A 144,179-nucleotide genomic window follows, 5' to 3' on the forward strand; every position below is an offset into this window, starting at 1 on the left:
GCCATGTGATATACATACATATAGGCAAAATACCCATACATGACAGAAAATAAAGTAAAAAAAACCACTATGTACTTTCCCTGACTCCAGGCAAGTGCAGGAGCTGACAGTGTTGTATTGAGCATTGGCAAATGATTAGCAAAAACATCTACATTCTATGACACACATGGAATCCCGTGAAGGAACTCTATTCTGTATGTCAAGTTAAATAATTAGTTTTTAAAGTATTTTTGAAAGCACATTTTTTAAAATGCTTTTTATTGGGCCAGTGAGATGACTCAGTGGGTAAAGGTACCTGCAGCAAACCTGGGTTCTATCCCAGAGCCCAGATGGTAGACACACTGGCCCCCGAAGGTTCCTGTGATGCACTGTGTGTGTGATGACGAGAGAACAACTTAGTGGAATTGGCTCTCTCCCCGTCCTTTGTGTGGGCTCCAGAAACTGAACTCAGGTAGCCATGTTTGCGCTGTGGGAAACTATCTGCTGAGCTCTCTCACCAGTCCATATTTAGGTTTTTAAACAGATCATGAAACTTAAATCTAACTAGGGAGAAGATCTGGTGAGGACAAGATGTCTGGATCAGAGGCACTCAGTGAGGAGAGAGCAACTCCATGGCTGTGGCTGACACACACATATTTATTTAAACCACGTTAACAACAGTCTTTCCCCGGGCGTGGCCTCTTTCCACCTTCAGGAAGGCTTCTGGGACTTCCGAAAAAGGAAAGGTCTGTTCAATAACTGGCCGAATCTACAAAACACAAGAAGAGACCAATGGTTGATGATGAAAGCTACTCTTTCCAAGCAGAGAGTCTGCAGAGGTCCCTCAAGGCTGCATCAGGGGCGCCAGCCTCCCAGCTTCTCCTCCTTCCACCTCACCTCTCCAGTCTTACCCACCATTTCACCTTTGCTCCACCTCACCCCACTCTGTAACACTGTCACTCCTGCTCAGAAGCCCTGCCACGACTCTCAAACCTGGCATTCCAAGACACTACACCCTAGCCTTGGCCTTCCTGTTGCATGAAGTTTCTACTTTCTGAACATTCTATTATATTCATTAGAGTGTGTGGTTGTGTGGTTGTGTGTGTGTGTGTGTGTGTGTGTGTGTGTGGTATGACAAATGTGCTGTCTGGTACATGCACAAATCAGAAGACTTTTAGGAGTCAGTTCTCTCTTATCCTTCCTACACATGGGACTAGAGAGATGGCTCAGCAGTTAAGAGCACTGGCAGCTATTCCAGAGGTCCTGAGTTCAATTTTAAGTACCCACATTTCAGGGGCTCCGACACCCACACATAAACATAAATTAGGCAAAACACTAGTGCACATAAAATATCTATTCCTTCTGCCCTGAGTTCTGGTGAATGAAGTCAGCATCCGATTTGCTTGGCAAACACTATTCTATGGAGCCATCCTCTGTTACTTTCTAACTCTGTATGCTATGGTCTGTTAGCCTCTCATCTGCACACCTGCATCCCGGGCCTCTCAGCCCTTTCTATCCTTCACCGGCAGTGTGCTCTCCTTGTGAGCTGCTCTGCAAACCACCGAGCCCTTCTCAAACCATGTGCTTACATGTGCTGAGTACAAGTCTCTGACATGTTCCCTACTGTACAGGAAGTGCACACAAGCATAGCTTGTTTTCTAGTCTTAAACATCTGCATATATATTTAGTCAGAGCAGAAAGTATCTGTGCATAGACAACGTTATACATCTATAATACCGATGTGTATTGTATACATCTGCACACTTATACATCTCTAACATGGACATGTAGTGGGTGCTTGGTTAAGTCACTAAAGTAGAAAGCAGGGCAGTAGGAAGCAGGAGCTGTGTGAGCTCTCTGGGCCTTGGGAATTCTACTCAGCAGCAGCACAGTGCTTACCACGTACAGGATAGGAACGCCAGCCCAGCCACCTCAGAGGGCCTGGGTACTGCTGGCTCTTCACAGTGTCTCCCTCAGTACTACAGAACCTCCTGAGAGCAGGTCCCAGCAACACCCTCTCTCTATGGAGAAGCCACCTGAACTCCTCCTCCCAATGTCTAGCAGACAGTCACTGTCCACTGGACACCTCCCTGGACTGCTTCTCACAGCTCCCCTGACAAGGATCAGCTGCTACAGGCACACCCTGACTCAGAGCCTAAGTGAGGCTCTTCCTTCAGATGATGGTTTAAGATACTCAGATGCATCCGATGCAATTTCCTCTGATGTGACTTTCAGAGCTCAGGGACCACATACTCCCAAGAGCTGAAGATTCTTCTGCACCCGCAAGTCTGCAAGCCCAGAGTCACAAGAGTGGGAAGCACCCTCACTGTTAGAAGAACTCCCCAAGTTACATACCTTCCAGATATGTGTCACTCCTTTCTTCTGACACTCTGGGGCACAGAGCTGAGTCACTGTGCTGAGTGGCAGGACTTGACTAGTGTCACTACCACTGCTCAGGCCGGTCACTACCATCTGATGCTTTTCACCTTCTCACCAGGAAGGAGCGGAAAGGTGCCAGGGGTTACAGTGAGTTATCACAACCTGAACCCTAACCTTCCTTCCATACGTCATCTGAAGAGCTGGTCTCTAAAGCCTGTGTCCAGCCCCCCAAAATGGCAGACGATGTGGGAGACTGCTTATGGAGGGTGTCACTAACTGATGACTGCCAGCACTGAGTAGGGCCACAGACCCTTCCACAGTACCGCAGAAGCACACTAAGGGCTGAGCTGAGCTGCCTTCTGTCATTAGAGAAAAAAAGGCACTTGGGCTGTTTTGTGTTCCACATGAAACCTAAACCCATCACTCCCCTTAGAGCTCCCGCGACACCGTTTACCTAGTGTCGTTTAGTTGGTAAATGGCTGACCTACAAGTGCATGGAAGCCTCTCTCCAGTGCCTCTGGGTACCACGCAATTGCACTCTGGGGGCGGGGAATAGAATATGCTCTGAGTTAAGTTCTGAGAGAGTCTCTGCCCTTTTGTTTTATGTATACACCAGACACCACATCCACATATCCCTCCATCCGACAAAGCTCACTATGCCTGCAAAGCACTCGGCTAGAGCAGGCACACAAACCAGAGTCCCCTCCGGACCTCACTGCCAGAGCCACAGAAGCCGACCTGCTGACCGGGCGCTCGCGGTGGCTGCGCGCTTTAATCTGACCGGGCAGGCCCTTTGTGACAAAGAGCCGCAGAGGGCTGACCATGGCATAGTGAGTCATTTAGCAATTCCTGTAAATGACAATGAGGAAAAAAGAGGCTTTCAAACTACAGTCAAGCAAATGCCCCCACTGGCCGAATATGTGACAGTACGGGGAGGTGAGCAGCATAATGCGGCGGTGCCCGCGCTGGACCTCAGAAGACAAAGGGATCAGAGTTAACTCCAGAGGGGAGAGAAAGGTCACTCACAGCGAGTGGGGCATTATGTGATGACACTGCTGTAGTGCACTTGGCAAGGGGAGCCCTGTTATAAAGCAGGCAGGCACCCCACACACCCAAGGCTCACAGCACAGCAGCAGCCCTTACTCAGTGTGGGAGCCACGTGTGGGGTCTCCTGAGCACACCTTCCCTGCCTTAAACAGGACCCAGGATCTAGCACTTGCTGCCTGGTATCCTTTCAATATGGTGACTAAGGAAGAGCCACAGGGGATGGGTGTCTGAGCATTTAGAACAGGAAGCTGAAACGGAGCGTTCCAGTGGTCTATGCACAGCCAGAGTGAGAACCTGGAGTCCTTGACCATACTGCTAAATGACATGAAGGGTCTTGGGGGTCAGCTGTTCTCTCTCCCCTCAGCTCCGCAGCCTTGTCTTCTGCAGGCACAGCCCCTAGGCACAGACACTGCAGATATCACAAGGTACATGAGGATGGCAGACATCCAGGAAGACCCAAGAGCTCCTGACCTGAGTCCAAATCCACATCCCTGTGAATGCCACCAGAACCATAGTCCCAGAGCCATCTCGGAATGGCCACACCCAGTTTCTGTTAGTCCAGGACTTCTCAGGCCTGTCAACGTCCAGGAGGAAGGTGGTTCAGTCTCCGGGGATCAGAAGACCACAGGGAGAGGGGAGTTTTGTTTAAGGGAAAGCAGCGTTAGAGGAGCGGAATGGTGGGTGAAGCTGTGCTCTAAGAGAACAGACGTACCCATCAGGAGAGCATCCTTGAAGCAGCCCTTCCAGTCAGGCAAGGGGAGGAAACAATTCCAAGAGTTTGGGAATAAAAGTCAGAAAAGCCAGGCACGGTGATCACAGTATGTGACTACGAAGCCAGCGGCTAGATGTGAGGGCTTATGGACTCAAGGCCAGCCTGGGATCTGTAGTGATACCTGGAACCATGTCTAAAAGACAATAAAACACACAGACAGACAATAAAATCAAAGGATCCCAGAAGCACCTCGCTGGGGTTTCAGGTAAGCTAACCCTTTCCTAGTGGTTGTCAGGATCCAGCCTCAGACTGCCACAGTCTTCCAGTGGAGCAGGATCCAGCTGCAGTACAAAGCTTGAGACTTGGATCACTGTCTACTGCTACGGTAGCTCGGCCACACAAAGCTACGTGTCTACTGCGGTGGCCTCTAGACACATGACTGGTGACACTGAATCAAGTGAGGAACTAAAGTGCAAAGGTCGGTCTCCCGGGAGCACCAACCATAATCTAATGCTCAGTGGTGAGTGCTTCGGTGGCTGCCTACCGACCAGTGGAGAGGCATTTGCTCCAGTGGACAGTGCTGATGGGGAGGTGACTGCTCACAGCAAACACAAAACAGTACAGCGGAGTCCTCAGTGAATGTGGTCACATGGGAGCTCTTCTGATGGCAACAAAAACAAAGGCATAAACTCTGGGCAGATTATGTCACTGCTCAGCCAAGCTTGAATGGTCAACTAGAATTCTGAAGAGACCTATGAGCATTAAGTACAACAACATTAAAGGGGTTTAAAAGTGTCATAGGCAGGCATAGTGGTGTACGCCTTTAATCATTCAGAAGCCTGGATCTCTGTGAGTCTGAGGACAGCCAGATCTACATAATGAGTGAGCTCCAGGACAGCCGGGACCCTGTCTCAAAACACAAACAAACAAAAACTGAATGAGGAATATAAGTATGCAGGTAAGGATATACAAAAGGCTACAGGGGCTCGGTGTGGCCCAGGCTTTTCATCTGTGATTTGGACACTAGCCTCATCTATAGAGAGGGTTCTAGGCCAGTCAGGGCTACATAGTGAGACCAGACCTTGTCTCAATGAATCCATCACTAAATCAGTCAATGGGACTTAGGTGGCACAAATCTGTTATCCGGCACCTCCGGGGGCTCAAGTGACAGCATCATTTGAGCTAGGAGCTCAAGACGAACAGGCGTTTAAATATGCAGCAGAAACGATAAGGAAATAAAGCGCCTTCCTTCCATACTTGGTCTCTGGCCGTCTAGCTTCCCTCTCCAAGAGCAACTAATATTCCAGGATTCATGTGCACTACATCAAGCAGAACACCAGCCCCACCCAGAACACTCACACCCCAGTTCCCTAAGCTTGTGGCAGTAAGTGCTCTGCAGATGTGATTAGGTTAAAGGTACCCAGAGCTGGTCACCTTGGGTCAACAGAGTAAAACCTGTTGATCTAAAGTAGGATCTTTAGAAGAATAAAGCCGATCTCAGACCATCTTAGACTACTGACGTTCAAGATTATAAAATAATAAATGTGTGTTACCATAATGTTTGTGGTGCTTTACTTCTATCAGAAGCTAATGTGTGTGTATATATATATATGCAAGTATAAGTAAGTGTTATTCCCAATACAGTGTCATTCTTCCCAGAAGCTGCCTACTGAGGACAGTGGAAGGGTATCAAGGTCTCTCTTTCTAACCTACGCTAACCAATGGTATAAACATGGCTTACTTTTTGCTACAGCTTTCTCAATCCCAACTAAAAACCATTTACCAATGGTTTAGTAGGAGATGCTTGCTGTGCTCAGGACACGATGCCAATGGACCCAGCAGGCCCAAGGTGGGCTTTCAGAAGCCGCTCCCTGCACTCGGGCCGCAGCCCTGCCTGTGAGGCTCCTTCAGAGCAGTGATGTCAGAGAGCCCGGGTCCCTCGGCTGTGGGAGCAGCTGCAGAAGAGGAAGCGCTAACAGGGAAGGCCACTCTCTGCCATCTGCCATCTGCCACCAGCACAGGCTCCTCTGCCACCAGCACAGGGTGCTCTCTGCCACCAGCACAGGCTCCTTCCTGTTCTTCTCCTTGAGGATTAGGAAACTTTCAACTCCTTTTTCTTTTCTTTTCTTTTTTTTTGAAGACAAGGTCTTACAGCTCAGGCTGGTTTTGAACTCATGGCAGTTGTCCTACTTGGCATTGAATGAGCCACCAGACTACTGCTTAAAAGCCTTTCAGTAATAAACTAATTAGTGAACAATGCTATGGGCCACACATGATCTGCAGAGTTTTTGTTTGTTGCCTTGTTTTGGGGGATGGGGGTGGGGTAGAGAAATGGCTCATCTGTTAGGAGAACCAGTTGTTCTTCCAGAGGTCCCAGGTTCAACCCACCCACAGCAGGCTGGGACCTTTCACCAATTTTGTTCTCTGGCCACCATGTGCATTTATACCTGTGAACATATGAACACACACACACACACACACACACACACACGACACTAACACCTAAACACACATGTAACACACACATACATGCACACAACACACAGGCCACACACACACACACATAAAATAAGTAATAAAAGTTTTAAATTATTTTAAAATATAAAAGCCATCCTTAGCTTAAGGGACATTAAAAAAACAGATCTATGATTGGATTTAGCTCACTGACTATATTATTCTAGTCCCTGACTAAGCCACTGAAAGTATTATATCAGTCTTAAAATCTAGACCCAAATTACGTGTGACTACAAAAAATGTATATACAAAATCCTACTATGAGAGAAAGCCTCAGGGTCACAGTCCAGTGATGTCATCTCCTTATCACTTGGGCTTGAGAATGGTGGCACATTCAAGGCAGAGGAGTCTAATGACAAAAATATTTACAGAATGCCACCTGCCAGGAAGCAAAGTCAGAGTGCAGGGACAGTGCTGTCCGCCTGACTCCTCAGTACCGTGGGACTGTCATCTGCATCTTCTCCAGGCTTGCTGGTGCACACAGGGCTGACAAGACTCCATTGTAAGACCTAAGTCAGACGCTTGTGTGTGAGGAGGTGGTCTTTGTACACATGCACCATGTGTATACACGGAGGCCACGCCACTTTATTTTTAGGCAGGGTCTCACTGAACCTGGAGTTCACTGATTGGCTAGACTGACTGGCCAGCAAACCTCTGGGAGCCTCCAATCTCTGCTTCCCAGTGCTGAGTCTGCAGGCATGTGCCACCACGCCTCCTCTTTGTGTGGCTGCTGCAGATGCCTCGCAGCAAGCACTTCACCCAATAAGCTACTTCCTCAGCCCCAGACGTGATTTTAACCAGGAAAGATCAAGTTACAGGTGACTAGCACCAGGTTTTCGTCCGCAGGTTTCCAGAACAAGTCAGTCCTGAGGTGAAACAAGGCAAAGGGCCAGAGGGCACAGGAGTGGAGAGAGGGGCCACAGAGACACGGCAAACACTAACCACTGGGTTTCCAAAGCTGCTGTCTTACTATTTATCAGAATACTTGGTGCTCAGTAATTGCATTTCCCAGAACTGGAACGAATATATTCAGTTAGTACTTAAAACAAAGCTGGACTGTCCGCTGAAGCACTGTTGTGAAAGATCAAATAAACACTGGCACACCTGTGCAGAGGAATATTAACACAGCTATTTGCAGAATAGACACTGACAGACATTTTAACCCTAATATGAAATAAGGAAGAAGGGTGTTTAAAACAAAAGGGAAAGTGAGAAACAATTCATTGCTCGCAGGAATATTACTGTCAGGTCCATTCAGATCCAGTACTGTCCTCTCTATCACCATCACTGAGGCAGCTCCAGCAGGTTTCCGGAGAACCTGGGAGCACCTTCTCTCTGTGCAGAGGGTGCCACCTTTCAAAGATCATTACCAAAATACTGGCCACCTAGCTCAGATCCCAGACTCATTACTTACTTGTCCTGTCCTGTTCAAATAGATGCCTTTGAGATTTTTCAGGAAATAGCATTGCTGATTTTATCTAAACCTCAGTGACCAAGGGATGCAGTCAAAGACAGTTATTTGAAATAAACTCAACTTGCAGTTTTGAACCTTATGAATATATTTATCTAAAACCCCAGAGCAGTTGGCCAACATCACAAACAGCAAGTATAACTCCTCTCTCACGACGAGACTGCTAGCCAGAGTCATTAAGCACTCCTCAGAGCTTTGAAGAACTGAAATGTCCTTGTTCAGCTGAGCAAGTCTCTTCTGATGGGAATTTTCTTTTTAAAAAAGATTTATTTATTTATATATGAGTACACTGTAGCTATATTCAGACAGAAGAGGGCATCAGATCTCATTACAGATGGTTGTGAACCACAATGTGGTTGCTGGGAATTGAACTCAGGACCTCTGGAAGAGCAGCCAGTGCTCTTAACCACTGAGCCATCTCTCCAACTCCCTGCTGGCAGTTTTCAAGGTCTGTCGTTACTCCCTTCAGTTTCCCAGTATTCACAGGCAGTGACTGCTCACATTCACCTCCAAGCAGAAAGGTGACGCCTGACCTCCCTGTGCCTAGTGCTCTTACCCACCAAAACAAGTCCCGAGCTTGGCAGCCTGAGCAGGATGGAGACAGACCAGGCCTCCTCCAGGCTCACATCAAAGGCATCTTCTTTCTCTCTCTGTCCCTTTTGAGCTGTTCTACTGGTTATCTGCCAAATTTAACTGGTACATATATACAAATCACCTCTCATCTCTGTTGGGTAAATAGCAATTTCCAAGTAGAGACAAAGTCCTGATGTTTTGAATACAAAAGAACATGACAAGCAAGTGGGCAACGTGAGCAGACATCACAAAAACACCACCATCACGCCCTCCTATGACAGAGTCCTCTGCCATCCTGGTGCTTCACAACACACATATTCAGCAACGGTCCCTTTCTTGGTTGCAGTAAAGCAAGGTACAGAGGGGATGTGGCGAGTCTTATACGTATAAATGCAAGGCTGTCTCTACTCAGGACACACCAACCCTGAGAAGTCCATGAGCTACTGCGGGCTACCATGTCTTGGCTACAACAGAACTGAACACACTAACCTAAATGGCTGAAAATTAGCCACTCAGGATCCAGGGGAGAGGACAGAGAGGGGGCAGGGAAGAGAGGAGGGAGGGGAAGCTCCTACAGCTGAGAAACAACTTGAGCAAAGTGGCTAGATATAAAATTAACTCAAACAAATCAGTAGCCTTCCTTTATACAAATGATAAATGGGCTGAGAAAGAAATTAGGGAAACAACACCATTCACAACAGCCATAAATATATAAAATATCTTGGTGTAACACTAACCAAGCAAGAAAAATACCTGTATGAGAACTTCAAGTCCCTAGGGAAAGAAACTGAAGATCTCAGAAGATGGAAAGATCTCCCATGCTCATGGATTGGTAGGATTAACACAGTTAAAAATAGCTACCTTACCAAAAGCAATCTACAAATTCAATGCAATTCCCATCAAAATTCGAACACAATTCTTCACAGACACAGAAAGAACAATCCTCAACTTCATATAGAAAAACAAAAACAAAAAAAAAATTGATAGAGAAAACAATTCTCAACAATAAAAGAACTTCTGGGGGAATCACCATCCCTGATCTCAGGCTGTATTACAGAGCAATAGTGATAAAAACTGCATGGTGTTGGTACAGAGACAGACAGGTCGATCAATGGAATAGAATCTAAGACCAGGAAATAAACCCACACACCTACAGACACAAAGTCTCTTTGATCTTTGACAAAGAAGCCAAAACCACACAATGGAAAAAAAGAAAGCATCTTCAACAAATGGTGCTGGTCTAACTGGAGTTCTGCATGTAGAAGAATGCAAATTGATCCATAATTATCACTCCGCATAAAGCTCACGTCCAAGTGGAGCAAGAACCTCAAAATAAAACCAGGTACACCAAGTCTAATAGAAGAGAAAGTGAGAAATGGCCTTGAACTCACTAGCACGGGAGAAACTTCCCAAACTGAACACTGATGGCTAAGACTAAGCTAACAGTTGATAAATGGGACCTCATGAAACAAAGAGCTTCTGTAAGGTAAAGGACACTGGCAATAGGACAAAATGGCAATATCTGTTTTCCATGAAGTCCCAACAGGCCAGGTGGCAGCAACAAAGAGCAGCAGTGGCTGTTGTCTCTGCTCAGGCCCGTCCTCAGTGCCCGCACTCTTCTGAATTGTGTCCATGTTTAGTGCACACTAACCTGGGACTGGAATCCTGGGGAACTACTTCACACCCAGGTACTGGGGATTTACATCCAATACTGTTCTCCCTGTTACCTGAAAATGCCTCACCATCACTGAGGCAGCTGATGAACTCAGGTTTCCTGAGAAGCTGGGCGTACCTTCTCTCTGTGCAGAGGGTGCCACCTTTCAAGGATCATTACCAAAATACTGGCCACCCAGCTCAGATACCAGCTCTGAGACTTGCTAACTATGACAGAATGCCCCTCCCTGGCTTGTCTCTTGTCCCAAGGCGGTAGACGAAACAGGGTGAGTTACTGTACACATTAAGCAGTCGCCCCACGAGCCCTATGGCAACAGAAACAACACACAGCTCCCCCCCTCCTGCTGCTGTGCTCTGGGGATGAGGCCTGGAGGATGGAGCACAGGAGGAGTGCTGACACACGGTTACCAGGAAAAGGGTTTCTGGGTGGACCTACCTTTCCTGCATCCACCAGTTCTGCAATTTCATCCAGATATGGACCGCTGGCCATGAAGAAGGCCCATCTGTAATGGACTCCTTGCCAGAGATGCTAAAAGGAAGAAATGATCATGGTAAGTGTGTAGGAAATTAGACCTGTTAACTGCAGCTAACTACACACATTTCCTGCATGACCAAGACAGATGAACCTCTTTCCCTTCAAGTGACTGACGGAGAGCAGACACTCCACAGCGTTTACGGGATGAGCAAATGAACACGACGTATCCATGAAGCTCAGGCGGCTTCCGATGTGACAGGAAGCTTTCCGTACATGACAGTCCAAACAGTCCTATGCTCGGAACTGCTTCCCTACAACGAGTCAGGGCCCAGAGCCCCAGGCATTCCCCACTGAAGTTTGCAGGAAGCCGAAAGAGACTTATTACATTTAAAACTGCTTTAGGAATATGAGTCACTACAGGTTGTTTTCCGTTTCTAACTCTGACAGGAATAAAGAAGCTTCAAAGAAAGAAACCTGTCTCAAGAAAAAGCAAACATTTGTCTTTATTTATCTTCATTTTCTTCTATTGTGTATGCCATTTCACCTCTCATTCAATACGGCAGAACTACTCTCATTTACAACCTGAAATTATACTGCCTCTGTCCCTTGTGGCCTTCAGTCTGTCCGTCAGAGCATCATGCAGTCCTAGACGTGGCAGCCTGTCAACAGTAACTCAGCAGACATAAGCACTGTTGGGACGGGGGGAGATGACATCAGCAAAGGCTAGAGACCAGCAGCCTTCACAGCTCTGAAGCAAACAATTTCCATACGGCTGTGAACCCCACAGACCTCTGGAGGTTCGAGGGCCTCTGGGAACCGGTAGAATATCCTACTGCTGCCATGGGTACAGCAGCCAGAAACTGCCTCAGAAAAATCTCTACCTTTATATACAAGGATTCTGCATGCTTTCAGGCTGCTGAGGAGGCAAGCCTTTGTGTTCAGGCAGGAAGGAAGCAGAAGGTGTACCCAATGGAATCAAGAGAAGTAATAACAGCTAATCCCAAACTGCATTTATTTCCGAGGCCCTGGACGCCGCTCTTCACATGGATGGCCTTATTTAATGCTTACAGCAGCATAAAGTACACAGATTAGCAACCTCCCCTATGGGCAGACACTGGGCTTTGAAAACAGTTAAGTAATAAGCTCAAGGTCACACAGCTTCTACACAGAGGTCAGAATTTGAACCCTGCTTTTTGAGTCCACAGACCATGGTATGCTGGCTCTAAGAGAAGAGAAAGTGGCCAAGTGGCAAACCAGTTCCCAATGAGCACCTGCTCACTCCCACCAATCAAGATTTGCCTCCCTACCTTCAGTGCCTTTGTACCCACGGTGACTCCTGTCTGCAACATGCCATCAGCAATGCCCAGTCGGTCCATGTTCAGGAGGAAAGGAGTCACCAGAGTCACATAGGTGGCTCCTGACCACTTCTTGAGAAAATTTAGAGCCCATGTTTCAGTAGATCCACCAACATTATCAAGGATAAAGTCAAAGCTGGAGAGAAAGGATCAAATAAAAGCACATTGTCCGTCTCTACCTTTTTACTCCATTGGCAGTTGGCTACAGGGTGTATTCAGCAACAGCTCACAAACCATGCACACTACATCATCCCAGAGGGGCGGTTGCCTTGGATGGAGGGGAGAAGGCTCATCTGCTCGCTTCATTTATACCTGAAGCAAGTTTGTCCAAGCCGGGGATTTGCCTTACTCTGCAGACACTGTGTCCTGCACAGTCCCTGAAGAGCTGAAGCTGTCAGGCCGAGGGACCCTGCCATCACTGTGAAGCCTGCAGAGCCGTCCTTTTAATAGCAGCCGTGTATTCTTCAGTATACACGACTACTTGAAAGACAAATAGACTTAAAGTGTTTGCCCATAAAAATGACTTGTCAGAAATGTGTCCTCTTTATCTTCTGGAATGTTCTTTTTGTGTGTTTTATGTATAGCATCAAGATAATGCACAGAAGAAACAAAAAAGAAAGAAAAAAGAAAAACCAACACCCTCCTCTCAGCCTTCATGTTACCCTGACATGACCCCACCCCAAACTGTCATAATAGACTTCACAGAACTGACAGATATTCAAATCTCTAAATCTAACCTAATACTGTTATAATCCTTTACCATGCTCAAAAGGGATAAAAACTCACCAAAGCTTTTAAGTACTTTCAAACCCAGAGTTCTGTTTAAAAAATGCATGTGTATAACTTAAACAAATCAACTGGAGAATTCCCTCCTGGGTAAAGTTGGTTTCCCTTTACAAATTCATCTGGAGGAAATCAAACATCAAAGCTTCTAAACTAGCTTCAGCCAGCTTCAAGGGTACCAAGTCTTTTGTGGGATTAAACTACAGACAGACAAAAATTAAAGGCTATGCAAGGCAGTAGTGACCTTACCAGAGCATCACGCTTCTTATTAGGAAAGTTTCTACTGTATTCCTAATACATCATATGAGGCTAGTTAAGCTGTGGCAAACTGCAAAAAGAAGTCAGGAGACAAGCAGTAGGCTCAATTATGCCAGGAATGATTAATGGCATGACACTGAGCTAACAAGACATCCATAAAGCCTCCACCTCTGCTTTATCAATCATAGTATAATTGATTGGAAAGAGATTTCAAACTCTTGCTGTAAAATTTCTACAATTTAAACATCAAGTAAGTTGCTACTTTGAGTAAGTCACAAGTTTACTACAGACAGATTCAGAGATTAGCCTATAGACAGAGGTTGTAATTATAATGATCAAGCTCAACTAAACTGTCTGTGCTGGTGTGAATGAGAATGGCCCTGACAGGCGCATAGATTTGAATGATTTGTTTCCAGTTGGTAGAAGTGTTTGGGAAGGATCAGGAGGTGTGGCCTTGTTGGAGATGTACCACTTTGGGTGAGCTTTGAGGTTTCAAAAGCCCATGTCATTCCCAGTTAGTGAATACATTCTCTCTCTCTCTCTCTCTCTCTCTCTCTCTCTCTCTCTCTCTCTCTCTCTCTCTCTCTTATTGATATAAATGCTTTCTTTTTTAAGTTGCCTTGGTCATGGTAACAGCAACAGAAAAGTAAGACACCATTGAAGGAAGACAAAGCAAGAAGAAAGAAATAGGAAGAGAGGGGGAAAGGGGAAAGGCCTGCACTTATAGCCAGAAGAGCCCCTACTGGAAAGGAACAACCATGAAGGCTAATGAAGGCATGAGTACTTGCCAGAGAAGCTAAGGGGACTGTCACACAGATCTGAGAGGTCAGACAAAGTGTCCTTCAGCATTCTGGCTGTCAGGTTCTCCTTTGAAAATGAATCACAAACATTAATACAGTTAAAGGCCAACAGAAGGAAACAGGTTGGCCATGGTCTTTGTGTCATGTTGCTCTTATCAACAGCAAAAAATAGGAGATCAACCCAAACTACTGCTATCCAGAAGCCAATCCTTTGAGACCTATCATGGTTCACCTACCACACCTTACAGAAGCACATGCTCTGACACTCAGATACTTAGCTCTGAATTCTCAATCACATCAGATATGTTCTTGACACAGAAGCTTCGAATGATGTACTTTTGCTTCAAGTAAGAACAACTATTCTTCTAGATTCCCTCAATAATTAAAGAAGGAGCTTGAGAGATGGTCTGGTCCTTAAGGGTATTTGCTGCACCATACTGAGGATGGAGTTTGGATTCCAGCACTGTTGAACAAGATAGCATCTGGTTCGTGCCAAACCCCAGCTCCAGAGGAACTGGAGACAGGAAGATCACTAGTGCTTGCTGGCTTACAGCCTAGCCAAGAAAACATGAATCCCAGGTTCAGGGAGAGATGCTGCCTCAAAGGACCAGGCGGAGAATGATAGAGGATACACTCTTTTGTCCTCCACTTACACAGGCACATGAACTTGCACGTGCGCGCGCACACACACACACACACACACACACACACACACACACTAATCAAATACTACATAGGATTCAATATTTCTGTCTCAATGTTTTTATATTTGTGCTGGACAGACACACGCTAGTGTCATCAGAGAGGAGAATAATTTCTCATGAGGAGCAAACCAGTGCACAGCCTCTGCATCAGCTCACACCTCCAGGTTCCGCCCCACTTGAGTTCCTGACCTATAGAGAGACTATCTTGTATATAGATGTGGCACCTGTCAATAGTAAATCTGAAGGCCTGTGGCTTATGCAAGAAATAGGAGGTGGCACATCTGGGAGGCAGAAAGAATTCTGGGATAGTGTGAGGTGTGGAAGATTCATTTGGGAAGATGTACCAAGATGGTACCTAAGCACAGGTAACCAGCCATGTGGCAGAATATAGATTAGAGTAAATGGGTTAATTTAAGTTATGATCTATTCAGACAAGAACCTAGCTATATGGTCAAGGTACGTATAAATTTATTTTGAGTCTGAGTCTTTTTCAAGGAGCTGGGAGGTAGAACCAGACCTAACTTCTACACTATCCTGACTTTCTTCAATAAACAGTGATATGGAAACATAACCCAAATACACCCTTTCCGCCTCAAGCTCCTCATCACAGTAGAAAGTATAACTAGGACAAATTGATACCAGGACCCTGGAGTACTGCTGTGATGTGAGACCTGACCATGTTGTTTTTGGGGGAACTTGTGGAAGGACTTTGGAACTTTGGGTTTTCAAAGCTTGGTGAACTTCCCTTAAGGGCTCTGTCAAGGCTATTTGCTACTTTGAATTGAGAATCTGAGGTACTGGTCAGCTGACACTGAAGAATATAGACTGTGATTAACAAGAGACCAGAACCTCTGAAATAAAACCTTTGCTTTGCTGGGACAATTGATGGTGGCCAATGGAGCTAAATTATTAGCAGTGACTAAGAAGAGACCACCATCACTGAAGTGAAATCTTTTGGGAAATATTTCCTCAGAGTCTGCACACAGAAGCCGTGTTTGAGGTGACCTTAGTTGTACCTCATGTTGGCAGCCAGACTTTATAATGTGTAAGAGTCACCCAGGCGGTACTGGGCTTGAGGCATGAGGGATCGCGAAAAGCAGCTGAGGCTCGGCACTGTGAGGCCATCAGAGGCCGCAGATGGAGGCTCAGGATTGAAGGGTTCATGGAGAGGAGCTGAGGCTGGGCACTAAGAAGAGAGCCCAGGAAAAGCTATTGGTGAATGTGCAACCCAGCTGCAGCAGAGCCCCTAGCATTTTGGAGATGTCAGTACCATGGCAGAGCACCAAGACCAGCAGCAGCAGTGGAGTGGATCCTGACCAGCTTTGAAAAGTAAAGCCTGTGTGTGCTGCAGAGGGTGGCGCCAAAGAACTGACCCAAGCCCCTTGAAGGACCGCAGAAGACTTTAAACTAGAAAGGAAGGGAGGGAGGGAGGGAGGGAGGGAAGGAGGGAGGGAGGGAGGGAGGGAGGGAAAGAGAGAGAGAAGTGGGGGAGAAGGGGGTGGGTTGGAATTTTACAAACTTCAGATTTTAAGAGACTAGGTACTTTTAAAGAGATTGAATTTGTAAGGCTAAGACTTAGTTTGTAAAATATTTTATATTGTGATATCTTTATTAATGTGATCGTGGGGACAAACAAGAAAGAAAAGGCTGTAGTTTGGCCATGATGTTTGTGTATGAAGCTGGCAAGGAGTCAGTTGTGTTGGCTGGTCTTATGTTGACTTTACACAAACTAGAATCATCAGAAGATAGGGAGGGAAGCTCAACTGAGGAAATCCCCACGTAAGACCAGGGTGTCCATGGGCCTGGAGGGCATCTTCTTAATTAGTAACAGCCAATAAGTACACGCCTCCACAGTCTTGGCCTCCAGGGTCCTGCCCCGTTTGAGTTCCTGTCCTGACTTAACTTCGATGAAGAACAGTGATATAGTACAAGACAAATAAGTCCTTTTCTTCCCAGGTTGCTTTGGCCATGGTGTTTCTTCACAACAATCCTGACTAAGGCAAGCACTAGCCTCTACGACCCCTCCAAGTGGAGTGTAAGCTCCGTGAAGGAGGAGGTGTGTCTGGCTCACCAGTATCCAGTGTCCAGAACAATGCCTGGCAACAGCTGAAGCTCCCTCCATGAAGGGCAGAATACGCAAGGATTTAGCTGGCTGCTCCTGGGAGTACTTCAAAGAGGAGCACCTTGTTTTGCTTTCAACCTTCAAAATTATACTTCTAGTTGGTATGAGCAAAAATAATTGGCTTCTGAAAATGGACTTTAAAAAAGAAAGAACCTCTGAAATTGTAGCCAAATACTTGTGAGCTGTACCTTCAGCTTCAGTTTACCAGACGAACCACAGTCAAGAGCAACAGTGCCTGAGAGGTCTCCCAGGCCCGTCCTATCTACTACCTTAGGCCAAACCACAGGCTGGCTTTCTGGCACTCGGCATGTACCACAATGTTCCCTGCCAGTGTTTATCCTTACACTATTTCCTCTTATGTCCTTACTGAGACTGTGTTTAGTAGTAATCGTGTGGCTTATATCCTCCTCTCTGTTCTTCCTGTAACGTTGCCACAGAAGAACTACACCTCCCAGTACTGCCTTTAGACTTCTTACAAGCCAGCAACAAAAGCTGGTCCATCCATCTATCAGACCATGAATAAAAAGTAACTTCCAAACTACGTACTGTGTGGAATGAATGCAAGGACAGGGATGTTTTTAGACTCTTCTAGAAGACTGCAGCATGTCCAGAAGCTACCAACCGCCCTCAGACTGACACTGTACTGTGCCTCCTTCCCCACAGGAGCACCGCTCTACCACTCACAGTTGTAGAGATTTCAGTTGCTCTTCCACACTTGCCAACGTGTAATCAATGACTTCGTCCGCTCCAAGCTTCCTCACGAGCTCACTGGCATCTTTCGAGCAAACTGCAGTCACATGAGCACCCCACGCTTTCATTACCTACCAAGGGGAGGAGGAGAAGAGGGGAAGAGAAAACATTGGCCCCAGGTGTACACTTACCAGAGTGTAATCTCTAGAGAACTTTTAAGTTCCCCTCTTAACAAGAACTGCAAGACACTACCTATCAGATACGGTACGGTACAAATGTTTGTCAAGAAAATCCCACTAAGATCTCATCGCCCACAGGCAAAACAACCTCACTGTCCTGAAGCTTACGCAAGCGAAGGAAAGAGAAAGCACAGGTAGTCAGTCACACATCCTCAGGAAATGACTAGCTGACAAGCACCCAGAATACAAAACTGCAACTCCTCTTCATTTGCATGACCAGAATGTGTGGAGTCACACAGCACATCTGGGGCTGGGATGACAACCAGACTGGCAAAGTGCCTGCTGGACAAGCATGGGGACCTGAGTTCAGATCCCAGCACCCATGTAAAAGGTCAGGCACTTTGGCAGCATATGCCCGTAGTCCCAGTGCTGGGGAGGCAGAAACAGGAATATCCCTGGAGGTTTTCAGCTAGCCAGTCTAGCAAAATCAATTAGCTCCAGGTTCACGTAATAGACCCTGTTTCAACATACAAATGGTACGTGATGGAGGAGACAGTGCAGGTCTGGCGTCCACATGCGTGTGCACATGGAGATGCGCATCCCCAATACAGTAATCAGATGCCAGATGCCAGATAATTCTAATGTCATCCAGCTTTAAGTATCTGAATTTGCCCTTCAAACCTGATACACTCTTTTTCTATAATATCAGCCTCACAGAGTTAATAGGGGACTATTTTCAGTCTTCTGGCAGGCAAGAGACTTAAAATTTATCAATAAATTTTGATATTAATAGTTACGAATCAGAGTAAGTATGGTGATATCACATACAATGCTTGGGGGCACAGAGCGAAAGGCTCAGAAATCCAAGGCCTCCTCAGGTAGACAGTGCTCAGGTCAGCCTACGCTGCATGACATCCCATCAAGTCAACAACAAAGCATCTCCCCAAATTCCCGTAACCTGAAAAATCCTCGGAAACTGAACCCCTGAGGAACTCTAACGTGTAATTTTTATGTTTGTGGGTTGCAGACAGGGCCTCTTGAGGAATCTGTTGCTTTCAACAGCAAGTCCTGAGCCAAATATGTGAGGTGTGGAACCCGAGATTAAAAGCTCATTGTGGCACCCTCTCCCCAAAATCTATGCAAGACGCTGCTGGGGAGAAGGACTGTAGAGAGCTCGTCTTCCTTGAAGATTTATTTACATTCCTTTTATGCATATGGACGCTTGCCTTGTGTGTGCCACACCCGTGCCTGGTGCCCACACAGGCCAGGAGGGTGCAGGGAAACAAGCCTCAGTCTATGAAGACCAGCCAGCGCTCCAAATGGCTGAGCCAGGCATCCAGCCCCCGTTCTCTTTAAACAGCATTAAGTCCTCAGGAAGACTCTATCACAGCATACAACAGTTCAACCCTTCGCCCCTTAACACCCAGCTTTCCCTAACCCACTGCACTAGCTAGTGACCGTTATACTAAGAAGCTTAGAGAGGAAGTTGTCATGTAAAGGGAAGTCTGAGTATGTCAAATCCTTAGAAGGCAGATACACCGGGAGCCAGAGGTTTTTCTTGTGTCCTGTCTCAGCACACACCCTTCTCCTTTTTAAGTCACCTTGTTCTTGATGTTTCACAGTAATCAATTCCTGGTATTTAAAACATGCCATCCAACTACGCAGTCCTGAGGCATAATATAGTTGTGCTCATTTTTAAAACGTGGAGTAGGGGAGGAGAACTCTTCTAACCATGGGATACTGTTTTATCCCTTTGTTATAATTTTATAATTTATCCATGGAAGAATCTAGGCCATTTGACCTGCAGCGCTGCCCTACAGTTTGGAGCCTCTGATTGCAGACGGCAGTTCTGCATGGTGCTGTGTCCCACACTCTGAAGACTAGACAAGACGGGGATCTAACAAAGCCAGAGACTTCAGCAAGCTGCCAGCACTCCGGGCGGCCAAGTAGTGAAGTTCAAATGCCATCCCTTTTCACTCAATGGTTGGAATTAATGAAGAAATGCTTCCTTCTAACGTGATAGGGTCTACTCAGTCATACATTTCACATAAAATGGTAGAACAAAAGCTCAGGCAATATGTACATGATAGGTCACTTGCCTAGCAAGCAAGGAGTGGAGGGATAATGGAATGACAGTAATATTTATTTCCCTCTATCAATTTTTAATGTGTTCTTCATAACCTTCCAAAATTTAACTTTAAAAAAACAACAACATCAACTCATGAATTTAAATATCTTTATATGGACTCAAAATTCTATAATTCTCTTTACAGAAACTGAAACTGTCACACCTTTGGCAGTCTCTAAGATGGCTCCCACCTCTGACACAGATCTAAAGGTTTTGATAGTGTCCCCACTGTTTGGTGACACTGAGGCTCACTCACACACTGCACCCTCTGTAACTTCCCATTTCTCTAAGCGGCTCCGCATTCTTCCATGGGGAAGTAATACCACAAGAGTTGTCTCACACACCCATATTCAAAAACTGATATCCTTGCTGATAATCACATTCAGATGGGAGACTCGGGCTGAGGACTGACTGGGGGGGGGAGCGGTGGTGGGGAGAGCGTGGCACGCAGGGAGCTGGGGGGGGAGCGGGGTGGGGAGAGCGTGGCACGCAGGGGGCTGAGTCCAATCCCTAGAACCCTTCTCCAGAATATGGCTCATGCCTGTGGTGATTACTTTGTATAACTGTTGAACTAGGCATTTTTATCACGTATTTTTTTTTAGTTATATTTCACAGCAGAAAACTTTAAAAGACTTTCTAAATTTATGTACACATGTCTATGTGAGTGTAGACCATGTGTGCGGTGCCCAAGAAAGCCAACTATTTGTGTTCTTATCATAACTACAACTTAAATGAGTGACTATCACTCAAAGGAGAGGCACTAGGGGTGTGGCGCGGTGGTACAAAGAACCATGAACTAAAACCTCCAAAATGACCAGCTCGACTTTGCCTTTAATGGGTAAGTGGCAGCAGGAGCTGCCTATCACAGCCTGATTCTCTACACCCCAGCATCTGTTCATTGTTAGTGTTCTATTTAGTTACAGCCACCCTAGCAGGCATGCCATGGCACCTTGAAGGGGATCCCTTCAGGTGTCACACGAGGAAGCAAACCTCGAGAAGAGACAAAGATGAACTTGGTGCAGGTTGACTGTCAACCTGGATTAAATTTATTATTATTATCCCCTGTGTAATTTGGGGAAGTTTCCTGGTGCGATGCAGTTCATGGCACATGAGGAAGTGGAAGTACATTGAAATACAACTCAAGAAGATGGGTTCTTGAGATAGACCACCTGTACTAGCTTAGGGGCCTAAGAGTCTGGCCTGATCTGGTCACACAGTTAGCAAAGATAAAATTTGGGCTATTAGCCACCTCTAGTCCAGGCTGTGAGAACCTCTGGCTATGCAGATAGCACAAGGGTCATTCAGACTATTAGGTACGTCTTGCCCTGGTTGTGGGAGCTGGGGGACTACCTAGCTGTAAGGTCATTTAGATACCAGCTACCTCTGGTCCTGGCTGCAGAAGCTTGATATGTCCTAGCCCAAGAGATAACACAGATCACCAGGCTGTTAACCACCTCCAATTCTCAGGTTTCAGGGTGGAAAAACAGGTTTTTCATCTTGTCATTAGAAAGCCAATCCTGTATGCGTAACATTCCTGGTTTCTCTGGAGATGTGTGGGCACAAGGACCTTCCTGCTGTGCTCAAAAGTTTCATTGTAGTTTTGAGTGACATTTCCCAAAGGAGGAATGCTCAGTGGCTTCCCATGAACTTACAGGCCATTTCCATGAGCTCTTTCAACAACAGTTGACGGGAGGTTTTCCTGTTTTTATTAGTGCATATTAACTGGACACAATAATGTGCCTCATTGTGCTTTGTTTCTTTAACACAGAATCTCACTATGTAGCCTTGGCTGGCCTCAAACCTTCCAAGATCCTCCTGCCTCAGCCTTCCAAGTTCTGGGATTATAAGCATTTACCACCATGTTTGGCATATTTTCTGGTTTAAAAGTGGTATTGGGTTTGTTGTTGTTCAAGTGTGGATTTTTTCTGTAGTATGGAGATCAAACCCTTTTCAGATTAATAACTTGTACATACTTTGCATAGTGTGATGGTTAATACTGACTGCTAACTTGTCAGGGTCTGAAGTCCCCTGGTGACAAGCCTCTGAGCAGGTCTGGGAGGGATTATCTAATCAGGTAGATAACTGAGGCGGGAGACCCAGACTGCATAGGAAGGAGAGAGCTAGCTGAGCAGCAACATCCATGGCTCTCCGCTTCCTGGCTGCGTGTAAGATCAGCTGCCCCAAGAGTCTGCTGCTGTGATTCCCGACCCGGAACTTCATCTGTCACAGCCACAGGGAAAGCACCTGGCACGTGGGCTGCTTTTTTTTTTTTTAATCCCTTGATTGTGCCTTTGATGTATCAAGATTTTTAACTTGATAAATTCAACCTACTTGCTTATGTTTTCAGTATCACATCTAAGAATGTGCTGCCAAATCTTAGGGGATAGATATTTATAGCTGGTTTTCCTAAGGGTTTTTACAGTTGGTGTTCTTCATGTTTAATCTTTGATTCACCTTGAATTATTTCTGGGTATCATTTGGGTCCAATTTGCTTCCTTTGTATGTGGACATCAAGTTGTCTTACCATACATACACACACACACACACACACACACACACACACTGAGGGAGGTAGAGAGGAGGGAGAGAGATCTGTCTTATGCCACTATCCCAGTATTTAGATTACTCTAGCTTAATAGTAAATTTGAGGTTTGGGAAATTTAGAAATAATCTTATGTCTTTTTAAAAATTTGGCTACTTAGATTACCTTGCAATTGTATCTACATTTTAAAATAAACCTGCTACATATGGGGGGAAAAGGCAGTGACCTTTTTTTATTAGCTTTATATTGAATACATAGATCACTCTGAAAGCACACTAGCTTTTTAAATAATATTCTTGCTACCACATTTTTCTATGTAGTTTAGAATGAGCTCAATACTTTCTACAGAAAGCTTGTCACATTCTTGACCGGGAAGCAGCAACAACTTTTGGTGTATGCTGCTTACTGCAAACTCCTATCTACAGCCACCACGGTTCCCCCTAAAGGAACACTCAACCACTTTAACTTAACTGTTTTACCTTTTCCATGTTAAACTCCTGGAGAGGCTAATGTTTCCTTTAATTAGGTAAGTCCATTCAGGTCACTGACATTCAAAGGCATTTCCTAGATGCCCTAGCTTTCAGTTACAGTGTTAAAAACTGGCTAAACCCAATCTGGGGAGTACAGCATCTCAGCTCACAGACTAAGATCCGTTAGAGAGGAAGTCAGGGCAGGAACTCAACAGGAACTAAAGCAGAGGCCATGGAGGAATGCTGTTCATTGGCCTGGTTCATTCCCACGGCTTGTTCAGCCTGCTTTCTTTATACAGCTCAGGACCACCTGTTCTGGGGTGGCACCATCCACAGTGAACACTAATCAAAAAAATGCCCCAGGGACACGCTCATAAGCCGATCTGATAGACATCCTCTCTTCCTAGGTAACTATAGTTGGTGTTAACAAAACTAACAAGTACACTAGACTCAGCTTTCGAGGAAAGTAATTTATAAAATACAAATTTATAAATTCATATGAACAAAAATCTTCCTAGTCACAAGATTAAATCTTTTACCTGTATCGCAAAAGTACCAACTCCACCTGAGGCTCCCAAGACTAGCACACTGCAACAGAAGAGAAAGCAGAGCGTGAGACTGGGCAGGCACACCTGGTGAGCAGGCCTCTGCAGACCCAACTTCCTCAGTGACAAACATTCCCCAACGCAAATAAAGTCATCCTCCTTCCCAAGGCTTCACCAAAAAGCTGCGGATAGTTAAAAATGAAACCTTTGCAAACTCTTAACTGAGAATACAAAACACTCACAGACCAACAATTCACTTCTGCAGGCAGCTTGTTTGGTGCTTTGTAACCTCCACTTCACAATCAATTATTCTAAGCTAACGTTAGCACACTTCTCTGTAAGGAGGAAACTTCTCTCAGAAGTCACATTCCTGACCACATTCCTGCCAGGTAGAAGGAGCACCTGTGCTCAGGCATGTCTTGCTAGGCTCATCAACTGCCTCAGACAGACTCATCCGCTGAGTTCCTGTGGCAGCCGAGGGCTGTGTCCTGTCAGCACAAGCATCCTGGGCTCTGGCTCTTACCACAGCTACACAGGGCACCTCCTGCCACTTGAGACCTGGGCTGGGGGAGACAACGACTTAGCCTGGAGTCCATGGAGAGAGGGGCAGAGGTAAGAAGGAAGGGAGAGAGGCTCATCTCTAAATTTGTGACTCTCCTAAAATGTAAGGCAAGGCTAGGTATGTGTAGGCAAGGAGAAGGATACAGAGCCACCATCCATTTCCCAAAGAAGTCTGTGATCGGAAAGCATCAGGCAGGCAAAATGGTTCAGTGGGTGAAAGTGCTTGATGTGAAAGTCTGACCACCTGAGATTTACCATCGGCACCCACGGGAGGAGGGGCGAGCAGGGCAGAACAAAGTCCTCAGAGTTGTTGTCTTGCCTCCATATGTATCTATGGAACATGCATGTGTACACACACACAGAGGAGGGGGTGGGGAGGACACAAGCACACACACAGAGGGGGTGGGGAGGACACACACACAGAGGGGACAGGAGATAGAGAACCTGAACAGCGTGGTCTCAAATGCCTAGAACATTGTATTGAACTTTACGGTTCTGTGCTCCCAACAGAGGAGGAAGGACACTGCAAATGGTTGCATAGTATCTGATACTGTATTAATAATATGGAAGGCTATTTTATGAAAATTCTGAGAAAACACTCTCCTGAGGTAATGGAGGAGCGCCTGCCGACTGTCTACCACTATCATTACAAAACTACCAGTTATGGGCCTCTGTCTTCACTACGAGACAGTGTAGGATTTGCCACCTACCACTAACCAGTGCGCCGAGCCTTAGAACGCACCCTGCCTGTAATCTTAGCTAGTTCGTCTTTCCTGTCCCTCACTCAAATCACAGAGGCTGATTATTATCATCTCTTATGTGTTCAAAGTTATCACTATAATTTCCAAGCCAGCTGTGCCCTTTGAAATACCATTAAATATAATTAAAAGAAGTCTCCTTGAAAACCACATTACTTCTAGAAGTGGTTTTCATCTCAGAACTATCACTAGTGAAGAGCAGATGACACGCTGAAGATGTCCCGCCTGCTCTACACCTCAACCCCAGGCTCTAGCTTTAGCTTTCCTACATGGGGAAGACCATGGGAAGTGTCATACAGCTGAGGCGCTGGGACCACCTGGAATCCCAGCACTCAGGAGGCTGAGGCAGGAGGATTGTAAGCGCAAGGTCAGCCTGAGCAACTCAGTGAGACCCTGTCTCAAATCAAGTCATGTAAACGACAACAAAACAACTGTCAGACAGGTATCCAACAATTAATTTACCCACCAAAGATTTGACCTTCACCTTTTGATTATTATCTAAGTTAGTCAAGCTCTCCTTCAATAACATCACACTTTTCTTTTACTCTATATTAAGACAGAAAAAAGACAAGCATTTTGTCAAGTTTTGAGTTGTCTACCACCTGGTGACTTTGAGTCACAGGTTACTTGTTTAAGAAAATGCCTTTCTGGTGCCTTGAGAACATTCCCTATGGAAGCCACAGGTCAGGGCCATTTCCCCTAGAAACAGCCCAGCATCCCTCTGCCCGGTGGGTTTGTCCGCTTCTATAGAAGGGGCGGGGAAAGGAGGACACTTGGCAGACAGGATTAAACGAATATCAAATATAATGGCTGCCTGGGGTCCAACTGCCAGATACATCTCTGACCTCCTTCCTGTCCGCTCGTCTCTTCCCTATAACCCTTAATCTGAAGCAGCCTCACTTCCTAACGAGCAAAATTACCTCATGAAGGAGGGCTTGGCAGGAGAGTGGGGTTCTGCAACCAGTGTCAGTTCCCAAAACTGCCACCTGAGGGCGCCCTCAAAGTACAAACGAGCCCAGAAGCAGGCTCAAGACGTGATGGAGACCAAGGAAGTGGTGAGACATTGAGGGAGAAGACACACATTTTTCTGGCCACACAAACTTTAGCTTTGTGTAGGGTCAGGCAGGGCCTATTCTTTTTTCAAACAAAGTCAGTCTCTAAAAGGACAGCAGGCAAAATTAATTCTAAAGCCAGCAATAAGCTGATGCTCTGAGGCTAGCCTAACGGTATAAGGTACCTCCCAGCCCCAGGGAAGAGCACCGTGGTGCCCACCCTCACTCACAAGCAGCCTTCCCTCTTGTTTTCTTTCCAAGCTTGCTGTATGACCACACTCCACATGCAAACCCAACCAAAGTTAAGATGTTGGCACGGTGAACAAAACTGTTTGCTATTTTATACCTATGGTTCGCAGCCTTTGAGACAGTTCGTGTGTGGAGAGCCCATCATAAAACTGTTTTCATTGCTATTTCACAACTGTAATTTTACTACTGCTATAAATCACAATGTAAACATTTTTGGAGACAGATGTTTGCCAAAGGGGGTTAAACCCACAGGTTGAGAACAACTGGCTTCTATAAGAAAAAGCCCAAGAGAATTGTAATTCAAGACTGTCCAGGTCTTAACACATGACCCCTCACTTCACAGACCACAGCGTACTCTGAAAACTCTGAGGACTGAATTATTATAATGTTCTTCTCTGTGGTTGAGACAGAGAATTAGGTAGCACTGCTGGCCTCAGACTTGCTATGTAGCTGAGGGTGGTCTTGAACTCCTGTTCCTCCTATCTCAGCCTCCAGAGTGGTGTGGTTACAGGCATGTGACACCATACTTGCTTTCTTAAACTCTGAGTCCTAGCCTGCTCTGTCATTCCTGTCCAGTGTCTGGAGTCTCTCCAAATAGGCCGACAATATACTGATTTCGCAGTGGTTTCTTTGGAGCGTTGGATCAGCAGCTAAGGACACTTACTGCCCTTCCAGAGGACCTGAGTTCAGTTCCCAGCACCTATGTCAGGTGGCTTTCAATCGCCATAACTATAGTTCAAGGAGATCAGACTTCTGGCTTCCACAAGTGCTCTCACATATGTGGCATACATTCACACACACACATAACCACAAGCAAAACTAAAATACATCTTTAAATAACCAACACACTCAACCATGAGGGAGCCAGAAGGAGGAACTTACCCTTAAGTGTCTGTTCTGCGTTGGCCTGAAGAAACCTGGTCTGCAGACGTACAGATCTCGGTCCTGCCTCTTGGCACGCTTTCTAACCCAGGTGGAATAGGCTTCCCTGATTCCCCACGTGATTAAAATGCTATTAGACCCCAATGGCTTAGAAACAAAGATATTAAATCTGGCTACATTCTCTACAGGTAAAAACCATGACCTTTGGAAATAAGAATGTTGCTGCTGATGACCTGCATGAGTTTCAGGAGCGACTCTCAGTGTGGGAGCACAGAGACAGGTGAAGCCGCAGCCTCCACATCCCAGCACTATATGCCACTTACTTAATATGCACTAAAGCGGATAAGAAACTTTGCCTAGTGAGATAATACAGTTACAAAACAAACCAACTGAGCAGGACTAAGCGGCCTGGACTGGTTTCCTTTCCTTCTAAATCTCTGTAATTCATGCTGACATTTCCCAGTTTACAGAACAGTCCATGTATGAGTTAGACATCTGAAACGTAAACACACTTTTCCATGAACACAAAGCTATTTATACACTTTGGCAAATGCCCAGGGTAACTGCTTCTAACCCATAATGGATAAAGAACTTCAGACACCGACGAGCAAAGGTTCTATTATCTAAGATTATTCAGAATTTTGACGAGACCTTGAGATAGATCTTCAAGTAGGACAGGCCCTAGGAACAAGCAGATCACTAGCTCTTTGGGTCATCCTCAGAAGCAGATTGAAGGTTGGTGGTAACAGAGATGAGAAGCAGGATGCTCAGGGCAGGATGAACTGCTAGGTTCACTGTTAAGGTGAGCCTTTCACCCACACAGGAGCCCTGGCAGATCTGCACACAGAGACTTTGTACAATTTAACAAAACGAAGATAGGACAGCCATAATCGGCTAAGACAGAGGTCTCTTCCCTGCCCTCCACTAGCTCCTTCATCCTGCCCTCTACCAATGATACTAGATTTGGCTGATAAGTTGACTTCGGAGACACAGAGGTCTCTTCCTATTTGTGGTTTCACATTCTATGGTTATAATTACTCACCCTCAACTGTGGCCCCAAAACAAAACAAAAAAAAATTCAAAATTATAGAAATAAATTATGTGTAAGTTTTAAATAACTTTAACAAGAGCACATCGTAAAATGATTCTGTTTATCTACAGATTCAAAATCTACTGGGGAAGTTATCCTTTATGCATAAGAGGCGCTGGTGTCCATTTGCTTTGGATTTAGTGGGAAATACTGTCTGTGTTTCCAAGTCATTTCTGCATAGAATTAAAAGTTCTTGCCAGCTGCTATGACTTAATAATGCCTCCCAAGCCAGGAGTAATAGTGCAGGCTCAAAATCCCAACCCTCGGGAGTCTGAGAAGAGCAAATGTTGAAAGTCAGCCCAGTGTACAAAAAGAGCATACTTCAGACTGGCAAGATGGCGCAGCAGGTGGAGGGCCTGAGCTTCATCCCTGGAACCTAAAGGGAAAACTCAGTTTCAACAAAAGTTGCCCTCTGCCCTCTGCCCTCTGCCCTCTGCACGTGAGTGTGTGATGTGCACCAACACATCACCCCACACAGAGCTTTTTCTTTAAGAGTCTATAAGAGGGCCCCCAGCTGGTGACAATGCTTGCTGTCAGGATGGAAACCCTGAGTGTGAACCCCAGGGGGAGGTGGAAGGAGAGAACAAACTTTTGCAAGTTGTCCTAAGACCTCTGGGTGCATGCTATGACACGTTTACCCACAGACACACATATACATAAATACAACTTTAAAAGCAAACACAACTTTAAATTTTTCAATGCAGAGGAAGAATCCAATGGGAGGCTTGTTTTCCACAAGTTATGTTTAAGATACAAAGGGAGGAGCTGGCTGGGGCTCAGTAGAGAGGCTACAGTTAGATACAGACCTGTGCATTACCGAGACCTAGAGGGAAGTCAGGGGCAGTAGGTGAGCTAAGCCTAGGAGACAGAGAAGAGGGCATGCAAGCCCTGGAACAACAGCAGACTTAAACAGAAGAAAGGGACAGTGCTCTTTAAGAGATAAGAAAGTCCAGCACTCTTGAACAGGCAGGAGGATCACAGACTGAGCACCTGACCTCATGAGGGCAGCTGCCAATGACTGGGGAGCTCAGAGGGGGCCACAGGACAGTGAGGGGGAATGCTTTCTAACCCTCAAAGACAACAAGCCAAGGTACTTGCAAAGCTAGTCTGTAAGGCCTGAATTGTCAAGGAAGGCTCAACAACTTTTTCACTGAGCACTTCCAGCTCCCCAGGAGAAGCAGCCAGGAGTTGGGGCACATTGTTTGCTTAGCACTGACCAGGCCCAGGCCTCAGCAGGCTCTCTTCCAGTCCCTAGCCACACGATTCCAAAGCAAGAGCGTTTCTGGGCGTGCTTTCTTCTGGCTCTCCCGGGTAGCCAAGCAAACAGATCAGGGTCAGATGCAGATGAAAACCCAGAGCTCACAGGAGCAGCAGAAACAGAGTGGAAAGAAACAAGGGTGGAAACGGAAGAACAGGCACCTGAAGGCACAAGGAAGGAAACTGGGGGATCACCAGCTGGACATGTTAATTCCAAAGTAAGCACACTTTAGGGGTGGGGAGTGAATGTTGTTAAATTTCAGCCTGATTAATTCTGTAAACAGAATAAGAACCTAATTTACATTACCTCACAAAATTCCTCTGTCAAGGATCCTAATCTCAGAATAAAAAGCAAACCAAAACACCCAAACCTGCCAAGTATTCCTATCAATGAATTAAGTTTCAAGTGAACACAATTAAAAAGTGAAATTTATTTTGTGGAGCAGGTATACTATAATCTCTAACACTTTTTACTACTTCTGCCAAACAGAGTGAAATACATTTTTCCAGCAAGAGATAAATTTCTGGTAGCTGTGTGCCCACAGCTCTACCAATCAATAAAACTGTTAAATTGTATCACATTTTTAAAGTGAGGTATAAAAATTTACAACTTGGAGTTTGAGAGGGAGAACATGTGTATGACTCAAGGTTTCTATCACACACACACACACACACACACACACACACACACACACACACACAAATGTTTACAGCATTAAGGTACTCCCATTTCTTGTGACTGTCACACTAAGTAATGGGAGAGGTAGGCTGTTATTGTAACTCACATGTAATGATTTCATCAAGCTGATATTTCCATCAAGTGCCAATTGCCACAGTTACAATGTTTGTCCTGTCCTCCAAAACTCTGCTTTCTTAACTCCAAGTGAAGGGGCAGGAGGTATTTTAGGTCGTGTGGACAGAACCCTCATGAATGGTCCTTCTGAAGGACCTCCCAAGGATCTTGGCCTTTCCAGCATGTGGAGTGTGTGTACACCCACCAGAAGTTCACCCTTCAAACACTGAATCAAGGTTGCAGTACTTTGACCTTGGACTTTCTAGACACCAGAAATGTGAGGAATATATTTCTGTTGTTATAAACCACCACTTTTTAATATTTTCTTCTAGAAGCAGGAAGGAAGCGAGGCACCAGGCCCTGTATCATGAAAAGAAGTCCTGACGTGAATTACTGAGGCTCCTCACGGAATCACACTCTAGTTTAGTTCTCATGGGGGCTACATCAGTTAACAGATCCAATCTAATATCTTTATTTAATAACCTTGGGGCTGCCAAGATAAATCCCTGGGTTAAGGCATTTGCCATAAAGTCTAAAAAACTGAGTTTGTTGTCAGAACCTATGTGGTGGAAAGAACCAACTTCTAAACACTGTCCTCTGAACTCCATATATATACTGTGGTATGCGCATACTCTCATACAAAGTCAATTAAACAAAATATCGTTTACATCCTGTTTAAATTTTTAAAATATGTGATGACCTTAAGAGACATAAAATTATCTCACTTCTCAAAGTTCTTCTCACAACTTCAGATCTTATGTTCAGACACTCAGAGGAAATAGCAAAGAAACTACAAACAGCATGTGGCCACTGGGTGAGGTAACAGCAGAGAAAAGAGTGGATCCCAGGGCTCTGACTCCCAGTACTAGGCTTTAACAGGCAGTAACAGTAAGCCAAAGAATTACCCATAAAGGAACAGCAAGCTAGGCATTGACCGTGGTAAGGAAAAGCAGCTAGACTTCTGTCAGTGGTAGGATGGACAGGACTGGCCCCCACAGACTCACGAGTTTCAGTGCTTGAACCATGGGCAGCAGCACTATTAAGAGGTGTGGCCTTTTGGAGGAACTGTGTCACTGTGGGGGTGAGCTTAAGGTGGATTCAAGTTACAACCAGTGTGGTACAGTCTTCTCACGGCTGCCTTCAGATCAAGATGTAGACCTCTCAGCTCCTCCAGCACCAGGTCTGCCTGCACACTATGGTGCTTCCCACCATGGTGGTAACAGACTGAACCTTTGCACATGTGAGCCAGCCCCAATTCAATGTCCTTATAAAAGTTGGTCATGGTGTCTCTTCACACCAATGAAACTCTAAGACACTGTCCCTACATTTTTTTTTTTTAAGTATACTAAAACATGCTCAGAGAGCCCTGGACCAGCAAAGAAAACAAGAGGTCTGCAACCACACCATGCACACAGCTACACAACCTCACAGCCACACAGACACACACAGCCACACAGACACAGACACACAGACACACTGCCAGACAGAAATAGTAAGCCCAGGGTTCTTAAGGGAAAGAAATCAAAAGCCTCCAATAAAGGTCTAAACATCTGTAAGATTTCTACAGGTTAGTAAGGAACAAAGTCTATAGCCAAATCTATTCAATTTAAACCTTATTTAACCAAAATGGCAACTTTGAAACAGATAACTGGTGAAAATTGGAAAAAGAAGGCTGTCCTTTAGAGTAAGAATTTGCCTCTAATTCTGAGATGCAGAGCAGCGCCTCATCTGACAAATAGCCTTCATTTTGCTTTCAGAAATGAAGCCTGAGCGTGTGCAGACTAAACGCTTTACTGCCCCACAGTGAAGTGTAGCGTTTCAGACTGGGAGAGCAGAGTGACACAGGCTCTGTTTGTAACAAGAACAACTCAAAGAGCTGTGGGGCTGGGGAGAGGATCAGTGAGTAAAGTCACCTGCCACCAAGCCTGGGGACCTGAGTTCTACTTGGGGGCCCATGTGGTGGAAGGAGGGAACCAACAAGTTGCCCTCTGATAGTGCACACCCAGAAACTAACTGTTCCCACCAACAAAGGAACAAACAAAATCAGGATTTTCACAGTCAACTTTCTTTGTAAAAGAACTTTTTAACGTTTATGTTAAATAATGTTAGCATTTAACATTCCTGGGAGGGGCTATGTTCTCTCCGCATACAGGTCCAAGGGTGAGAGTGACCTCCAGCTATCGGCTCAGCTGAAGCACCTCTATCTGCTGAGCCAGTTCACCGGTCCCTACGACAACTTCCCAACATACAAACTACACGATTGTGTCCTCGTTAAAACGGAAGCCACCATTTATTAAGTGCCACCAGCTTTACATGTATAACCTCATTTAATCTTTGAAACAAAACTCAGAGAAATGACTGACCAGGCGGCCCGGCTATGAGGCAGCAGAAAGAGAACGTGAGTGAGAAGCGGACAGCCCGGCTCCACAGGCCCACTCCAAAGCCTCTGCGGTTATCTGTACTACAGGCGCCTTGCGTACAGGTTTCTCTTATGCATACATAAACCATGATAAGGCTTCCATATTGGGGAAAATAATAAATAGAACTTTGTAATTTGTAACAAAGCAGACAAACTAACAATATAACACCCTGTAATAAAGTTACAAGGATGTGAGGTCTCCCTCTTACTCTCAGAACATCTCGATCTCCTGAACTCATAGTCTCCAAACCTGGCTGATCACAGGTGACCGGAACTGTAGAAGGTGAAATCATGCATGACAAGGACAAATGAGCCCAAGACTGTCACTGCTTCATAGCTGACCTAAGCAAGCCTCTATTCTAGTCAACCTCTAAGGGACCTCAAGAATATTCAACAGTGTTCTGTAGCCTCATTACACAAACTTGTGAGCAAGCCCAGGCCACTACTCTCAGCTTGGCATGATCTTCACAGAGAGCAGAAGGTCCTCACCCTTTCTAGGAGCCTCACAAAAGCGGAGTCTCATCTCAGAAAGTTCACACAGAAAATTCTGCCCCAGGGCTCACGGGACAGTGATTATTTGTGCTCTTGCAGAGGACCCAGGCTCCCTTTTAGGGCACACACTGGGTGGCTACTGTGATTCCAGTTCCAAGAGATCTAATGCTTTCTTCTGGCCAAGGCACCTGCATACATCTGGTGTACATAAACTCACAGGCACACATATGTATACAAATGTATAAAGGAGAAAGTTTAAATGGCCTAAATAGGAGACTCTGACTCCTAGAGAACCCAACTACACATATTTAGAATCCCCACTTGATTCATCTGAGAATGAGGCTTTAAAATAAAAGGTACCAAGTGTTCTAACTGCTTATGCAGCTAATGGTAACCTTACCATTATCACCTAGAGAAAAGGACCGTCAGATACCACCACCAAACACTTACCGTTTTCCCATGCAATTCTTGTCATTCAGGCCACCGACCTTGTTTATGGCTGACCAGGCTGTGAGAGCCACATATGGCAAAGAGGCAGCTTGAGTGTGGGTGAGTGACTTGGGCTTGTGTGAGACCTACAGTGAAAGAAAACGGTCAAAGTTACGCAGGAACTTGCAAACCTGTACATACAGCTAGGCACATTTAACCTCACAGGAAAGCAAGACTTTGCAGAGCTTTAATAAACTACTCTGGGTTCACTGTTTACTGCACACCCTACTCAAAGCTAGTCTCAGAACAGCCTCCAGGCAGCTCTTCACCCGTATCCTAGTGGCTCAGTAATATTTTACAGGCTACATTATTAGATAGAAATACTCCACTGTTTATTATGAAGACCATATATGGGGTTCATGTTGGAGCCAACTATATATCCAGAGATAAATTCAAATACACTTCAAATCCTGATAAACACGTTTTAATTCGTTTTTTGAGAGTAACTACTTCCTCAGTGTTTTCTGGAAAGTAATTTTCTAGATTTTTTTTTTCATACCCTAGTAACTCCTCCTAACCCCTCCTCTAGGCTTCCTTCTGGGGCCAATTCCTCAATATTATCCCTCCCTCTCTATTTAAGTGTAGGTCGCCTGACTCTATTTGATTAAGCGTCTACAGCCATTCTAAACACGCCTCTCCCTTGGACGTGTGGTTCCTATTGGGTAGAGTGAAGAAACTGGCCAGCTTCCAAACCTCAGCCCAAGTCTCTGCTCTATGGCAGGTAGTGCTAACAAAACACCAAATATTTCACAGCCTTCCAAAGTTTCATATTCTTTACTTTAGCTCTCTCTAAAATGTGAAGCTACTCTGAAAAGCTGGGGACTCCTGCCAGTCTCTCTTATCCAGCTATGCATTTGAGCACAGTGAGTTACCTCATTCCCACTGACCACAACAAACTCTGAGAGAGTGCCTTGTTTCCAAGGAGGAACTGCAGCCCAGACCTGAAACACACACACATACAGCTTTATTAGATACAGAAATGTCTGAACGAAGCTAAGCATAAAAATATTTCCTAATACACAACTACCCAGAGGGAAGGGGAGGAGATGAGAGGAGAGGGGAGGAGAGGGGAGGAGAGGGGAGGAGAGAAGGAGGAGAGGGGAGGAGAGAAGGAGGAGAGGGGAGGAGAGGGGAGGAGAGGGGAGGAGAGAAGGAGGAGGGGGAGGAGAGGGGAGGAGAGGGGAGGAGAGGGGAGGAGAAGAGAGGAGAGAAGGAGGAGAGGGGAGGAAAGAAGGAGGAGAGGGGAGGAGAGAAGGAGGAGAGGGGAGGAGAGGGGAGAAGAGAAGGAGGAGAGGGGAGGAGAGGGGAGGAGAGGGGAGAAGAGGGGAGGAGAGAAGGAGGAGAGGGGAGGAGAGGGGAGAAGAGAAGGAGGAGAGGGGAGGAGAGGGGAGGAGAGGGGAGGAGAGAAGGAGGAGAGGGGAGGAGAGGGGAGGAGAGGGGAGGAGAGAAGGAGGAGAGGGGAGGAGAGAAGGAGAAGAGGGGAGGAGAGGGGAGGAGAGAAGGAGGAGAGGGGAGGAGAGAAGGAGGAGAGGGGAGGAGAGGGGAGGAGAGGGGAAACTCTGAGCAAAAACGTTAAGTTTAACATGATACAACTTTTTTGCTGAGTATGATTCTGGGGTTATCTCAGAAACTATACTGAAAACACACTAAAATATCCTGCCTGGCTCAGCAAGGCTCTTCCAGGGTAGTAGGGGATCTGCCACTTACTAACTGGCTCTCAACTTCTATTTATTTATATATATTTTTGAGACTAATGTCATTGGGTAACCCAGAGTGACCTCAAACTTTTGATCTTCTCATATGCGATCACAGGTGAATCTCAGCACGCCCCGCTGGCTTCATGGCAGGGCGTCCTGACCTGCAACAGGGCCTGGTGGTGCTGACTCACAGGGGTCAATCTTTCCGTGAAAAGGAACCAGAACATGACAATTATTATGAACTCACTTCTCTGTCTTGGCGATAATGTCCAAAGTGACAACTCACAGGACATTATAGCACACCTCAGATATCTCCAAAGCAGCTAGCCCATAAGGTCAAAACTGTCATTTAAAGATTCTACAAAATAAGCCATGGAGTCCTAATCCTACCTGTTTTAGAGTCTTCCAGTCCTGAAGAACTGGATTTAGAAATCGCAAGCACAAGCTGGTCATGAGCACAGTGGCTCATAGTGACTGTGGTACGGAGGAGGCCAAGGCACAGCCACAAGTACAAGACAAGCCTGGGCTACACGGTGTGTACGCCAAGTCAGCGAGACTCTGTCTCAAAAGAAAAAAAACAAGAAACAAAAGTGTTCTAGCCAGAGGTCAGTCCTTCTAAAGGAAGCAGAAGGATCCGATGGCGCACACCTGCAGTCAGTGCTCAGGAGGTGGAGTACAAGGATCAGGAGCACTCACCATCGTCAGGTACAAAGCAAGTTCATGTCCAGCTACATCCAGTCTAAGATTTTAAAACTTTTTAATTATTAAATTATTTTAAAAAGTAGAAGCTGGGTGTGGTGGTGCACACCTTTAATCCCACCACTTAGGAGGCAGAGGCAGTCAGACCTCTGTGAGTTTGAAGCCAGCCTGGTCTACATAGTAAGTAACAGGACAGTCAGGGCTATTACATGAGAAGCCCTGTCTCAAAAAAAAATACATATGTGTGTTAGGGGAAGGATGAAGAGAGTGGGGGCATATGGCCCAGGGAGGTGCCATGAGGCCTGAGGGCAAGGGAGATGCCTCTGGGGGGGGCCCATGTTGGGAATCCCTTCCCCCTGAGGGACCAGCCACACAACGGTATAGTACAGAATAGAGTTTATTCAGGTCATGGGAGAGTTAAGAGGGTGGTATAGGCAGAGAGAGAAAGGGGGGGGGGGAATAGAGGAGTAGAGGCCGGCCATGAACACGTGGAGGGAGAAGGAGGAAAGGAAAGGGAAGAGAAGGGGTAGGGGTGGAAGAGCAAAGCTGCAAGAGGCCAAAAGAGGCAAGAGCAAGAGAGAGGGGGCAAGCGGCCCATTTTATAGTGTCAGGTCACTGGGGGGAACATACCTGGCTACTGCCAGGTAATTGAGGGGTGGGGTTTACAGAATCCCAACAATGTGTGTACCTGTGTATGTGTTATGTGTGTGTGTGTGTGTGTGTGTGTGTGTGTATACATGTTATAGGTATGTTATGTGTGTGTATAAATGAATATATATGTATATGAGTTAGAATGAAACTTGCATATTTTTAAAAAGGAATGAAGGAAGAGGGAGGGAGTGGGCACAGTGGTACATGCCAGTAAACCTGGCCTTTGGGACGGAGACACAGTCAAATTGTAAGTCCCAAAACTCCCTTGCTGTGGTGGTTTGAAGGAGAATGACTCAGGTTTATACTTTCATGCTTAGTTGATTAACTGGGGAGGATTAGAAGGTGTGACCTTGTTGGAGGAGATATGTCCTTGATGGAGGAAGTGTGTCCCTGAGATTAAAATCCCATTCTTGGACCAGTAGATAAAAACTCTCAGCTACATCTTTAGCATCCAGACTAGCCCTCTGGAACTATAAGCGAGACCCAATTAAACACTTCCTAAGAGTTCCTTGGTCACGGTATCTCTTCACTGTAACAAGACACTTACCTACATAACAAGTTGAGATCAGCTTAGCTTACATAAAAAACAGTCTCCAAAAACAAAACAGGGCGGGGGTTGCAGAGGGGAAAAGGGAAGGGGGAGGGGAAGCTAGGGGGAGGAGAGAGGGAGAAGGGGAGGAAAGAGGGAAGGGAGGGAAGAGGAAGGGGATGGGAGAGATGAGGGGAAGGAAGAGACAGTAAGTTACAAAGTATCCACTCACCTCATCTCCAGGCTGGAAATACTTCACATCCAGCCCACACTCCATCACCACACCAGAGACGTCCCGACCCAGTGTGAGAGGAAACTCTTCTCCTTTGGTTTTCATATGCAAAGGATCACGCTTCATGTTTAGAGCTGTGGCTCCATAACCACCTACAAAATAACAATTTATCTGCGTTTAAAGGAACGGGTTAAGATGGTTTTTAAAATGCTATAGGATTACAGGCAGGCCGGTATCAGATGCTCTAAAACAACAAACTTGACAGTTTTTGCCACCATACACTGAAGCATCATAAAAACAGCCAGGTACTGTTCCTTCCAAAGAAAATGGCTTAGAACGCCACAATCCTTTACTACACTCGGATCGCAGCTGCTCACGGCCCCTTTAAACTCAGACCATTACTTCACTCATTGGTGAGCGCTTGTGTGGCCCGGGCTGGCCTTGTTTCAACCCTCTTGTCTCAGCCTGACTGCTGGGATTACAGGTAAGTACCACTGTGTTTGTATAATTTCTTTTTAACAACAAACACATATAGTTTTAGTTTAGTACTAAGTCTGGTAAAGAAGAAAAATGTTCAAGTTAGAGAGAACCTGTGCATATTACAGTACCTGCTGCTACTCACACTCGGTGTAAATAAGAAACCTGTTCAGGTTACAAAGAACTAAAGTATCAAGTTTAAGTTCTAGTCAACACCTCCTAAAAAAATCTACCTAGAATAATGATTTTGGGTAAATCAAACTAAGAATTTTAGTGGAAAAGAGGCATGTTTGATCAGGTCAATTGCATTATACCTGGCGGTCGGGGCATTGGTTGGTATTTATTTATTTAGAGACAGTCTTACTACGCAGCCTTGGGTTGACCTGGATTTGCTATGTAGACCAAGCCAGCCTCACAGAGATCCATCTGCCTCTGCCTCCCCAGTGTTAGGATTAAAGTCAGTGGTACTACATGCAAACCCACATCTTGTTTTTAAGGATATTTAAACCAGTAACAGGTAAATAAAACTGAAACCATTCTTTTGGTTCGAATAAATTAACTATTCTATCTGCAATAATAATCCCAAGTAAAAGCTGTGTCTAGCGATTCCTGTGGAGTTCTGGAAGCCAAAGAAAGACTTCTGAAAATATTTAATGCTGTTTTCAAGTAAGATCAAAAGCAGCTAAGGAAAATTCTAAACAAAGTCTCTATAACAACACAGACAGCAGACAGCAGCAGAAGAAAGAAATAATAATAATGATAAAGTTGTAGCTTGTGGGAATAACCCAGTATAAAAGAAAACAGAGATGCAGGCGAGAGCAGATGCCCCAGAGAAGGGGAGAGGATGGGGCCAGGATGACAAACAGAAGGTTGGCCTGGGATGGGACAGTGACAACTGGTCTACACAGCACGAGGAAAGGTAGATAAGAACCGAGGCTGGAAGGTGGGTAGTCGGCACAACTTGTTTTTCTAATGGACAAAAAAAAAAAAAATCAAGCCACGTGGGGAAAACATGAAAGTTGGGATACTGCCAGAAAAACCTAAGCTGCTGGTCCTTATGCCAACATTCCACAGTCACCATCGTCCGGCTAGCTAGAGCCGCATCCATCACAGAACACAGCAGAAGCTAGAAAGGCTTCTACTCTTTTTCCCTGTCTTGTAATTGTAATTATTTCTCTCTACCAAGACACAGCCATTCACTCACTGGAACCTTTGTGGTTTGGACAACTGAAGTGGACATTCAGTCTTGGTACAAATTAGCTGTAAACTTGAAAAAGGTTTCAGGCCACGTATGAAAACCCGGATGTTTTATTAAGCCAGGCTTCAAAGAGATGTGCTGAAGTATAAAACAATACTATCTCAATAAATTTCCTGGCTTACTTTGGAAAATAGTTTTTACAACTTATTAAATTGTATTTATTTAGAGCACAGCAAAATGTGCCACAGGCAACTTTCCATGTAGTTTCTCTCCATCTACCATGCAAGTCACAGGGACTGAACTTAGGTCTCTGGGCTTGGCAGCAAATGCCTTTACCCATGGGCCATCTCGCTGACATAAATAGTTCTTTTATCCCAGAAACCTCTTTGGAATGAAATCCTGTGCTCTATCAACCACTGCCCAACAGAGTGCTGCATATATGCAACGGTCCCTCCACTAGTTCATACTTTTCTCCTGTTTTAATTTTGTATTTACTAGATTTTAAAATAAAGTTTTTGGCATTGGTTCAAATTTCTGATAAGATGGTTATAGCTTATATAAAAGTCCAGTCATTTTTTAGGTACAAATGAGACTTAAAGTCTAATTTGAGAATTGCCACTCTATCATATGCTTTCTGGAGAGTAAAGCTGATGTTAACATTTTCTTCTGCTTTTAACTTAATCTGTAACCAGACAATACACACATGTACACATACATGCACACACACACAGGCACACATTCAAAGACAAACATAGAAACTAAGTCATACACTGTGGCTGACTACTGAATGCCACTGTAGCCCCCACACAACCCTGCACAACACCGACCCAGGGTTAAACCTATGGCAGTTTCCTTAAATACTAGGTAACTAACTGCGAGAATTAATTAGCCATCTCAGAACATATTCATTTTCAGAAGACACGGATGAGTTCTTATAAGCATGACTGACAATATTTTTGCCAATTTCTTCCAGAAGTAACTTATAAATACAAATCAATCTGTTCACCACTGCAATAGAATCACAGTATAGAATACAAGAATACATTTACAGAATGTTCTCTACGGGCTTTTCAACATAACCCAGCATGAGAAATTAGGATAATAGTATCCCTGCTTCAACAACGGGTGTGTAGCAAGAAAACACATTTTAGCTGGGGAGTGGGGTATGGGAAGATGAGAAATGATGAGGATGCTGTGCCCACCCATCTCAGGAGACCTGCTCTGCTGCTTGGTCCACGGGGCCTCTAACAGTAGGACAGAAGGAGGATACAGGAATTCCCCAAACTCTGAACCAATGGAGAAACAACCAAACTCTGGAACCTGTGCTGGACCCTAAAATTACCTCAGAGCAAATCAACAACAGACATCAGTTCTCGGTCCCAATTCACATGTGAAGAAAGCAAACACATTTAATAAGACATTAAAGTATACCTTGGCAGCTGTGACGTCAGAAATTATTTGCAGGGATATTATCAGAAACCTGCACGATTCCAGACGGCTCTGCCTAGTGCTTGCCACCAAGGCTAATGGTCAGTTTAATCCCCTGAGCCTACATGGTAGAAGGAAGAAACTCACTCCCACAAGATGTCCTTTGACTTCCACCTTTGAGTTGTTCACACACCCAAACACAAAATAAATGCAATAAAAAAACGTAAGGGATTCTCTCAAGCCAACCAAAACGTAATCTATTAACTAGGTGTGGTGGTCTGCTATATCCCAGGACTGGAGAGGCAGAATAGGAAGGAGTGGAGACTAGTCAGGGCTATACAATGACTTGGCTAGACAACAAACCCTTGTTTCAAAACAAAAACAACAAAACACCTTGTGCCCAGTCCCAAACTGGGACAACTTACTTCTCATATTAACATCTATAGGATTTACACTGGCAGCGTGGACTTTGATAATGACTTCGTTTGGATAATGTATAATAGGTAACATCATGTTCTGGGTGAATCGAAGGACTTCATTCTTTCCGTATTTATCTATCACCCAAGCGGGCATGACAGTGCTCCTTGCAGACGTAGTACTAATGCCTCTAAATGGTGGCCTTAGGATAACTTTCCTTCTCCAGAAGCTGGCGACGGCACAAGCACTTCTTCTAAGTACACAAGTCTTCAAGACTTCCATCCTAAGCAGGGATGGAGAACGTTTCCTCAAAAAAAAAAAAAAAAAAAAAAAAAGGAAGGAAAAGAAAGGAGGAGCGGGAGTAGGGCGGCGGAGAGCGAGAAAGGACCTGAGAGAGCGGTGAAGCTAAGACGTTTCAATTCAGCCAAATTCGGCCAAACCCAATGGTCAGTTAAGGGAGGAGGGGCTTTCAGAAACAAACTCAACCTAAAGCAGCAGCGGAAGAAAAAAAAATTGCTACTGTGCTCCCGACATCAGAAATGTCCCAGTTGGCGTCCAGTCAGTACTCTGGCCATTCCTTCCTTACGGTCTCCTTCCCATAAAGGACGAAAAGCAAACACGCAGGGAGCCCTCAGCGGGACGAGCAAACAGCGCTTGCAATCCCAAGGCCAGGCGGATTCCCGAGGCGACCCTAGCCGCGGTCTCCTTGACTGTCAGCGTGCCGCCTGCGCCAGCGCGCGAGCCAATCGTGTGCAGAGATCATTTCCACAGCCGGGAACTCGACCAATCGGAACACTCGTTGTTGAGGAGCGCACGAGGATCCAAGATGTCTGCGCCCATGTAGCGCCGATTGGCAGACGTTGACTCCTTCCTTCGCTCCAGGACCCTGTGGTATCAGGCTGACTCCGGGCACTATGCTGGGCCGGACTCTCCGAGAAGTGAGTGGATGTGGCCAGGAGGGGCCCAGGGAGGGCGGAGACACTGGAGGACTCGGAAGTTGAAGGTCGCCCCGGGTCACCCCGCACGGCTCGCTCCGCCTGGCCGCCAACATTCCTAAGTGCGAAGTGGGATTCGAACCTAGGCTCTTAGGTACACCTTCTATCAAGTCCCAGGAGTCAGCACGTTGAACCCCCGAGCCGTGGAGTGGAATTACATCCCTCTCGCGCGATTTGGGAAAGGTTTCTCAGACAAGCCATTTCAATCCTGTCGCTGCTGTTCTCTCTTAGGGACCGGGCGGGCGATTTTATAGCATGCAGATTTCAAACGAATGAATGAATGAATAAGTGTGGCTTCGAAACAAACAAAACCTTCCAGGCAAATAGGATTTCTACCACATCATGTTTGAACCCCCTACTTAAGCTGTAGGACACAACCACAAATGTAGGAGAAAATTTGACAGCAGTTTAAATGGGGAAAAGGGGGTGTGTTTCTGAGAGACAGTGGGCAAAGTTAATTCAGATCAAGCTCATTGTGAATTGACTTGGTGTTTCTGACAGCACCCAGCGCTGCTCCCTCGTTGCATCAAGGTTCAGAGAAATGGGTGTATACTGTCCAGCCTGAAATATCTCAACTCAGAATCGAGAGCATTGTGTGTTAGGATTTAACGTGTGGGCAGCTTTTCTAAACTCGTAGAAACATAATTGTCTAATTGCAGGAAGCAAAACCTTTTAATATTTTTCTAAATCATTTCTCAGCTTGTTATACCCTAGGTGTGAAATTCGTGTATCTCTGGGTTGTATTGCATTAAGGTGCTTGATTCTAAAAATGGCTGTGTGAGTTATTGACTTTCATTCAAAAATCATTAAATAAGTTTTGATGTGAGATTATTCAACTTTTTTCAATATGGCTCTAAACGTGTCCCTACCATTTCATACAACATATTTATGCAAAGTGGTGTTCTCAGCACTGAGATCTATCAAATCAAAATACTGGTAAACTGAAAAAAATGAAATACATTGAAGCCACCTACAGCCAGGATTTATTTCTTTATTTAAAAGTAAGCAAGCTTATGCAGTTATTGGTGGACAGATTTACTTTCATCTTTAATAGTAAAAACATGTATACCAAAGAATTTTTTAAATATCTGCTTATTTATTGTATATGGAAATTTTGACTGCATGTATGTCTGCACACCAGAAGAGTGTATCAGATCCTGTGCCACTATAGTCTAGATGGTTCTGAGCTGGGACCTTTCTGGGTGCTGGGAATTGAACTTGGGGCAGAGCAGCCAGTGCTCTTAGCTGCTGAGGCACTACTCTAGCCTCCAAAGAACTGTTTTAAAATCAAAGTCTTTATGATTTAGCAGTAAACGCCCTGTATACCTACTTTGTATCTCAGTATACCTGTGCTTTTCAAAGCTTGTCTGGCAGAAAAGGATTGTGGGTAGAAAAAGCTTAAGAAGCCCTGCTGAGGTTCTTATCTGTGAGTGCCTTCTGGAGGGCTCTTCCAAACGCCCAGAACATGCTAAACAAAGCAAAGGTGCCATTGTACCCAGAAGCGCACCTGCTTACCCCATGGGTCTGTACACTGCCCTTCACCATCCGTGTCCATCAGCTCACTAAGCCCTATAGTCTGGTCCTTCAATTTCCTGCCCTGTCTTAATTCTTAGTCTTGCTTTAATATGGCTCAACTGCCTTTGAAGTTGTTTGAAGCCAAACTCTTTCAAGCTTTATGACAGTCTGCTTGCCCACTCAGAATAGCCTGGGCCTTAGTTAAAACTTGAGCTGGTTCCCCCTCTAGACTCAATTAGAGATCTGTGTAATTAAAGCGCAGAGTATATATATATGGCTTAATGGGGTCTCTGGGTAGATCCTGGTACCTTAGTATTGAGTACCTGTCCTACCTTAGTATTGTCCTACCTGCCTTTTCCCTTCCCCTTTGTGTCTCCATTTGAGAAGTCTCTTCTTTCTCAGCTGGGTCCATTTCAGTGATACATAGATATTAAGTTAACATGTATGTATATATATACATATATATGTGTGCATGTTACATTAACATGCATGTATACATATTTGTGTATATACATATATGCTAATATAAGTAAGAAAGGTGACATGTTAATTTAACATATATATATGTTAGTTTATATATAAAACTGCAATGACTGTACATAGTATGTGAGATGTATATAAAATCCTACATTGCATGTGGCATATCAGGTAAGTCAACTTGACAGCTGGGACTAGCCATCGCACATACTGTTAGTGAAAAGAAAAATCTATTAGGTTTTGTTTGTTTGTTTGTTTGTTTGAGGCAGAAATCTTGTTATGTAGCCCAGGCTAGCCTTCCTAAATTTGTTCTCTAAAAGGAATGGGGAATCCACTTGCTCGAGGTTGTGAGACTGGTGTCCTTACTGCATTGCTAGTTATGTGCATAGTAAATGGGGTAAAGGGGGAACAGATTCGGGGTGTCTAGAACTAAGATCTGGGAGATTTTAGTTTACGGAAAATGGCTACAACCAAGTAAGCAGTAACTGGAGTAACATCGGAATCATTCATGTGAAGTAAGGTCAGGGAATGGAGGAGGACTTTTGGTTGACTTTATTTGCTTTGTTTTGGGACAGGGTCTCCTGTAGCCCAGGCTGGTCCCATACTTACTCGTTAGTTGAGATTGTCCTTAAATTTCTGGTGCTCTTGCTTCTGCCTCCCGGTGCTAGAATTGCAGACATGAGCCATCAACTAGCCATGGATTTAAAGCAGTTCGTGGACCAGGTTGACAACCGAGACCATAGTAACAAAGGTGGCGGTGAACTGGGTGCTGAAAGCACCAGCCATGAAACATGGTGCCAGACCAACCGGAATCTCACAGGAGGGAAAGAGTGTTTTTGAGAGAAGGGGAAAGAGACGAGGAGGACCGAGAGGACACTCCTTCCCCATGGGCTCTGGTACGAGCAGAGCTAGAAACCCACGACCATTAGAAGAGCAGTTCCAGGAGAGGACACTCTAGTGAAAATGTTTTAAGTTGACATTTTTTATGTTAGATGTGTCATGTCCGTTCTGTCCCAGGAGGGCTCTCATCTGCATCCCAGACTCCATGGCAAGGCCATTCCATCTAATTAGCATCTTAGACATCTTAGTCAGGTGGCCAGAGAGTCTTCACTGGTACAGCTTTCCTGGGACGGACCTGCCTGGGTACCTCCGTGTGGTTGATTGATTTGTCTCATTAATTCATGACCAGTTCTTGGACAAATGAAGAAACGGAACTCTGTGGTTACATGTGTGCTTGTTCTAGGTCTTCGCTGCCCTCTCTCCCCGTTCCCGTAGTCTTAGAGCACACTGTTCATTGCTCCCCAGTTCCTTCCTTCTGAAGCATTACATTTACTGCAAAGCATGCAACCGGCGTCCCTTGTCACTGAATGTCTTCCTGACTGCCCATCCTATCCCAGGACCTCTCTTGCAGCCTCCCTGTGAAAGGTCTTTCTTCTTGTCCGTGAGCACCAGAGGCCTCTCCAAAACCTCTTCTCCATGATGTTCTCGAAACTCAGCCCCAAGAATGTTATGGCTTTGAGGGTATGCTTAAATGCCAAAAGCAGATGGTCTGCGGGCTCTTCCCCTAATTGCAAACACCTGCAGCTTTCTACGTCTACGACGTGAGAGCACAGTCAACGGGGACAAACGCTTCTCCACAGCAGTAGACAGAGAAGTGGTAAGGAGAGTATATTATGACGTCACCCTGTCCTCTATTGTTGTGTGGCTTTGCACAGATGACAGCCTCAGTTTCTCCATTTGTCCAAGAAAGGTAACAATGCCTAACTGTTCTCGAATCAATGAGACAAACCGACAGTACCTGGCACTTGGAAAATATTCATTAAGTATACTCCTTACCAGAGCCCTCGTCCCTGAGCTCACAGAACAGGCAGATAATGAGGTTTCTTTGTATATTATTTGCGGGGGGGGGGGGGGGGGGCAGAGTGCTTTGTTTTGGTTTTCAAGACAGAATTTTCTATGTATAGCCCTGGCTGTACTAGACTCACTTTGTAAATCAGACTGACCTTGAACTCACAGAGATCGACCTGCCTTTGCCTCCCAAGTGTTGGGATTAAAGTCATGTACCTACATGCCTGGTTTTCTCATGCATTTTTTAAAGGTGTGATTTTATTATTTTTGAGTGCTTGTATGTGTGTATCTGTGTGTGTGCACACGCTTGCACTGGGAACCAAATGAGTCTTCTGCAAGAGCAGTATGAGCTCTTAATGGTTGGGCTGTCTCTGCAACTCTGCTTAATGCATTGCAAAGGGCAGAAAGCCTGAGTTTATAAATGATACTGTGTAAGCATGTGGATCACGTGCACGTGCGGTTTTTCTGAACAGCTGGTGTGTCTCATCTGAATCTCCAGCAGATATAAAGGTCTCTTCCGGTGGCATGAGTGCTGCTTCCCCACTGGGTACTCCTTGGGTTACATTAGACCGCTTCCTGAACCTGCTCCCTCTACCTGCCCTGTGCCCAGGCTGCTCTCAGCCGCTTCCAGTCTGCATGGGCTCAGCTGTTGCTCACCCAGGCACGCTTAGAAAGGGTAGTTGAGAAAGGGGAAGATTGCTCCCAACCGTTCCGTCCTCTGCTGGTCACCACCCTGTCCGAGTGTAGGCTGTGCGTGGTCTCTAGAATTTGAACCCAGGCCTCACCTCTACATTTTGTCTGTTGCTCCCTTGATACGAGATTTGGACTTTTACAGAATTGGACTTTGCACGGAATCTGTAAAAGTGTTTTTGAATTATTCTTACTGTAGGTTTCTGCAGCGCTGAAGCAGGGCCACATTACACCCACCGAGCTCTGCAGGAAATGTCTCTCCCGCATCAAGAAGACCAAGTATCTAAACGCTTACATCACTGTATCAGAAGAGGTGGCTTTAAAACAAGCTGAAGAATCAGAGAAAAGATACAAGCGAGGTAAATGTAAATTATCTGTCTCAAGAGGAGGTGTGTCTTTCAGTAAGTAATGCCTTAAACTTAAAACAATCCCCCTTGGTTAAAGAACTTGTTCTGAGCTGTTTAGTGTAAATGCTATATAGTGCCTATCTGTGATAATTTCCAGGGTAAAAACAATCATCTTATATCATTCTGGCCCACTCTTGTGCACTCTTGTGCGTGTGCATGTACATGTGTGTGTGGTGCCCTGGTCTGTTACTCTCCACCTTATGGCCAGTAAGCCAGAGCGGCCACCCTGTCCTCAGCTCTCAGTGCTGTGGTTACAGGGAGGCATATGTCACGTGGCCATGCTGGGATCTCAACACAGGGCATGTTGTGCTAGGACTCTGACATGCTGAGCCATCTCTCCATCCCCCTGTTTAAATGCAGGTCAGTCTCTTGGAGATTTAGATGGAATCCCTGTTGCTGTAAAGGACAACTTAAGCACATCTGGCATTGAGACAACATGTGCCTCAAATATGTTAAAAGGTAAAGTGTAACTGAGTACAACAGTGTTTTTCACACTTAAAGATAAAATACGCATGCTTCAAGACAGCCGGAGCTTAATTACAAGCTTGTGGGAAATCCTGAGAATATTACTTCGTTGCTGCTTGCTCATCACACACAGAAGCTTTAGATGGCCAGCCCCATCAATGAGTACTACGTATGAAGTTTAGGAGCCCTTTCAAGAGGACTTGGTCCTGGCAGGTGTTATTCCTACAGTGGACACTCACCATCACTTAGAACTGTGTGGTAATCCTTAGTTTTATTCTTTAACCTCTCAGGCTGAAAACAAAAACGTTTACCAAAGTACTCGGATGCTAATAGGAAAACTAAGTGGAGGAAGGAAAGGCGCTCAAGATGCTGCCCACCAAAAGCAATGTTCTCTGAGCCCTCCTTGACTAGATAGACCACAGTGTGTTTCAGAATATAGGCTAAGGGGTTTGGGGTTGTGCCAGTCTGTAGGTGGTGTAGAGGGAGGAGGAAGAGGAGGAGGAGCACCACGTCTCATCATGTAGTCCTGACTGGCCTGAATTTGCTGTGTTATTCAGACTGGCCTCAAAATCATAAGATCCTTTTACCTCTGCCTCCTGAATGCATGAGGGCCTATTTCTAACCAAAATCCACAAAAGTACTGCATGACACAATATTAAAAAGAAGAAAATCTTGAGCCTAATACATGGCGCGAATGTCAAATGACTCAGTCGCCATTTTATAGTACACTTTAGTCGGTGTTTGAGGTTAGGAACCGTGAGCGATGTAACGAGTACCTGTGACAAGAAGACAGTTGGCAGAAGGAAGTACAGCTGCTGTTTAAATTAGGAATAGCTTACCCTCCAATAGTAGCTGCTAGATTAAAGCCTAAAACCATGCTTCCCTCACGTAATAAAACACTGTTCCTTAGGTTACATACCACCTTACAATGCTACAGTCGTTCAGAAGTTGTTGGATCAGGGAGCTCTACTCATGGGGAAAACAAATTTAGATGAGTTTGCTATGGGGTAAGTAACTGAAATTTCCCTCTTTTTATTTATCATCTGTGCCCTTCATTCCATTGCGTGTGGATACCTAAAGGTAGCAAGTTTACTTCTTGGGGCTTCTTTTTAAAATGTTCACTCGAATTATTTTCATTTCTGTGTGTCTGTGAAGTGAATGGCACGTGAGCAGACAGTCAGTGGAGGCCAGCAGAGGTCACCCGGCTCCACCGGCTCTCACTGCTGGGCCGGGTCTCCAGCCTGCTTGAGGTCTCTGATGCCAGAGTCTTAGTCCCCGCAGTGTGAGATTGTGTTCAGTTGTCCAGCAACATGTAGATATATTGTTTGGGCTTCAGAATGTATGTCCCTGCTGAAGTGACAGTGTCTTTTCACGTGCTTATTTACCCGTTGGTGACTCTTCAGTGAAGAGTTCTTTCATACACTCTGGATCCAAGTCTGTATCAGATGGAGTTTGCAAACCTGTTCTCAAAGTTTTCGGCTTATCTTTTCATTCTCTGTATTGGTGGCTTTTTGCTTTGCTTTCCAAAGAGTCGAAATCTTTAATTTTGATAAAATTCATCTCATCATCTTTTTTTTTTCATGATTGATGCTTCTATGATGCTTCCAGTATCTTTATCCAGACAAAAACAGCAGGGTTTTCTCCCAGTTTTATAGACTTGGCTCTTGTGCTTAGCGATGCCACCCATGTTGCTGAAGGGTTTGGTGTGTGGTGTGAATGAAGTTCAGGTCTTTACTTATCCCAGCACTGTTTAAGCAAGACAGGCTGGTCCTTGTTCTCCTCAGACACACACAAGTGAGCCTGTGTCGGGATCTGGTCTCGACGCTGTTAGTAAGAGCCTCTCACTGCTCCCGTGTAAGGTCACTGAACACACTGCAGCCCTGTCTCCCGGCAAGTTTTAGAAGCCATGTCTTTTGAATGGGCAACTGTCTGTGTCTTCTAATTCACAAATATGAGTATGTGCTGCTTGATATTTTTGTTTATTTTTCCTCAGGAATACTTTTAAGATTTCCCTTCTGTAGAGCTTATGTGATTTATGTTTTTCAATTACAATTATTAATTTATTTGGAGGAATTGGCCATGCACAGGTAGCATTCAAATGGCAACTCTAGGAGCCTGAGCTTTTCTTTCACCACATGCATAACTTGGAACTGAATTCAGGATTTGCCCACTGAGCCACATTCCAGTTCATGACTTGTTTTATGCTCTGATTTATCAGTTTCTAATTATTTATAGCAAGCACATAAAAATATAATTGGTTTTTCTCTATTGACCTGTCTCATCAATTTGTTCAAGTTCATTTGTTCTACTTGATCTGTATAGATTCTTTGTCATATTTTGTGTAGATAGCAGAGACAGTTTTTGTTTTTTTAATCTGCATTTTGCCTTATCGAACCAGTTAAGATCGTCAATGCAGTGTTGAAGACAAAGTGTAAGTAGGGGGGTGAAGAGATGGCTCAGCACTTTGCAGTGCCTGTGCAGTGCCTGTGCAGTGCCTGTGCAGTGCCTGTGCAGTGTCTGTGCAGTGCCTGTGCAGTGTCTGTGCAGTGCCTGTGCAGTGCCTGTGCAGTGTCTGTGCAGTGCCTGTGCAGTGCCTGTGCAGTGTCTGTGCAGTGCCTGTGCAGTGCCTGTGCTCTTGCAGAGGTTCTGAGTTCGGTTCCCAGCCACCTCACTGAGAAAATAACTCAGGAGCACCTCCATCTTCAGGTGATCAGCACCGGCTCCAGCCTCTGTGGTCATCTGTCCTCTGTGCACAGATATAAGTAGACAAATAAGGTGTACAACAGCCTTGCCTTCTTCCTGTACTGCCAGTCAGTCATTCACCAAGAGTACTGTAGATTTTTCCTACCTTACAGTTCTTTCACATTTATACATTCATAGTTATTATACAACAATAACTCAGCGTTCCAGTCTTGTAGAAACAGCCCTTTGACTACATGTCAACTGTGATCTCTCTGAGTACTCCATAGACACTTGTTTAATGCGCTCATCCATGAAAGTAAACTTGAGCATGGATTTTTAGGATATTTTGTTTTCTCAGCTGATCAAAATTGACATGGCCGAAGAAAAAGTGCACTTAGTATGTCTCACCATGTCTCCAGCGTGATTCTTTGAGGGCACACGGTTACCTGTGAGAGGCAGCTGGAAAGTCATAACTGACGACCAGGAAGTGTGGAGCAAGTGTAATCAAGAAGCATTCTACTGAAATTATTTCATAAGAACAGAAATATGCTGTGAAAGTGTTCCGCAGTATGAGGTCAAAGAATGTAAAGGCTAAAATGACAGAATTTAGAAATTTGTTATGTAAAATGTATAAAGCTTTAGTTGGTGTGTTGGTGCACATGCCTTTAATCCCAGCACTGAGGAGGCAGAGGCAGGAGGATCTCTGTGCTCAAGGCCAGCCTGGTCTACAGAGTGAGTTCCAGGGTAGCCAGGTCTACATAGAGAGACCCAGCCTCAAACAAACAAACAAACATACAAAGATAGATGATAGATTAGATGGATGGATGGATGGATGGATGGAAGGAAGGAAGGAAGAAAGGAAGGAAGGAAGGAAGGAAGGAAGGATGGATGGATGGATGGATGGATGGGGTGGGTAGATGGATAGAAGGAAGGAAGGATGGTTGGATGGATGGATGGAAGGAAGGATGGATGGATGGGTAGGTAGATAGGTAGATAGATAGATTTGTATCATATATATGAATATGTATGTGTATATTTTTACTCAGTGAGCCATTCCCATTTGATTTTTTTTAAGGTGTGATACATGGCTTTGCCTGAGATGACACATTTGGGATACAAGTGGCACAGGCTTTCATGAAGTGGAGAGTGGCTTCACCACACTATTTTCCTGTGTCCCAAACTGTGTGGCCATGCTCCTCTGTCCCAGATTCCTGAGCACACAGCTTCCTCCAAGAATCAAGCCAAGTCTGTCTGGACTGGGTGGTGAATGTTTGGTCCATACCTAACTCCCACCCCTGACCAGATCCCGTTTTGATGACTTGGTGTCTGCTAAACCAGTGCTTTCTAGTTTCTGTCACATAGTAGGAGTGCAATACATTTTCATTCAATGAATGAACAACTGCATGCCCTACTGTGTGGGAGAGATGGAAACATTCAAATGGAACATTAATGCCCGGCTGCAGGAGTCATGCTTTGGAACCCAAGCTGATTCTTGTCTAAGGCAGCAGCGCTCAGCAGGCTCTCCAGGGCTCCCAACTGTGCTGCTCATTCCTAGCAAGGTGCTCCTTAGACTGGCCTAGAGGCCCTTAACTCCTTGAGAACTTCTTGCACTGTACTTTGATCATATTCATGCTGCATTCCTCTCCCTAAATCCTCTCGGGTCAAGATCCACCGACTTTCCTCCCTACCCCAGCTTCTTTTCTTCTTTCCTTCTCCTTAATTAGCCATTGAGTCCAGTTTGAGCTGCTGTATAGGTGCGAGAATGAGGCCACATTGGAGCACAGTGAACAGACATACGAGGGTCCAAACCCTTAAGGATTTTCCTTTAAGGTTTATTATTATGTATGTGAATGCCATATGTTGAGGGGTACCCATGGTGCCCAGAAGAGGAGGCCGGATCTCCTAGAGCCGGAGTTAGAGGTATGATGGTATGATGCAGAGAACTGAGCACCAGGGAGCTGAACCACTGAGCCACTCTTACAGCTCTCTGTTCTGTTCTGTTTTTTAATGGGCAAATTTTTAAACAGGCATTTCATCAAAGATGATATATGATTAACATAAGTGCATGAGAAATACTTAATGCCATTAATTATCAGGGATGAAATTACAACCACAGTAAGATATATACATTTATTAGGATGGCTTAACAGTGTTCGTGTAGAGTGCTGACAAGGGTGGGGAGAAGTGGTATTTCTTACATGTTGCAGGCCAGGAGTGCAGGTGTACAGCTCCTGGGAAACTGAGGGCTCTAGCTCAAGCTGGCCTCAGACTCACTGGCTTTCTGTTCAGCCTCCCAGTGTTAGGACTACAGGGTGCACCTTGTACCTGGCTCCTAGTTTCGTAGGGCTAGACCTTTATGTACCTTGTAGCCCAATAGATTCTGTCCTACATGTTTATCCACAAGACAGGGCTTCAGTTTGTACCCAGTGCTGGATAGGACCTGTCTGAACAGTCTTTGGTGGCTTTGTCTGTAACCCAAACTGGAAACAACCCATTGTCTCTTCTTGCTAAAGGATGCAGGTCAACCTGGACCGCAGAGCAAGAAAAGAGAAAGGGTACCATGGTGAACATAATCTACATACATTGTGTACATGTATGAAAAGTGGATGTCATAATGAAACCCACTATTATATGTAATTGGCACAAGCTAATAAAAACATTGACATAGAAAAGAGAAAGAATTAACTAAATATAAGACTTAATTCTGAACTTAATCCTGGAAGCACATAACCTGCTATAAAGTATTAAACCCAGCTGTCAAAATTGAATTATTTAGCATTGGTGTTAATTTTGTAATGATTGGTAAATATACTGTGACTGTATAACGGAACGTCTTTATTCTTAGGAAACTCATGCTAAGTATATCTTTAAATATTTAGAGAAAAGGACCAGGATATGCATAGCTTACCTTAGGTGGTTCAGGAAAACAGTGTGTCTGGTTTTATATATAAGTACCCAGCACGCAGAGAGGCAGATCTTACCAAGAGATGCAGCTGAGTAAAGTGCACAGTTGCTCAATTCATCTTGAGAGTAAAACTTCAACTACTTAGAAAGTAAGTTAATTACAGTCCATTTTGTGGTTGTTCGCTATCTCTCCCTCTCCCTCTGTGACATGTATGCACGGCAGGCAATACACACACCGTTGCACCACATGCATGTTAGATGTCTTTCTCTAACACACTCAGTCATGATGCCTTGCGAGGGGCCTTGAGTGGACCTCAGGTTTGTCCTTTAGACGAGGCTGGCTAGCCAGCAAGGTCCTGGGATCTGCCTGACTATGCCCAGCTTACCCAAAATGCTGAGGTGGCAGGCATAAGCCCATGTCTGGCTTTCTTTTCTTATGTGTGTGTTAGGAATTCAGATTAAGGTCCCACGCTTGCACAGCAAATGCTCTTCCACACTGAGCCGTCTCCTCAGTCCTGGGTTTTGGCTTTTGAGATAGGTTTCACTCTAGCCCAGGCTTGCCTGAAATTCATAGAAATCTTTCTGCCTCAGCCAACTAAATGCCAAGATTGAGCAGCCTCGTCGAATGCTTTCCTTGAAACTTCTGATGACTAACGGGGAGATTCCTCTAAGAGATGTTTGGGAATCTTAACTCACAAGGGAAATCATCGTTAACTGAGTTGAATAATCAGCTGGGATAGATCTTCCCTCAGCTAGTAATTCCCCACTTCCACCACAGACCTGCCTCCCACGCCACCGCCCTTAGTTGCGCGTGAGTAGTCCACATCAAGTTACAGTGGGCTGAGGGAAGTTCCGTGAGTGCCCCTGAGGACGTAAAATGAAGGATTTCTATGTCCTATGTCCTCTTTCTAAGGTACTGCTTTGCTTCTTCACCCAGATCTGGAAGCACGGACAGCGTGTTTGGACCAGTTAGAAACCCCTGGACTTACTCAAAGCACTACAGAGAGAGGAGCGGGCCCGATGCCCTACAGGACTCACACTGGCTGATAACCGGAGGAAGCTCGGGCGGCAGCGCAGCAGCCGTGGCCGCGCTCACGTGCTTTGCGTAAGATGCTCTGTCTGTGCTTTAAGCCCCGCCCAGATACACGCCGTCAAACTACGCGCAAAGCCCAGTGGCACGAGAATTCAGACCCTGGTCTCTGTGTTTTTTTTTTTAGTGAGCTGTTTGTGTTCAGAGGGGTATCGAAATGACCTCCAAGGGAACTCAACTTTAGCCCATGATAGGAAGGAACTTTGTACAGTAAAACTTAAAACGACATTTAAAATTTTCTCCTGTAATCTGGTTATTTTAAAACATAGCTTTATGGGTCTTACCCAATAAAGCATTGAACCTGAGTGGACTTCATCAATCTTACTTTTTAATAATTTATTCTAGCATCCATTCGCGATGCAAATGCCGACTGCTTTTAGTTCATTGTTGCTGAGCTGATCGAGGTGATTTATCCTTAGAAAATCTCTAAAAAGAAAAAAAAACCCTTTGTAGTAGATGAATCAATAAGATAAAGTAGAGTTTTCGTAAGTCTGTGACTGGCGTTGTCTTAGCAAGCAGAGCTTTTCAGCCACCTTAGGAGCCGATTATCTGTTATCTGTTGATAAGAGCCCACCCACTAGCCATGTTTTAAGTCCCACTTTTAAAAGCATTTCTTCTTCTCAGAAGAGCCAGTATCTGAAGTGTGGTCTCACAGCCCAGGTGACCTGTCTCACTGTGTCCCTGTCCTCAAATTCTAATCCTCTGGCTCCAGCTCCTGAGTGCTGAGGTTATAGGCATATGTCAGGCCTGACAAACATTTCTTAACCACCTAGAGAACAGTAAATAAATATTTATTTACCAGACTCAAGTAAGTTCAAAGTGTTTCCTCAATAATATAATATGTATGTGTTTTCCCTCTTTAATTATCCACTGACGCCAACACCTTTCACAAGCATCGCAACCAATAATTTATTTACATATTTTAGAACTGTCAGTTCCTCAGAGCTTTTTTCCTTCATATTCCTGAAGTCTTGTTAAGAAGAAAAGCTATTTTGTTTATCTCTAGACTGTTGGAGCCTTGCATTAATATTCATGAGTGTCTAACACATTAGAAGTGCAGGATCAAGGGTGTGTTTCTGCCTTCATCAGCCCACTTAATGCACATCTTCTGGAGTCTCCTCTGAGAGGAGGGCGTTTGACACATAATTCCTATGGAAATGTTGGTTTTCTGTTTACAGTTGTCAGAGAATGCTAATAAGAGACAGTCAGTATCTTTTTAAAACTATGAAAGCAACAGACTGATTTTGTAGCTCAAGTAGACCTGGTGAGAATGCATTTTCTGTAGAGTGCAAGTAGTATGTTATTGTTAAGAACATTGCTCAGTCCAAATTGTCACATTCAATATATAACGGCAGATTATTCATATCTATACACACACACACACACACACACACACACACACACAGAAAATCAGTGGAAGCACCAACCAAAAGTAACTTCCGATTGAGTGTATCCAAACTGAAGTCTGCTTTTGTCTCCCTTGCATTGATTTATTTGTTTTATTGCGGTTTTTTTACTTAATGATCTTGGAGTATTATTGAGCCATGTGGCGGGCACTATGGAGTGATATGGGATTTAGGTGGAACAAGTTAAGGACATATAGCTCCTGTTCAGAGGAATCTTGCTACTGCATGGATGTCAGGCATGTACAGAGGTGTCTGGATCGCAGCGTGTAGCAGGCCTCTTACGGGTGCTGCAAAAAGACAATTTTTACTTCCATGTCATATAATTGTATGATACTTTGAATTTTGTATTAGCATGTACTATCCAACGGCTTTCTTTTTAAATAATTGTTTAATTTTTCAGTTGTTGTAACTTTAACATTTTTAATCCTTATTTTTAGTGATGGTTCTTAAACATTTTAACCTCCCTGTTAGCCCACTACCTACCAGAGGTAGTGGGAAGGAAAGGATACGGGGGAAGCGGACCTGTTTAGAAAGGTTCCCTGGAGCAGTTCCCGTCTGTGTTGTCTGGGAATCGGTAGTTCATAGCAGCGGCAGCTCGATCCACTCACAAACTCTTCACAGTCACACCAGCCATCCAGTTCAGTGGAGTCAGGATAGCACACGAATCAGCAGTGGTGGCACTACCTGGCAGAGACAGCCAGGCCTCACCCTAGGCTCGTGTCAACAGGAGGGACTAGGAGGAATCCCAGAAGGTCTTGGCTGTGTCTCAGTGACCCACCCACGCTGCACAGCAAGCTGTAGCAGCAAAGCCAAGTGTCTCCATCACTGCATAGAATCCTGTTTATGCTTCTACTTCCAGTTGTTATCAGATAAGCATATGCAAGTTTGCAGTTAATCTAAAAGTATATTTCGGTTTCCATCTTGGAAAGCTGAAACTCAGCACCTATTAACCCTGCCCCACCCCACAGTCCCTAGCGACCTGCTGTCTCTCTGGATCTGACTGTTCTGGGTGCTTCCTGCATGTGCTTCCCACATGCATTGTCTTGTGGCTGGTTTGCTTCACACAGCAAGGTGTCCTTAAGGTCTCTTGTTTTCTGGGTTTCCTTCTTTACTGTTGCCTTTTGTTTTTTGATCAGGATAGCACATATCCTCTAGGTGTCTAGCTATGAAACAGATGTTCACTTTGTTAGATAATGAAAAGCTTTTCAGAATGAACCTTGAACAAATACTTCGTTTTAATTGAGAGTGACCAAAATTTTAAGACCTCAGTGATGCAGCTAAGACGTTAAACCATGGCTCACTACAAGCAAATACAGAAATTGGCCTGATTGATCATATAGGTTAGGAATGTATGGGCTGGAGAGACGGCTCAGCAATTAAGATCACTGACTGTTCTTCCAGAGGTCCTGAGTTCAAGTCCCACAACCACATGGTGGCTCACAACCGTTTGTAATGGGATCTGATGCCCTCTTCTGGTGTGTCTGATGGCAGCATATGCATATATCTTACATAAATAAATCTTTTAAGAAAATATATAATAACAAACAGACATTTTGCTCCTTAACCCTGCTACTTAGGAGACAGCCACTGGAAAGTAACATGAGCAGAGACTTGTGGGTAATGCTGTTTATCAACAAAGGCTCAGATGAGAACAGTATCACTGCCTACACTAACGACTCCTCTAGCCACAACTCCCAGTGGGCGAGCAAAGAGGTGGCATCTGGGTTTCTGGGGATGGTGGTTAGTCTGAGGAAGCATACCGCTTGTTGTCACTTAAGCTGTTTTTCTTTTTTTTTTTTTTTTAACTTTATTTTCAAAAACAAAGATAAAAGAAAAAATTTAAACATTTTTGCATAAATGTATACAAATACAACTGTGTCAGTGCTTGGCTTTTTTTCTTTTTTCTTTTTTTTTTTAAGGTTTGATACTCTGCATTAAGGTCTTACTAGTTACAATGAGCAAAAAGTACATGTAAAACAGGATGTAACCCGGAATTAGTCAACATTTTTTTGGTGTGGAAGGATTGAGCATGACGGGTTTTTTTTGTTGTTGTTGTTGTTTTTTTTTTTGTTTTTGTTTTTTGTTTTGTTTTGTTTTGTTTTTTCCTTGAGCTTCACACAGTCTGTGAGTTGTTTCTGGGGCAGTCCAAGCCTCTGGGGTTAGCATCCCACTATCAGTGACTGCATATTATGTCTGTTCTTTTGTGACTGGGTTATCTCACTCAGGATGATATTCTCTAGATGCCGCCATTTTCTTAAGAATTTGGTTAAGTCATTGTTTCTGGTGGCTGAGTAGTACTCCATTGTGTAAATGTACCACAATTTTTGTATCCATTCATCTTCTGAAGGACATCTGGGTTCCTTCCAGCTTCTGGCTATTATAAATAGAGCTGCTATGAACATTGTGGTGCATGTATCTTTGTTGTATATTGGAGTGTCTCTGGGGTATATGCCCAGAAGTGGAATAGCTGGATCTTCAGGTAGTACTATGTCTAATTTTCTGAGGAATCACCAGACTGATTTCCAGAGTGGTTGTATCAGTTTACAACCCCACCAACAATGGAGAAGTGTTCCTCTTTCTCCGCAACCTCGCCAGCATCTGCTGTCATCTGAGTTTTGGATCTTGGCCAATCTGACTGGTGTGAGGTGGAATCTCAGGGTTGTTTTGATTTGCATTTCCCTGATGGCTAAGGATGTCGAGCACTTCCATAGATGTTTCTCAGCCATTCGATATTCCTCAATTGAGAACCTTTTGTTTAGCTCTGTACCCCATTTTTTAATAGGGTTGTTTGATTCTCTGGTGTCTAGCTTTTTGAGTTCTTTGTATACCTTGGATATTAGGCCTCTATCTGATGTGGAGTTGGTAAAGATCTTTTCCCATTGTGTTGGCTGCCATTTTGTTTTCTTGACAATGTCTTTAGCCTTACAGAAACTTTGCAATCTCATTAAGTCCCATTTGTTAATCTTTGACCTTAGAGCTTGAGCCATTGGTGTTTTGTTCAGAAAATTTTCTCCTGTGCCTATGTGTTCTAAGGTTTTCCCTACTTTCTCATCTAATAGTTTCAGTGTATCTGGTTTAATGTGGAGATCTTTGATCCACTTACACTTGAACTTTGTACAAGGAGATAAGAAAGGGTCTATTTTCATTCTTTTGCATGCTGAGTGCCAGTTGGACCAGCACCATTTGTTGAATAGGCTGTCCTTTTTCCATTGAATGTTTACAGCTCCTTTGTCAAAAATCAGGTGACCATATACGTGAGGGCTCATTTCTTGATCTTCTATTCTATTCCATTGATCCACGTGCCTATTTCTGTACAGTACCATGCAGCTTTCAGCACAATTGCCTTGTAATATAGCTTATGGTCAGGGACAGTGATTCCCACAAATGTTTTCTTGTTGTTGAGAATGGATTTTGCTATTCTAGGTCTTTTGTTATTCCAGATGAAATTGCACATTGATCTTTCCAACTCAATGAAGAACTGGGTTGGAATTTTGATGGGGATTGCATTGAATCTGTAGATTGCTTTTTGGTAGGATGGCCATTTTTAAAATGTTGATCCTTCCAATCCATGAGCATGGGAGATCTTTCCATCTTCTGAGGTCTTCCTCAATTTCCTTCTTTAGAGGTTTGAAGTTCTTATCATACAGGTCCTTCACTTGCTTAGTTAGAGTCACACCAAGGTATTTCATAGTTTTTGTGACTATTGTGAAGGGTATCTTTTCCCTAATTTCTTTCTCCGCATGTTTGTCCTTTGAATAGAGGAAGGCTACTGATTTGTTTGAGTTAATTTTGTATCCAGCCACTTTGCTGAACTTGTTTATTAGCTGTAGGAGTTCTCTGGTGGAATTTGTGGGATCACTTAAGTACACTATCATGTCATCTGCAAAGAGTGATGTTTTTACTTCTTCCTTTCCGATTTGTATCCCCTTGATCTCCTTTTGCTGTCTAATTGCTCCAGCCAGGACTTCCAGTACTATGTTGAATAGGTTAAGCTGTTTTTCAATATTTACATGTGTTCTCATTTTTTATGATTTAAATGGCAGCAAGAAGTGATTATTAACAAACATACAGGGATGGAAACTTAGGATAACATAAAGCTTTCAAAAAACCAGACAAAACATACATTAAGAATTGAAAGGCTGGGTAGCAGTGCATGCCCATAATTCCAGCACTCAGGAGGCAGAGGCAGGAGGGAGACTTGAGTCTACTGATATGCAGTGTCTGTTGCTGAGTCTTTGTGCTTTTCTAACCATGTGAATTCTTTGAGCCGAGTGTAGATTACTCTATATGATTAGGGGAAAGTACACTTTGACATGCAATTAAAGAATGTCACTTCTCTCAAAAGAATTCTCTTTGAATTCCAGGGCTCTGGGATCAGACACTGGTGGATCCACCAGGAACCCTGCTGCCCATTGTGGGATTGTTGGTTTCAAACCAAGCTATGGCTTAGTTTCCCGACACGGCCTGATTCCCCTGGTGAATTCAATGGATGTGCCAGGAATCTTCACCAGATGTGTGGACGATACAGCAATTGTGTTAGGTATTTCTGCGGTTGTATATTATTTGAAAGCCTCACCGTAAAACAATCACTCTGTCACACATAAGGATTTCTTCTTGCAGGTGTACTGGCTGGACATGACCCCAAAGATTCCACCACAGTAAAAGACCCTGTTAAGGCAGCCACGATTCCCAGTGTGACGGATGTGAGCAGACTGTGTATAGGGATTCCAAAGGTAACTTTCTTTCTGTTACTTTACAGAAGAGAGGGCAGGTCAAGTGCAGGGTACGGGAGGAGGCCTGGTGGGTCTGAGTCTCTAGACCACTACCTTTACATGCCTTGTGAATGTAAGCATCAGACTGCTGCCCTGCTAAGCTAGCCCAGCATCTCCATTTGTGAAGTGAGGATGATAAAATCCAGATCCTGAGAGTTGTGAGACTTAAATTTGATGATCCTATAAAACAAGGGTCTGTAAACCCTCCTTGGAAAGAAAGAGACACTGTTTTAGGTTTTGTAAATCGTAGCCCTGGACTCCTTAACTCAGCCATTTTACTGAAAAGGCAGCCGCAGGCAATTTCTTTATTTCCATGGAGAAATATGTCTGTATACTATAAAATTTTGTTTTCAGGAAGTGGGTAGACTAGTGTCTTGCCTGTGATCACAGCTGATCGCTGGTGTAAACAGCACAGGCACACCTTTAGTACGGCCCCATTAAATGTTACCACACTCACTTTTATTATTGCCATTTAGACTGTACGTACAACAGTAACGTAATAATTTATACACCTAGTTAAAAAAACCAAACCTGTGTGTGTGTCTATGTGTCTGGGTATGCATACTTTGCAGGGTTTTTATTTAGATTTTATTTATTAAAAACAAACTGTATGGGTAGTTCGCCTACACGTGTATTTGTGCCATGCATGAACCTGGTGCCTCTGGAAACTGTAAGAGGGCATCAGATCCCTAGGAGCTGAAGCTAGAGATGGTTGAGAGCTGTCTGACATGGGTGTTGAGAGTTGAGTTCATGACCTTTGGAAGAGCATCCGGTGTTCTTAACTGCAGAGCCATGTCTCCAGTGCTTTTTATTATCGTAAGTCATATATAGGTGTATGTGTGTGCGTGTGGGTAAATATTCATGGGTGTGACTGCCCAGGCCAGAGACATGAGATTCCTGGAGCTGGAGTTACAGATGCTGGTGAACCAAGCTCAAGTGCTCTCAGCTGCTGACCCCAGATGAACTATCAACCCACTGTCAACCCAGGTGCCCTCCTACCTCTATCTCTCTAGTGCTTAAATCATAGGTGCCTACCTCCTTAGCCAAAGACTTACCTGATAATATGTTAATATTTAATATATCTTAGAACTCTTAGAAAAATAAATTACCCTGCAGAATAACGTGATTTCTTAATTTTGGCACCATTGATATTTTATTCTAGAAAGTTCTGTGGTGGAAGACCATCTTTTGCATCACAGAATGTTTAACAGCATCTCTGATCCCCCACCCCTTGTGCCATAGGACTCCTCACCACTACCACTCTACGGTCAAAACATGCACAGACATTATTCGGTGGTAGCCTACTGTAGAGAGTGGCTACTTTTAAAAAGACATTCATCAATATAATGATCTGTACCCTCATTAAAGAACAGGGTAGACCCACGCTTCAGAAGGGAACTTAGCAGAGTCCCAGATCCTACACCGCTGTGATGTTTAGCATTAGGAAGGATACTTCGTTTTCCTATTTTCAATACTTTTCATCTGTAAGATGAGGGATAATGACATCCATGTAGTGGGTGTGGAAAGTGTAAGGTGAAGGAGCCTCTGAAAACCTCAGCAGAGCATCTGCTGAATAGTGAACGCGGCAGACGAGGTCCCATCTGATCACCAGGCTTTACACTGACATCTGGCTGGTACTGTCCCGTATGTGCTCGCACACTGCCAGCACTTCCAGCCCCATCTCTCTAGGTACCTCCCAGCTGTGTATCGGTTTTAGTGAACTGCCAAATCCAGATGTACACCAGTCTATCTCAACTTCCCAGCTCCTGTGTTTTGTTTTCTCTAAGGAATATCTAGTTCCAGAATTGTCAAGTGAAGTACGGTCTGTCTGGTCCCAAGCTGCTGACCTCTTTGAGTCTGAAGGAGCCAAGGTGATTGAAGTGTCTCTGCCACACACCTGCTACTCCATCGTCTGCTACCATGTACTGTGCACATCGGAAGTAGCATCGAATATGGCAAGATTTGACGGGCTACAGTACGGTAAGATGGCTGCCTGGGGCTGCTTAGGATGCCTCAAACATTTGAAAGATTCACATACTAGTTATTAGATGATTGAGGAAAGTAAATCAGTAAATCAATTTTTTTTCTGTTATTTTAGCATTGAACTTAAGGTATTCATCATAACTCTTTTTTATGTTCGTTTCTCTGGACTGAAGGAAAAGTCTTGAAGGGTTGTCTCTGTGTGCCCAGCACATGTGGTGTGGATGGATGGATGAACAACATGAAGTTCTTCTGTGGTTATTCTTTTCTCTCCATGGCTAGTCCTCAACTAAGTGACCAGTCAGTCACAGAGCAAACAGCAGAACTGGGACAGGACACTCTCTAAGACCCATGTGTTCACAGGACGGTTTTACAGCTAAGCCTTTACCTCTTTCTCAAGCTGTGTCTACCTCTGCTCAGGTCACAGGTCTGGTGTTGATGTGTCTACTGAGGCCATGTACGCTGCAACCAGACAGGAAGGCTTCAATGATGTGGTGAGAGGAAGAATTCTCTCAGGAAACTTTTTCCTATTAAAAGAGTAAGACAATTAATTGCTCTTAGAATTTTTGCTTCTGTTAAAACCTTAAAATCGTCATATCTAGTATTTACTGGCTCAATTAGTAGACTACTTGACTAGATGTCCTGTGGTCCCATTACTGGGGAAATAGAGGCAGATTAGAAGTTCAAGCTCATCACTAGTTGCATAGTGAGTTCAAGGCTAGCCTTGGACATGAGACCCTATTAACAAAAGTAAACAACAGCAAGAAAGAGTAAGGAGCTGGGAAGATAGTTGCGTGGTAAAGAGCTCGAGCTGCGTAGCCATGAGGACCAGAGTTCAACTTCAGTTCCTGCTTAACAAAGTGGCATCCTGTGCATGCCAGATCTGATGGGTGGAGACAGGAGGATCACTGGGACTTGCAGGAAAAGGCGGAGTCACTAGGTGGAGAGCAGTAGTGGAGGACACTGCGTTTGTATCCCTATGCAGCCCATTGGTCAAACGGTGCAGGAAGAACACACAGTGTTTCCATAGGGCTAAGAAAAGAAAATCACATTTTTAATCTTTTTATATTTGGTTCTCAATGGGATTGCAGTTGTCATGCCCAGTTTTACACTTGAGGAGCCTGTGGTATTAACCAGCTCTAGGGGCAGCTGGGGCAGTTTCCTTGCCCCTCTCTCTGTTACTGGTGCGTCTGTGACTGCTCTCCCCCAGTCTGCTAATAGTGTTTGAGCCCCCTTCTGTTAACTTATCTCTGCCCTCCTAGACTGCTCATAAAATTCAAAACTGTTGGTGTTTTCCTTGCTTTTCTTGACAGAACCTAGACCTGCTGCCTCCTGTCTGACTCAGTTATCCTTACACTCTAGGTAGACTGAGACATGCTGAGACCCAAGTAACCATCACCATGTATCTCACCCCAGAATAAATGCTTTGGTTTAGCAGTATCCCAAATGGACAGTATTGTTTTGTGTTTTTCTGGTAGAACCACGTCTACTAGTGAATTCTATGAATAAATTCCAGGGATAAACTTTTAGAATAACAGTACATTTAAACAGAATTCATCTTTGTAAGTTGTTAGGAATCAGCCAGGCATGGTGGCACATGCCTTTGGTGCCAGCATCTAGGAGGCAGAGTCAGGCAGAACCCTAGATTTAAGGTCACCTTGGTCTGTGGAGTTCCAGGAAGCCAGGGCTACACAGAGAAACTCTGTCTTGAAAAACCAAAGTAAAAGAATCTTAGTGGCATACATACTACCCGATGTGGTGGTCAGGTCTTTGAATTCCAACACTACCCAGGGTCTATGTAATGAGTTCTAGGCCAGCCATGCTACACAGTGATACCCTGTCTCAAAAGCTAAAACACTGATTGACCAACAAGATGGTTCAGTTGCTTACCATCAAGCCTGATTGAAGACCCGAGTATAATTCTTAAGGTGCACATTGTGGATGGAGGGAGGGGGCTGGCTGCTTGTCCTCAGACTTCTGCATAGCCCCTCTGTCCCTCCCTCCCTGAAACAGTGAATAAATAAATAAGTAATAATCATAGTATTAGTGGCCCCTGGTCATAAAGCTGAGGATCCCATGTCTCTTTAATAACCCTAATACAAGAGCATTGCCATTTTTTTAAAACAGGACAGAAAGCAGGAAAGTCTTTAAGATATCTGTATATTTTCCACAGAAATTATGAGAATTATTTTGTCAAGGCACAGAAAGTGAGGCGTCTCATTGTGAAGGATTTCATGAATGTTTTTGACTCTGGGGTAGACGTCCTGCTAACCCCCACCACCCTGACTGAGGCAGTGCCATACTTGGAGTTCATCAAAGAAGACAACAGGACACGCAGTGCCCAGGATGATATTTTCACACAAGCTGTGAATATGGCAGGTGAGGTTTCTCAAAGAAGGTTGTGGTTCTCTCCAAAGTTTTAGACAGACTCCCTGGTCCTTAGTTTGGGTTCTAGCAGGATGTTTGCTAAAAGCAGCAGCCTCCCCTTCAAGAGCACCTGAGGGGCATGTGTGTGTCCTGTACGGACACATTTTCCTAACCAGTATGCAATAGTCTTATTTTCAAAACTGTTTATATTCAAACTGTTGGGGGTCAGGAATCGCCACACAAACCATACAAACACCGATCTCAGTTAAGTAAGAACAGTTTGTTGAATGCACACCTCAAGACTGAACATTCAGGACCCCAGAAAGGACTCAAGAGCCTAATTGTGGTGCCAGTCTGTTCTCAGGGTAGGTTATGAGGGGAGAAAAACACAGTGAGTTCATTTGCAGGTGCAGGAAGACTGCCCAGTGGTCGGCTGTGGCTCAAGCCATTTTAGACATGTTGACCTTTAACTTGATGGGTCCTGTGTAGCCTACGGAATTCCTTAAGATGAACAAACCTCCGAACATACAGAACACATGAGGGGATGTGCTCGGCATGACCCTGCTCTGAGTTATTTCTCTGTGCCAGTGACACAGCAACAGTATGGAATAGCTGGCAGGCATGGAACGAAGTGGCTACAGCTATTCTTGAGGCGGACGGGACCGATCTCAACAAAACATAAGAAATTAAAACATAATGTAATGAGTTCTGTGTATGTCCTTACCTGCAGCCATCCTCGCTAACATCCTGCTCCGACTTTCTCCTGCTTTCTACACGTGCTTCCCCCCCCCCCAACACACACTGTATTAGACGTGACATTTACAGCTGAGTAATTGGGCACAAGTCTGAGGACACTCCTTAAACGCAGTCTCGTTGTCATGCCTGAGGAAACTAATAGGAGCCCAGCTCGGTTAACTCCATTTGTTTACTGTTTTTACTCTTTGTTCCTGAAGGACCTAGATTTCCCTTTTATTAGTCCATTCATACTTAAAGCGTTTTTTAGGGAAGTGATAGGTTATTTCTCTGCCAGTGAACTGAGCCAACACAAGCCCAATTAGATTATATTAAAGGCAGGTTTATTGGGAAACTGCTCTCTGGAGGCCAGGGAAGTCACTGTTGGGAGGGAGGAGGTGGGGAGGTGAAGGAGAGAAAGGGAGTTTGTGCAGAGAGATGGGGCAGGTAGGCATTGTAGAAGACTGCTCGAATAAATTACAGGAATCTGATACAGCCAGGAAAAGGAAATGGTGGTCTGCAAACTGACAGTGATTCCATACAAATTACTATATGGACAAAGGTTGATGCAAAAGTACAGAGGTGCATTTATCACAATTAGGGGATTTGGAGGTGGCTTTCTTTCATCTTTTCTTTGCTTCCCACCCCTCCCCCCTTCGTTTTCAGACAGGGTTTATCTGCATGGTCCTGGCTGTCCTAGAACTCACTATGGCTGACCAGGCTGACCTCAAACTCACAGAGGCGCACCTGGCTCTCATAGTTTGCTTTAAACCTTATTCTGTCCTTTCTTACAAGCACAAGAAAGGATTCAACTGAGGGCTTCTTTCTCTTCCTCAGGCTTGCCAGCAGTGAGTGTCCCTGCGGCCCTCTCCAACCAAGGGCTGCCAATAGGACTACAGCTAATTGGACGTGCATTTTGTGATCAGCAGCTTCTGACAGTTGCCAAGTGGTTTGAGAAACAAGTGCAGTTTCCTGTTATTCAACTGCAAGACCTCATGGGTGATGGCTCCTTGGTTCATGAAAATGGAAAGTTAACTTCTGCTTCTCTAACCCAGTAATGATCAAAATATCGTGCAATTGGCTGGTGGTAGACGCTGGGGACCCTACGCTGGGCCTCGGGCTAGCTAGGCAAGCTCTCGGCCACGGCACCAAATCTCTGCCTCTATCGTGCAGTTAAAATGACTCTTAAGAAGTGCTGTAGGGTGTCACTGATGCCATTCAGCCCTGTGATTAGGTTCACTGTCCACCCCGTCTGTCCCAGGAATCATTTCTTCACCTCCCTGCGATGCTGTTAATTGTAATATTCTCTGCATTGTATATTGTAATTGTAATATTCTATATTAAAATTTCTTTAAACTCAAGTACTGAATGTTACTATAACACAAAAATACAAGCTCCTAAAAACAGTGCATTCTGCATACTTTTCATTTAAAAGAACAAATTGCAGTAGAACTAAGTTTAGTAACTAATGTCTCAAAATGTGTACCTCTTTATAGCCAAGTGCTAACAATAGCAGTAACTTCTGAAGTGACTGGCTCTGACAGGCCACTCCTCCTGTGGTAGACACTCCCTCAGAACCATGCAAGGCTGAGCAACTCCTCAGCCAGGCACAAGACTCCTTTTGTTTCTGGAAACAGTTAAAAATGACAGAACTCCCCTCTCCTGGGTAAATATTTGCTTCACTTCTCCCAGAGCCTAAGGGCTCAAAGCCAGGACTGTGTCACAGAGTGTCTCCCTCAGCCTCAGGGAGGAAGGTTCTGAATGCACAATTAACACCCAGTGTGAAAAGCATGAGAGACTTCGATGAAGACGGCAGAGACAGCATGGTAAGCTGGCCCTTACCCAGAATGCCTCAGTGTTCCCTTGAGCCCAAATTAGACGAAATCTAATAGAAACGTTACTCCTGAGGTGTCACCGTTAAGTAGCTCTCTTTGCTAGGACACTTGTCACCTCAGGCGCTCTGGTTTGTTTATTGTTGACAAATGAGAACAGGAACCTAAATTACGGGGATACATTTATTTGCTTAGGGAGAAAAACCTTAAGTATGAAGGACGTGAGAAAATAGTGAGGCTGAGCCCCTGGACCATTTAGTTAGGAATTCAAGTTGCCTATTGCCTTTACTAATAGTGTTCCCTCTTCTAGGGGATCCTCCCCTCCCCATGCTCAGTCTGATTACACATAAAATGGCCCACGTGCCAGGCTCACTTTCACTCTTAGAAACTCAACCAAGTTCCTGAAAGGAAAAGAATCCGTAAGACAACCGCATTACATTTGGCCCTCCACGTCCACTGATTGAACCATTCTAGAGGTGCCACCAACCAGATTATAGATCAAAGCTAACTGGTTTAAAATATGTAAGTAATTCTAGAACGTTCCAAAAGGCTTTTTTTCTGGGTAGTAAGGAATCCCTGCAAAAGAGTAATGTGTAATTATTAGAGATTCTAGGTAACCTACAAATTTGAAATAAACAGGGAAAAATATACAAATCTCTGTCATTTTATATAAGGAATCCATTCCCCCGGTATAAATAATTAGATTTAACAAGAGGAAACCATCCTGCTCAAGAGAGGTAATGAAATATGAAAATCAAGCAAGCACAAACTGCTGAGGTTTGGTCTGTTGCCAGGTATTGAAATGGTAAATACAGGTCCTGGTTGCTCCAGGGACAAGAGAGTGACCTAGAGGTGCTGTGACTTTGCTCCTTAGTTTGAAATTATTGGTTGAATAATGATGCTGATGGGCAGAGGACAGGTGGAAGGTCCCGGGATTGGGCTCTGAGGGAGGCCATAATGAAAAAGAAGAAAGTGAGGAAGGAGAAGATACCATGGAATCGGTGAGTCATAAAAACATGGCCATGAGGGCTGGCCAGTTGGAGTTATAACTCAGGGTTATTGTTAGGGAAGTAGACACTAATAGCTTAGAGGGTAGATGTGTGCCCAGCTCTAGTGTTTTTAAAGGCTTATTATAAATATGAAAGTTTTACGTCTTTTATCTGGGAACGGAATGATCTGGGGGAGCAGAAACCTACTGAGATTAGATACTACAACAAACAAACAAACAAACAAAACCTTTCGCCCAATCTTGTCTTTACGTGTATCTGATTTGGGTTTGGTTGGTGGGGGAATCTTGTTGATTTGTGTTTTGGGGTGGGGGCTTTGTTGTTTGCTTTCTGCTTATTACTGTGTAGTCATAGCCTCAAACTCAGAAAGATCTCCCGGCATCTCCCTTACGAATGCGGGATTAAACATACATTTGGTTTTGAGACTGGGTCTTGTTATATAGCTCACCCTGCCCTTGAACTGATTCTGTGGCTTGGGTTGAACTCCCAAGGGCCAGGCTTGCAGGCTTGTGCCATCACACCCTGCTAGGTCTGTGCACTTGGAGATGGAGAACTTTCAGAGAATATTTACTCTTATGCCTCAGTCTCGCCTTAGGCTGCACTAACCCCTTGAACCTGGAAATGGAAGTGGAACAATTTCCACTTTCCTACAGAAGATCCCACTAGCATAAGTGTGTAAGTGATATCCAATTTGTATTTCCTTCTCCTCTATCTTTACCATAAACCTAGAATATCTCATTGTGCCAAGTCACTTTTGGAGAATCTGACTGACACAATTTTTAAGGTGGGGAGGCAAAAGTTAGAGTCAACAATCGAAGCATACCAATGTAGAAGAAAAACAAAAACAGCCATGTGCTTAGAAACCTTGGCAGCCTGGCACCATAGAGAGCCAAAGGCTACTGAGAAAGTGACTGTCCCACAGTGGCCCACACTCACATCACTTGAAAGCAAAGGGGCGGGATATGACATCAGGTCATCATGAATGTGAGCCATCCAGAAAGAGACAGCATGCACAGAAGAGGAGCTTCTAAGTAGGCCAAGCTGTGCTGCTTCGTTGGAAAGTGGCCTATACATTTGGGGTGTGGGGGGCACACACATGTACACACTAGGTGCATGGAGGAAGGAGAGGCAAGTTGCAAGAAGTGTTGAGGTCAGAGAAGACCTTTGTGGAGTTAGTTCTTTCCTTCCACGTTAGATAGATTCTGGGCTTTCTCAACCAGGGTCTTTACCCACTTGAGCCATTTAACTGGTCCATAGCCTGAACCTTCTAATAGAAATAATACCTTCAGAATTAAAAACACTGTGATTTCTGGTTGTTGTCTCCTTATTGAAGTCAGGAACACCGGCATTGCTATCTTAGTTACTTGTGATAAAATACACATCAAACAAAACTTGAGGCGTAAATTTGGCCAATGGTGAGCTGGAAGCAAGTATTCGCATTAGGTCCACAATCGGGAAGGAGAGGGCGATGAACACCTGTGCTCAGGTTCCTCCTGATGCAATTCAGTAAATGGTGCCAGTCTCCTTTAGCGAAGGTCTTCCCACCTCAGGGAACCTAATCTAGATAACCCCTCACAGGCTGTGCTGTGAGGCTAAGGTAATTTAAACAGGCTTACATCTCAGATGGTTCCAGTTCCTATGAGACGGCAGCCAACACTGACCACATTTGCCTTGAACTCACAATCTTGCCTCAGCTTCCTGAGTGCTGAGTTAGAGCATTCAATACCATATCTGGCCACTAGAGGAACAGGCCAGTGAAGAAATGGTTCCAGCAATCAGAGGCCATTTCAGATAGGTACCTTCCCATAGTGACTCAAAGCAGTGTGTGCATGTGATGGTTTGTGTATGTCAGTCCAGGAAATGGCGATATTAAAATGTGTGACCCTGTTGGAGCAGGTGTGGCCTTGTTAAAGTAGATGTGTTGTCCCTGTGGGCCTGGGTGTTAAGACCCTTGTCATAACTGCCTGGAAGTCAGTGTTCTGCTAGCAGCCTTCAGATGAAGATGCAGAACTCTCAGCTCCTCCTGCACCATGCCTGCCTGGACGCTGCCATGTTCTCACCCTGATAATAATGGACTGAACCTCTGAACCTGTAAGCCAACCCTTGGTCGTGGTATCTGTTCACAGCAGTAAACCCTAGCTAACATAGTGTACCAGAACAGAAACCTGAGACTTTAAAAAGCAAGTAATATTTGTTAACATTAGGTAAAAATGCTGTTTTTTCTTTCTTTATACTTCGATGGAATATAAATCCAAAGAGAGCTCATTAAAAACTCATCGTTGCTAAAGTATAAATGTAAATAGCTGAAAAAAAAATCAATAAAATGATAATAAAACCAAGAGCAGGGAATACAGCTGAATTCTATATCATAGTATGGTATGGCATTGCCCAGAAGCTTTTCTGGTGGGATTTGAGTCAGATAAGCCCACCTGCCTTTGACTGCTGTGGCTGTCTTTGAGCCGTAGGTAACCCACCCAAGCTTCTTTCCCCTGACCTGTAAAATAAGGATACAGTCTCTGTGGGGCCAGTGGAATTTAGTGCCTAGCATGATACCTCACAGTCAGGTATTCCATAATTGGTGGTTATAAAACAATGCCTGGGACCATGGGCTGGAGCTCTTCTGGCTGACACATTGAGGTAAACTCTAATGGCACGAGGCCAACTTGTCATTACTGGGAAGTTTATGCACCTCCCTGGTCTAGAATCCTCTGGAGAGTGTAAAACTGATTAGACTATATATTTTTGGTTGAGGTCCAGGAATCACCCCACCAACCACGCAGAAACCTATCTCAGTCAAACAGGGAAAGTTTATTGAACACAAACACTCTGGGACTGATTAGTCAGGGATGCAGATCAGACTTGGGAGCCGCTTATAAAGGCAAAACCCACCAGGTCTCATAAGGACCATAAGAGCTCATATACAGCTGCAGGAAGTGCCTCTGGGCAGCTGTGGAGGTTGATTTGGGTCTAAGTAGCTAACGATATACAAAGCAATGCTAACTGACCTTTATTGTGATTGGCTCTTAAGGAGGGTGAGGGTCTGGGGAAATCGCAAGAGCACCAAAGAATAAAACGTAACAGGATATGGTAAATGGTTAACTCGGGCACAAGAAAGTTCCTCTGTAACAATGAAAGATGCTTGGCTGCGGGCATACAACAAAATGGCTGCGGTAATGTCAGAAAGGCAATGGCTACCTACGTCTTAACGTTTTAAAATGATTTTCATGTTTTTAATACAAATTGGTTACCTTGTGGTTTGGAAACATGGGGGTCTTCTAAGGCCCCTGGCTCTGACAACCAAACAAAGAGCAGGACTGGAACCCTCCTCAGAATGGACGCTCCTCAGAAGTGACCACCCCATATCCTTGCAGGGAAATTTTTTGAACAGCTAAATTCTCCTCCATAAAAATCATGTATGTCCCAATCCAACATGTGGACAGATAATTGAAGCTCAAAAATACTGTGTAATACTGTGTCTTAGCTACCACTGCATTATCAGAAAAAATGTAAGGTAAATGATGCTTTACCTTAAAGACCACTGGTCTGTCCATCAGGAAGAGGAAATGAAGCATCCTGAGAGGGCTAATCATGAGCAATTTCACTCTGGCAAATCTTCCAGACAAATTCCTTACAAGATAGGCTACAAGAAAATGGAAAATAGATAAGAATGGGGTAGGATTTCTGCCTGGCAATTTTAATATGCATTATAGAATATTTTCTGATTTCTCTGCTAGGACACGTGCCCCGAAAGTATCCAAAACTGATTTCAAAACATTAGTCTGCACACGTGAGAAAGTAAGACCGGAATCGAAGTTTGGAAACTTACAATAATGAGGTGTTCTAATTTGAATTCAGTACTCCATTAGAACCCTTTTATAGACCTTGTCTAAAGACATTTATCTTTTTAAAATTACATGCAAATTATTTCTCAGATGACTGCTTTTATTCATCATGGGAATGGATGGCCAGTAGGATTCGGGTCGTCGATTCGGCATTAGGTGGTTTGAATGATGAGACACTATAAAGTGAAAATTTGAATTTAGAGCTTAATTACATAAGAGTAGGGGGAGAAAATGGGGGGAAATAATGATCTCTACCCTGGAAAGTGTTCACAACTAGGTGAGGGATGTTAACATCTGTGGGGGAAGGACAGCAAGAGTGATATGTAAAGGCTGAAGATGAGTTCAGCAGCCAACAGGTGATTGGTTAAGAAGGTGTTTGTGAGGTCGGAGGGCAGGTCCGGAGATCTTTGTATTGGCTTCTCTTTTCACTCCACATTTTATCCAATGATTTAAAATGCAAGGCACTCAAGGCCCACCTAGCCACCACCTGTGTTCTGACATTTTACAAAGCTTGTTTCTGTCATGTATTGTTTATCTCCATTCATTAATCTACCTATTTAAATGTATGTGTTAAAATCTGCATCTCATGCGTGTCATAGTTTGAATCTGATACTTACTGTTTCGTGTACAATTTGCATACCATAATTGCACAGATCTTAACCATATATTCTCTGAGTTTGCCATCTGCACTAACCTATCTAACCCACATATCGACCTTTACTATGAGTTCACCCAGTAAATCCCCGTCCCTCTGGGAGATGCCACTTTTCTGATTCTTACTCCCCAACAATAACTTAATTTCACTTACTCTTGGACGCCGTGAGTATGATCTCCCTTAGAAAAATGTAAGGCTTTTGAATTTGATTTGAGTTGTTTAAACAAGTTTTACTAATTAGGAAGATAACAGATGTTCTGAGTGAGGAAACGGGGCTTAAAAGGCAGAAAGAGAGAGGAGAAAACTCATATCACCTCACTATGTAGTAGGGTATTGTTGAAACCGTGTACAGAACAGTTTCTTTGGCAAAAGGACAATTCGTGAATCAGGCAGTACTTGGAGCCAGAACAGATTTAGAGTGGCAAGCTTGTTGAGGCTGGAGGCAGAAGCAGAGAGGTCCTGTGTGACACCACCCTGGGGCAGCGTAAACAACAAATACTCACCCCAGATAGGATGCCAGTGACAGACCAAAGAACAGATACCACGGAAGTCCAACTCGATGAGCCAATGAGTTTGATTAGGGTGAGCGTTAACACAGGAGCAGAAATAACCCAGAGACACATCCCTAAAACCCACCCAGCATGGCTGGCAGCTCATGGAGGCTGGAGACCCCAGAGCACTGTTCGTGACTTGATGAAACCCACTTTTTCTATTGAGCTTTTCTGAGTTTTACCTTTGATGTCATGTGCGCCTGTTTTCATGTGTCAGTAAATGATATGAAACAGGCTCTAACTTCTTTTAAATAGACCACAGTTAACCCGGTACCTGCCCTCTCAGCATTTGTTTGTAGGTTTATGGGTTTTTCTCTGTGTGGCCCTGGCTGTCCCGGAACTGGATCTGTTCAAGACCAGGCTGACCTTGAACTCAGAGGTTTGCCTGCCTCTGCCTCCTGAGTGTTGGGGTTAAAGATGTGTGTCACCAGTGCCAGCACCCTCACAATTTGTCACTATTTTCATTATCTACCTGCTTACACACCTTAAGTTTGATTTGGGGACCATCTCTGTTGGTTTATTCTCAAGGTGGCCCTAAGTTTAAAAAAAAAAAAAGTGGTACCCAGGGCTTGTCTCCTGCCTCACCTTAAACCTACAGGTATCTCACACTCTGAGGCAGTTGGCAAGCCCTTACAGAACTGTAGCCAGGGGTCGGAGAGGCATGACTAATGGCCTGTGATCTGGGCTTGTTACATTTGTCCCCAGTTCTGCTGACATCACCTCTGCTCTGGGTGAAAGTGCCCTTTCAACACATTTGCAACACAGTCCTGGTAGTTGTAAGTTTTCTTTACAAATATTCCGAGGCCTTTCTGTCCAGTCCCCTGTGGTTTGGTGGGCTCTGTGGGTGGTTTGACCCGTGTGCTCTGTGGGTGGTATTGTGTATATTGATGCTCTGAGGGTTTCTTTTCCAACAGCAATGCTCAGAATGATGGCACTTCACTGCCTCCGACTCCAGCACTGCCTCCGACTCCAGTGACTGAGTTTTACAGCATTTCTCTGTTAACCTCCCTACAGCCCCTCTTGTGCACAGCATAAACCTAGGATGTCATATGTGCTTGGCGGGTGTACTGCCACAGAGCTGCATCCCCTACTGGGACAAAAGGGAGAAATATGAAGAACAAGGTGCCTTGTAGAACTGTCAACTCAGAAGCTACACGTGTGAGAGTTGATCCCCACATACCAAACAAGCAAGTGAATTCTAGCTGTGGGGACATACTCTAACCAGAGCACCCTCTGATCCCACAGGTCGAAGGCTTGGTCTCCACAGCTGCCTTCTTGGTACCTTCCATAAGCTCGGGTGGTTTTTACTTGCGCTTCTAGACTTAAACCCGGCTTCCTGCTCCTCCCTCCTGGGCTCTCATAAGCTCAGCTATGGGGTGCTCCCGACCCCTCTCCTTAAAGATTCTTCTGGAGGTTGCAAGCACAGACAGCTGCCAGCGCCCGAGCGCTCCCCATTTACCTTGGCCTCTCTGCAGATGGAGGACCCCTATGGTATCGCCTGGGACCTGCTGTTTTTCACTAGACAAGGGGGGTAATTCAGAGAATGTTTTTATAGCTACAAGACAGAAATAGGAGGAGTTTTTCTGCCATGGCTTGGGTGATGTTTGATCTTGGTTGTCAACATAACTACATCTAGAATCAACTAGAACCCACAGGGCAGAAGACCTACCCTAAGTCTGGGCCACACCTTTTGGTGGCAGCATAAAGGACAGGGAAGAAAGACACGTTTGCCTTCTGCCTGCCCTTATTCTCAGCAGCAGCTTAACCTCTCCTGCTGCTGAGGCATTCCTGTATGCCAAAGACCACCTGAGACAACTGGATTCTCGAACGTTCCATCAAGAGGTAACCATGTGGGACTAGCTGGGCCACAGCTTGCAAGCCACTCTAGTAAAGTGTGTGTGTGTGTGTCCGTGCATGTGTACATGTGCATGTGAGTGTATTTTATGTGTATGTGTACATGTGCATGTGAGTGTGTTTTATGTGTGTGTGTACATGTGCATGTGTGTGTGTCCATGCATGTGAGTGTGTTTTGTGTATGTGTGTATGTGTGTACATGTGCATGTGTGTGTGTCCATGCATGTGAGTGTGTTTTGTGTATGTGTGTACATGTGCATGTGTTTTGTGTATGTGTGTACATGTGCATGTGTGTGTATGTTTTGTGTATGTGTGTGTATGTTTTGTATATGTGTGTACATGTGCATGTGTGTGTGTTTTTGTGTGTGTGCATGTGTGTGTGTCCATGCATGTGAGTGTGTTTTGTGTATGTGTGTATGTGTGTACATGTGCATGTGAGTGTTTTGTGTATGTGTGTACATGTGCATGTGAGTGTTTTGTGTATGTGTGTACATATGCATGTGAGTGTTTTGTGTATGTATGTACAGGTGCATGTGTGTGTATGTTTTGTGTATGTGTGTGTACATGTGCATGTGTGTGTGTTTTTGTGTGTGTGCATGTGTGTGTGTGTCCATGCATGTGAGTGTTTTGTGTATGTGTGTACATGTGCATGTGTATGTGCATGTGTGTGTGTCCATGCATGTGAGTGTGTTTTGTGTATGTGTGTATGTGTGCATGTGAGTGTTTTGTGTGTGTGTGTACATGTGCATGTGTATGTATGTTTTGTGTATGTGTGTGTATGTTTTGTATATGTGTGTACATGTGCATGTGTGTGTGTGTTCATTCTATCAGTTCTGTTCCTCTAGAGAACTCTGAAACAGATTACAAAGACAAATTAGTTCCTATGGCCTGCCTTAGCTGGGGAATCTAAGATGGGGACCACAGTCAAAACCCTAAAGGTACATATCATGATATCACAACATGCTTGATTTTCACTAAATACTCTTTATGCCTCAGTTTGTACAGTAAGTGAGCCGACTTATTTTGAGACAGGAGCTCTCTACGCTGTGTGTACTGCCCATGGATACCTGAGCTCAGGAGAGCTCTTCATGTCAGAGCTGCAGGCACACACTACCATACCAACCCAGATAACTATTTTGGAACATGTCAAGTAACTATTCCTACTTTTTAAAAAAGTCAAGGAGACTGGAAAAATGGCTCCATGACTTAGAGCATTTGTTGCTCTTGCAAAGCACCCAGGTTCTATTCCTGTCACCCAAATCATGTGTGCAGTACCATCTGTAACTCCAGTTCCAAGGAATGCAGTGCCACTTTCTGGCATCTGCTGGCTTCGGACACAAGCATGGCATATACATACATGCGGGCAAAACACTCACACATGTAAAATAAATAAATTATAAAAATATATCAAAGCCTAAAATTTAAAAAGATTGCATGTTTGCCACCTCATTTTCATAGTGTCAAAAAAGCATTTTGCCCAAACACCAGTTTTCAACACAAAAAGATCCTTCGTCAAACAATGGAGATACAATGGCTGAGTCTGAATCAGACAGAAACAGCAGCGAGTGGCTTGGCAGGGGTGAGAAGTCCATGCTAGGATGAGCTGGTGAGACCTGATTGGACATGTTCGTTAATGTCGCCAGATAGGGAATTCCCATAGCTGGACCTTGGTGGTCCTCAGGAATGAGGAAGTGGCCAAATAAGGAGCCAGGTCTTGGTGACCAGTTTCCAGAATGAGGAAGTGGCTAGATAAGGAAGTCTAGTGGTTTAGCAAAGGAGAGAGGAGGGGAGGGAAGGTCATGTTTGCCATGTGTGGGCCTGTTAGAGCCACCCAACTATTAGTCTGCAAAATCAGCATAGCATTAAAACGTCATAACGGTCAGCACTGTCCCACAGCTAGCTAATGGTGCAGAGCGTAAGGGACTATGGAAAGGTCAGCCCTACAAGGAACATCTGTATTCCACCCCTCCTCTAAATGACCGTCCTCTAAAGGCTCTGGTGTCATTGTGGAAGAGGAAACGGAAAGACTGTCCGGAGCCAGGGGTGGTGGGTGGTTATAGGAAACAGTGTCCGTGGACACAGCCGAACAGCTGCACACGGGTTGCTCACAGGGGCTATTGGCAGCATAGATGACAATACAAGCCGAAGCCAGATCAGATCCAGCATGAGGAAGGGAGTTGGGCATGAAGTTCCACCCCTAGCTGAGAAACTATTGGCAACTGTTAGCTGCTGAAAGGGAAGGGTCAGTTTTCTATAAGAGTGTAGCCCTTCAGGGGGCAGAAGCAGATGTTAGCTCAAGGCCAGCTTGTCTGCAGAATGGGTTCCAGGGCAGCCAGAGCTATGTCGAGAAAGACCTTGCCTCAAAAAAAACAAACAAACAACAAAAACAAAACAATAATAGAAAAAAAAGTGTAGCCCCTGATAAATTATCCACATCCAAGAAATTTTGGGCAAGCACAAATTGGCCTAGGTTGGGGGAGGGGGCACAAGGCTGGATGAGAAAGGAAGTGGGGGAAGAAGGTGAAAGCTTCAAAACTCACTGTACAGAATTCCCAAAGAACCAATCAAAGCAATAAGAAACAAAAGAAAGCAAGGGTTATTTAAAGGTTAAATCTAGTCACTTAGCAGGTGTATTTTTCCACACTAGGGTTTTCTAGGGTCTTCTTTGGCAGATAATAAGCTAGACCTAGAATAATTTCTTCAGGTTTTAAGAACATCACATTAATACCCAGAAAAATCAAGCACTGCCTCTTAAAAGATCCAGATTGCCTGAAAGGTCACAGCACACACTTGAAGCAGACATTCCCTTCCTATTAGACACTTCAAAACAAGACAGGTATTGCTCCTAAGAGGGAAAAAAAAAAAAAACAGGGAGCGCAGGCTAGCAGGGGAAACCGGGTTTCAGTGTTCGCTGCGTTGGGGCCGTCTAGAGCCGTCCCTTAGAGTCTATGAGGGATTAGCTATGCATTTTAGGGAGAGGAATGGTTTCTGTTCTGAGCTGGCACAGACTTTTCTTGCCTTTGCTCTCTAAATGTATCTGTGTGGGTAACATGTGCCTGATACAGTTCTAGAGGTGACTTAAAGTCTACAGGGGTGTGTGTAGGGGTTAGTTACACACACTAAACAGTTTCATATAAGGAACTTGAGCATGGTTTTAGTCCCCGCAGAAACCTGGAGCTAATCCCTCTTTCTGAGCTGCTTTCCCATTTCTGTGATAAAACACCATGACAAAGGCAACTTAAGAGAAAAGGTTTACTTGAGGATCACAGTTCCAGAGAGGTGAGTTCGCCATCACAGTGACAAGCGTGCCACCTGCCAGACAGACACGGCTCTGGAACAGTTACTAAGAACTCACAGCTTTGCCTATATGCAGGAAACACCCAAAATGGTGTCTTTTGAACTCCTTAAGCCTGTTCCCAGTGGCATGCTTCATGGCCACACTTCCTAATCTTCCCCAAACATCCACCAACTGAGGACCAAGGATCTAAATGCCTGAGAGTTATAGAGGGCATCTCATTCATTGTCTATTTATGTGGTGTCTATAATTAGCCTATTTATGTGGTGAACAATGTTTATTGATTCTGTGTATATTGTATCTTTAAGATGTAGCCAACTTGATCATGTTGAATAATTTTTGGTGTTTTTGATTCAGTTTGCCAGCATTTTATTGAGAATTTTTGTATCTATCTTTGTTAGAAATAATGATTTATAATTTACTTTTGTTGTTATGTCTTCGTCCAGTTTTTATATAAGGGTAATGTTGGCTTTATAAAAGAAATTTGGAAATGATTCTTCTCTTCTATTTTGCAGAATAGTTTGAGAAGTTTTAGTGTGCATGCTAATTTGAAAGTCTGACAGAATTCCGTGCTGCACTGTTTTTAGTAGGGGGACTTTTAATTATTGCTACTCTCTCATTGGTCATACATGTCTAGAATTTATCCATTTCTTTTAGATTTTTCCAGTTTGAAGACATGTAGATTTTTAAAGTATCCTGTAGTAGGAATTTTCAATTTCAATAAGCCTGTATAAAAGATACACAATCCAAATATTTTATTTATAATTCGTAAGCCTAAATCGGGCAGATCTCAGACTATACTAACTATTTCCCAGCTATAAAGCCCCTTATTAGTTGGTGTTTCTTCTGGACACAGAGTTCTGGTCCATGGCAGCTTCCTCCTCCTCTGTCTTCCTCCTTTCTCCCTCTCCCTCTATCTGCAACCTCCTCTCAAACCTCCAGTCCCACTGTTCTCCCTCCATTGCCCATTCATAGTCTCTAGCCTTTTATCAACCAATTAAAATGGGGAGAGAGGTCACGTGGCATCACTTGCCATACAAGAGGCTCTGGCTCCTTGGAGGCAACCTTATCTTGAGGAACCAGTATTTAGTATTAGAATACGAGTAGCATCAGACCAACCCACTACATTTCCCCTCTTTTATCCAATTTTAATTCTCTTATAGCAATAAACAGCAGTATGCCTTTATGATTTTCTAAATTTCCTCAGATCCATTGTAAGGGTTCCCTTTTCACCTCTAATTTTATTGATTAAGGTTTTTTTGGGTTTTTTTTTTTTTTTTTTTTTTTTTTTTTTTTTTTTTTTGGCTAAAGGTTTGTGAATCTTATTGATCTTTCCAAAGAACCATTTTTTAAGATTTATTTATTTATTATATAGCACACTGTAGCTGTCTTCAGACACATGAGAAGAGAGCATCAGATCTCATTGCAGGTGGTTGTGAGCCACCCATATGGTTGCTGGGATTTGAACTCAGGAACTGGGGAAGAGCTGTTAGTGCTCTTAACCACTGAGCCATTTCTCCAGCCCCAAAGAACCAATTCTTGATTTCATGGATTCTTTGTACTGTTTTTGTTTCCATTTCATTGATTTCTTCCATGATTTTTTTATTATTATTGTTTACTGATATATGAGCACACTGTCACTGACACACCAGAAGAAGGCATCGGATCCAATTGCAGATGGTAAGATTCAAGAGAATAAAGAAAATGAACAAAATTATACCCTAACTATAGATATCTCAATGATACTAAAGCTTTGTTTTGAGATTTATGTATTAAAGAATATACAGCTTTGGTGAGTCTCACTTCAGACCTGTTTGAACTCCTGATTCTCAGGATCCAGTCTGAGACAGACATCAGGGACTGCGACAATCGCCATTCTCCCCCTCCCCCCTTCTAGACATCTCAAAGCCCGTGTACAGCTTGAAGAAGCCATTGAAGAGTCGTTCCCCAAATCCCTGAACTTTGCAGGGCTTAAGGTGGTTATTCTAAGGTCGTTTTTTCTGAAGAATTTAGAAATGGTTATAATTTAACAGGGAGAAATTAGCTAGAATTGATCGTACTGCCATAATCTCATTTGGTAAAAATCCTTATACTTGTTACTAAGCTAAAGTTATAATCTTTACACTGGTATAGAATTTATTTGGCTGTGTGTCAGGCAGTTCCACCATGTCGAAGGTGTCCTTTAAAATCATGCTGACCCACGGCTACTGTACAAAGTCCTTAGTGTTCCTGAAAGTACATCGTTCGCAGCTGTGCTAAAGTTTGCAGCAGAAGAATTTAAAGTTCCTGCTGCTACAAGTGCAATTATTACTAATGATGGAATAGGAATAAATCCTGCACAGACTGCTGGAAATGTTTTCCTGAAGCATGGTTCAGAGCTGCGAATCATTCCTAGAGACCGAGTTGGAAGCTGCTAATATACTAATATATGCTTGGAATACACGGTCTTGCAGAATGAATACTGGCATTTGTTGTTGCTGTACAGTTGAAATCAGGCGTTCACAATGCAGTGAGAGCACCAAGAATCAGCGGAGCAGGGAAAGTTGACACTTGTCCCTTTCTCTTCAGTTTTTGTTCATGAGAAGAGAGAATGCCTTTGAGTGGAGGTGGCCACACCACAGGTCACACTGTGGGGACTACTGCCTCACCAGAAGAGAGTACCTCTGTGACAAAACAAAAACCAGCAAAACTGAAGGATGCGTCTGCTAATTCTTTTCAGGAGCATTTGGAAAATTAAAATTCACAGAATCAGATGTAGTTTCTAATTTTGAAGTTTAAAAGAATAAGTGATCATAGAGGCATTTGACTTGACAGCCTTTCCTAGTTAGATTTTTAAATTATATAATTTGTGATAAACTTAATATATTTGAATGAGCAGTTAAATTTATATAAAACCAAATATTAAATTATTGGATCTAACCATTATGAGTTTAAGTTACTATTATGTATTAAATAGCTTCAACAGTAGTGAACCTATGAAATCAAGTATGTCATGGTGGGAACTGACAGTACCACAGAAGTACTGTTAGCTGTATTATGAATTCCTTGGTAGAAGTTAAGATTCTCATTAGCATAAATTTTCTCTATTGTTATAAACATTTTTAAAGTACAAGGCATAGGCCCAGTCTTTTTAAATGTTATTATAAACTGGTCTGAGATGATTAAACATAGGAATTAAGGGCCAAATAACAAATTCATGGCTCCTAGTTTACTGTTAGGGTGTTTTCAAAATATTTTCATCAGAAAGAGCTGAGAGTAGTTAAAGAACAACAGTCCAGATTTCTTTATATAAAAAGATGGTTTTCAAAAACATCAGAAATCCACAAAATATGACATTTAATGCTATTTATCATTTGTTGAGGCATATCTGCTCCTAATAGCTCCCCTTTGGTGAATTAAAAAAAAAGAAATTTAGCATCTCTACTTCCAGGTGAGGCATTACACCGTGGCTAGGCAGCCAATAGGCAAGAATTGCCTCAATTCATCTACAGACAAAACACTCTCCAGACAAGGGCACATTGCAGAATAGTTGACTGCTAATCTCTGCCAGAATGATCAGCCCCTCACGATTCTGCATTTCAAAAGTCTGTCAGGCGATCTTGGGCCAGAAGGCTGGAAACTTGCTCTTACGTGTTGCTGACAGGGGACTGTGCAAGTAGACAGTTGTCTCTACAACCTGTCTCAGTTCTGGAAGCCACGTTAGGCTTCCTATGTTTACAGATAGTATTGGTCATTCTCAGATTTCTGACGGGGTTGAACACTAATTATAGTTTTATAGCCTACCCAGGCGGTTTAACTTTGAGAGAACATATTTAATGGATGGTTTTCAGATGGTATACAAGCTAGCCAGGACATAACATATAGATTTTTAGCCTTCCTTAAGCTAGAGAGAAAAGTTCCTGTTTTAATTGGACAGAAGGGGTAAAGTGTAAGATGATGTTTTTATGCAGGAAGGCAGGTACTAGATAAAACAAGGCCTGGCATTGAACAAGAATTAAGGATGGGCAGGAACAAGGTTTTAGAAAGAAAGGGAAGAGCCTGAGTGAGGGGAAGGAGGAAAGTCAAGATGGAGGCAGATGTAGATGTTTTTCTCTGTGCATCTCTGCATAGATACAGGTTGTTATAAATATTTTGTAGGGGATGGATGTGCACAGGATGATTTGACTTGTCTAAGTGGGAAAATTGCATCATACCACTTGGACCAGAGGTTATTTTGTGATGTTTTTCTTTATGCTGATGTTAGTTCCATATGGCCGGTTGGCGAGGTGCTAGGCTCGTGGACCACCTGGGTCAGAGAGTACTTGGGGGCCAGGGTAGAGCCGCTGAGATAAATTATTGATAGTGCTATATGGCGTTCCAATGCCGGAAAAGGTGTGACTGCCTAGGTCAGGGAACCAGGGAGCAGCGTGGAGGGGAGAAGTGTGGATTTTGATTATCTCTTCCCACCTATCTTCTCTGGGTGTTGATCACTCTTGTTTTTGTTTTTTGGGAATTTTTGTTGTTGTTTGTTTGCTTGCCTGTTTCTGATCTTCAGGTATATCTTTAATTATTAATTTAAGATTCCTCATGCTTTTGGTTGTTTTTGCAGACACTTACTGCTATCCATTTTCATGGTGGGACTGACTTCACTGTATCCCACAGGTTTTGGTAGGTTTTGTTTTCAATTTTATTTGATTCCAAGACATTTTAAGTTCCCTTCTTGATGTCTTCTATCACCAAATTTTGGTTCAGTAGTGTGCTGTTTAGCTGACATTAATGTCTGTATATTCTATCTTTTCTTTTGATGTCCAGTTTTAATCCACAGTGATCAGGTAGAATGAAGAATGTGATTTCCATTTTCCTGTGTTTTTGAGACTTGCTTTGTGTCCTCATATATGGCTTATTTTGAAGTAAGTCTCAAAGGATGTTGAGAAAAATAGAATGTGATTCTTTAGTGTTTGGATGGAATTTTCTGTAGATGCCTGCCAGAGTCATTTGATTTATGATGTTGTTTAACTCCAGAGTTTGTTTATGTAAGTTTTATTCTGGGTGGTGACTGGAGCATGGAAGTCATCCACTATCACTGTGGTGGGTTTTGATCTGTGATTTTAAACCTAATAGTGTTCATTTTATAAAATTTGGTGGTCCTGCTTTTGACATATATATATATATATATATATATATATATATATATATATATATAGTTGTAGTATACTGTTGTTGTTGGATTTTTTCCTATAATGAGTATAAAATGTACTTCTTTATCTCTTCTAGTTGGTCTGGCTTGAAATCTATTTTATCAGACATTAGAAAAGCTACACATGCATTTTGCTTTTATTTCATCCTTTTATCCTAAGGAAATGTCTGTCATTGGGTGTGAGGTGTGTTTCTTGGAGTCAACAACAAATAGATACATTTCCTAATCCATTCTGTTAGTCTGTTTTTTTTTTTTTTTTTTTTTTTCTTTCTTTCTTTTGGGTGGTTGTTCTGTATAGTGCATGGGTAAATTTAAACTCACCATGTAGCCAAAGGTGATTTTGAATTCATGACCCTCTTGTATTTATTTCTCAAATGCTGAGATTATGGCATATCCTGGCTACCACTGGCACCTATAGGCAGTTTCTTTTCATAGTAGTCGCTTTAGTAGTAGTGATTTTTGTTATGGTAGTGCACTCTAGACAACTAACAATGAGGAACTGGCTTAGCTGGCAAAGTACCTGCTTCACAATGACCTGACCTGAACTCAATCCTTTGAACACAGAGTGCAAGGGGAGAGCTGACTCCCCAAAGTCATCAGCTGACCTCTATGTGTTCACTGTGGCACCCTCGTGCCCACACTCACAGTCAGGCAATTTATAATTGATTACTATAAATCTTTATTTATAGAACTGGAGAGGTGGATTACATGTTAAGAGCACTGCCTGCTCTTCCAGAGGACTTGGATTGGGTTTCCAGCACAAAGATGGTGGATAAAAAGTCATTAGCTCCTGTCCCAGGGGAAATGATGCTCATTTCTGGCATTTCTAGGCACCAGACACATGCATGATGTATAGACATACATCCAAGCAAAATATTCACTGTGGTGGTTTAAATAGAAATGACTCCCATTGACCCATGTGTTTGAATGCTTGGCCCATAGGGAGTGGCATTATTAGGGTGTTAGGCCTAGTTGGAAGAATTGTGCCACCCTGGAGACAGGCTTTAGAGTATCCTATGCTAAAGCTATGCCCTGTCTCCTTCTGCTGCCTGTGGATCAGGATGTAGAACTTTCAGCTTTTCCTCCAGCACCAGGTCTGCCTGCATGCTGCCATGCTTCCCACACAGGTCAATCTCTCGAAGTAGGCAGACTTACTATGCCAACAACAGGGCTCCTGAATTAGTCAGGGCTACAACTGCTGTGGTGAAACACATGACCAAAGGCAAGTTGGGAAGAAAAGGGTTTGTTTTGCTTGTAATTCCACATCACTGGTCATCACTAAATGAAGTCAAGGCAGGGGCTCAGAGACAGGAGCAGAAGCCACTGCGAGGTGCTGCTCAAGGGCTTGTTCTCCATAGCTTCCTCAGCTGGCTTTCTTATAGCACCCAGGACCACCAACCCGGGGTGGCCCCACCCACAAGGAGGTGTGCCCTCCCACATCAAACATCAATTAAGAAGATCCCCTGCAGGCTAGCCTACACCTCAATTGGCATTTTCTGAATTGAGGCTTTCATCCACTCTGAAGTCTCTAGCCTATATCAAATTAAAAATAAATAAATAAATAAATTAGATCAGCACATCCCTGGGTGACAGAGAGAAGCCTAGAAACAGGAAAGGAACATCTGAATGGGGCAGCCACAGAACTAAACGGGAGGAACTGGTTCCCTCCTAACTCTGAGTATGGGACAGCACTCCCTTCTTGATTTATATATACATATATATATATATATATATATATATATATAGAGAGAGAGAGAGAGAGAGAGAGAGAGAGAGAGAGAGAGAGAGAGAGAGAGAGTCCATTCTGCTACAAAACATCAGCATCCTCAGTGATCAGACCTGACCTCCTCCCCTAGTACTAGATCCACCATTAGGTTTAAGTCTTAACATGACGCAGCTGGGAGGGAAAGACTCCAGACACAGGAACTGCAAGAAAGACTTAGCCGGTAGACACTGGCAGTGCCCAGAGGAAAGTGCCCAGGATAGGGGTGCTGATCTCAGCAAATGGAAGCCGGAAAGGCATTTACTCGAGGAGAAAGGGCTAGTTTGTAGGAAATACTATCAAAGGATGCGGGATTCAGTACACAGTAAGTACCCAGGAGCCAGTTGGGAACACTCTCCAGGAAAACTCAACTCAGTACTCTAGCATAGCACCCAAGAGACGGTGCAGACATGTTGCTAGGAAGGCTCTTGGAAGCCGGGAAAGCAGCAGTTGTGAGAAAGAGGGAGAAATGCCAGGACAGCTTAAGTGGCCGGAGAAGTAGGCAGGCTGCGGTGAGATCGCAGATCCGTGAGAGAATCCAGACTATACATGATGCGCTCGAGCAGCAATCAATGTGGTGGCGAGAGGTACGCCATCATCTCTAGGAATTCTGTGGCAGCTCCCTTCTGCAGGCCAGCAATGGCGCTGCTCCTGCCCCACACGCATATAATATGGAGGGTAGGTGAGTGCTTAATTAAGAAGGACATCCCAAATGGATGGTGAGGACAGTCGTTCCAACGGAAGTGGGATGACTTGCCACTTTCAAGAACTGAACGAGTCTTGGGTCCTAGAACCCGTAAATGTAAGAGGCTGGGGTGAACACACACACACACACACACACACACACACACACACACAATGGTTTCCCAGTTCTGACTGCTGGGCATGGAGTTTGGGATAACTTCATATTTACAAAGCGTTAATAGTGGTTTCCTTCTTGCTCTTCCATTTGCCCTCTTGAACCTCTTGATACTGAGCAAGGGGCCTTGCATTTACAGTTTGTGCTGGAAACCTGGTTCTAACGCATGTGTGGTTGGCTGCAGCAGAGACAGGTAAGGACATGGTAATGAATAAAGTTCTGTTCCAGGTGACAGTGAGTCTGCTAGGTCCACAGAGCCACCCATGGCATTTCCTGGTTTCTGAATATGTTTAAAACGTCCTTGATGATTGACACGCTTCACTTCTTTCCTTTGTATGTGGCGTAAAAGCCATCATAGAGAAGACAGCCAAGTGAGGGCTCTGAAGACATCTCTTTCTAAGGAAGGCTCTGAAACCATATCTATCTACCCATCTATTTATCTATCTATCTATCTATCTATCTATCTATCTATCTATCATCTATCTTATTTCTTTCTCACACACACTCATACTTGTATGCCCACACAGAGAGTGGTGAGAATTAAAATATTGTATCATAGAGGGCTTGTCAAAAATTAATGTCACACTAAAAACTTTTAAAATGCAGAGGCAAGGGCAGGCCAGAGAGTATTGGCTGCTCTTTCTCAGGACCTGGGTTTGATGTCTAGCACCCACGTGGTGGCTCACAACCGTCTAAAAGTCAATTCCCAGGGGATCCAGTACCCCCCCTTTTTGGTATCCATAGGAATTGGTTACATGGGATGCATAGACTTATATACAGACAAAAAACAGCCATCCATATAAAATACAAATTTTAAAACCTTAAAAAGCAGAAGTACAGGACCCACAATATCACTGTTTAATTCACTACAAATCAAAGCAGGATCTGAGGAACAACAATGGACAATTTAGAACTCAGCCCAGGGTTGGGGTTGTAGCATAATTATAGGATGTGGGATGGTCTTGGGTTCAACTTCCACACTATCCAAGACAACTGTGAAGTGTCCACCCTGCCATATTCTCCAAGGCTCATCCTAAAACAACTTGTTTTCCGGATGATGTTTTCCAGATGAGTAGGCAATTAAGGGATTTGGCTAGACCAATCCCTTATAGATCAGTCCCTTAGAGATCAATCCTTTATAGATCAGTCCCTTATAGATCAGTCCCTTATAGATCAATCCCTTATAGATCAGTCCCTTATAGATCAGCCCCTTATAGATCAGTCCCTTATAGATCAATCCTTTATAGATCAGTCCCTTATAGATCAGTCCCTTATAGATCAGTCCCTTATAGATCGATCCCTTATAGATCAATCCCTTATAGATCAGTCCCTTATAGATCAATCCTTTATAGATCAGTTCCTTATAGATCAGCCCCTTATAGATCAGTCCCTTATAGAGCAATCCCTTATAGATCAATCCCTTATAGATCAGTCCCTTACAGATCAATCCTTTATATATCAGCCCCTTATAGATCAGTCTCTTATAGATCAATCCCTTATAGATCAATCCCTTATAGATCAGTCCCTTATAGATCAGTCCCTTATAGATCAGCTATGGATTCAGAACTGGGAGACAGTATGAGGCTTGTGGGGAGGTAGAAAGTAGTCAGGGGGATGGATTGGAAGATGTAGATCACTGGGGTGTGTAACGTATGCTTAGAACTTTGTTCATCTACCCTCTGTTCACGTTAAGGTGAGCTGGTCCACTCCATCATATGCTGTCTGGCTTGACACAGGCCCCACCAAAGTGGAAGGAGGAGACAGAAGCCTGGAAAATTGTGAGCCAATATAAAGATTATCTCCTTTTAAGCAGTCTCTTGTCAGTATTTTTCACATGGGAGGTGGTGGCAGTGACTAATACAGAAAATCCAACCAAGAAGCAGCAGGAACGAGAGCTGGTGTCCTTACTAGACGCTTTCAGCGCAGGAATGGCGCCTGGAGCTAAGCCTTGCACGGATACACACGTGGGACGTCTCTGCAGACCTTGCAACCTCGTCGTTTTCTGACTCAGGCCTTTCATCTTGCAGGATGAGTGTGTTCAGCACTCTGGACTCCCCGGAGGAACACTACAGCAACATTACTAGCTGCTCGCTACAACAATGTTTCTAGCTTTTTCCTGTAACAGTGTTTCTAGCTCTTTGTGCATCTTATCCCCAGACAAGGTCAAGGGTAGTCACATGTTTTGTAGCGGCCAGGTGTGTTTTTCCCTAGGCAGTCATCAGTACTCACTTTGTATGTGGCTGGTATCTCTGCAGAAGTAGTATGATATACCAACACCTATTGCTCACCAGGCCACCCCACACCGTCCTTACCACCCCCCGAAACTTCTTCTCTATCAGCGACCAGGGATTAGACTGCTAAATAAACAACTCAATTTTCCTCATATTTCTTCCTTTGCTGCATTTATCTTCTTGTGGACTCATAGTATCCTATTTTAATACACAGTTGATGCTTGGTTATTGTTTATGTGCATGCATGTATGCTACATATGTGCATAAGTAATTGCAGAGGCTGGAAGAAACAGTTGTGAGTTTCCTGATGCAGATGCTGGGTTTGAACTTATGTCTTCTGGAAGATCAGCACGTATCCTTACCCATTGTCTTACTCAGTTTGGCTTTCCATTGCTGTGAACAGACACCATGACCAAGGCAACTCTTATAAAGGATAACATAGTTGGGGCTGGTTGAACTTCAGAAGTTCAGTTCATTGTCATCAAGATGGGAACATGGCAATATCCAAGCATAACACCAGAGGAGCTAAGAGTTCTACATCTTCATCTGAATGAAGGCTGCTAGGAGAAAAATGCCTATGTCCCAGGCAGTTAGGAGGAGTGTCCCCACCTCCACAGTGACACACTTTTTCCAACAAGGACACACCTACTTCAACAAGGCTACACCTCCCAATAATGCCACTCCATGGGCCAAGCATATACAAACCACCACACTGACTAAGCCATATCTCTATCCTTCTCCCATTCTTTTTATTGTTCAAATTATTCTCAATGTGGTCAGGGCCACCCATTTGTGGGGCCCTGATATTCTTTTTCATGCCCTCCCCCCATTTTTTATTTGTAGCACAAGAGACTGTTTCCTGGTTCCTCATCCAAAGGGGAATAGCATTTGGAAAACAAACTGTAGGGCTGGAGAAATGGTTCAGTGCTTAAGAGCACTGACTGTTCTTCCAGAGGTTATGAGTTCAATTTCCAGCAACCACATGGTGGATTGCAACCATCTGTAAAGGGACCTGATGCCCTCTTTGGGTGTGTCAGAAGACATGTAGTCATATACTTAAAATAAATAAATATTTAAAAAGAAGACAGACAAGTAGTGCTTAACTCTCAGCTTGATGACATCTAGAATATCCATAGAAATAATCCTTTTAGCATGTCTATGAAGACTTATCTAGATTAAATTAAGGAGGTGGGGAAACCCAGCCTAACTCAGGCAGCAGAATTCCACCAGGTTGGGGTCCTGGACATCATAAATAAGAAGAAAGCCTGCTGAGTACGAGCCTTCACTGGGGCCTGCTTCCTGAGTGTGGGTCATTGTGAAGCCTGAAGCTTCTGATGCAGTGACTTCCCTACCATGATGCTCTGGACCCTTGAACTGTGAGCCCAAATGAACCCTTCCTTGAGTTTCTTTTCTCGTGCATTTGTTGCAGCGATGAGACTGATTCTCAAGTGGTTTTAGCAAAGTCTCAAATGTTCCATTTTACCAGGTGAAAGCCTGCTAACTCAGAGAGGCAGAGAAAGCACTCAGCTGACCTTCCTATTCAGTCTATGTCCCCAAAAGAAAAGCAGTTCTCCCCCACACCGTCTCAAACCCCCACTTGAACCTCTCTTTTCCTTCCTGTTTATTTCCTCTAAATCTTAAACAGGAAGCCAGGAGACCACCAAGAAAGAGGTAGCTGAGGCTGTAACACAGGGGGAGCCCTTCATTTTTTAAATTAGTATACAAAGTAATTTGCTTCACAGGGCCATTTTCCTATATACTTTGTTTCCTCTTATTCTTCAATCCCTCTAGTCAGTCATCCTGCCCTGCCTTGTATGTTTCTGCCCTGAATGCTGTTTCCATTTCCTTGTCGCCTAGGTTCTATCACCCTCCCTGCTTCCTCCTTGAAATCTTTTACCTCCCTTGTGTGTTCTTCCTTCTAGTTTCAGGACCGTCCTGAAACCAACTCCTCCGTGAGTTCAGGGAGGTGGCAAGAAGCTAGAGTCTGCCTGGGAGAACAGAAATTTGGTCTTCGGAGTCTGGGGCTCCTCACTTGGTAATAATTTCCAGATCCATCCATTTCCCTGAAATTGTCCACATTTCATTTCCTTTATAGCTGAATAAGACTCCATTGTATATACGTGCTGCATTTCCGATTCATAATCAAGCACATTTATATATGCTTTATTATCAATCCATCAGGTTATGAACGCCTAGGTTGAGTCTATTTCCTTGTTACCGTGAATCGAATACCAATAGACATGAATGTGTAGGGCCCTAGGACAGCTTACTGAGTCTCTGTGTCTTCTGTCCCAGAGCAAGAGAGCTGTGCCTGTGGTAGTTATTAGATTTTGGGAAACCGCCACGCTAATTTCACAGTGGTCATACTAGTTTGCAGTCCCAGGGGCAGAAGAGGGCTGTTGGCTTCTTACCCTCACCAGCATCTGCTGCTTCTGTTTTCTGAAAGGACTGAGATTTGATGCACTTTTAATCTGCATTTCCCCATTTCCCCAAGGACAAAGAATATGGAATATTTTAAAAATATGTTATTGGAGGGGCTGGCCTGGAACTCACTGTGTAGATCAGGCTATCCTTTGGACTCAGAAATCTTCTAGCTTCTGCCTCCTATTTATAAAAGTCAGGCCTGTCTGATGAACTGTTGCCTTAACTAATGTGCACAGGCATTTTATCCTTTTAATAGTCGTTTGAGGTCTCTTTAATTAGATATGAGAGCCACTGCCCCAGCTTGCTGACAGCATCCATTTGCTGGAAAGCTGGCTTCCAACTTCCATTTCTTTGCTCATTATGTGAATGTCTCAGGGACAGCAGAGAGTTACAGATTTTTATAAACCAGTCAGCCAATTTGTGTCTTCTCACTGGAGACACAAATCTGCTTGCACGCAAGCTTGTTGCAGTGACCTTCGCCTACTCCCGTGGTTTGCTGGCTGCACTGGTTCTTTTCCTCACCATCAGGAGGGGTACTTTGGTGCTTTACTATCTCAGACATGATTGATCTATTCCTAGCTCCTCTCTGTTGATCTGTTCCTCTCAAAAAAAGGCATTCTCAAATGTTCTCATGGACTGAACCGTCTTCCTTTTTCCTTTGCATATAGTATTTCTCTGAGAATCTTCTGGCACACTGGCTTAGTTGTCATGAATTGCCTTGAACTGTACTTGTCTTAAAATGTTTTTATGTCTCCATCAATTCTGAGAGATAATTTTGCTGAACACAGCAATCCTGGATGATAGTTATATGCTTTCTTGGTACCTAGGATTTTTGGTTAAATGTCTGCTATAATTCTGTTTCTGTCTTTGTGGTTAAGTTAGCATTTCCTCTGTCCTAGTGTTCTACTACTGTCAAGAAACATTACAACCAAGGCAACTTATAAAGGAACCATTGAATTGGGGGCTTGCTTACAATTTCAGAGGGTTAGTTCATGATCATTATGGTGGAGAACATGATAGCAGGCAGGCAGGCATGGTGCTAGAGCAGTAGCCAAGAGCTTACATCTTATCCACAGGCAGAAGGCGGGGAGGGGGTGGGCGGAGAACAGAGTCAGAGAGAGAGACAGACAGAGATAGAGAGACAGAGACACAGAGACACAGAGAGACACCAAGACATAGAGACACACACAGTGTGTGCCTGGCATGGGCTTTTAAAACCTCAAAGCCTAGTGACACATCTCCTCCAACAAGGCCATACTTCCTAATCCTTCCCAAATAGCTCCACCAACTAGGGACCAACTATTTAAATATATGAGCCTTTTGGGGGTGCAGGCCATTCACATTCAAACTACCAAATTCTCTTACAATTTTTAGTATATTGTTCCTTTGTTTTTTATTTTTACCATCTTGACTAGGTCAGAATCCCCTTGTATTTGGAAGTTTTGGAAGTTGATTCCTTCCTCTAGGTTTGGGAATCATGACTGGAATTCTATTGGATATATTATCTAAGCCTTTAGACTTTATCTCAAACCCTTCCTCTACCCCATGGATTCTTAGGTAATTATTATTCATCTTTTTTGCTTTACACACACACACACACACACACACACACTCACACACACACACACACACACACACACACACACACACACACACATACCCTGCCTGTCACAAAATCCATTCTTCTGTTTGGCCTCATCTGTTCACGAAGATGCCAGAGTTGGGAGAAGAGAGGTTTCACACTGCTGGATACTCAAGTAGGCGGCTGAATTCAGCATGCCTAGGGAAGAGAGTGGAGCACAGCAAACTGCAGACCCAGCAACAGAAAGTCGGTCCAAGGGTCTTGGCTGAAAGACATGCAGTGTCTAGCATCCCCTGTCCTGCCATTGCCCAGAAAAGCAAAGCACTGGGACCATGAGAAGACCACAGAATGTAAAACCTGCTGTAGTGTCCTGATGTGCAGATCATGTGGGACCATGTACAGACCCCAAGCAGAGAAGCTTGTGCAGAGAGCAGCAGAAATACAGTGTAGTAAAGGAGTGTAAACCTGAGAGGTTCTCAACACCCCCTACTGCCTCCCCATCATAGCTGGGGGAAGCTGTGCACAGATCCAAATTAAAGGAAGTTTATGGTGGGACTTGCTTCCCTGTCCTGACTGGTGGGAAAAGATGAATGTAGGTGGGCAGGCAGTGAGCTGTCTACATAGCCTCAGAGCCTCCAGCTCCGAAAGCCCCCACTGACCAGCTGACCCCCTGCATCAGAAATAGGGCTGCAATTTGTAATCTGGGAAATCCGATGATGACAGTCTGGCAGAAAGTGGGTTCTGATCACAAAATCCCTCATATTAGAAGAATATGCAGACAAGTTATTTGAACTACTAAGACGCTATAGCACATATCTCTGAAGTCTGAGTAAGAAAGGAAGGAAGGGGACAATATAAAGGGCTACAGAGTGAGATCTTGTCTCAAAAAAATAAAACAAACCTATTTTTGTAAGTCTAGTTAAAATTTGAGGAACCCAGGTTAGTGGTAGAACCTGTGTTTAGCCTTGTGCAAAGCCCCTGGAGATTTTATAGATCAACCATAGGAAATATATAGATTAAACTGAAACTTCAGGGGGCAATTAGGGAATGTTCTCTCTAAGACATTTTGTCTTGGTTTTAATTTAAGCTTGCAAAAGCTATTTTAGCCCCAAAAGGTTATTTATTTGCTCTTAACTGTTCCGCGCATTGGTGTTTCACCGGCATGCCATGCTGTGCCTGTGTGGCCAGAAGAGGGCGCCAGATCTTCTGAAACTGGAGTTACAAATGGTTGAGGGCTGCCATGTGGCTGCTGGGAACAGAACGTGGGCTCTCTGGAAGAGCAGCCAGTGCTCTTAATTGCTGAGCCATTGCTCCATCCCCTTAGTCAATACATTTTCTAAATATTAAACCAACATTCTTGTATTATAGAAGACTTCTTTTTAAATGCATGCTGCTTTGGCGTTATCAGATGTGTCCTGGACTGTGATTCCCAACACATGAGAGCATTCCAAAGAGTAAAACTTGATAAAAATGTATATTTGACAGTCTGTATACCAGATGCTATCCTTGGAGATCTGGGGGTGGGTGTGGGGGGAGGGGGGAAGAGCTCTGGCCCAGCTGGATCTGTCAAGGAGCTGTACTCTCTCCAAAGGGGAGAGAGAGAGAGAGAGAAGAGAGAGAGAGAGAGAGAGAGAGAGAGAGAGAGAGAGAGAGAGAGAGAGAGAGAGAGAGGTAGGATTGAGGGAGTAACTGCTCTCTTAGGCAGCTGCACGCTCCTATTTCAATAACCTCAGAATTTAGTAGAAAGAATGCAGGGAAGAAAGGATGCTATCTTTTAAACCCAAGATAGACAATAAAGTATTATTGGACTGAATTGTGGCTCTGCCGAATTCATATTTCCAAAAGGGTCTTTAAAGAGGTGAGATTAGATATGAACATATGGTGGGTCTATCCCTGTAAGGCTGCTACCCTGATAAGACTTCCCAGTGGGATGCACACAAAGGGAAACATGGAAAAGGACTCAGCAGGGCTTCAGCCAAGCCAAGGAAAGAGGCCTCAAGGGACCCCAGCCCTGCAAGGGACCCTATTCTTGGATTTCTGACCTGCCCCCGAACCATGAAAATAAAATTAGTCTCTGCACAGTTTGTGGTTCTTTGCAGCAGCCTGGACAGATGAACGTAAAAGGCAGAAGAGAAAACATCTCCCTGAAGAAATAGATAGATAGATATACATTAGTATACACCTCCTCCCAACCCCCACAGTTTCAGGAGACAGAAAAAAGGTGTATCTGAAGTCCTGTGACTAACGAATGATTAAACTCAGAGCTTGCCTATTTACCATCAATGTTATCTTCCAAAGGTTATATCTTAAAGGTCATGTCCGATGTGCATATGTTCTCTCTTCTTGCTCTCTGGTAACGCTTGTCACAGTCATTTCCCAGCCAGCGCCATAATTGGCTTTATAGTTTCTAAATGTCAGTTTCGGACAGAAGTTGTTTTCAGCCCCACCGTTTCCAGCAAAGGAGGCGGAGGTGTGGGGCCACTGTTGACAGAGCTGTTTCTAGGAAGGTCGTCTCTTGTTTTCCCTGGATACAGAGTGTGTCAGGAGAAAAGTCCGAAGGGACAAACTCTGGAAAGCAAGTGGGGTGTGATTCCGTGTGGGGGCGGGAGGAGGAGGAGGGGATCGGCAGACATCTCCGCAGCAGCTGGGAGCCAAGCTCCCCTCTGAGTCAGGCATGGGGGAGTCAGCTCCCAGGGCGACAGGGGGACGCTGCTTTCAGCACGGTGACTGTACAGACTGAAAGTGCCACAGAGAAGTTTGGAAATTAGAGAAAAAGAAAGGGGGCAGGGGCTTCAATCACCATTAAGCTAAGTGCAGAACTCGGTGATAAAGGGGTCTCCGTGGAAGGCAGAGGTAATGACAGATACCCTGAGTCTCTCAGCTGTAACCTCAAACCAGGCTTCTGGCACTTCTTCCCTTGGACCCGTGTCTGATAATGAGATGCAAAGATGGCTAAGGCCTCTTGGCTAATAAATGGTCTAGGTGGTGCCTTTTCTGTGGTGAGCACAGTTTGTTGCTACAGAGTTGCTGTAATTTGTATCTAAAATGTCCCTCAAATGATTTTGTGTTAAGCTTTGGACCCCTAGGTGGCACCATTAGGAGACAATAGAACGCGTCTGAGGTGGGGCCTCATGAGAGGTCTTCAAGTCACTAGGGGTGAAGCAAGGAATAATGGGACCCCAACCTCTCATCTTTTGCTTCCAGGCTGTAAGGTGCACAGTTTTGCTGGGTAACATAATCCAGCTGTAATGTGCTGCTGTGTCTCGCACATTCAAATAGCAGGGTGCTTTGGCGATGAGTAGGGCCATTTTAGACCAGTGGTTCTCAATTTTTCTAATGCTGCAGCCATTTAATACACTTTCTCTTGTTGTGGTGACCCCCCTTCCACATTATAAAATGATTTTTTTTTTTGCTACTTCAATTCTGTAATTTTGCTACTGCTATAAATTGTAATGTAAATATCTATTATATATATATATATATATATATATATATATATATATATATATATGATATGAGACCCCCACACACAAAGGGGTCACACCCTACAGGTTGAGAACCTTTGTAAAACCATAGCCAAAATAAATATTTCCTCTTTATAAGTTGGTTGTCTCAGGAATTTGTTACAGCAGCAAAAAAAAAAAAAAAAAGAAAAAAAAAAAAAAAAAAGAACAAAGTTCTGGAACTTTCAATTTCTGGACAGGAGAGAGAGGAAGTACAGGTGCACAGATTTCAAGCCCCAAGTAAACAACAATATTGAATGTGCCACCACATTTCTAACACTAGCTTCAGATCTATCCTTCTGCCAAATCCTACCCATCCCCAGATATGGAGCCGATCACCACACAAGGCTGAAATCTTTGGAATGTGTGTTAGAAACACAGTCCCATAACATGCTATGGCACTTGGAGTGCAGTCCTTTGAGCAGTAATTAAGATTAAGATCATGGTGAGGTCTCCATGGTGACAGTGGTGGTTTGAATGAGAGCAGCCCCCATAGGCTCAGATGAATGCTTGGTCCACAGTTGGTAGAACTGTTTGGGAAGGATCAGGAGGTGTGGCCTTTTTGGACAAGGGTGGGATTTGAGGTTTAAAAAAACAAAACAAAACATGTCATTCCCAAGTACCTCTCTCTGCCTTGTGTTTGTGGATCTGAAGTGAGCGCTCAGATACTGCTCCAGAGTCATACCTGCCTACAGCTGTGCTCAGTGGTGTGATGACCATGGACTCACCGGCTCAAAATCTAAGTCCCAGTAAGCTCTTTCATCATGTTTTGTCATGTCAATAGAAGAGTAACCAAGACAAAGGGAGAAGGAAGCTCAAGGGAAGGTGATACCATACACGTGTTCTCACTCCTGCCCCTTAACAGCATGATCGCAGGCTATCAGACCTGTGGCCTGAGAGGGAAATCAAGGCAGGAACAGCTAGGGGTGGGGTGGGGGGTGGGGACCCCAGGCCACTGTGAACAAAATGAGGACAGACTCTCGAGGAGCAGGCTTCAGTCGAGCTTTACTGAGCAGCTCATTGAATTGGAGGGGGAAGCTATTTAAACCTTTAGGGAGTGAGTAGGAGCTATGGGTGAGACTACATCATTGGTCTGTGCCAGGGTGCTGAGGATGCCTCATTTGCATAAGGAGGAATTCTGGGAGCTGCTGGTCATGACCTAATAAGGGAAGAGGAAGTGTAACCTGGAGCCTGGCTAGCAGGATCCCTGATTACCTCAAAGGTGGAGGAGGTGGGGATCTAACACACTGAGCGGGGGGGGGGGGGGGGGGGGGGGGGTCCTACACCTGCCGACTCAGGACGAGATTTCTGGGGTTTGGACGTGTCAATCTAACTCGTGTTCCCCAAGTCTTCCTCCAGCCTCACATGCACTCGCATGTCCCTACCTCCAGCCCCCTGAGCCAAACAAACTACTATCCTTTATGAGTAAAGTGCTTTCATTAAAAAAAAAAAAAAGGTAACAGAAATGCATGTTGTTATGTATATATAATTTACTAAATTCAAGATGTTTCTCTGAGAAAATTTTCTTAATTCCCGTGGAAAAGCAACCCCAGATAAGACGACAGCCGCATCGACGCTCTGAGAAACAGGAGGGGCAAAAGTAGTGAGAAAAATATTACCACGGATGAGCTCAGAAAAACAGCGCCCTCCGGGAACGAACTTCCTGGTTGATTCACACCTAGGGCTTTGTTATCATCACTGAATGCCAAAGAAAGTCTCTATGTGAGCTCAACAAGCAAATTTGACACAGAATTGGAGGATTATTTAAATCCCCCCAAGACAGAGATTCTAGGGGTGTTTGGGTTTGAGGGCTCTGCATCCCCTAATTTGGATCTTTTGATTTTAATCAAGGCCACAATTTGAATTCAGACCATTCCTCTCGTGGCTTAATTCGTGGACGGTGGCATTACCGAACAGCCATCACAAGGGGGTTAAATCTATGAAGAAGCGGCTCAGTATAGGATGAGATCTTAGGAGGCTGTATTTGTTACTTTTCGGTTGCTGTGATAAAACCGTACGTCCGAAGCGATTTATATGGAAGGCATTTATTTTGGCTCACGGTGCCAGAGGGTTAAGAGCCCACCGTGGTGGAGAAACCTGGCAGCAAGAGCTGAAAGATCTCACCTACAGCAAAACTGAAACAGAACTTGAAGTGGGCCAAGGCTGTGAACACTCGAAGCCAATCTCCAGTGACACACTTCCTTTAAGACCTTACCTTGCAACCTCCTCAAACAGCGCCTCCAGCTGGCTATGGAGTGTTACTGCCTGAGCCCCTTGGAAGAAATGGCCACTGGGAGCATGCTTTTGAAGGGTACCTCTCTGTCACCCCCCCCCCCCCGTGGCCTGCAGTGAGCGACTCTCTTCCACTATGTGCGCCCACACTTTCTGCCACATTGTTTGTCTCGCTAAGACCCAGAGTCCACCCAGCATCAGCCAAAATAAATCCTTCCTCCTTCACATTTTCCCAGGGTTGGTTGGTTGGTTGTTTTTATCACAGTAAGAGGAAGCTAATTAACACAGGGTATATTACATGATATGGTTGTTCTTTTGCAGTTCTGACCACGAATCCACATGGTAGGTAAGTCTTACCACTGAGCCTCATCCTCTAGCCGAGAACTATTTTAGACCTAAATAAACCCTCAGGTGGCGTTTCTATTTAAATAGAGAGCTAAGCGCCACTTTTCAGGTCTCCTCTGTTCTTCTTAGCTGATCCCAGAAGGCTTTTGACCTATCTCGGTGTTAGCCCATTTCACGGTGTGCCCAGTGAACCGTACATCCTGACACTCGTGTTCAGCTCTAGTTTCCTTGTTACTTTTCGGTATGAAGTTCTGAGTATTGAATACTCTGCCTTTGGGAGGGCGCTGGTAGGAGGCAGGGAAACCTTTGAGTAGTGGGGCCCCCGAGGAAGTTTTGGGCCACTGGAAGTGTACCTTTTAAGGGGACAGTGAGCACTTAAGCCTGCCTTTCTTTTTGTCCCCTGACTGTGATAAGGACGGCTTCACACTATCTGCTTCCTCTGTGACAGGCTGCCTTCCCAACTGACCATGGCCGAAATCTGAAAATCCACTAGCCAACAGAAACCCTTCCTCTTTATAAGCTGATTACCTCTGGGGCTTGCTATAAGTGGTAGAAAGCAGACTAACACAGCCCTCCTCTGGAGACTGATTCTGGGACTTCTTTGACCAGTAAAATACAGAGAAATTCTTGAGAGTCTCAGCCCAGGCAAAAGATCCTCTGGAGGATCTGCTTTAGGAGAAGCTGGGCACACTGTGAAAAGACAAGCCACCATGACCATAGGAAGAGAAAGAGAATCCATAAGGACTGAGACGTCCCTGGCCCACTGCTTCCTGAGATGTCAGTAGTGTATATAAAGACACCATCTTGAGTAGCCCAGCCAGTAGATGAATAAAGGATTAGCCACACCTGCTAAGTTATATCTTTAGACTTTAGTTTAGTCCTTAGACATCACAACACATAATTTTCATCTTCAAAGTTCATGCTAAAAAATTCTGCAATCATGTTATAAACACATGCACACACATGTATACACACATGCACATTCACAGACATGCCACATACACATATATACATGCACACACACACCACATACACATAATACACATGCATGCACACACACACACACAGACATACCACTCACACACATATGCACACACTTTCAGCAATTTTACATGTCTTGATCAGACCACTCTCATAACTACTGCTGGCCCAGAGGCTGGACCTGGACACACTTGTTTTTCAAATTATGGAATTACCAGCAAACAAGTGATTGTGGCCAAGGAAAAATAACACACCTTATACTACGGAGTCATTCAGTTACTTCCTTCCAGACTTAGGTCAAACCACCTTCTCAGATGACTTATCCAACAAGCTCAGTGAAGATCACATTATCTTAGAACTTGATATGAAGTTTGGATTACACAGAGCTAGGCCTGTTCTTGTTCAGTTTTATATATTAAACTGGCTAATACTGACCTCTGTAAAGTAAGCTCAGTGTTTGGGAGTATTACACCACCAGGCACAGTGAAGAAGCAAGCTTCCCAGAGGTGGATCTGTAAAAGTATACTTCTGAAAACGCTCACCCTGTTCCTTGGCAGAACTGTGCTCTAAGCACTAAGAGTTTTTGCTTTAAAAAAAAAAAAAAAGATGCAGATGTGGAAAAGAACATTGCACATGTATTCACAGCAAGAAGCTCAGGGAAAGAAGTTAAACCGAGACACAGTAACTACCACGTATGGTTGGTTGGTTGACAGGCACCGGAGTAGTAAGGTCTTGGGACATGAACATGTTGACTGGGCTGAGTTTGTGGCGGTGGACTTGTGGCGAGTTTTATGAAGGATGGTTCTCCTCCCAGTGAGAGGCATCTGAGCTATTTGATCGATTCTTATCCCTTCTAATAAACAGAAATTGCTTAGGACCTCCTTAGGATCACATGTGCATGGTCAGAGGAGGCTGTCACAGGAAAAAAGGTTTCAAAATATATTTACGGGCTACTCAGGAAAACATAGGTTTCCTGGTAAATCTCATATTAGGAGAGCAATGAAAGACCATGCCAGGAAGCATGAAGTTCTCAGGAGGTAATTTAGTTATAAACATATTTCCTTAATGGAATACAATTTGATTCTCTCATTACCTTTCGACAAGAACAGTAAGACACTGGTGGTTTTAGTCAGTGGGTCGTGAAGCTTTCTCAGATGTTCAGTCATACGGGGAACACAGCAGCTACCACCATCCACCCTCATTTTGCTGATGAGACCCAGAGGGTTTAGAGACTGTCTGAGATCACGTCGGCAGCAGGAAGCCAGCTCAGCCTCCAGGTGCCTGGATCAGGCCTACGTCTATCTCTGTTTGCACGCATTGATGGTGGTTCACGTAGACGTCAAGGAGAATTCTCTCTTGCTGTACATGACAACCTGTCGAGGGCCCAGTGCTTCGGAAAACCATGGTCGTTGCCATTTCATGGTAAGTCAGGAAGCTCTCTTTAAGAACTAAATACGTGTTGACAAGTCACTGGATTGCAGGACGGTCCACAACAGTTCTGCCATCTGAGAAACGCTCTGGCTTCCATATTTCGTGGTATCTTCTGGGTTTGTGAAGACTCCTAGTGTTTCCTCCTGTTCAGCGCTTGCCTGTGGGCCTAGCACCCAAGCAGACAACTGGACGATCGCTACTTACTTCTTGTCATCCTAACACATTGGTCATCGCTTGCTTATATTTGTTCTCTGCTCAGAGAGTAGTAAGGGCAGTGTAAGCCACATATTGCCCCTCCCCAAACTAAGAGGCTTGTCCAATGTTTGTGTTCTTCGTGTGAAGAAAGGTAGAATGGTTACTTACATATCAGAGTGTTCATGTGCGCCCACATGCACATGAGGAGGTTGGGGCCAACAGAGGTGGTTGCCCTCAGTCATACCCTGCCCTATTTTTGGAGACAAGATCTCTAACTGGTCCCAGTCAGTTAAGACTAAGAGCTGACTGATTTGGCTAGACTGACTGGACAGAAAGCTCTGGGGATCCAGCAGTCTCTACCTCCCCATTTCCAGGATTATAGACCCAGCTTTGTACCTGGGTGCTGGAATCTCAACTCGGGTCCTCATGCTTATGTGGAAAGAATTTAGGCAATGTAGCCATGTCCCTAACCCCGATGTTTTTATTCTTCTGAAATTTTTACAAGTTTAAATGGCCACTGAAGAGGTTTACACATGTGGTGAAACTCTAAGAAGAATTTGAATGAAAAAAAAAATAGAAAGAAATCCTAATATTAGTTCAAGTGGCACTCTGAGTTAGGAAATATAGCACAGCCTGCAACCCTGCCATTGCACAATTATAGCTTGTTGGTTGACTGAGGCAGGAGGATTACAAATAGGAGGCCAGTTTGGGTAAGGTCATGAGACTCTGTCTGAATAATATTCAAAGAAGCAGAATAAAGGGCTGGAGAGCTAGGTGTGGAAGCACACACCTTTAATCCCAGCATCCGGGAGGCAGAGGCAGGAGGATTTCTGTGAGTTGGAGGTCAGCCTGCTCTACAGAATTCCTGGACACCCAGAGCCATGTAGTAGAAGAAATCTTGTCTCAAAATTAAATTAATTAATTAATTAATTAATTAATTAAATTAAAACCTAGTTGAGAGGGGTTAAGAGCACTGGCTGCTCTTGCAAAAGAGTGGGTGGAGTTCTGTTCCCAGCACCCTCATAGCAGCTCACAGCCACCTGCAGCTCCAGTCCTAGGGGATCCAGTGCCCTTTTCTGGCCTCTGTGGGCACTGCACACATATACTGCACAGACATACATGCTGGCAAAGCACATTTACACACAAAATATACACACATCGCTACATCTTATAAGACCGGAGTCTGTAGCTCATTTCTTATGCACTCATCTACCATGCCCTGACTCAATTCTTGGTGTTGCAAACGCAGACAAATAAACAGAAACCTCATTGACTTTGCAGGCTGGATATGTGGAGGTCATGTGGCACTTCCCAGGGGGTTCTACCCTGCTCTTCAGCTCTGGTCTGACATCCTCCAACCTCCTGGCATCAATTCTGTGATTGGCACTTGGGGAGCCCAGAAAAACTCCACAGAGATTGTGTGGAGAGAGACACGGGTGCCCTGCACCTTAGAGGTTCAGTGGCTGCCTCTCCTTTCTTTGTAGGAGGGAAACAAGGACATGGCCCCTAAGTGTACCGGCTACCAACCTCAGGATCCCAGAGCAGCCTAGCAATCCTTTCACTGAAAGACCTACAACTGCTTCTTACAGGAAGGTTATAGAAAGAGAGCCATACCCTGACAGTGATGTTTCTCAGCCCATCTTTCTCTTTTATTATGCCTTGACCTCAAATTGAATGCATATAGTTTTCTGGGCTGGAGGAGTGTCTCAGAAGTTAAGAACCCACAAGGTCCTTGCAGAAGACCCAAGTTCAGTCCCCAGCAGACATGTTAGGTGACTCCAATACCAGGGATTTGATGCCTCTGATACCTGTGGACACCTGAACTCTTGTGCACATACACCCACACACAGACACATACTCATGATTTTAAAAATAAAATGAATCTTTTGAAAAACAATACTGAATGGGGTTCTGTTCACAGGATTCCTGAAAACCTTTGGATTTAATTTACATAAATCTAGAAGAATCAACACAACTTCATGTACTTCCAAACAAGTTTTTCTGAAAGGATCCGACCTAAATTAAATTTATTTCTAAGTGGGCCTCAGGAATTATCAGTTAAGATACAACCCTTTGAGGACCTGTGGATGAGCCCAGAGGATAAAAGCACTTGCTGTCAAGCCTGTTGAACTGAGTTGAGCCCTTGAGAACTATATTTTGGAAGGAGAGAACTGACTTTTGCATGCACTGGGGCATACACACATAGGCCAAAACACACACACTCACACACACACACTCACGCACACACACACACATATACATACCATAGGCACATCCTCACATATATAGACACATACACATATACACATCCATATATACACACACATACACACACTTATACATACCATAGGCACTATACACATACATAGGCACATGCATACATGTATACATATACACATAATACATACATACATACACGTACACTCAGACACATACACACACACGCACACACACAGTTTTAAAAAATTAATTAACTCCTTAGAATCAGTATATTTCTGCCTTAACCTCAGGGTCTAGGTTACAACAAAACATTTTTTCTTGCCACTAGCCAGACCCTTTCCCCACCAGGCTCTGTCATGGGAACTTCTGGTCATGAGAAGACTCCCTTCTGTCCTGATGGCAGTTAAGTACTGGCCGAGGTTCTGTCTCTAACTGGCATCTGCATTCATTTCTTCCCCAACTCCCTTTTGTCAATGAGTTTGGCCCACGGGGACAGAGAGTTTTACTCTCTGGAGATTCCCCTTGCAACCTTCATTAAAGCCACACAAGGCAGCATTTCCTCCTTTCAAAGACGCTTAAGTAGACTGTGTATGGTCGGTGTATTTTTTAAGAACCCTGATACAACTGTCATTGTTGATCAGCTGATATCTTTGCTGCGGTGGTGTCCCGATGAGCGGCAGAAGTGAAGCAGCCATCCCAGTCAATGGCGATGTTCAGCCGCCTTCTTGGCCTCTGTCTCAGGCATACCAGCAGCCCTCCTCCTGCCCTGCAAACAGGCCCTGACTCAGGGTTCTTCACCTATGACTTGACTTTATGCACTCAGAAGCCAAGCTTTTAATTTGGGGTTTTCTTGGGCCTGTGATGTATCCCATGGCGACACTCCTCCACTGAGATATTCTTCATAAAGTTAGTGCTGTCAGCAAGTCACAGTACCCCTCGGCCACGTGGTCCACTCTTTACCAGGAACTGCACTCTTCAGAGGTCAGGTATATTAAATACACTTCAAACTTGATAGTACTTCCAACTTCTGATGGGTTTAGTAAGATAAATTTCATGTACATGTCGAGGGGAGTCTGTGATGGTTCAAACATTGCAAATGTTCCCCCAGGGACATATATGTTCTAGGCCAGTGGTTCTCAACCTGTGGGTTGCAATCCCTTTGGGGGAGGGGTCGAACCACCCTTTCACAGGGGTCACCTAAGAGCATCGGAAAGCACAGATATTTGCATTATGATTCATAGTGGTAGCAAAATATCAGTCGTGAAGTAGCAACAAAAATAATGGTACGATTGGGAGTCACCACAACATGAGAAACTGTACTAAAGGACCGAAGCTTTAGGAAGGTCGAGAACCACAGCTCTAGGCAGAAATACTCTGAGCTGCAGAGAGGACTAAGACTGGCCTCTTCCCCATGGCTGTCCTGGAACTCCCTGCTGAAACCTGGATCATTGCCTACTTGCAACAATTCCATTTAAGCAAAATAAAACCTATAGATTAATGGCATATCTTAGTAAGTACCTTCAGGCATTCTTTCAGCAACCCTAAGTAGCAGTATGAAGTCAGCATATGTATGCATAGCCCCATATAAGGAGAAACTGAGGCCAGCGTCTACCCAGAGCGTCAGCGGACAGCAAGGACCACACAAGGGTCATAAGAGCCATCATCTTGGCTGGCAAACCCCCTCTGCCACGCCTTTGAAGACAACATTATTGGGTTGGGACTCATTGCCCCAGAAAAAACCCAAACAGGCTTTGTGGGTTTAATGGCTTTTGAAAACTTTGAGAGTCTATACAAACTGCTCAATTCATTTCATATCTTCACAAACACCGTGGGAGCAATAATCATCTGAACAGTTAAATTGATTTGGGGAAGTGAAAGTAACTTTTTTCTTTTCAGTCTTGAAATTATTTCAAATCATTTGTCACTCTGAGTGGACTCCAGTCCCTCCAGTTCTTGGCACCCATGGCCCCCCTGTGGCTTCCTAAGCCCCATTACCTGCCCTTAGATTTTCTTTTTAATTTCCCAAACAAGATTGTATTTTATATTTCATCTATTACTCTGAAGAACAACAATGAGGAAATGGTTGTTCCACAACCAAAATGCTCAGAAGGAAATCAAGTGAGTCAAGGAAAGGAAAAAAGTGGGAAAGAAGAGCTGAAAACAGGCATCTGTTAGGCCCTTCAAGAATCCACAGTGCCTTGCAAAGTACCACATCGGATTGCTAGTGGAAAAGAAAATTTTGGATGTGCCTCTTAAGTGCTTGAAGAGAGAGAGAAGGTTTTTGCTGGCCTGAGTTCAGGGACAAGATTTTAAGACTCAGGGTCTGGTACCAAGAGAACTTTTCAAATGAGAACCTCTCCACATTGCCCCAGGGGGTCTCAAACCCTCCCAAGTAGCTTCATCAACATACCCTACACTAATCATGAGGACTGCTGGGGAGTCCCCAGCACAGCCCCTGACTATTTTTCTCATGGGCAGAGCTCATTACCCTAAAATATGGCACCCTGGCACTTGTGAGGACAAAGGCAAGAAGGTGGCTCCCTATCTGCTTCTTCTGTTTCCTGAAGAGGGTTCTAAACTCTGTATTCATGAAGTGCATTCCTATACTGCAGGCAAGAAATGTCCTCATCTCTCAAGACACCGGGATTCGCAGGATGATCCAAACATGCAGGGCTTGTAATCCCTGCCCTGCCTTCATTGCAGTACATCTTATCACTGCCCCTCCCCCGTTCCATGGTGCCCCCATCACACCTAGCAGGAAAACCTATGATCCCAGCACTTGCCATGCACAGGCTGGGTTGGCAAGTTTGAGGACAGCTGGAGAATGGAGAAGCCCTGATTCAGAAACAAGAACTACACTGGCCTCCCCTGCCACTTGGGTCTTTCTTTCTGAAGGACCAGGAGTCACATGAAATGCTATAGATAAATTGGTTTCCTTTCTCTTACCGCTCTGCCCCTGGTTCTAGGTCCCCAGCCATGGACGCAGGATAGAACAAAGTGCTTTGTTCTTTTCTCCTGTGGTGCAGGCGTACTGAACACCAAGCCACAGCTACCTGACTCCCTTCGAGTCCATGTGTGATCTTGACAAGATTCAACACAGGACACGGATAGTGTGGCCGCAGGAGAATAAGATTAGACTATATGAACCAGGATTTACAATTTGAAACCAACTACAGGCTCTCAGACTTCATGACATACCACAGCACTAGGCACTAATGTCTCCTGAAAGACAGCCAGCCAAAGCCTGGGCTAGCGCAGCTTGGTGCTATGCTGCCTACGTAAAATGCAGAGCAGAGATCTCTGGGGACAGGAGTATAAGAATTTTTTGATGTGTTAACTTTAGCTAGAGTTTGGTGATTTTCAAGCTAGAAACCGCAACCCTTTAGCAGTGAGTAAAGTCAGTTTGGTCGGATGCAAACTGTACATTCAAAACATAAATAAACAAGGAAATACAATATGGGAGTCAACATCAGGACTGGTCTGAAGTGTCAGCTGTGTGGTGGATCCAGGGAAATTCACCCTTGACTCCTGCCAGGAAGGGCACCTAACATCAAGTTCAAGGTCTAACTAATCCACACGGGGTGGTGCTAGTGCATGCTCCAATCTCCGCACTCTTGAGGTGAACTGGGGGTCAGCTTGGGCTACAAAGTGGGGCTCGGTCTCAAAACAAACAGACAGACACATAAAGCATCAAAGCCAATGTTCCTGATCTAGTTGTGACTAAGCCTTTCTCTATCAACCTAATTAATCTGTTTAGAACTATTATACCAAGACCACAGCCTTCTCCAGTGCATGTGCAAATGGATACATGGTGCCTGGCAGCACATGTCTTCAATGAGAGAGGGGGAGGGAGGAAGAGAGGAAGGGAGGGAGGGAGGGAGAGTCATAGGTCCAAATATACTTGGCTCTGAAGCCCTTTGCTAAAAACCATTAACAGTTTCACTACCCTTGACACAGACCTCAGCTGCTACCCTCTCTCTTTGGCCCCCACAGCTGGGGCTGTACCGAAGGCTGCACAACCTCATCTCTACTTGATAGCATCCAACAGGGCTGTCCCGAGCAGAGAGGCTGCCTTATTCTAGGGTAACTTCCCCAAAGCTGGTTATGGAAATAAGTTGAACAGAGTCCAGCATCTGGTTAGTTGCTCACCGAGTAAAGCCTGCTTATTGGTTTAAGATGATTTTGTGTTCCCTTTTTCTTTCTTCATGTGGGCACTGTGCTGCAAACCATGACGGAGCACCTGCCTGTGTGTGCACAGCCTCACCAACTCAACCATTCAGCCGCTTTCTTTCCATGTTTAAATAGGAGGGAAGTATGTGGACTCTTGAGGTCATTAACTAACAGAAATTATGTATCATTGCAACACAAGTAACGCTCCAGTCTGTCTGTTAGAAACAGGTGCCCGAGAGGAAATGTTTAATTTCTCCAGGAGGCAAATGCTTTTGCAGACAGCGTTTTCAACATCGTCTTTTTATGGAGTAAAATGAGGTGTTTTTCAGGTCTTCTTTTGCCCTGGGGTCTGTCTGGGTACTGGCTTGCACCCGACTACTACCCATACTCCTCCTTGGCCCTGCATCTTGACAGCAGTCTTGCCATTTTGGTAGGCCCTCTCCAGGTGGAAGCCCTATCCTGGTTCCATCCAGTAACCATCTGCATTTGGGTCGTTTGAAATTCTCTTTTCAAGGAACATTTAGCAACGAATCCAGCTTTCCAGTGCTGAGGCCTTTGGAGTTTGTCAGCGGAGTCTTTCTCCAGTGGTGCCAAGGTGTCCATTTTCCAGAGTCACCCTTGTCAGCAGACTGTCTCCATTCCTAAAGAAAGTGTTGCTGTGGCCCAGGCACTTCCGGTTCTGGTCACCTCCACATCCTTCCCACAGTTCCCAACTTCTGCCTCTTCACATTTCTGCATATTTTTTCCTGCATTTAAACAGTTCTGACTCATGGGTAATACCCGGCACACTGAAGAATCAAATAGTTCTAATCTCACCAAATTCTGCAATTCCCCCCAAAGTGAAGCTTGGCTCTCAAAAGGTTTTGCTTGTTCATTTTGACAAACTATGGGCTGTGGCTATGTACCAGAAAGTTCTAGTACCAGATTAGCAACAACAAAAATCCTGGCTTTTGTGCTAATGAGGGAGATAGATCACAAATAAAACAATCAAGGAAGTGATAAATACACAAGCTAGAAAATAAAGCAGAGGTGGAAGAGCTGAGGCGGGCATGGCTAAGGGTCAGGGTTGGGGAGGCAGGTACAGTTCTCTGAGGGATGAGAGAAAGGGAAAACTGCAGAAGCCATTTCCAGATGTGTCACGCCAAACACAAACAGCAGAAGCAAGGAGCCCATTCCTACTCCACTCCCACTTCTCCCCAAAAGCAGATTCTAAGACCCAGAAGAACTTTCTGAAGAACTCGTCCAAGAGGCACACTGTTGTCTAAGAGGAACAGAACAGCATATACCTGAGTGTAGACACAGACCACTGGAACACCATATACCTGAGTGTAGACACTGGCCACTGGAACACTTTATACCTGAGTGTAGACACTGGCCACTGGAACACTATATACCTGAGTGTAGACACTGGCCACTGGAACACCATATACCTGAGTGTAGACACTGGCCACTGGAACACCATACACCTGAGTGTAGACACTGGCCTCTTACCAGGTTCAGCTCAGGACCTAACCATGGACTCCATAGCCCATAGTCCAATCACACTTCTCACAGATGTCTCCTTCTTCATCAAGACAAGACTAAAAGGGCGCACATCAACCCTTTTCTTTACGCCTTCATCACAGATGACGCTTTCTATGTCATGTGATTCATATTGCATTCTTGTATGATTTCCTATGTCATGTGATTCATGCTGCATTCTTGTATGATTTCCTATATCATGTGATTTATACTGCATTCTTGTATGATTTCAGTGTCTTTGTTCTTTGCCCTCAGCAATGATCCTAAAGGCAGTGGGGAACGGGGGGGGGGGGCCAGGAGGGAGAATAAAATCCTTTCTTTATATAGACAAGAGGGGAGTTTATCTCAAGGCCCTGGGATGGGGCTATGTTTCATAAAGTTAGCATGAGGATGCTGTGAAAGTCTAAGTGCTCCTGAAGTGCCCAGCATCTAGATAGCGCAAAAAGTTGTACGTCGGTCAGTTCAATATGTCAAAGTCAAACTTTTTGAGTGCTAAAATGACCCTCCACACTTAACCAAAATGTTTTAAAATTACCCCACACCATGTGATAGGTGTTTCTGGAATATTATAATGAATTCTGGTTCCTCCCACTGAGATGTTCTAGCTTCCTTCTTCTCCCAGGAATTTCCCAGCAAGCCGCCACTCTGAGCTCCTATGTTTTCTCCTCCCTTTCTTGGACCCTTTGAATCTTGTCTATTTATCTGTCTTCAGTGAAAGTGTCACCGGTTTTTCTGTAGGGTATCTATTCCCCGCCCCTCCTCTTCCAGCACTAGCTTGCCAGGACAAGTTTTATTTTCTGATCGTCCTCTCTCTGGTTGCAAACACTCTGTTAATGGGATGCTGGTTTTGCCATGCAAACTCATTAGGTCTTGTGTATGCGCTTCGTGCGTCCTAAGGGGTGAAGAAATTTTAGCCCCATAGACTGAACTATAGAAGCTACTAGTATCTGTCTAGCACATGTAGAAACCTACTGTTCCTTACATTTCTTATACCACTCAACTTGAACCTAGCCCCTCACTCCACTGTTTTTAGTTTGTTTGTTTGGTTGGGGTTTTTTTGGGGGGGTTGGTAAGAAACCCCAAACAGCCACACTGGAACGATGCTGTCTCTAACCCCGTGGACCAACTCTCCTCAGAATCTGTTCCCTCTTGTGCTTCACCTTTCTCACTGCCCTCTAGGAACTCGCTCAGCCCACTGGGAGAGGAACCTCAAAATCCTTCATCCAGGAAGCCAATTGCTCTAGTTTGCTTGAGTGTTTCTTCCCTCCACCACAGCTGTTGCTTTGAAGGTTTGGTTCCTAGTCTTAGCCCTTTGGGAAGTACCAGAGCCTTCAGGAGTGTTGCCTAGTGGAAGGAACTTAGCTCAGATGAGGCAAGCTTTTGCAGGGCATAGAGGGTAAGAGGAGGTCCTTCTGCACACAGATAAGCTCCAGGAAAACCCAGATGGTTAAAGACACATGCTTGCCTCTTGAAAAGAAAATGTCTACCTGTCTTCCACCCAGAATACAACCTGCTGACCTTTTGCTATCCGTAGGGCCAGGCTTCACCTGAATACCCCAGAATAGTGTTTCTTTTTCTAAGACCCCACCCCGCCCCAAATCTTGAACATTGCTTCTCAGTCCATAAAACCCATCCTTATGAGGGACGTTACTAATACTTAAAACAGCCTATGTGATTTTTGTGTTATCTTAGGGCCAGGCCAATCCTGACTCCCAAGGGCATTATGTTTGCCTCTGTCTTTCTCCATAGACCCTTAACCTAAACATTGTTTCTAAGTCAGCAGAGCCCACCTTTGTGGAAGAAGCCATATGTACTTGATAAAGAGTTTCGATGTAAACAAACCTTAAGCTTTGCTGTGCACTCAGGACTGAGTTAACTGTCACCAGGAAACCTTTTTACCAAAATTGTGCTGTGCTTAAATATGGCTATACTAAACCACCAGGTGCCAGGGACTCCAGGAGTCTGAACCGGTGCCACGGCTAACCAAGTCTATTGAGCTGAGACTCACTAGTGACTCTCCGTGACATCTTTCACTGGCCGGAGAGAGGCTTGCAGGACCCCCACAGAAGCCCAGAAGAGGATGTTGAGACCCTGACTCTCCTTTCTCTCTGCTTTGTTTCTCAGTCACCACAAAGTCATCAGCTTCCCCACCATATGTTCTTGTGTCTCATCACACACCTAAACCTACAGGACCAAATGACCCTGGACTAGAAAACCAGAACCTGGACTTTCCTCTTTTTAGAGTGATTGGTTAGTCCAGACAGTTTCTTGAAACTACAAAAGCTAACACACCATCAAAGTCCTGGGTTTCAACAATATCCAGCCAATCACAGTAAAAAAACAGTTTGTGTCCCTTTGACTTTAGAGAGATAGGACTTTGTGAGCTTCGCAGAAGAAAAGTGATTGTCATAGGCTTACAACCCATTTTTAATTTTGTTGTTGTTGTTTCTTTTTTTGGTCCCATTTAAGAGAGCTTGCTGCTTCAGATCAGGGGTTTAGAACTCCACAGACATCTGACCTCCAATAAAGGGTTGTCTGCCCCCCCACCCCCTCCCTCTCTCTCTATCTCTCTCTCTCTCTCTCTCTCTCTCTCTCTCTCTCTCTCACACACACACACACACACACACACAAGACCCAAGTGCCACCCCCAAAGAACTACAGGCAATTAACAAGTTCTGAGCCAGGATCAATTAATCTTCTTCAGGGATGAGCTTCTGATTGGTCATAAAACACACAAGTGGTCAGCCCTGAAATCACACATGTACAAGTAACATTCAAAAGATTTAGCAAGTTGTATTTATGTAATTTTGCATGTATATGTAACAATAATATTCAAAGAAAAAGAGGCCATGAATTTGGGGATAGTGCATGAGAGAGATTGGAGAGAAAGGACACAGGACTATTAGAGAGACTATTAGAGAGAAGGGGGGAGGGAGGGTGAGGGCGAAATAGAGAGAGAGAGAGGGAGGGAGAGAGAGAGAGAAAGAGAGAGAGAGAAGATGTGATTATATTTTAGTTAATTTTTAAATTTATTTATTTACATCCCAACTGTTGTCCCCCAGAGTCCCCCCTCACAGAGTTCTTCTCCCTCCCCTTTGCCTCTGAGATGGCAGTGCCCCCCCCCAAACCGCAGTGTATCAAGTCTCTGCAGGGTTAAGTGCATCCTCTCCCACTGAGATGTGGCAGCCCTCTCCTACATATGTGCTGGGGGCCTCGGACCAGCCGTGTATGCTCTTCAGTTGGTGAATTAGTCTCTCGGAGCTCTCAGGGGTCCAGGTTATAAAAAAAGGAAGAAGAGAAAAGAAAAATGGCAGTTGGAGCACCAGCAGCAGCCTTTGTTTAAGACTGGCATACAAACTCTTCCCAGTCCTGTTTCAGGCTGATGCAAAGACATTGCCAAGTACTCTGGGCTTACGACACTGCCCTTCACTATGAAAAAGCTTCCAGAATGGCTTAAAGATGCAAGTCTTTCCTTGCCCTGCTTTGTCTGGGGCTATCCGCATTCAGAGAACAATCTCTGCCAATTCTTCCTAAACCCCTGAAAGTTTGAAGTCCGGGCTGGTTCTGGGAAGAAAGGTCGTGTGGGAATATTATTACCTGCATGGAATTATGTTTCTGTCTCAGAAAGGTTCCCATTAAGACTGAAAGCAATCCCGCTACAGCATCGCAGAAGTAACCACCCGCCACCCATAGGCAGAGGAGCTTGGGTTACAGCTGCCTGTGCACCGGGTTATCACTTTGCAAAGGGCAGTAACTCGAGGTGGGCTTCTGGTCACTGTGCCCTTCCCGTGATGGCTACAAAGGAACCCTGGCTTGGACGTAATCAATACCCTGAGCGAGTCTTACTCAGATATCAGCAAGAGACAAGCGGCTGACAATGATTAATCAACTAATTATGAAGGCTGTTTTCACATCACTGTGGGACTTGCTGGATGTTTTTATATTTTTCTACGAGGTTGTGGCTGAGAACATAGTTCAGTTGGTGGAGCGTCTGCCTTACATACATGAGAAGGCCCTGGGTTTAATCCCCAACACCGCAGAGACAACAGAGTTAAGCTCTATGCTGATTTGTAAACTGTGTGACAACCTTGAATCCAAACTGTGCCTATCATGGGGGTTAAATCACCGACGACCTTTCCCTTGAGAAAGAATCACCAGGGCTTCCCACAATGGCACAAATTCAAGTGCCATTAACGAAGACTTAAATTCTTCTCTTTTGGAAGCCCTGCGAAAGACGTTGAATGCTCACAGTTTACGGGCTTCAGGTTCTATCTGTTGGCTTAAAGAAAATTTCACTTGGCTCCTCCCAACAGCGACCTAGCAACAGCTTGCATCATTATCTGCCGCCATTACTACCTGTGCCGTTGTTGTCTGGCTAGCTTAGCTGGATTGGTGAGTTCCAGGTTCAGTGAGAGATCCTGTCTCAAAAGTGAGGTGGATAATGATTGAGGAAGACATCTGATGTCAATGTTCGGCCTCCACAAACACATGCCCACGTCTGTGCACTCATCCACAAGAGGGGGAGGGAGAGCGCGCGCGCACGCGCTGAGATTAGGACTTGCAGATGTCTGAGACAAAGTCTGCAACTTTTACCCTCTGCCCTTCTGTATGGTCAAACAGCCTGGAAGTCGGCGGGTAGGTGTACAGAGACTATCTTGTGTATTCCATGGATACATCATCTGTCAATTAAAAAACCTACGGCCAATTGGTAAGGGTAGAAGGTGGGGCAATTGGGAGGCAGAAAGAATTCTGGGATAGAGCCAGGCTCAGGAGACTCATCCCGGAAGACTAGTCGGTTGAGTGGTACCTGAACGCAGCCATATGGCAGAACGGAAGTTAAAATAACTGGGTTATTTTAAGTTATGATCTAATCAGAGAAGAATCTTGCTACATGGCCAAGGTATTTGTAAATATGTTTGGCGTCTAAGTCTTATTTCTGGGAGCATGGGTCTGGGAGGAAGAACCAGACTGAACTTCTACAGGTAAAGCAACGCTTGAATAGAAAGAAATTGTGTGCCATATTTGCACAGACATTTGTATTCCACACTTAAGCTGGTCCAGCAACCCAGGGCCCAAAGGATGCTGTCAAAATTCCTCCATTTTACATTGGTCCTTCATATGAGTACATCATCTCCATGATGATCTATCTACACTCTTCTGGTGCTTATGCTGACCCGCTCCCTAACCTACCTTTTAATGCAGCCATTCCTCTTAAGGCTCCAGCTGCCTGTTCTCCACTGCTGTGGCTGTCGTTGGTGGTCATCTCATGGTACTGGCATCTCTAAAACACTACTGTCAGTCTTGGGGCACTAATTGCAACTGAGGCTGCACCTTCACCAGTGGCCTTTCATGGCCTCTCAACAGTGCCAAGCTGCTCTTCATGGCCCCTTCATCCCTTCAAAACCAGTACCACCTGGGTGACTCTTACACATTACCAAGTCCAGCCACAGCATGAGGTACAACCTTGGCTGTCTCTGGAACACAGCTTCTTTGTGCTCTCAGAAAACACTTTCTAGAAGATTTCACCTCAGTGATGCTGGTCTCTTCTTAATCACCACTAATTTCTTAGCTCCAGCTGACCACCATCAATAAACCCAGTAATGCAAAGGTTTTGCTTTAATAGTTCTGGTATTTTGTTAATCACAGTTGATTCTTCAGCTCCAGCTAACCAAAACCACAAAATCTTCACAATCAAAACAGCAACAACCCTGATAAGAGTCTTTAATCTTCCCTCTGAAATTTCACAAGCCAGGCCTCCATCTTCTGCACTGTTCTCAACATTATCTTCCAAGCTCCTACAGAACATCCCACAGAATGCTTAATATCCCAATGGCTCTTCTAGCTCAAAGTTCCACAGTCCTCCCCGAAACATGGTCAGGTGGTCAAAGGAATACCCCACTATGCTGAGTCTTAGTCAGAGTTTCTAGTCCTGTACAAAATATCATGACCAAGAAGCAAGTTGGGGAGGAAAGGGTTTATTCAGCTTACACTTCCACATTGCTGTTCATCACCAAAGGAAGTCAGGACTGGAACTCAAGTAGGTAAGGAAGCAGGAGCTGATGCAGAGGCCATGGAGGGATGTTACTTACTGGCTTGCTTCCCCTGCCTTGCTCAGCCTGCTTTCTTATAGAATCCAGGTCCACCAGCCCAGAGATGGCACCACCCACAATGGGCTGGGCCAGGGATGGCTCCTCCCACAATGGACTGGGCCCTCCCCCCTTGATCACTAGTTGAGAAAATGTCTTACAACTGGATCTCATGGAAGCATTTCCTTAACTGAGGCTCCTTTCTCTGTGATCACTCCAGCTTGTGTCAAGTTGACACAAAACCAGCCAGTACATCCCTGTTCTCCAGTATCTCTCTAAGGTACCAAAACCAAGAAAACAATGCTTCATTTAAACCGAAGTGTAAACACAAACTATGTTGAGTCGGTGCAAGAAGGTTAAGTAACCATTAAATAAATACGGTTGGAATACAAGTTCAAAACAGTTAGTGATGACAGAAACAGTGGATGCTCTAGCTTGTCTTAACAGATTTAAGATTCATTCCACCATGATGGCCACCTATAGATATAACTTCTCGAATATGCAATCAGGGCAATGCTTGTTTGTGAGAGTTGGGATTCTAAGTAGGTCTGTACTGCAATCTGGCCGGGTCACCTTAGAAAAGTTATCAATTTTGTCAGCACCAATATCTTTATCTTCAAAGTTAAGAAGGCTGAATTGAATGCTTATGAAGATTCCACAGTATACAAGAGAATACTAACTCTGTGTGTGTGTGTGTGTGTGTGTGTGTGTGTGTGTGTGTGTGTGTCACTACCATATGTAGAGTAGTAGAATTCTGCAGCCTAAAATTGTTATGGTCCAATAAAGGCATTGAATCATAAAGCCAACTGGCACCATCTTTATTCTAAGCAACAGTAAACAGATCCAGAATATAATTAGAGCCAAACAAATTATTTCCTTCCTGACAGGTTATAGAATTTAACATGCATGATATTTTCCATCTTTGAAGTTAACACGATTATGTTTGCTTTGTGCCAATCCATCTGACTCCAAATGTTTCCAACTGAAGAGAAGGCCTGCTTGAGGCAGCCTTCGCTGCTCGCATGCAAGACCCTGGACAGATGTGGTGGGCAGGCTGTACACTGGACTCTCCAAGACAGGAGTATGGGCATAAAACATTTCTTTGTGTTTTAGAGCTCACTGGGAATAAAAATACAAATCAGCCTGCACAAATACTGTCCTCAGTCCTTTAACTGGGCTTGATTCAATATATGGACAGAAAGGGATTGATAATGATCAGAATACAAGACTAAAAATAGAAATGCAGTTAAGCCCTGTTAGGGTAAATATTATTTTGGTGTCCCCTCCCCCACTTAGACCAAATAAAAGATATCTCCCCCCCCAAAAAATACCTTTAAATTTGTAATAACCTTAAAAGCACTAGAGCTGGGTATGTACCAATTCTCTAATCCATTTGTTTACTTCCTGTCAGTAATCCTGAGTTTCACTTGCCATGTTCCACCTTGGTGTCTCCTACAGGCCCAGTCCTCATAGCCACGTGCTCATGTTCCATCTACCCCATGGTACCTTCCTTCTTCCTTCATCTCTCTTCTCTGTCTCACAGTCTCTGCCTGAGACTCCAAGCCCAGGAACCTTCACTCTACCTGCCCTTTCTTCTGCCCAGTCCTGGCTGTAGCATTTTTAACCAATCAGGGATAACTTGGGGGCAAAGTTTACAAAACAAAAGCTGGTATGCTTGAGGCTCTCCTTGTCCCCGTGTTTAGTATTTGACCAAACCTACAAAGCCCCAAATGGTGGATGCTTTAGGTTGATAAAGAAGAAAGAGGATGTTCCAAACATGAAAAAGGATGTTTCTGCACCCTCGACCAGGGTGTCTTGACCTGGAGAAGCACTTCTGGTAAGGACGCTCTTTTCTGTATCTCCTCTAGTACCCACCTTTGCTGAAGGTACCAATGGCCTCTCTGCTAAAACTACAGCGTTACTCTAGTCCATTGGCTTAGATCCCCTAGCTCTCCCTCTCAGTGGCTGTCGAGAAAACACTTTTTTATTAAGCAGCAGTGACTCCTGGGCTTCTTGATACACACCTGCAATCCAAGTTACTGAGAACAAGGCAGGAAGACTGTGAGTTCATAGCCAGCCCCAGCAACTTAGTGAGATCTTATCTCTAAATGAAGAGAGGAACTGGGGCTAGAGAGACTTCTCAGCAGTTAACAGCTCTTGATGCTCACCGATGCCCGTAACTTTCATTCTAGGGGATCCAGTGTTCTCTTGGCCTCTAGGGGCCCCAGGGATGTACATGGCACACTAGACTCCGGAAAGCACTTACACATATACACAATAAAGATAAAAATAAACAAATCTTAATAAATTTAAAAGGAACTGAGGGAGTAGAGATCTAGCTCATGGTAGAATTTTGCTAAGCCTGCAAAGGCTTTTGTTTTGGTCCTAAAAAAAAAAAAAAAGTCATTGTTTTAGTGAGTGTTCTGTTGCTATGAAGAGACATCATGACCATGACAACTCTTATAAAAGAAAGCATTTAATTGGGGCTGGCTCACAATTTCAGAGGTTCAGTCCATTATCATCATGGCGGGAAGCATGGCAGCATCCAGGCAGACAAGGTGCTGGAGAAGGAGCTGAGAGTTCTACATCTGAATCTGCAGGCAGCAGAAAGAGAGAGACTCTGAATTTGGGGTGGGCTTTTCTTTCTTTCTTTCTTTCTTTCTTTCTTTCTTTCTTTGTTAACTTTTTTTGGGTACTTTAAGTTTTTTCTTTTTTATGAATTTACTTATTTTATAAATTTGTTACATAATAATATATGATGAATACACAATTTTTTTCTTTTTCTTTCTTTTTTCTATGAAGGACTGAGGCTTCCACACTTTGGCCTTCCTTCTTAGCTTCATATGGTCTGAGAGTTGTTCCTTCGGTATTCAGAGCTTTCTGGGGCTAGTATCCAATTATCAGTGAGTGCATACCATGATATTCTCTAGTTCCATCCATTTGCCTAGGAATTTCGTAAAGTCATTGTTTCTAATAGCTGAGTAATACTCCACTGTGTAAATGTACCACATCTTCTGTATCCATGGAATGGGCTTTTCAAAACCCAACCCCAGTGACACAAGTATCCAACAAGTCCCCACCTTCTGATCCTTTTAAATAGTGCCACTCCCTGGTGACCAAGCATTCAAATCTGTGAACCCAAGAGGGGCATTCTCAATCAAACTATCACAACTATCATCATAACAAATAGCAGTTATTAACCTTGAACCTGGAATCCATCATTTTGAAAGCCACTAAGAATCCAGATTTTAAAAATCAATAACTAGACCAAAGGATGAATTTGAAGGGCATTCTCCCCCAATCACCCTCCACTAACCAAGCCTGACCTAAGCCAATATCTACTCAGTAACGATCAAGTTCCTGCTCCAAATACTGATGCATATCTAACAGCAGGAGAGAGCTGAGGCTCCACTCCTTTCTACGATCTTTTGACCGTAGGTAATTCACTACTAGGCCTAAAGTTAGTCTTAGAACAGTTTCAGCCAAGCCTTTGAGCTTCGTTTAGCAAACAGGTACAGAACCTGCCTGTGCTTAACCACACATTTAGATGCCAACAAGGACCTCGAATGAGGATAATTTTGATAGCAGCTCGGGTAGGCTTCCAGAAGGGTCAAGCATCAAAGTCTCCATTCCTAGGAACACAAGTGTAACCGTTTTGTATGACACGGACAATGTAGTGCTTGCTCCAATAGGAACAAGCCCCAAGGTGATACTGACATTTTAGCAAACCAGCCCTAAGCTGTGAGGCCCCGACAGCACAACACTAAAGTCCACTGGGATAATACAAAACTTGGGAGATTGGAATCAAGCCTAGTTTCTCACCACCATAACCCAGAGATAGCGACTCAAGCCTCTGCAGTGAGTGATCCCCATTGGCAAAGGGACTTGGAGATCCTGTAACTCTGGCCTCAGCAACTCTTGCTGAATTCTTATGTCCTTACGTCTTTATGTCCTTACGTTCTTACGTCCACCTATCAGTGCTAGCCACTGTCTAGAACCCCCAGGAGTGCCCTCCTCCTGGCCAGCCACAGCTGAAGGACCTCTCAGAGGATGCGGGTTGAGCTCCAGAGGTCCCAGAGCATTGGTACTGGAGAGGATTCTACAGTGGAACACTATTGCATTACCTGCCTGACCAACCTTTCCCCTGCTTGGTGAGATGTCTGTTTAATGAGATTATGTAACCTTTATAATAACTTGGTATTATGAGAATATTGTTCGAACGAAGACATCCTAAATGCCATGCAGTTCACAAGCCACCAGCCGCTCTCTCTTCACCTATAGAGTACGGTGGCCCTGGAGCTGTCCTCTATGTGCATTATTTGCTGACCTGCTAAAGGTATTTATCCCATTTCCTGGCAAGGCCTTGGGGCAACTGCTTAGCTTGGGTCATCTTCATATCAGTCATGCTGATTGGCACACATCCTTATAGATTTCTCTAACGATATTTTTAACTTTTTAATGTTTCAGACAGGTTCTTGTTATTTAGCCCAGAATAACTTCTAACCCATTATGCACGCTAAGCAAGCTTCAAACTCATGTTAATCCTCCTGCCTCAGCCTCTCGAGTGGTGGAATTACAAGCATACACTCTCAGTTTTACTAGTTGCGGATGGTAGCTTCCTGGCAGGCTTACAAAAAATGCACTGGAGGAGAGCGAGAGAGAGGAAGGACATGGAGACAAGGTGAGCGCGTGAGAGCTCAAATCATTTGAGTACAGCAGAGGTCTAAGCAGGACAAAGAAAGAGGGGACGTTGGGAAGCAGGGGCGGGAGCTAGGAGCAGAGCGGCAGGGCATCTTCTCTGAGGTCCATTCTCTCTGCAGATCCTCTTGCTAGCACAACTTCCCTTCACAAGCTTTGTAGATCACATGGTGATCTACTTACCGAAAAGGACTGGTCAGCACAATGGGCTCTGCCCCACACGAGCCACGAAGGGAGCAAGCTGAGTGTTTTCTTCTTTTAAGACTGTTCTATTTCACTAATGTTTATTGTTACTAATTTCTCACTGGGTTCAGTGTGTGTGTGTGTGTGTGTGTGTGTGTGTGTGTGTGTGTGTGTGTTATTTTAAACTGAATTCTTACCATTTACCTTCCCATTTAAAGACAATTCAGGCCATTGTTCCCAGGGGCAGTACAGTGACTCACTTGGTCAATACTCCTCCTCTTTACAGATCATAGTAACTCGTTTCGATCCTTCTACTCACTGTTGACATTTACTCTAGATGATAACTGAGCTGATAAGAAAGGTGGTGTCCTTTCATTTGGCAAAAGCTGCAGCAACACCTGCACTGTAGCCTGTCATCTTACTGCATTGTTGGCTGACAGTGTTAAACTGTCATCTCTGTGCAAAAGGAAGTGGAGCAGGCTGATCAATGAGTCATAAAAAAGAAGCCCAGATTCCTGTACAGACCCAGTCCATCTATAGCAGCCTGGTCTCCTTTTCAAGTTGTAATGAAGCCAGGTGACCCCTACCTTGTCTTTGGTAGCCGTCATTCCTTTAAGAATTACTCACACCAAGAAGCAATGGTGCAGGCTGGAGAGATGGCTCAGCGGTTAAGAACACCAACTGCTCTTCCAGAGATCCTAAGTTCAATTCCCAGCAACCACATGGTGGCTTACAGCCATCTGTAATGGGATCCGATGCTCTCTTCTGACGGGTCTGAAGACAGTGACGGTGTACTCACGTACATAAAACAGAAGAAGTAATGGTGTGTGCCTGTCATCCAATATGTGTTGTCAGGATGTTAGTAGTTCAGTTCACACGAGCCAGAGGCAGCAGCTGGATCCAAAAGAAATCAAGAAGCTCTGCCTATGGGCCCAAGTCTACGAAAATGTCAAGAAGCTGCTGGAACATCACGAGAAGTTCTGTGGTGCATTTCTCTTTAAGAAGTCCCAACAAGCACTGATCAACAAAGTGTAGCAAGACGAACCAATACCATCCACGATTGGCCTCTGTCTGTTAGAGTATATTTATGTCCTTTCCAAGCATCACGTGTTCTCTCAGCTGTCTGCTCAGGCAGAACATCACATGCCCTTTTTTTAGGCATCTTCCAGAAAAACACCACGTGGCTCGTCACAGTAAAGCATCGTCCCACACGTCTGCTTCAGCAAAAACGTCTTCTCCTAAGACAATTTCCAGAAAAACATTGCACGACCCATCTGAGTCTCTAGAGAAACCAGAAATGTTTACTTCAATACCCTGACACAAGCTATCCAAAAACAAACAAACAAACAAACAAGCAAAAACCAAAGCACAGTTACTTGCAGAGCATCTCTGTGCTCTTGGCAGCATCCGTAGTATGTAATAGGGGATGAAGGATAAGCCCCCCACCCCATGGAACCTGCATTCTGGTGGGGGAAAAGAAATGAGGGTACACACACTATGTATGTATTAGGATGTTCTAAGAAGAAGTATCAATTAGCCATCTATAGTGGTCAGGCTCCCTAGAGGAACAGACCTGGCGGAATATATAGATGTCACAGAGGCGGGGGTTTACTCAGTTTACTAGATTAGCTGGGTAGTCCGACAGTGGCTGCTTGCACACTAGAGAATCCCAGAATCTGGTAGCTTCTCAGCCCACAAGGCTGGATGCTTCTGCTAGTCCAGTCTGGCACTATAGGCCTGAGGACTCCTGCAGACAGACTGGTCTTGACACGTCCTGCAGTTACTATCAGATAAATCCCACATGTGTTGTGATAGGTGGGTGCTTAAGGTAGCTCCATCGGTATTGGCTTCCGGCATTCTTGCTCTTATGTGACGCACCTCACTTCCGGGTTGGGGGGGAGGAACTGTGACGTGAATAGGTATGACACACAAGTGGCAAACTACATGCGATTTCATGCATATGACTGTGACACCGGGCTGTGTACAACTGGAGTGCCCTTCTTGTTGGGTTCGTTCTTTCTCTCGCTGACTATATTGGTAACTCTTCTTGTTGAAAACATATGCAATTTAAGAGGAGTTGGCCCAGTTTTGAGGGCCACTCTATCACAGTAGAGAAGTCATGGTGGCTGGAGCAGGAGGCTTGTATTCTCTGCAGACAAGAGACCCATGATGCTGGTACTCAACTTACTTTCTCTTTCTCACTCAGTTTGGGACTCAAGCTCATGGGACGCTGCCGCCCACATCTTACTCCATGCCTGAAGCTTTTCTGGATGGACATGCCACAGTTCTGGCATCCCCAGTGCACTGCTACTTGGACTTCTCTTTCATAGCCTCACACAAAGGCCTCTCAAGGCTTCCTTACAGGGACTCTGACCCTGTTACATGCCTGGCCCAAGGAGCTCTTCTGGAGCCTGGGTGCAAGTCTCTATGCGTCCCACATTCTTGTGTATTTCAGGCCCATGAGCAAGGCTGCAAAGCTCTGCTGCCAGCTCAGAAGGTAGCCTGACCTTGGGCCACACTAGTTGTGTGCTGAAGAAACCTGCCCTTGACCATATGACCTTCTCCGTCCAGGATCTCTCCTTCGAGATGGAAGCTTGCTTAGTTACAAGTTAGAACTTTCAACGGACTTACTCTTCAAGTCACGAACCATGGAGAAGGAGAAACTATTCATAAGGAAGCTCTTACATCCAATTTACATAAAGTCTTACAAGGGTAGTGAATTAAAGACTGAAACAAAAGTGGACAAAAGACCTCAGCAAACACATCGCTAAAGAAATCTTAAACGACTGTCCACATGTGGACGTTGTTGAACCGTTTTATCAGAACATTAAAACCAAATGAGGTATTTTTATGTATCCACTCAAAGATTAATACTTTACAGGTCAAGGGTGGAATATCCTCACAGGCTCATGTGAACATTTGGTCCCTACCCAGTGTGTTTTGGAATGTGGTGGAATTAAGAGGTTAGGCCTGGTCGAAGAAATGGGTCACTTTGAGATGAGCATTGAGTGTCATAGCCAGGTCTCACTTCTGGCCCAAGTGTCTTTGCTTTCTGGTGTCCCAAGATGTAACAAGCATGTTGCAAGCTCCCAGCCACTATGGTTCCCCACCTCAAACCACGAGCAAACCCTTCCTCTCTTAGTTGCTTCGGTCAGGTACGCTGCCACAACAAGAGAAGATGCTAACATGGGGCTGGAGAGATGGCTCAGTGGTTAAGAGCTCTGACTGCTCTTCCAGAGGTCCTGAGTTCAAATCCCAGCAACCACATGATGGCTCACAACCATCTGTAATGGGATCTGATGCCCTCCTCTGGTGTGTCTGAAGACATAGTATACTCATATACATAAAATAAATGTTTCTTTAAAAAAAAAAAAGGATGCTAACAGAGAGTATACGATGCTAAGTCTCAGCACAAATGTGCAGCAACTGGTTAAAAAGCCCAGGCAATGTCTACTCGGCAAAACACAAAGTGCCAATGTGCTTTCACGCTGAAGTCTATTCTTGACAGAAATGAGTTCCTGTAGTTGCTTGAAGACATGCACAGAAATGCCTTAATGGAGCTGTTTGTGAAGGTTAAAAACTAGAACAGAGCTCATTTGTCCATCAGCCACAGAGTGAAAAACAAACTTGGCTGAGTCATAAAATAAAATGAATGTTTGTCTGAGAAAACGAACCACTCGGCACTGGGGAATTTCACAGGGGCGCTGTCAGCCAAAGGAGCTTCCGTGGTGAGGTGTGTGGTGGAACCCAGAGCACTTGAGCTTTACAAGCCACTCTCACTTTATAAAAAACCTACGTGCAAAAAGCTGCTAACATTTGAAAGTCTGGATGGTGCACACAAGGACTGGGAAAATAATTGCTGCACTTTTTTTTTTAATTGAAAATAAATGTGCCCAACTCCAAACCTCCAAAGAAGCCAATGTGTAGCATGTGGTCAGAGCTGAGTGGATACCTAACCCCATTTTTCTTCAATACTGAAGCTCCTCTTTAAAAATAAAAACATACATCATAGGATTTAACACATGGAACATAATATTTTGCCTTATTAGGATATTAGTTCATCCAGTCTGCTTTAACACAGTAAGGAGTGTTCAACAGCAAACAGCCCATTCCTTACAGCTCTGAGGGCTGGGACACACAAGAAGGTAGACTTCTTTCTGAGGTCTCTTTTCTTGGCTTCTAGACAAGCACCATTGTGCCTTGTGCTCAGAGTTTCTTTGTGTACATTCAAGGAGGTGAAAATTACCTCTCTGGGTTCTTCTTATAAAGGTGCCAATATTGGGAAAACTCTTATGATCTCATCTAAGGTCAATTACCTCCCAAAGGCCCCTTGATCAAATACCATCACATGAGAGGTGAGGGTTCTAACTTAGGGGTTTGGAGAGAATACACACAGTCAGTCCATAACAACTGCCTAATGCTTCATGTACACGCACAGTCAGTCCACCACGACTGAATTGTAAGTTCAGGTAATCAGACCAGAATTTACATCTCTCCGGTACTTCTGATGGTTGGTTCTTTGCAGAATGAACAGCACATCTTGAAGTGATCGATAACACTCTAGTAAGCTGAGGCTGATGGGTAGAAATAAATTTATTAGTGTCATGCAAGCCAGCAGCGTTCTATGCCCCACTTCAACCCCTTTGTGTGAATTCTCCTGTGCACATATAAATCTCATTTTCCCCTAAGGTTTTGTTCTAGTGAGCCTCAATTAATGTTAATTGAACAAATACATTATTTTAGGGCCTATCCACACAAACTCACATACGTTTCCCATAGGGCAGAGGTAAACTGTCTGAGCTGGACACTGTCCACTGGCCATTTGGTCTTTGGAATGAAAAAAGAAAAGAAGAATTCAGACAGGAGCAATTTTGAGCTTTCGGAGTTTAAGGGTGGGTAATTTTAAGGATCCCGAGGGAAGACTTGAAGGCATCAAAGCATGATATTACCTCCTTCACAATTTTGTTTGACACTCAAAAAAATTATGTCATATTCATATTATTTCACGGTATTGATCTGAACAGGAATGGGCTAGTTCTCAGAGAAGCTCCTTTGGCTTATCCCACGTTTTTCAAATCACCTGCAAAGGTGCCTGGCCTGGTTTGTTCCCCTCTTTGTAGCCCTTCCAGGGTAAGAACTGAGAGTAGAAACAAGGCAGAGCCAGAGAGCCCTGAGGGCCCCGGACAGCCTTGTACTCCATTGTGATAAGAGAACAGGCATTTGACAGGCTCTTGCTGCCTCTACCCACAGCCATATCGTGGCAGTTGTAAGCCCGGCTGCAGGGCTGGATTCAGGCGCTGTCTGCGTGGTACAGGACTGTCAAGATCTGGAGAAGTAAAGGCTTCGCTAATTGGAACAAGAAGCACCAAAGTAGGAAGGAAGGAAGGAAGGAAGGAAGGAAGGGAGGAAGGAAGGAAGGAAGGAAAGAAAGAAGGAAGGAAAAGAAAAGAAAGAGAAAGAGAGAGAAAAAAGCAAGGAAGAAAAGAAAAAAAAAAAAGAAAAGAAAGAAATTTCCCAAGACTAGTGCATATTTGAGAAACTCACTCCTAAGAAGATACCCCAAGGACATGCAAGTTGGAGTTCTGTGCATGCCTAAAAGGATCCAGAATGAAACTTAGCAGTGTCTTTTTGTTAAAAAGAGGGAACCACCCATAGGCCTGTTCAAAATCGCTTTGCTTGAATCAGATCATAAGGAAACAATTAGGCAAACTCAATCTGAAGGATGCTCCCCAGAAGAGGTAACCCTAAGGATATTGTTGTGAACAGCAGAAACTATAGTAACCACAGCAGCAGTGATGATCGTGATGCTAGGAAGTGTATTAACTTCAGAAAAACGAGACACAAAATGGCCAAAGACTATGATGAGATCCTGGCCCAAGGTATTTGCATACACATGTACATAGATATGTCTGTATTTATGCATGCATGTATGTATGTTTGTATGTGTATATATGTATTAGTAACACACTGTTAGAATGGCTGAGAGAATTTGAACTGTGTATTAGATGATACCGTTTTATCAGTACTGAACTTTCAGAGGTAACATGGTACTGATTTGCACCATCCTTATGCGCGTTATAAGCTATGGATCTCTGAGCAGTACTGAAGACATTAAATATTATGGATACCGTCATCTTGACTGGCAGTGAAGTGCCCGTATTAAACACTACTTACAGATGAACATGTGAGGATGTGGAATTTAACCTCATCGGTGTGATTGGATTGAGAACTCCTAGGATATTAGTGTTAGGATTCTTCCAAACTCCACCCCACAGTTACCTGGCAACAGCCAGGTATGCTTTGCCCCATAGTTAACTGGCACTATAGTTATCTTACCCCTCCTCTCTCACTCCTCTTGCTCTTACCCCTTTGTCCCTCCTTTCCCCATTCCCTTCCCCCTCCACTCTACTCCTCTTTTCTCTCTCTCTCTCTCTCTGCCCATACTACCTTCTTAACTCCCCTCCCATGCCCTGAATAAACTCTATTCTTCTATACTGTACTGTCATGAGGTTGATCCCTCAGGGGGAAGGGATGCCCCACATGGGTCCCCCACACCTCACCACACTTCCACAGAACACATCCCTCCACTCCCTTTATCTTTTTCCTAACAATTAGAGAGAGGCACCTCTTGTATCTGTGGGATGCTTCTAGAGTAAGTAACAGAGCCAGACTCCCCTCATATGGGCAGTAACCTTTCACAGACTGGGGCTCTGGTGGTGTAGCCCGTGGCCTTCCATCTCTTCCCTCTACTCCTGCCTGCCTCCCCCTCCCTCTCTGCCACACTCTCCCACTGTGACGGATGAAGCCTCTGAACCTGAAAGCAAAATAAATCCACCATTCCTTAACTTGCACCCCGCAGGTATTCTGACACAGGATGAAAAGAAATGACTTCATCTGACTCTAGAAAGCAGGCTGCCCAGGGGGTGGGCATCACATAACCCGCTGAGGGCCCAGGAAATAAAAAAGGCTAGGGAAGGAGGGGTTATTTGTTCCCTTCCTGGCTTCATTGCCTTTTGTTCATAATCATTAACATTTATTGATGAGACCAGTGTAGATGAGGGGCTAGGCTGACAGGAGACTATAAAGCAAATGTGATATCTTTGTTCCTTCTTTAAATTGGTTTCTTTCCAGGGTTAGAAATCGAAGCCAATGCCTGGCACATCTTAAGCAAGTACCCTAACACTATACTAACAAAACAAAACAATAAAAGGACTCAACCTTTAATTGTGATGTGGCTTTAGATGGTCTTTAATCTAAAACTAATACCTGCCACTGTTCCCACTCTTGATATTATTATTGGCATTATGATCATTTGGACTTTTCATAGCCATGGTATTTTAGAGTCTACGCCAATCCTAAATTAGGAAGCATTTCTCCTTTCAGAATGGCCTCCATGACAATACGCCGTGACGTTCATATGACAGGAGAAATCTCCAGCGTGCCATCAAGGGCTGAGATGCTCCTAGAAGAGCAGAGGAAAACCTTGCCTGTGCTGAACCCGGGAGCTGTCACCCCTCTTCCCCTGCCCGTGAGCTGGCGTTGCCACTGTTGACAGCTGGCTTGTCAGGCCTTTGAGTTTAGACTGAGTTTCTCTGGATTTTCCCCAACATGTAGACTGCAGATGATGGATCTATTCCAGTCTCTTTCCCTCTCTGTGTATACACAAATAGACCCAGGGTAGAAGGAAGAAAATATGAATTTCCCATTGATTGGGATTGTCTGGAGAGGCTTACGTCATCACCTCCCACCACTTGGCAGGTGTGCCAGGCACTGGCTGTGTATAAAAGGACTTCCCGCCACTCCAGCGTGCTATCTTACTCTGTTCTTGGCATTCTCTCCCCCTTTCTGTCCTGGGAGCTCCTTTTTCTCCCTCTCTCCCTCTCCCCAGCCCCCACCCTCATGGTTCACTGGCTACCTCTATCTACTTCCTCCCCAGTTCCTCACTCTTCTCCTTTCACCCAACAAGTCCCGTTTATACCAGATCTGTTGCATGAAATCACTTGGGCACACCTTGGCATGGGCCCGCTGCGCACACCCTAGATCCTTTATTTTTCTTAGCACATAAGGGCATGGTTTGAGGAAGCAGACACCGTGCTAGCCCCAGCTCTCCTCCCGATTTCTTCAGTTTATTTTATTTATTTTAAATGTCATAAAGGAAAATGCGACAATAACTAAAAGCATCACACAGCAAAGTTAATCAGAGCCAAAGTCTACACAGTCAGTGGTCAGAGAGACAGAGGCATCAGAGCAGAAACAGGGGAGCCTCGTATTGAGATGTACATTTTCACAGGACTGGAGTGATAGCTGAGCAGTTTGCAGCTCTGGGTGAGGCAGGAGGGAGTGGGGAGGGAATGGGTGGGTGTGTGAGGGAGCAGAGATGCAGGGGGGAGGGAGGGGAACCTGAAGAGGGGATGACATTTGAAGTGTAAGTAAAGAAAATATCCACTAATAATAAGTATAATAATAATGAGCCCTGTGTGATCTTCCAGAGGACCTGCGTTCAAGTCCCAGCACTCACAAATATGTAGCAAACCACAAGCATCTGTAGCTCCAGGTCCAGCAGACCTGATGCCCTCCTCCAGGCATGCATGTGGCACACATATGTATAAGCATGTAAAAGATCCATGCACATTTATTTAAATAAATCTCTTAAAATAAATTTTATTCAAGATTCAGTTATGAATATGTTTTATTTCCTTAGCCACGAGGAAGGGCTTTGTGTCTTAATGGACACAAGTTACGAAATAAGATATTGTATAAGCTGACTCCATGACAGCTCCATGGTAGGTTACAGGGAAGGACTGTATTGTACTATGAGAGAGAGAGGGAGAGACAGAGACAGAGAGTCAGGCAGCTGGGCAGACAAACAGGCAGGCAGACAAATAGGCAGACAAACAGGCAGGCAGGCAGGCAGACAGACAGACAAACAGGCAGACAGACAGGCAGACAGGCAGACAGATAGACAGACAGACAGGCATCTGGAACAGTCTAGAGCAGAAAGAGAGAGAGAGTGTAGTAGACTGAACATGGCCAGCAGTCTGAACTTGGCCAGAACAAAGGCAGGAGCAGAGCAGAGAAAGAGAGAGCGAGAGAGGAAGATGATCAGGGAGACAGAGGAAGAGGGAGACAGGGGGAGCAAAAGGGGGAGCGTAGGCACCCACCTTGGCAGGTCTATGAGCAGAATGAGTAGCTGGTGGAGGGGAAAGCTTGGGGATAGGGTGGGAAGGGCTGGGATGTTAGCTTGGTGCTTGTGACTCCTGGGAAGCCTGGTGGTCAGCGTGAGCTTTAGTATGCTAATAGGCACCACAGCCAGCCATTTGTCCCTTCTGCCAGTAATAGAAGAAATGGCTCCTTTTTCTCAGGTTCCCGGAAAATGCTGGGTTTTATCTTTCTGCCAGAATTGCGGAAAAATGGAGTTTCCTTTGGATCTGATAGGTGCAAAGCTGACTGCTTTTCTGGTTCTGACTCTGTCAGGGGTTTTTGTGGAGGATAAGGGTTTGCTTCCCTGTTAACCTAGAATGCAATGGCGTTTTCACCAGCTTGGGTAAAGATGAAATGAGGTGGTGACTTCACTGACATGGTGGGTGAACAGAGCCCAGACAGGTCTTCTCTGCTTGATGCTCAGCTTCTGCTAGAATTCCCCCTGTTCTTCTGGCTGGAGGCTAGTATTTGGAAGTGAATGGAGTCTGACCTAGGCCTGGGTACCCTGACTCTACCAGAACATGTCTGAAACAGGAGGTTAAATAGACAAGTGCTCCTTGCCTCCCTGAAGTGAAATCTCTCCCTTTGTTTCCCTCCCCATCTGATCGTTGCAAGCATTGAACTTTAGTTCAACTTACAACTCATCTTGAGCTGTGGCAATTCATAAAGCCCTGGAGACGGTAAATCAGATTAACAAAAGCTAGAATGGCTGTGGTCTTTGCTGATTGATACCACAAGAGACAGCCACCCTCTTCCACATCATTTCCCAGAGGCAAAGGAAGGTCAGAAAACATTTACCGAGGATATGTTGAGTGGCCAAGAGTTGTGCAGGTGTGACTAGGTACAGGAACAGAGATGCCAGATGGCCAAGGAGCTTAGACAGGGAGATTCAATTTGTGCATATAATAAAACAGAAAGCATTGTTCTTAGCAAGAGCAAACGATGTGTATAAGCCTTGGGACAACCAAAACATTATGTGGAAGTGTCCTTGTGTTCTGTCTGTGATGTTCTGTGAGCTACGAAGTCACTACTATTGTAAGGCTTGCTGTCTGTATCCATAAAGGGTGGAAATAAGTTGCTGTTAACATGTAATGCTCGTGGGCTTCTAATTCAGATGTCTCCAGTCTGCTGAGCTCAGGTTAGGAGCTCGTGGCACACTTGGGAAGCTTTAGGCTGTCATTTAACAGAGAGCCCTAACTCAATGAGAAACATATTGTGAAAGTTTCTGGTTGTGTCATGTGATGCAGAGTCGTGTGACGTTTTGCTCAGGCGAGACCCGTGAAAGGACTCATGATGCTCGGAGAGAGTGTAAGACTCAACGGACAGTGTCGGGGGAGGGGGCTTGCGTAGCTTAGCTGTGCAGCGCTTCGTGGGTCTCACATCTTCACTGATCTTCACTTTGCTGAGAGACACACGGCAGAGAACTGGTCCTGGTTGCTCAAGCCAATCCCGCAGAGGCCTGGCGGTTTCTGCTAGATCATGACACAGTTGCTGATTTGTGCTTGGTGACGCTACTGAACTGTTGGTATCATGACACCGCTGAACTGGACTGCTGGTACCCTGACAAACAGAGATTGGGATTGCCCTAAAGAACTACTTCTAAACAGGTCCACATCCCTTTCTTCTAGTAACCATCTTTTCTCCCCTCCCTTTGGATGGTGGGTTAGAAGGAGGGTGGGGGGGATGTTAAAACATTTGAGAACCCTTATTAAAGTAGGTTTTGAAAAATGGAAGCCTACAGGTTAGTGCAGAAGTAGTCAGCCATTAGGGTTAGCTCGTTCTTTCCTTCTGCTTTGTAGCTTTTCTTGACTGTCAGCTTCCCACCTGCTTCAACAGGTTCCAAGCAAAGTCAGAAAGCACGTTGATGTCCATCTGTGACAGGAAAAGGATAATTTCTCAGGAGCAAGTGGGCCCTGCTGAGAGTTACTGTGCAGATCCTTTTCCTCTACAACCAATGGTCACTTCAACCAGTCGTGGGCAGTGGGTGGGGCCGCAGGGACTGACTGGCCTCATCCATTGGACTTTACTTTGAGCTGGGATCGCATCACCCATTCCACGAGTAGAGGATCCCTTAGGGAGGCCATTAGCAGAGTCAGCTCCAGAAGGCTAGAGGAAGGCCATTAGCATAAGCTTCCGTAAACAAGGATGCAAACTAGAATGTAAGAATAAAATTGCATCCTATTGACTTTGGATGGTTTTTATGTTGCAAGACCAAAAACTTCACAGTATCCAGTGTCTGCAGGTCACAGAGAGATTAGCCTGGTCCAGAATTTAGAAGTGAAGCACACAGTTGTGTCAGGTGACAGAAGAGAGACAGCTTAGGAAGAGCTTTGCTGAGCACAGGGGAATTCCTCTAACCAAAGGAGACCCGGATGCCACTGTGGGCTCTTGATAGGGGTAAGGAAAGCTCGGAATTGAAAAGAAGACTTGGCTGAATTGATCCAGCAATTTTAATATTTTAGAAAGTTCAAAATCATGATAATGCTATTCCTTTTGATGGCAAGCCTAAGACATGGAACCTGGAGATGAAGGGTTTTTTTGTTTTGTTTTGTTTTTAAATCTGTTACCAAGGAAGGCTGGCCAGTCCAGGACTGGGGCCTGCAATAGACAAGAGTTAGCACACACATTCTAGACTATTCCAGGGCAATGTAGAGTCTATCTGAATTTTGCTAAAGAGGTGTGAAATAGTTTTTTTTTTTTTCCCCCTTTCTGGTGAGTCTGAGTTTCCAACGGGCCAGAGGGAAAAAACAACAAATAATATCCCCCACCCAGCATAAACAAGGTTACCAATGCTCGCTGCAGCTCACTTCGGGAAGTGCACCTCATCCCTCCCTTTCCTCTCGATTTTTAAACTGCTTTATCACAATCTGTTCTTGGCAGGACCTTTTGCCCTCTGGGCAACCCAGGGAACTGCTAAGCCCCATGGGAAGCACAGACGCCCGGTGCCTCAACTCAGTTCCCTCCTCTTCAGTCTTGCTCTGTGGCTCATTAGCCCACTAGATTCAATGCAGGTCTAAAATCCCCACATCCTGCCACGCTCTGGGATGGGTCTGCCAGGGCAGAGACCTCATTTCATATAGAGGCAAAAACCCATACGTTAAGTATTTACCTTGACTGCATGGTGGCTTGGGGTGTGAGGCTGTACCAATAATTCAACTGCTGCATGAGATGTAATCTAAAGAGAGGAGCAGAAAGAGGGGCGAGGTTTGGTGAACTAGATAGGAAGTTCCAGGTCAGCCTAGGCTGCCTAGTGATACCAAGTCCGAAGAAGCCAAGAGTTCTCACCAGCCGCCGGAAACACATTATGTTCTCACAGTAATCCTCCTGTGTGAGGATACACAGAAATCTCCAGTTCGCCTCTTCTGCCCCAGTGCGGTTGTGGGCTGTAGACAGCAATGGCTCCTCCCTGCTCCCATTGAGCTGGTAGGGGGTTCCATGCTATCCGTGAGTCAACCTCACTAGTGCAGTGTTGGAGTGTGGTTAGAGGGAGCAACAACTGTCCAGTCTGGGGAGAGCGGGGTTCACAGCCCCTGCTCCCAGCTGAAGAGCTACCAGGGCAGCTGATAGCTTCTGAGAAGGACTCAGGGTTTTGTTTAATTTTGTGTTCTCTATGTGAAGGATGCTTTGCCTGCAGGTATGACTGTGTACCCAGAAGCTGAAAGAAGGCGTGATCCGAACCCCCGGAGCTGGAGTTCTAGTTGTGAGCCACTATGTAAAGGCTGGGAATCCAACCCGAGTCTTCTTGAAGAGCAGCCAGAGCTCTTAAGTTCAGAGCCATCTCTTTAGCCTTGGGTAAAGAATACTTCTATTTTTAAAGAATTATTTATGTATTGTATGCATGTGAGTCCACTGTGGCTGTCTTCAGACACACCAAAAGAGAGCATCAGATCCCATTACAGATGGTTGTGAGCCACCATGTGGTTGCTGGGAATTGAACTCAGGACCTAAGGAAGGGCAGTCAGTGTTTTTAACCACTGAGCCATCTCTCCGTCCCCGAGTCAAAACTTTTACTTTTAGTGTTGGAGTTTTTGTTTTTGTTTGTTTGTTTAATCTTCCACTGTGCTCTATTTTCCAACCCATGTCCCGGATTATCCATGGCCCTTGACAACCAGACCCAAATGTCTCTTTTTGTGCTGCGTTCACCATTTCAAGTCACACACACCTCTCTGCCCTGGTTAAGAATTTCTCAAAGAGTTTAGGTGGTCGGTCCGCCAGCAATTCTAGGACTTTGGAGGCTGAGGCAGGAGAATCACTATAAGTTTAAGACCAGTTTGGCCTTTGTACTGAGCTCTGGGCCTGCCAGTGCTACAAAGACTTGGTCACAAAAAAAAATAAGTTTCCCCAAAGGAATCATAAAATCTCTTTTTCACATTAGCTCAGTTTTCTTCTCCGTAAATCAGAGTTAATCGCAGTTGTAATGGTTTGTATGTGTTCAGCCCAGGGAGTGGCACTATGAGAAAGTATGGCCCTTCGACACTCTGGGACCCACTCTATCATGTACTCGATCCAGCCCCCAGGTTGTAGACAAACACAGTGTAGACAGCCCACATGGATGCTTCCTTCTGAAGTGGGATTTACTGACACCCTTCTGAACCGACTCTCAAAACCCAGCATCTGCCCCTCTCTGCTCTCAGCATGGTGTCCAGCCAGTGCCTGTGCGGAGGGCAGTAGAGGCATACACTGTTTGCTCAGGCTGTCCTTGTACAGTGAACAGTGTAGACAGACAGTGTATTTCTAAAGTGGTCCCTGTGCAGTGGCGTGATGCGACTTCCCCTTTGTCTGAGGATAAGACCCCTGTGGAAGCCGGAAACCATAAACTAACACTGTATATATCACGGTTTTTATTCCCTATATATACATACATATTTCGTGCCTTTTTAATTTCGACCAAACACTGTAGTTATAATGATTCTCTTTTAAATTTTTATTTACTTATTTATTTTTTAGCACAATCTCATGCGGCCTTTTCTGGCCTCAACCTTCTGGCTTTACATCCGTGACCCTCCTGCTTCCTCTCCCTAGTGCTTGGACTTCAGTGTTTGCCTGTGCTCGAGTGTGTGTGTTTTGTTTGTTTGTTTTGCTTTTGTTTTCTTTGAGGTGTGGTCTCATTGTGCAGGTGAGGCTGTCCTCAAACTCCATTCCCCTGCCTCAGGGAAGGAGGATAGGAAAGGAAAGAGGGAGAGAGGAAAGGAGGAGAGAACCGAGGAGAATCTGCAGTCAGAATTTGGGAGTGGCTGCAGGAGAATGACTTCAGGGTCATCCCCAGATACACAGCAAGTTCTAGGTTAGCCTGAAATATGAGTGATTCTCAGTTGCAGGATATTTGTTCATACTGTGAACCCTGAGACTGTGTTATTTACTGAGAGGGCAGGGAACTGTTTTTAGTTGTTGTGTGGCTCAGCCTTAGCTACCCTTTAACCCAAGGACTTTCTGCTTGAATATTGTAGACAGGATCAAAAAAAAAAAAAAAAAAAAAAAAGGTCATCCACAGGTCAAGAGGTGGAGCAAGCAACCAGTAGACAAGAAGTGAACACAGGATTAAGAGGGAAAAAAAACATAGAGAGTAAGAGGGAGTCGGGAGGATGGATAGAGAGACGCACAGGAAGTAGAAGGGACATTGAAATTGAAGAAGGTTTTCGACATAATGTGAGAGAGGGGCATTCCTTCTGGGACATTAGCTGAGGAGAAAGGTCGGCTGGGAGTTTTCTCTGCCTCTCTGATCTAGCAAACTTTCACTCCAGCATCTGACTTCCCGGTCTTCATTGGCAAAAATAAACACTTGAGTGTTGTAGAAAATACTTAAACTCAATCTGGGGTTTCTACCCAACCCTTTGACAGTCTAGTTCCTGGATAAAAGACACACAACCTTTATATTTATAATAAACCTTAATCAGCACAAGATCTGAGCAGATATCTATCCTCCATGCTATTATGCCCATTTCCCAGCCAATAATCCCATTATATAATTTGCCGAGTTTTGTCTGGGACGCTCTTAACTCCAATTAGCCAGCGCACGTGTGGCCATAATTTTAAGATTCTTATCCCACGGTAGCTTCTCTCTCGACCTTCGTTTTCCCCCTCATGGTTGTCCTCTGAGGAGCCCTAAACCCTGCCTATGTCTCTTCTGCCCACATGGTTGGCATCTTTATTCACCAATCAAGGATAACTTGGGGGTGGGGGCAAGGTCACATAAGCATCACCTGGATCTACCTGCAAAAACCATAAAAGCACATACAAAGGAACAGGAAGTGCTACCTGGTGGTTGGCTTGGGTCCAAACTTATGGTTGGTAACTAAACAAAGCAATTCTAACTGACCTCTATTGAATTTGTTTTCCAAGAATACCAAAGCACAGAACGTAACAGAATATGCAATCAACTCAAGCACGAGAAAGTCTCCTAGTAACAGTACATAAGAAAGTTTCCTTGTAACCGTAATAACGGGCAGCGGTTACCCAGGCCTTAACGATGCCAAAGTGATGATTGGGAGCTGGGTAGTCTGTTCCCTGTGAAAGGCACTGCTAGATCTAACCCAGTTCCGGAGACCGAGGTTCATCTTCCTCTCCTTTGGGCATTACACTTCCCTAGGGAGCAAATGTTTCCATCTCTACTGTCCCTCATTAGAAAGTTTTGAAGATCTCCTGGAAAACTCGCTGGCACAGGTAAACTCAGTCTGCTGCCCAGGGGGGCACATCCAGATCCTCAGCTCAGAGCAGGGCAAGCCCAGCACACTCAGCACAAGCAGCTTAGAGCATCATGGAACATCTTAATCCAAGCACACTCCACTGAAGACAGGCATGAATAAAAATAAACGGCCAAGGATTACAAAATATTCTTTCTCAGTAAGTTCTTGCCTTGCCAGAGGCTGGAAAGTCCTTGACTCTTTCTTCTGGCTCTGTTTGCATGTTTCTCTTGGAGCCTCCAACTGCGTGACAAGAGGCTCTAGAGCGAGGTTGTCCCCATCTCTCCTCCACGTACTAGAGATCAAATCCAGAATCTTGCACATGAAAAGAATGTGTTCCACTTTCCTTCCTTCCTTCCTTCCTTCCTTCCTTCCTTCCTTCCTTCCTTCCTTCCTTCCTCTCAAGTTTAAGTGGCTGCCTTGCCAATCAAGGGAAAGCTACCACAATACCAACCATTATCTACCCGAAAAGAGCAGAAGAAATGTCATAACCAATTTCTCTTGGAAATGCCCAACTCTCAACTTTACACATGACACCACCATGAGCCTCCCCACTTGGGAAGCAAATTTACCAAGAGCCTGAGAAAATTCAAGTTTCCAGGACCCGTCCCTTGTACAACCAATTGTCTTTCCAAGGCTCTGTCCCTAACTTAGCATTTACAATTTGTATTCTTTTTCTTACACAGGCCTCACAATAACAAAACTTGCTTTTCTCCTCCACACTCAGGAAACTCCAGCATTTCGTCTCCCCACATTCCAAGAGCTCCCCAGCAGATACCAGCTGGGCAGGCTCTGCTTCAGCTCCGTCCTGACCTGCCCACTTGGCGACAGCATCAGATCCCACTGATGGCTGAGTGCTCAGTCCCACAAGATTCCCTCCATTTCAGATGCCAACTACAAGCCAGCCATGACCCCGCCACAGGTTTGCTTAAATTGCCAGAGTGGTTCTTGGAACTCATAAAAGCACATGGCTCATAATTGTCTAATTGTGGAAAACGCATGTTGTTTTTAAAACAAAATCCTGTATGTTTGATCTACCAAAACAAGACTCAGAAGCCAGATGCTGAGAGGGGCAGACAAAAACCAAACTGACCTTCCTACTCCACCGATATCCCAAGAGAAAAAAGCCTTTTCTTCCTCACACTGTCTTAAATACCCTTCCATTAAAGACCCTCCCTTCTGCCTACTAACATTCACTCCCTGTCTGCTGGTTGCTTACCTCACCTGTTGACTTTATTTAACTGTTGGAGTGTTAACTGTGTACTAGGGCTGAGCCACACCACAACAAGGTTTTCCCAGTTCAGAATCTTGGGGTTCGTGATGTGATCGAATATCCAGCAATAAACATGCATGGGACACAACACACAGGAAGGGCCAAAGAGCCAAGAATGGTCCAGTCCACCATGTACAGCACCATCCCTAGGCAGATGGGCCGGGGCTGTATAAGAAAGCTGGCTGAATATGGGCTAAGGAGCAAGGCAGGGATGAGACATAGGCACCATCCCTCTGTGGTTTTTGGTTCAGGTTCCAACTTTAGTTTCTGTCCTGACTTCTCTCAACAGTGGAGGTGAACTTGAAGAGTAAGCCATGTAATCCTCTTTTCTGCTAAATTGTTTTCTGTCAGAGACTCTAGAACAGGACCTGCATGCCAGAAACTAGTAACAGAAATCCCCAAAAAGACATTTCATATTATAACACAATACCACATAGGATCCCCTAAGTTCTATTAAGTCTTATCGCCACGTATCCTGGGTTGACTCCAACTTCCATATATCTCCTTAATGATCTGTGTGAGGAATTCTAAGAGACCAGTATTCTGAAGGAAACTGCTGGAAAGATTCCAGGTACTTGCTTCCTGGTGATTTGGAGGTGGATTATTGTTCCACCTGAGCTTCAGTAGCAGATCAGATCTCTCATTCCCACACACACCCACACCCCAGGACTTCCCCCACCCCCATCAGCCCCAGATACTATCCAGCTTTCTAGCTTCCCCTGGCTAGTGGCTTCCCAGGTTAACAGCCTTACAGCCTTGCATCAGAAGGAGATCTCTCACTATGCCTCAGTTTGATTGTGGCTATTTCTTTGACTGTGAATCGCATTTTCATCCTGATCATTGCTAGGCTTTCGCAATTCCTGTTTCACGAATCTTCGGCTAGACTTTTGCCCCTGGAGTATTGTCTGTCACAGGTTTCTTGAATGTCACAAGTTTCTTGTATGCTCCAGTAACTAATTTGTTTCTACGTGACCCAAAGTTCCTTACTTCATTCAGGGTACTGTGGCCATATGCAATTTCTTCCATCCCATTCAGCCTAGTAACAGAAACCTCTCCATTTGATACACACAGATCCTTTCATCTGTCATTTGAATTTTTCTTTCTTACTTTCTTCTTTCTTTCTGTGTTAAAATAAAACCCAAGTTCTCAATGCAGGCCAGGCAAACACCCCACTACTGACAACTCTCCAGGGATTGGTTTTATTTTAAGATCTTTTTTCTCTCTGTCCCAGGTTACAATGTTCTTTTCTTTTATATTAACTTTATCATTTTTAATCTTTTCCAATTAGGTCTAAAATTTGTTGAAAATAATTCTCTTGCTACTGGGAGGGAACCTGTGGGTTCTTGGGTCTCAGCACTCTGTCTGAGAATCTGTAGTAAGAGTCTCAGGTAACGGGACAGACACACAGACAGGGGTGTCTTGGAGGTCATTGAGAATGAACCCCTCCCTCATGGCCTGAACAGTAAGTGCTTCTTGTTGGTGGCAATGACTTGTAGAAAGGTAAGGGCATCTGATTAAGGCAAGCTACTTCCTCCTCATCAGAAGAGTATCTCTCCCTCTCCCTCCACCTCCCTCTCCTCCCCCTCCCCCCTCTCTCCCTCTCCCCTCTCCCCTCTCCTCAAATTGTTAAATTGTTAACTACAATTGTTAAATTGTAGTTAAATTGTTCTCAAATTTTCTTCCAAGTCCATTTTAAAATTTAGTTTAGTAATGAGACTAAGAACCCCAAGGGACCCCGGAAGCATTGATTGTGGTCACGGGAAGGGGGAGTAGAAGCAAAGATTATACCCCACAGGACAGAGTCAGGCATGAGCAAGCCTGTGGCTAAAGATCCCTGAATCCTTTAGACCAGGCTATGCAGCAGAACAGATGATCTGCAGGGGCAGGAATGTGGGGAGGGTGAGCTGGATCCACAGCAGGGATGGACGATCTCTAGGTGATCTAAGTTTGGGCCATCGAGGAATAAATCCCTTATCTTTAAGCTTGTGTGTGTGTGTGTGTGTGTGTGTGTGTGTGTGTGTGTGTGTGTGTCTGTGGTTGCACATAGGCATGAAATGTCTTCTACCCCACAGGTCACATTAGGGACAGATTGGTCTTTACCGTACTTGTGCCTCAAACCAGTCTAAGCTGGCTTTTTCTCTTTTCAAATTTTATTTTCTATCTGAATGTTTCTGAACAAAGAAAGAGTTCTAGTGACAAAGGACAGAAAAAATACATTTTTTTCCCTAAGAGAATATGTCTTGGTCTTTGGGCTGTCTCTCCTGCTTTTGCTACCTCACTTTGGATGTAAGACTAAGAAGGGATCAAATCTTATTTTTTCTTCATCCTTTCTTTCTCTCCTCTTTTCCCATCACTAAACAACCCATTACCCTTTAGTAAAGTGCTAACTCTGTATTATATGAGGTTATAAGTATATTAAGCAACTTTTCTTACTATGACATTTAGTTTAGAATGTCATATCTATCAGTCGGTGGTCACTTGGTGCTGTTGCTTTGGGCCTACACTAGCACAGTAGACCATGGTGTGGGCCTGCAGGGGAAGCCTACTGTCCTCATGATGGTCAGGATCAAAGAAGAGGAGGAGGAGGAAGAGGAGGAGGAAGAAGAGGAGGAGGAGAAAGAGGAGGAGAAAGAGGGGTTGCTGGGGTTCTCAGGGGCACATTCCCCTCAACCTAATATCTCCTATCACTAAGTTCCATCACTCACAGCTTCTGCTGCCTCCCAACAGCCCAAACAAGCTGGCCTAAACCTTAACCATGTGCACCATTAGGGAACATTCTAGATCCAACATATAGTCACAATTACATTCGGACTAATCTACTTCGATGCCACATGAGAAACACTTCTGTGCAGAGCTTCCTTTTCTGGATGTCTCCTCTTTCTTACCCTGCAATGTCAAGGCAGACCTTGCGCCTGAGGAATTCTCTTAGGCATATCTAGAAAATCATACAGAGGCTGAGGAATGGCTCGGTGGAAAAGAGCACTTGCTGTACAGGTACAGGGGCCTGTGTTTGGACCTCCAGCATCCACAGGAAAGGGCTCGTGCCTGCAGTCCTAGTATCGAAGGACAGAGACAGGCAGACGAGGAGTCAGCTTTGCTTTGGTCTGGGGAGGTGAGGCAGTGAAAACCCAGGCTGGTCCAAGACGAAACAGCACAGTGGCCCTCATGGTTCACATCCCTGGAAACCGGCCATGGGCTCTACAAACATAGAAGAGACTTTATACTAGGCAAGGCACCAACAAAGGGCTGAGCTGAGGGATGTGGAAAGCTGCATGCTCTGCAGAGGGGCGGGAAGGCAACCAAGCATCCTCAAGTGGCCTAATACCCTAGGCAATGAAGAGCCAGAGGAACCTGAGACTGGATTGAGAGAATGAGGCTCTGTGGGCTTGGTGACTGGGAGCCATGGGGTGACTAGGGTCATGAATGGCAGATGCTGGCCAATGACTGTGAAGACAGAACATGGTAAGTTGGAAAGCAGAAGAGAGTTGAGAGCCAAAAGCTCTGTCCCCCAAGTCCTTGCCACTGCTATGCCTATTTTTCACTCATTGGGACCAAGGTGACCCCAGAGAGATGATAACTCAGGGAGAGAGAAAGATGCCAAGTTCAGTTTGTAACTGTTTTGTTAGTTTGTTTTGCTGTCCGTTTTGTTTTGTTTTTTTGTTATCTGAGACTAGGTTTCACATAGTCCTGCCCCTCCCCTGCCTCTCAGCTTTTCCAACTCTGGGATTTAGATGTGTGTGCTGCCACACTCAGGAAAGTAGAATTGTTAAGGCAAACGTTATGTTGAGCAGATGGGTATTTCACGGTAATAAATGACTGCAGTTTATTTTACCCAAGATATTGGGTACCGTCTTGTATACATTTCATATCTATTATGAAATGCTTACCTTCTGAAGACTGGATTTAAGCATTTCAAAAGGGAAACTCTGAGGGTTGCTTGGTCTGCTACACCAGTAAACACACCAAGCAAGTAAGAAATTAAGGCCTATGGAAATCAAGTTTTCCTTCTCTCGAAGAGAATTAGAGGTGGGCGTCTGTGCTGGGTGATCTCTGGCTCCGGACGTGAGCAGGAATTTTGAGTGTTCTGGCCCCTTTGTCTTCCACACTTAGACCTTTGCGATCAGAGATAACAGCAAGGACTTCAGCATGGAGGGGGGCTGCATCTTGGTACTCTCAGCCAGAATATGCAGCACACTGCGTTAGCATCATGCAGTGGTCTGGATGGGAAGCCACCAGAATGCCTACAGCAAGTTCAGAGGTTCCTGGTTCACTTCCCCATGGTTCTCCCCTCATGGAGTTCTTCCCTGGACCTCTCTTGCTCATGAGGCTGGGCGTCCTTGAAACTCTTCAAGGATAGCTCATTACAGGGCAGGAGTCTCCCGACCGACCGTGTTTCCTTCCTCAAAAGCTCTGAGCAGCCTCTGCATGACACCATAGAACCCAGGCACCCACAAGAGAAAATAAAGCACCGTGTGAAGAGGAAGAGCTGGAGTCAGATTCAGATGACGAAGCGGAGTGCCACCTGAGCAATGTGGAAACCACCGAGGAGCTCTGCCGGTCCTGAGAGGCACAGAGAGGAGGCACCGAGAAGGACATGAGTGACAGGTCAGTGGAACCACCACAGGTCAGTGGAACCCCCACCAGAAGCCATGGGAGCGGCGCCAAGCAGAGATGAAGCGCTCATGTGGGAACAGTGCTCCCAAGAGCCTGGCCATGGAGGCTGCTGTCTGTCCTTGCAGCCAAGCTTTGACAAGCACTGTGACAGAAAGCAGCCGAAGTACTGAACTGTCATTGCCTCGGAGTTCTGAGCCCTGTGCACCGGGACCCCTGGGCAATGTTTCACAATTCCTGGCCTCTCTCCCTCTTCATCTTTTCTGGTCACTTTTCAGAGAAAGAGGCCTGTATGCCGCTGTGGTGGTTACAATCTGTCAGCCTCGGAGAAGTCTGTCAGCAGGAGATACAATGTTGCCAACACAAGGAATGTTCACTTGACATCTGTGTTGCCCTGGCTCTCTGTTTTCTCTGGAACAGTCCAATTCATTGAAATTATTGCCTAAAGATACTGCCTATGCTTCTGCATTTTTAATTTCCTTCTTGAAACCCTTCGGAATGTCGTAAAAGCCACATGTCATTTATTCCTACTTTTTTAGGCCAGTTTTCACACAGCCCATGCTAGATACAAACTGTTAAATCTTCCTGCTTCCACCTCCCAAATGCTAGCTTACAGGTTTGCACCCACCACGCTGGGCTTAGTCTGCATATTTTCTCTGACTGTAGCTCTTTGGATCCCTCTAAAAACAATGTGAGTTACAGTAAGACAGCAAGTGGCACTTGTTGCCCAGCTAGGTGTCAACCTGCATGCGCTATAAAAGACCAGGGTAAATACTCTGGGCTTGGCAGGCCATGTTCTCTGCGTCAGAACTGCCTAACCCTGTCTTCATAGCATAAAAACAGCCATAGTTACTGAATAAACAAATGAATGTGACTGTGTTTCAATAAAACTTTATTTGTAAGAAAAAAAAATGTTCTGAAACAATCCTCCTGAGATCACAGCCCTGCGTCTGCTTCTAGGGCTCTTCTGGATCACAGAAGCTGATAGAGAACTTCCCAGGGTGATGCTGTACAGGAAATGAAAGCACACCAGCGGTGGCCTGGAGCCTCTTCGCTGCTCTGTGACTCTGTGTCAGGTAGAGTTCAGCCTTCATGCAGTGGACCTGAGACGTTCTCGGTGTGTGGGAAGAAACGGGTGGAGCTGTTAAATGCCTTTCCTTGTTTATAGATAAAAAGATGTTCCGAGACGGACATGGTGGTAGTGCTGCTGCAAGTTCTAGGCTTTGAGCCCTGGCAGCTCTAACAAGCTAGGCTGTTCACATATACCAACTAAATGCACAGGTGATACTAATAGAAAAAGAGGGGAGTGTTGCTCAATATGGGCACAGGGGTGCAGCGAAATACATAAGGAGGCGCAGGGACCGCTGCAACCATCTAGAGAGGCACCAGCATAGCTTAGTTTTCAAAGAGGACAGCAAGCATGTACCACTCAGGAGCCCTGAAACAGCTGTGGTTGCCCAATTCCCTGACCCATGGTTATCTTGATTCTAGTCCATCCTGCAAAGCAGTCTGCTAACCTTGCAGAACTGGGCGAGAGCTTCCTGGAAACCAAGCTTGTCTCCTGATAAGCACCTGGCTTCTGCCCTTTCTTTCCCAGAATGATTTCTGGGGAAATTACAATTCCTTGGGGATCCTTGTTTGGATATCTGGTAGCCAAAGGGAGGGGCACGTGGTCTCTTTGTATCTTTGTTTCTGCTTTAACCAACCTGGAAGTAGGCAGTTCTGCTCTGAGGGCCTCAGGCTGGCTGTCAGCTGGTACTTCTGTGTGACCCTGCTCGACTTGCTAAAAGACTCTGTCCCATCCTGGCCGCTGGGCATTGGATCCAGGCAAGTCTCCAACCCAGCCTTCTCCCAATCTGCTGACTTGTCACAAGTCTTTTTGAACTACTTTCTCATGGTAAACACAAGTCTTGGCCATGTTGTCCTTTGCATTTGTCTCAGTATGTCACAAATTTATGTGTTCAGCAGGTGGCTCTGTGCCCTGCTGTTCATAATATTGGCCATTGTTGTTCTGGTGCTCCATTGCCAAAGGGAATAGGAAACTCCTCTCACACTCAGCCCTGGACTCACTCTGAACGGGAAAACCCACGTTTATCTCAGTCACCAGTTCCATTTCTGGTTCCCATAGCCACATCCCCAGTCTATCTGCTCTAACCCCCCCAGCTTGAAAAACAAGAATGATTTCTACACTTATAAATGACCAAGAAGACATCAAAATAAAAATAAGCTGGGGGGCACACAAGTGAAGGACTAGAGAGATGGCTTAACAGTTAAGAGCACGGACCACTCTTACAGAGGACCAGGTTCGGTTCCCAGCACCATGTGGCAGCTCACTGTTGTCCCCTAGCTGTCCCTTAGATCTGTCTCCCTCTTCTGGTCTCTGTGGGTACCACAGGTACATGGTACACAGTCATTCATGCAAACTCTCAAATTCATCAAATAAAATAACTCTTTCATTAAGTTGAATTTTCTCTGTCCAAAAGGGTCTATGAGAAAGAATAGTCATGTGTGTGCTCTTGGATGCTTTTGTGCTTCCACGGCAGAATTAAGTAGTTCTAACAAACACTCGACACCTAAAACACTGCAAAATTTTATTGCCTTGCCTTCTACAGTAAAAAGTTGTTGACCAACGTCTGGCCTGGGTTAAGCACTCCCTGCCCAAATGGATATATGTCTCAA

At 44.6% G+C, this 144,179-nt stretch overlaps 2 protein-coding genes and 1 pseudogene across 3 annotated transcripts; 2 read left to right on the top strand and 1 right to left on the bottom strand.

Moving 5' to 3' along the window:
- Positions 1-616: 616 nt before the first annotated feature.
- Positions 617-41,487, bottom strand: RTN4IP1 (reticulon 4 interacting protein 1). Its single transcript, XM_080937667.1, has 9 exons — positions 40,779-41,487; positions 37,251-37,402; positions 34,315-34,383; positions 33,404-33,528; positions 23,395-23,443; positions 17,531-17,667; positions 12,132-12,315; positions 10,786-10,878; positions 617-748 (listed from the first exon to the last, which is right to left on the bottom strand). The coding sequence occupies exons 1-9, from the start codon at positions 41,050-41,052 to the stop codon at positions 641-643; spliced, it is 1,191 nt and encodes a 396-aa protein (XP_080793793.1). The 5' UTR covers positions 41,053-41,487; the 3' UTR covers positions 617-640.
- Positions 41,488-41,583: 96 nt separating this feature from the next.
- QRSL1 (glutaminyl-tRNA amidotransferase subunit QRSL1) lies at positions 41,584-66,419 on the top strand. Its single transcript, XM_080938288.1, has 11 exons — positions 41,584-41,708; positions 46,495-46,654; positions 47,063-47,161; positions 48,078-48,174; positions 53,691-53,858; positions 59,614-59,789; positions 59,870-59,982; positions 61,809-62,001; positions 62,422-62,539; positions 64,175-64,380; positions 65,938-66,419. The coding sequence occupies exons 1-11, from the start codon at positions 41,685-41,687 to the stop codon at positions 66,156-66,158; spliced, it is 1,575 nt and encodes a 524-aa protein (XP_080794414.1). The 5' UTR covers positions 41,584-41,684; the 3' UTR covers positions 66,159-66,419.
- A 13,883-nt stretch (positions 66,420-80,302) lies between these two features.
- On the top strand, positions 80,303-80,650 carry LOC308437170 (ubiquitin-fold modifier 1-like; annotated as a pseudogene). The gene has a single exon. The product of its transcript is annotated as a ubiquitin-fold modifier 1-like (transcript).
- The last annotated feature ends 63,529 nt before the right edge of the window (positions 80,651-144,179 follow it).

This window comes from Micromys minutus (genome assembly GCF_963924665.1).
Source record: "Micromys minutus genome assembly, chromosome: 25".
NCBI classification, from domain to species: Eukaryota; Metazoa; Chordata; class Mammalia; order Rodentia; family Muridae; genus Micromys; species Micromys minutus.

Bases quoted from the DNA above. Each gene is read 5' to 3' on its own strand.
- QRSL1 (XM_080938288.1), top strand. From the start codon at position 41,685: ATGCTGGGCCGGACTCTCCGAGAA. The intron at 48,175-53,690 runs GTAAGTAACTGA...TTCTTCACCCAG, and splicing joins TTAGATGAGTTTGCTATGGG to ATCTGGAAGCACGGACAGCG. The intron at 62,540-64,174 runs GTAAGACAATTA...TATTTTCCACAG, and splicing joins AACTTTTTCCTATTAAAAGA to AAATTATGAGAATTATTTTG.
- RTN4IP1 (XM_080937667.1), bottom strand. From the start codon at position 41,052: ATGGAAGTCTTGAAGACTTGTGTACTTAGAAGAAGTGCTTGTGCCGTC. The intron at 23,444-33,403 runs GTAAGTGTTTGG...CTTCTGTTGCAG, and splicing joins AAGAATTGCATGGGAAAACG to TGTGCTAGTCTTGGGAGCCT. The intron at 12,316-17,530 runs GTGAGTGGTAGA...CTTTCTCTCCAG, and splicing joins CAACTGAAATCTCTACAACT to CTTTGACTTTATCCTTGATA.